Below are 142593 nucleotides of genomic sequence, written 5' to 3' on the forward strand. Positions count from 1 at the left end.
AGTATACTCCCCTCTTATCACCCAAGGGCCAGGAACCTGCTGGTCCTAGGGTAGGTTCTGAGTGTGTATGTGCACTCAGTTCCACAGGCTGCAGGATTGTAGTTTCTTGCTTCTGGTGTCTGCCCCCTGGTGGGTGAGGCTGGTCTAGATCCTTGTGCAGGCTTCCTGGTGGGAGGGGCCGGTGCCTGCCTACTGGTGGGTGGAGCTGGGTCTTGGTCCTCTGGTGAGCAGGGCTGTATTAAGGGGTATGTCTAGAGATGGCTGTGGGCTCAGGAATTCCTTAGGTAGCCCGTCTAAAGACAAGGTGGGTCTGTATTCCTGCCCTGTTTGCTGTTTGGCCTAAGGCATCCCAGCACTGGTGTGAGGCCAGGTCTCGGGGCCAAGGACCACAAGATGTCTGCCTCCAGCCAGAGTTCACGTAGGTGAACACTCCCTGCTATGTCCACCACCAGACTTTATGACCCCAGAGAGAACCACAGCTGCCCCTGCCTCCCCAGGAGACCCTCCAAGACCAGCAGGTAGGTCTGGCCCAGGCTCCTATGGAGCCACTGTCTTTGCCCTGAGTCCCAGTGCACGCCAGACCTTGTGGGCACCCTCCAAAAGTGGAGACTGTTTCCCTCAGTCCTGTGGAGCTCCTGCAATCAAGCCCCACTAGCCTTCAAACTATCTAGGGGCTCCTCCTCCCGATGACAGGCCCCTACACTGGGAAGCCTGGCATGGGGCTCAGAGCTCTCACTCCTGTGGGAGAACTTCTGCAATATAATTATTCCCCAGATTGTGAGTCACCCACCCGGGTGAGATGGGATTTGATTATATCGCAAGTGCACCCCTTCTACTGTCTCATTGTGGTTTCTCCTATATGTCTTTGGATGTATAATATCTTTTTTTGGTAGATTCCAGTCTTTTTTATTGATAGTTGTTCAGCAGTTAGTTGTGATTTTTGGTGTGCTCATGAGGGGAAGTAAGCTCAAGGCCGTTCTATTTCACCATCTTGTCTCCCTTCCATCAGTTCATCGATTTTTAATTATCCATATGCCCGCCATTTCATTTCCATTAGTAATCAAGATTTAACTGATAAACTAATTTTTTAAAACTGACTCTTCCAATACCAGAAGTCACAGTGGTGTCACTGGCAAAGCCCACTGGGGTCCCCAGGAAAAATAAGATGGAATCTAGGTGATAAGTTCTACCCTCTTCTTTTGTGATTAGTCTAGTTTCACTTGTCTATAGATGGCCCTGTGCAGTGACCTGGCACTGAACACATTGGATTAACGTTCTCAGCACAGAACCATTGTGCCAGACACTTGCCGGCCATGTGCAGAAGCCAGCTTTTGTGTTCATAACCGTAGTCTGGGTGGAAGATTTGGAATTGTTTGGAAAAATAAGCAACTGGTCAGAATTAGGGATGAGGAGGTCGCTAATGCCACCAGTCCAAGACCAGTGGGAAAGTTGACAGCACAGTGGACGCCAAGTGAAGAGGTGAGCACATGCTGGGACCAGGGTGAACGGTCCACCTCAGGGGCCAGCAGTGAGGAGGGATGACCAAGAGTAATGAGAGAGAGGCGGGGAGGAGGAGGGGCATTAGCAAGCTTTAGCCTCCACAGAGAGCACGTGGGCAGCTGGAGAGGGAGCAAAGGCCCCCTCCCTCCCACAGGGGACTTTGGAATCTGTAGCCCCTGGGCTCTCATGCTCATGCACGGTGGGTGGTCAGGCAACCCTGGGGACTGCACCCCCTTGGTGGGCAGAGGTTGGCACCTGGTCCAGTACTTCCCCTGCACAAGGTGAACAGTCAAGCCAGAGGACCTTAAGGTGGGGAGAACTGATATTTGTCGGGTCCTGTAGTGGGTTAAATGGATGCTCCCCCCCAAAAAAAATGTATGTCTGTGACCTAATCTCTGCAACCTGTGAATGCGACCTCATGTGGAAAAGGGTGTTTGAAAATCCCTTAAGTTAAACATCTTGAGATCAACAATGATTATCTAAGTGGGCACTAAATCCAATAACTAGCATCCTTATAAGAGACACACAGAGAGACAACAGAGTTGGGGGAGAAGGCCACGAAAAGACAGAGGCAGAGATTGGAGTGATGCAGCCACAAGCCAAGGAAGGCTGAAGCCACCACAAGCTGGGAGAGGCGAGGAAGGCCCCCCGCCCAGAGCCTCTAAGGGAGCGTGGCCCTGCTGACAGGAAGCAGCACCCCAGGCTCCAGCGCCGGCGCCCACCCGCCTCTCCCATCACCTCCTGCTGCTCCCTTCCCAGGGCCCGAAAGTGCACCTGCTCGGAGGCTGGCCGGGTCGGCTGCTGGAGGCCTGGTGGGTGCCCTGTCTAGGAGCCTGCAGCTCTCCTTAGCAACCGGGCCAGCCACACGGTGGCCCCGAGGGCCCACATGCAGACCTGCCGCGAGTCCACACCTTGAATCAAGTGGGCACCAAACCCCTTCTCTACGGAGAGCCTTTTCCTGCCTCCCCTCCTGCCTGCAACTGCAGGGACATCCGTCTCCCCTGCCCTCGCACTCCCAGCACCTGGCAAGGAGCCTGGTCTATGCTCAGCCTTTGTTCAAAGAACGAAGAAGGAAGGAACAAAGGCTCTGACAGTCCTGTGAAGAGCCCCTGCCCCAGTACCCACAGGCCTCGGCACCGACTCCCTCGTTACCCCCCCCCCCTTCTACGGCACCTGGGATGAATCTCCTTAGGGCAGGCTTTGCATCATCTGATGACTAAGAAAGCTTCTGGAAGTTAGCGCCCGGGCCTTGTATCTCTATCCCCCAGGCCAGCTCAGTGTCAGTCACATAGTAGGTTCTCAGTAATTGAAAGGAACCGAGATTTATGAGACACTCTTAGCATCCTTGAATCGGGCCAGCCTGCCTTTCTGCAGGCTGTCACTGCAGAGTGTCACTCCCTACTGGAGCCTGTGCCCCAGCCGTGCTGCATTCCTGAAGCTTCCAGAAATTGCACCAAGTAGGTGCCTGCTGCAGAAGGAAAGCACAGTCCCTTTCAGGTGGCCCAGGTACAGTCCCTTCTAGGCCACCTGCTCCGGCGCAGAGACACCCCCAGACACACGGCTCATAGCACAAGGTTCTCTTTATTGTGATGCTCAGTGGAAAACATCTGTAAACCAGCTCACTGTAGTGGTGACGGCTGCAACCATGCTAAGGCACTTTCATTATATAAAAAAAGGGCAGGGGTGGGAGTTCTGTTCACTCCTTTGTGACAGCAACTGGGACCTGAATTCAGAGCTTTTTAGGCATATGTAGCTTTTATATATCTTCATGATTTCTTGAGAGTTTGTTTCCTTAAAAAAAAAAAAAAAAATGCCTTCTTTGCCATAAGTAAGTCTAAATGCAGCATATACAAAACCGTTAGGAATACAGGGAAATTCAGCCACCAGTGTAGACCAGTGTAGGGCAAGCTACTCTCTTCTAGACGTGGTTCCAAAGGAAAGGCAGTGATAAAGACTTGGAATTTTACCATTTATTACAGTTAGAGGGAGAAAAGACAACTTTTTTTTTCTTTTAAAAATATCTGTGCAGATGGCAGAGTCTTGAATTATACTGAGTCAACGGTGCAGGTCAACTACCCTCGGGCCCCGGTCCTGGAGTAGGTTCGAGATCACCTGGCCCTTTCCACTGCTCTGGCTGTCAGGCTCGGGACAAGTCCCTTAACCATTAAATATATTTGGTCCCCAAGAGTGTTGGGAGAGGTCACTGCTGGCCTCTCCAGCTTGGCCCCTGGGCCCTGTCTTCTCAGCCCAGAAGCCCTGCTGCAGCAGGGGCGGGCTGCCCTCGGCAAAGGAGGGAAAGGGGTCATCATTGCACTTGAGACATTTCAGAATCAGGAAGGTGACAGCGGCTCCGCCCGGCAGGGGTGGGGAGGAACGTCCCTCCCTCCCCGCGCCAGCTTCCTGTGCCCTGCACAGAGGTGGACCCCCTGGGCCTGCTCATGCCGGACCACCCAGAGCCCACGGGAGTGGGGGGCCACTGGGGCAGAGGGTGTGAGGTCACCGCGTGTGATTGCCAACAGCAAAGAAGGGAGAGGGTGGCGGAGGCGGGGGAAGGTGAGAACTCTTCTGGGGCGTCGGGCTAGCAAAACTCCTTAGTCTGAAGAAAAATAGATTCGTAGAAAACTCTCTTGCCCATCCCCGGAGGCCTGCCCTCCTCACCTCACCATCTTGTGCTTTTCGGCAAGGGAAGGGGGGAGATCCTGCTGGTCACTCTGTTCCTGGGCCAGGGCCCAGGACCCTGACTCTTTGGTATTAGATTCCGGGGGGCGGGGGGGATGGTGGGAGGGGGGCAGGAGGGGCTGCAGCAGAGGAAGCCGGAACGCCCTTCAAGGAGGCCTGGGGGGATGGGCGGGGAGGTGAGGCCTGAGGTCCCCTGGCCTGGGGGGACGAGGTGGGGTCACGGTCACAGCAGTCCCAGGAGGGAGGAAGGGTGCTGCAGGGGCTGGGAAGGGGAAGCGGAGTCGGTCCTGTCGTCCGTCTTGGGCAGCAGGAGAAGAAGAGGTTGTTACTCGGCCGCTTTGGCCTCAGCCCCGTCGGCTTTGCCGTCCACCTCCTCGTCCGAGCAGTCGCCGGCACCTTTCCGGGCCATTCGGCGGGGCACGACAAACGGCAGGTCTCCACGCCTGGGGGCAGAGGCAGCGGTCAGCAGGGTTGGCCAGGCGGCCGCAGTACTGCTCATGTATTTCAAAGTGACCTTTAGAGGGAAACTAGCTCCTGACATCCCACGGGGAGAAGCAACAGGGATGGTGGGGGGCCTCCGGGGACACAGCGTCCAGCGGGGACAGGAGGGCTGTCGCCTCCTGCCCCCCCTGGCCTGAAACTTCCCACTTTCACCCAAAACACTAGCAAAAAACCGTCAGGTAATGGGGGCTGATTAAAAGGGGGGAGGCACAAGAGCAGATGAAGCTGCCTCTGCAAAATGCCACCCCCTGATCACACTTAGTACCAAACAGGTGAAACTAAGAGACACACAATGACTGTGTACAATGTACAAAGACAGGCATCTCCTTCCGGTCCCGGCTAAGAAAATCGATATCACACACTGACTAGACTGTCTGCTCTTGTTGCTTTTATGCTTTAAAAAAATGATCACTGGGAAAAGGAGGTAAGCAGTGAGAATCTCGACCAAAAAGACCCTCTGCCTCAACCATTTCATGCTGCCTGAACGTGACACTCCTTTGAGAATCGCCAAGCAGCCCTTTCCATTGGTTCAGAGTCAGAAGATGCCCGTCTTCACCCAGCGCCTAAAGCTGTGCCAGGGACCGGCCGGGTTGCCTCGAGCAACTTCTAGTTGACAAAACCTGAAAACGTTCTCATTGGGTTTAGCGCTGCGACAGGAAGAGACTCTTCAGGCAGGACGGGAATAAATCACCCGGAGAGTTTATTTAAAAGGCCGGGCTAGGACTTCCCTGGTGGCGCAGTGGTTGAGAATCCACCTGCCAATGCAGGGGACACGGGTTCAATCCCTGGTCCGGGAAGATCCCACATGCCATGGAGCAACTAAGCCCGTGCGCCACAACTACTGAGCCCACGTGCCACAACTACTGAGCCCATGTGCCTAGAGCCCGTGCTCTGCAACAAGAGAAGCCACCGCAATGAAAAGCCCGCGCACCACAACTAGAGAAAGCCCGCGCGCAGCAACAAAGACCCAGCACAGCCATAAATTAATTAATTAATTAATTAATTTAAAAAAAAAAAAAAAAAGGCCGGGCTACAGCCCAGGAGGCAAGGAGGACGAGGAAGGGCTCTCTGACTGGCACTTTCTCGGCGTCATTAAGCGCCTTGCTCACTGACATCTAGCTGAGAAAGGTGACCGAGTTTATAGGAGCTTCATTTTCCAAATTCTGCTTTTCAGGACAAACTAACTTTTTGAAGGAGAGAGGGTCCTGTGAATGGGCGGGTGGGGCCGGCGGGGCTCACCTGAGCTTGTTCTTGAGGGAGCTGACCTCACGGTTCATGGCATCCGCGGTCTCTGTGGCATCCTCCAGCTCGCGCTGCAGTTTCCGGCGGGAGGCGTTAGCCCTCTGGGCCTCTTCCTCGGCCTCCTCCAGCTGCCGCTTGAGCTGCTTCAGGCGGGTGGACGCCTTGTCCACCTGCGGAGACGTGTGGCAGGGGCCCCGGTCACGACCCCGCATGCCTGTGGCCCTCCCCGCCCTCAGCCGCCAAGGGGCAGGGCCCCGCTCCACCGCCAACACACCTGGTCCTTGTACTGCTCGGCGTTCCTCCGCTCGTCATCCACCTGCAGCAACACATCCTTCAGCTTCTTCTCGGCCCGACGCACCTGCTTGCAAGCCGCCTGGCGCTCCCTGAAAGGCATGAACACAGAGGCTCAGGGCGGCACCCTCTTTCGGAGGGTCTGGCCGACAAATCCACAGGCCGGGCCACCCATTCCTGGGCCTCACTGGTACTTCCCCTGATGCTAAGGTGGACCGTCTTTACTGAACACTCTTATGAAGGCACTGGGATTAGCCCCATTTCACAGATAAGGAAACTGAGGTTCAGGGAAGGGAACTGACACATCTCAGAGAGCACATATAAAGCTAGGAAAAAGAGGACTTCCCTGGCGATCCAGTAGTTAAAGACTCTGCGCTTCCAGTGCAGGGGGCATGGGTTCAATCCCTGGTCAAGGGAACTAAGATGCCACACGCTGCTCAGTGCAGCCAAAAAAAAAGCTAGGAAAAAGGAAGATTGACCCCCATTACCCCCAAAGAAGTCTCAGTCTTGCTGAGCCCACGGATGGGCTGCCCAGGCGGGTGGGAACCCCACCTCTCTGATTCAGCCCTCAGAGAGTCATCAGGCTCCCCAACTTTAGAAGTGGGCTGTGGGTCCTATTCAAACTCCACAAGCCCCAGCAAAAGGCCCCAGGGAAAGGGATGAGAGCCCCGTCAGGATGGGGGGAAACAGTCTCAGGGATGGGCACACAGAGGAGCTGGCAGATGGTGCCCGGTGACGGGCGAGGGGCACCCACTTGGTCTCGTTGTCCAGCTGCTCCTCCAGCTGTGCGATCTTGGCCTCGAGGGCGGTGATGGAGGCCTTGTACTTGGACTTGACAGTGCCCTCCATCTCTTGCAGCTTGACCTTGAGCTCCTTGTTCTGGCGCTCCAGCTGCTGCCGCGCGTTCTCGTTCTTCTGGGCATGACTGCGCTCCAGGTTCAGGTCGGTGTTGATCTGGTCGATCTGTGGGAAGAAGGGCTGGTGACCTTGAGGAAGGCGGGGATCCCGGCTGGGGGCAGAGGAGGGGCAGCTGGACCCTGCAGGGCCGCTGATCACTAGGTCTTCCCAGAAGAGGGAGCTGCCCAACGTGAAGGGTCCAGAAGCAGCACAACACCCGAGAGAGAGGAACCAAGGAGCCAGTGCAGGCACCAGGACATTGCCCCCTAAGCATCAGGGGGCGGCTGCCTCTGCCTCGGCCACTGGGGAGGCCCACTCACGTCACCGAGGCGGCCCTGGTGCGGAGAGAGGCCCGGCCGCTCACCTGCAGGTTTGCCTTCTTCAGCCTGTCGTTCACCAGCTCCGTGTTGCCCTGCTCCTCCTCCAGCTCCTCCTCCAGCTGTGCGATGCGGGCCTCCAGGCGCCGCTTCTCCTCCAACGCCAGGGCACTGGGGAGTCGGGGGAGAGGTGAGAGGGGCCGAGCCAGAGCGGGGAACCCCTCACCCGCTCGCTCCTCGCCCCGCGGAACACACCGCGCTCACGCCGGCTCACCCTTTGCCGCTGCTGTTGGCTATCTCGTCAGCCAGCTCGTCCCGCTCCTGCTGGGCCTGGCGCTTGGCACGTTCGGCAGCCGCCAGGTCCTGCCACGGGAACCCGGAATGTGACCCGCCGGGGCCGCCCGCAGCCAACAGCCCTCCTCTGTCCCCGGTACTGTGAGCCCCTGGCCCCCTCTTCCCAAACCCCTTCCCAGGCCTGCCTCCTCCATGAAGCCCGTTCTCAGGAGCCCCTCTGAAGTCACAGCTTAGGCACCGTATGATTACACAGCCCCCATATCTAAGTGCTAAAAACTAAGCCAGGTGCCGGGGATGTTGCAATAAACAGGAAATCATCCTGGCCTGACGGGATGCCAGTCCCTCTACCTTCCAGGCAGACAGGAAGCAGGGGCGACAGGACAAAGACGTGAGTTAAGGCCAGAGTGCGGGGCTCTGAAAGCCGGCAGGGGCAAGGGCTTCACCCTGAGGGTGAGGCGGCCTCACCAGAGACCCACGTGTGCAGGAGGGCACAGCCGGTCTGGGCAGGGCAGACGAGGAGAGCCTGGATGCCTGGCCCGGCTAGGAGCAACCTGGTAGCCAGCGTCCTCAAGGCAGAAGACTGCCTAGAGCCTGGGGAACGCTTTCACAACCTGCCTCGTGTGAGGGACAAGGCCACCAAGGGGACACTCGGTGCCGTAAGCCTCTGCGAGGGACCCCTCCTCGCCAGGCAGCAAGTCACAGCAGGCGGTGGTGAAAGCCTCGCTTCATGAGGGAGCCGGCCCCAGGGGGTGACAATTTGATTCACACACACGTTTTAATCACACCAGGGAGCCCTGCTACTTCATGAAACCCTGAGGGGTGTTCTTGCAGAAAGCAAGAACCACCCCAGCCCATTTCTGGAGCTTGGCCCGTTCTTCCAGGTCTGCCCGGGTGGCCCAGGCAGGTGGGGGGAGGCCCCGAGCGCCCTGCTCCGGTCCGGCCCACCTCCTGCAGCTGGATCATCTCGGCCTCCATGCTCTTCAGCTTCTTCTCGTTCTCCTTGGCCTGCGCCAGGATCTCCTCGCGGGAGGCGCGGGTGTCATCCAGCTCCCGCATGTAGTCCTTCATCTGGGCCTGAGGGCAGGGAGGAGAGGCTTGGTGCCACCATCCCAGCCACTCCCGTGTGCCCACCCCCCGCACAGGGACACCCCGCTAACGGGGACCGATGGCTGGGTCTCAGCCCGCGGCCACATTCAACCAACATAGCTATAAAAGGGCAAAAGAGTAAAGACAAAGCTTCCCTTTATTCTATACCATCTTTACACGCTTTTGACTGTTAGGATTTACAAAGCACACCTGCGGCAGCGTTAGTCCCCGGGTGGGTACAAGTCCAGCTACGTTTTTGTTTACTTTCTACCACCTCCTGTTGATTTGGATCCCGCGCTCTGGCGCCATCCCCACTGCTCCAGGTCAACGGCCACCTGCCAGGTTAGTCCCGGCAACATGGCGTGGTCATATGTCCTTTGTTCACTGGTGATTCGTTTTAACTCTGAAGATCTTGGGAAATAGTTGTGGTTTTTTTCCTTTTGCAGATAAATCCCAAATTGGGATTCCCCAGGCCAAAGGATACAACCCTTGCTGGGCACGGCCAAGTGGTACCAGGTAGAGCGGCCACCAGCAATGAGAGCACCTATGCCCTACGACCTTGCAAACACCAGCGTTTACACTCGTTCTTATTGTTGCTGGTTTGCTGGATATGATGTGGCATCTCAGAGCTGGTTTTTTAAACTTATTATTCTTTCATTACTGATGAGGCCAAGTACGTGTTCTGTGCTCTAGGCTGCTTCTCTGAACCATCAGCTTGGAACCTTCCACCATCGTCCATTAAGGCTGGAATGGGTCACGTCTGGTTTATTCTAGAAATCTGCCACTAAGTGACTAAGTGACTATAACGCCATTGCATTTCTAGGTGTACACTTGTTTGTTTCTTTGTTTAAGGCACTCAAAGACAACAATCTTACTGCAAGTTTGCTTCTGACTAGCTTGTTTCTGCTCAGCTTCTGGGTTTCCATCTGTGAGATGGAGCTAAAGGCACCCAAGACCTTCCTCGGGGAGGGCAAGGTGGCACTTGCCAGCATTCATCGGCCACCCCACTAGTGTCCCAGCCCCGTGCTGAGCCCAGCGCTGCCATGTGCAGCCGGATCCGGTTTGGTCCCGCCTGAGCTCACCTGCAGCTTCCGCAGCTGTTTGATGGCTTCGTCCCGGTTCTTGTTGGCCGAGTCGATGTGGGCCTCCAGGTCCTTCAGGTCCATCTCCAGCTTCTTCCGAGCAGCCACGGCCATCGAGCGCTGCTTCCTCTCGTCCTCCAGCTCAGCTTCCATCTCCCGCACCTGGGGAGATGCCGACGGCTCAGGAGGCCGGACGTACCCACAGACCCTGCCTCAGCTTGCGGCCCAGGTGGGCTTGGTCCAGTCCCGGGGCGTCCACGGGGCCTCCCGGGACAGTGCAGATTCCTGACCATAAAACCCTAGTAGAGGGGGTGACTGACCCCCAGGCAGAGGACTGGGATGTGAGGGCGTGGAGGGCATAATCAGGGGACTCCCACAGTCCCAGCGGAAGGAGAAAGGAGGCCCCAGAACCCAGGGCTCCCTGCCCGCCTCGGCCCAGGGGAGCGGGAGGGCCGTCCGCACCTGTCTGACCAGCTGCTTCTTCTTCTCCTCGCTCTGCTCGTCGCGGCCCTGCAGGTCCCGCTCAAACTGGGCCTTCAGGGCCTGCAGGTTCACCTCCAGCCGCAGCTTGGCGTCCTCGGTGGCCTGCAGCTCGTCCTCCAGCTCCTCGAGCTGGGTCTTCATCTCCTCCACCTGCTGCTCCAGGGCCCGCTTGGACTTCTCCAGCTCGTGGACCTGCCGCCGAGGGGACCCGGTCAGGAGCAGAGGGGCGCGAGGCCCCAAGGGTCCCCGGCCTCAGTGTCCGTGAGCCCCTGACCCTTCGCGTCCTGAGGCCATCTCCCCCCTCCCCCGCCCCCGCCCCAGTGAGGGCCGTGGGCTCGGGGACGCACGCTCTTGCCGACGTCGTCCTTGGAGCTCATGAGGTCCTCCATCTCCGCGCGGAGCTGCTTGTTGAGCCGCTCCAGCTCCGCCTTCTGCTCCACGGCCTCCTCCAGAGCCCGGGCCAGAGACAGCGCCTTGGTCTCCTTCTCCCGGGCCTCCGCCTCCGCCCGGTCGCGCTCCTCCGCGTACTTGGCGGAGATGGTCTTCTCCTCGGCCAGGAGCTGGGAGACAGGCGGGCACCATGAGGCTCGAGCGACCGGCTCTCAGAAAGAGCTCAGGGCCTGCTGGCCTCTGGCAGGTGAAGCATCCGGCCCCGAACTCCCTGGGGAAGGAGGGTCCCAGGGGCCAGGCCTGGGGGGAGGGGGACCAAGGCGAGCAGCGAGCCGGCTGCTTCCGACTGTGACACGTGCTGTGCAGTGTGTCCTCGTAAGCAGACGAAGGCGGAGATGGCCTCTGCCACAACCCATTAGCGTCTGTGTAACTTTTATCACTTAGTAACCAAGGTTCTTTATGACACTCAGTGCCCCTTCCAGGAGAACCCACAGGAAGTAAATATTTCACCCTCAGGACCCGGAAAGCCCCTAGTTTTCCTGAATGACTGGTTGGCGTTTACCTTGAAAAGAATGTGAATCTGGCTGCTCGGAGGCGCGAATCCCATGTGGCCCTCCTCCAAGGATGTGAGACATCTTTTCCCTGCGCTGGCCCACCCTGACCATATCATCTTATTTTCCCCCCTTCCCCTTCCCTTTGCTTCAGCACCTCTTTATTCCATGGACTTATTTCTTAAATGGGCCAGATGGGAAACGCTTTAGACTTTGCACGTGTGAATTCAGACTTTGCGTAAACTGCTACGTTAGCACAAAAGCAGCTGTAGTGACAGCTGTGCACAATACCTCTGTCCACAACAGGCAGTGGGCGCCCTCGGCCAGTTTGCCGACCCCTGCTTTATGCCATTTTTCTATCCCACCCCACTGTCTGCGTCTCGGTAAGCTGCCTCAGATCTCCTGGAGTAAGCAAGAGTTACGAACGTATAAAGAAAAATTCGAATTAGAGAAGATTCGAAAAACATAAAAAACCAAGAAAGGGGAAAAGTTGCTCCCAAACCTATCGTGTGAAGACACCCAGTTCTGAGCGCTTTCTTTCCAGGCACCTCAACGAGCTGGAGTCCGGGAGGGCCCTCTGAGCGCCTGCCCCCCAGGGCCTCCTCCCGAGCTGGGCGATGGTGACCCCGGGCTGGGCTGATGGACAGCGGCCCCTGCCCGAGGCAGGCTGTCTGCAGAGGGGAGGACACGAGGCGGTGGCAGCACCAACAACACCCACCTGGTCGAACTTCTTCTGCTTCTTCTCCAGGTTGGAGACACTCTGCCGCTGGTGGTCCAGGTCCACGAGCAGGTCGTCCAGCTCCTGCTGCAGCCGCGTCTTGGTCTTCTCCAGCTTGTCGTAAGCGGCCACCTTCTCCTCGTAGCGCTGGCTCAGCCCCTCCAGGTCCTTCTGGAGCTTCCTCTTGGCCTCCTCGGCCGTCTCCAGGCACCCCACGCCGTCCTCCACCTTCTTCCTCATGTCGGTGACCTGGGCGGGAGCAAGGGGTAAGGAGGCACCCGGCACGGCACCTGCTCAGGTAACATGCCCGCACCTGGGACAGCTGGGGGCTGGCCTGCCACCCGCCAGCGGAGAAACAGGGTGCCAACCCACTTACGGAGACGGCTCCCCCAACCACTTCCCTCTCCCTCTGGGGCCAGGGAAATGGAGCTTCTGCAGAGGGCAGGTGCCTAGCGCATGGAGCCCAGGGGAGGCGGTCACCGCAGGTCAGCTTGGGAAGGCCTCTCAGTCGTGAGCTGCACCAGCCGCTCGTACCAAGACGGAGGCCTACAGTGGGAAGCCCCCTCCCCTCTCCTCCCCTCCCCTCCCCTCCCCTCCCCTCCCCCTCCCCCCTCCCCTCCCCCAGGCAGCAGCCTGGTGCCCCCTGCCTGCAGGCGTCTGTCTCACAGCCCCCTCCTCACATCTGGACACACAGCTGCCACCGTGCACACACTCCCTACCGCCACCCAGGTGCGGAACTGAGCCTGCACCCTCCCCGACCTGGGGCAGATCTTCTGGCACGTTTAAGTCCTAAGACAGGATCCGGAAAAGGGCCCTTGGTCTATCTTTGGCCCCAGACCCTTTCAGAGTCTAGAGAAGACTATGACCTCCTTCTCATAACGAGGTTTTAACATGCATAAAGCAAAATATGTAGGATTACCAAGAAACCAATATAGAAAAGTGCAGTTGTCGGGTATTTTTTAAAACTGTGGTTCAGTAACCATCGTGCTTCTTTATCAGCACAGCAGATAGCAGGCTCCTGAGTAGCTAGGAGCACGAAGACCTTCCCAAAGCCTGGCCTCAGCTCGGACACGATGACTGGTGGTTCCTACTGAACAGGCCACAGGCACTGCCAGGGCCACGGCTTGTTGCCTACATTCGTAACAGAAGAAAATGCTGAAGGCCAGCTGGAGATTGGTGAAATGAAGATGTACATCTCCTCCACCCAAGTTCATGGATTCCTAAATTCTGCTTGGGGACCCCAGGCATGAGCCCTGGTCTGGGGAGGGCAGGAGCTCCCCAAGGGAAGGTGTCCAGCTCGGGGAGGCCTGGGTGGACCCAGCGGCAGGGCTGTGCTCTGGAGTCCAGGTGGGTGCCCCGCCAGAAGCTCCCCAGCCTGCAGGCTCCAACCCACAGTTCCCTGGGGTGTCTTGCAGGGAGCCGGCTCCGCACCTGGGCGTGGAGGGTGGCGATCTGCTTTTCGAGGTTCCGCTTGGCCTCCTCCTCCTCCTCCAGCTGCTCCTTTAAGGAGTTCTTCTCATCCTCCACCTGCTTCAGCTTGGTGCTCAGACTCAGCTTCTGCCGGTTCTCCTCCTGCAGGAGCTCCTACTCCGAGAACAGGGAGGGCAGGGGCTCAGGACCCGCAGCGTCAGGGCCTTGCGGTCCCCATACCCTTGGTGGAAGAGGGGAGCAGTCCCTCGGATTCAGGGGGCAGCCAGCAAAGACCTGGCAAGGAGCCGGGAGGACGCAGAGAGCCCGCGGATGCAGGGGAGGGTGCTCTGAGACAAAGACCCAGAAGCCTGGCCGCTAACGCCGTGAGGGCACAGGGACCCGTCGCCGCCCTTACCTGCGTGTCCTGCAGCTGTGACTCCAGAGCGGAGAAGTCCTTGGTGAGCTTGCTGGACTTGCTGTCCGACTGGGTGAGAAGACCCGTCACATTGTCCAGCTCGACCTGCACACGGACGGGAGACAAAGCCCCATGAGCTCGACCATGGCTGCTTGGGCCCCACCTCGGCTCTCTCGGCCGTGCTGGACCTGAGTCACAGGCTGAACCCCAGAGGCCTCGCAGACTGAGCCAGGTTGCGGAGACAGAGAGAGAGAGAGAGAGAGAGAGAGAGAGAAGAGCGGGAGCCCTGGCGACGTGGGCCAGGACCCAGGAGGTCCGGCGGAGGCCTCACCTGCAGCTTGGAGACCTTGTCGGCCAGCTCCGTGCGCACGCGCTCCCCCTCGGTGAACTTGACCTGCAGCTCCTGAAGCTGGGCCTCCACCTTCTTGCGCTTGTGCTCGGAGTCCCCCTTGCCCTGAAGCAGCACCTTCACCTCGTTGGCCAGCTCCCCTCGCTCACTCTCCAGGGTCTGCTTGGCCTTCTCGAGGTTGGCTTTCACCTGGCAGCGGGGAGAAAAGCGAAGACGTGAAAGGGGGCACCTGTGACGTGAGACTGGTCTTTCTAACATCATCGAAGATCTGGCGGATCCAGACCCAGAATCGGCTGCTTTTGCAGCAAAAACGACACTGGGCAAGTCCAGGGGATGACGAGCAGGCAAGGGCCCCAGACTCGGACGGCTCGGGCCTGATGTGAACTCAGCACCCAGTTGGGGCCGGACACCCGGCACGTGGGCTCCCCCAGCTCTCAAACCATCCCTGCCCGGCCTCCTGCACGGGGTTCAGGGAGCATCCAAGGGCAAGATGTCATCATTGCTGATGTTAAGATTTTAGCGCTGTTATCGTAGGATAAGGGAAATTATAATTGTTCGTAGTTAGACTTCCAGGAAAGCCTCTTGAAAATTTGATGTTCAAAGTAACACAGTAATGTTCTTCCAAACAACATAAAAGCCGAGTTTACAGAATAACCACGACAATCCCAATCTAGTCCACACCGAGCCGGCCACAGCATCACGGGCAAGTTCAAGGGTAAACTGGACCCAGCGTGAATGCAAAGTCACTTTGGGTGAAAACAGCTAAAGGACCAGGCAAGGCTTCAACCTGCCCAGAACCAGGTGGAAACTGAAGGTAGACAGGTAGACAAGGCAGGTTTCTGAAAATATTGTACAGGTTGCCACGTGGAAGAGCCTCTGCCTTCTCGGGCTGCCACCAAGGGTGGCCGTGAGCTGGAAGCCACGGGATGCAGGACTTGTCTTGCTCAGGAACTGCCCGGACACAGCTGCCTGGCCGAGAAACCATCTGGGGTCAACATCCCCAGGGTTCTCCCACGAAGACTCCAACTGACCACCTACTGGGGGTGTTCTAGAGAAGGGATGGGCTTCAGAAAAGGGGACCCCGATGGCCCTCTGAAACTCAGTTTCAGAGTCGCTCCAATTCCATGAAATTTTCTGGTCTGGCAGGTTGATGAACAAGATAATAATGAGAATGAGAATAAATGATTCTTGAACAACTTACTGAGCCGTTACTATCTAAGTGCCTCACATGTTACCAACTCCAACTCTCACATTAATTGCATGAGACGGGCTATCATCAGCCTCCCTTACAGACGGGGAAACTGAGGCACAGAGGGACCTATATCCCCAAGTCACACAGCCACGAAGGGCTGGAGTCTAGACTCTGCAAGGGTCCCCCTGACGGCGGCAGAGCCTCACGCAGCCAGCCCTGGGGAGGCCCACGCACCCGCTTCGTCTGCTCCAGCTGCTCTGCCAGCTCCTCCACGGCCTGCGAGTGCTTCTGTCTCATCTCCTGGATCTGGGCCTCGTGGGTCTTCGCCTCCTCCTCAAGGGTCTTCTTCAGGATGTTCACTTCCTGTTCACGTTTGGACCTGGACAGAGAAACGCCCTCAGGAGGGAGGCCGGGGATCCAGGAGCGAGGCTGCCCTGGGGCTCTTCTGTGGCAGCAGAGAGCACTCGGCAAGGGGCACTGGCCACCCCAGGCAGCTTTCTGCCCGCTGGCCTCTCTCCGTGGCCATCCATCCTACAGCCCAGGCTCACAGACACACTTTATTTATGTATTTATTTTTTTAATGTACCGTAGGCCTTTTATGTAAGGAATTGGATTTTATTCTAAATACGAGGAGCCAGGAGTGAGTCATAAGCAGATTAATTAAATTAATTAACTTGTTTATTTGGCTGCACCACGCAGCATGCAGGATCTTTGCTCCCCCACCAGGGATTGAACTTGTGCCCCCTGCAGTGGAAGTGCAGAGTCCTAACCACCGGACTGCCAGGGAATTCCCCGCAGACACACTTTGTAGAGGCTTCTGTAGCCTTTCAGCTTTAAAGCCCACCCTTGCCTCATCCCAACTCCAAGCCAAGCTCTTCTACTCTAGGGAGAAGCTGCTGAGGACCCATCAGCTTCCGAGCTCTCTGCTCCATGACAACAGGCCACTGTGTGTGTGCAGAGACTTGGGGTCCACCCCTCCCAGGCCACAGCCTCCCCTTCCTTGCACCACCACCCCTGTCCCTCAGTGACTGGGGCAGTCGGTCCCAAGACACACCTGAGCTCCTGCTGGGCAGCCGTGGAATCCAGAGTGTCCTCCAACTCTGTTTTCAGAGCCTCCAGCTCTTCCCCGAGGTCCCGTTTCTGCTTCTCAGCTTTATTCCTAGCAGCACGCTCAGACTCCAGGTCTTCTTGGAGTTCAGAAATCTGAGATTCCAGCTCCCGGATCTTCTTTAGGGCCATGTTCTTCTGGGCGGCTTCTTCTTCCACTCTGCCAAAGAGAGCAACAACATCAGAATGAGGTCACTGTCACCTACGCAGAGCAGAGTCTGCAGAAAAGGCTTTAGAGAGGTGCAGCCAAAGCCACTTCTGGCAGTCATAGTCATGGCCCTTAGGACCTCTTCTCAGCAAAAACATCTGACGTATCCAGAAGACTTAGCGCTATTCCACTTGGAGAATTCAAAAACCTCACAGAAGAATCATTTCATTTTCCAAATTAAGATTCAGTGCTTTAAACATCAAAAAAAATGAAATGTTAACTGAAAAAAAAAAAGGAAATAAAATGCTACAGTCCATGATTACAGCAACTAAGTAAAAATACAAATGTGCTCCGGACTTTGGGTGATAATGATGTGTCAGTGCACGTTCACGAATTGTAACAAATGTATCACTCTTGTGGGGGAGGTTGCTAATGAGGGAGGCTGTTCATGTGGGAACTTGGGAATTCGCTGTAACTTCTGCTCAATTTTGTTATGAATCTAAATATGCCTGGAAAAATAAAATCTATTTTTAAAAAGCATGTCTGTAGCCACGAAATTTTAAAAAGGAAAGAATTGCTATGATTGGATGACTAGGGTTGTGGATGACTTTTTTGGAAATTACAAGTGACAGAGAAGCCCTAGACTGCACTTTTAGTGAACAGAAAATGTTTTGTCATTAATTGGCTTCCAAGACAACAGTGAAGCGCGTGCCCGCAGTTCACTGATGCACCAAGAACCACAGCAGGGGGCACGCTGAGAGTCTGGGCGCTGGCTGATGCTCTGGCCCTCACCTGGCCAGGGCAGCCTGGAGCTCCTCCTCTTTCTTGGCCAGCTGCATCTTGAGCTCAGCAATCTGAGCCTGCAGCTCGGCGATCTGGTCACTGAGGTCCGTGGAGTCTCCCTCCAGCTTCCGGCGGGTCTTCTCCAGCTCCTGACGCTGCTTCTCCTCTCTTCGCAGGCGCTCTGAGAAGGAAGAATGGAGAGATGCGAACAGACCCCTCAGTGGCTACAGATCTGTCTTTGTCTTCAAATCTTACATAAGATGCCAAATATTTGTTACAAAACATCTGTGCTGTTTAAATGATCATGATTCACACTCATACCCAACTCCTGGATGAAGGAAAAGAACGTCACCATAAGCTTCCAAGTCCTTGTCTCCCCAACCCCACCCACTGACCCTTCCCACCAAGGGAACTATTCCCCCAAAGTTCGTGTTTACAGTTCCCTCGTTTCCCTTTGAGGCTCCACCATGTCTGCCTCCCTAAAAATTATAACATTTAGTCTTGCATGGATCTGAACTTACATTAGGGATCTGTTCTATATGAATTCTATGGAGACGGTACAGCGGGGCCAGAGTCCAATGGGCTTTACAACTCCTGTTATGACGTCACCTAGGTGATGTCCTTACCTTTCTGTGCCTCATCTGAGTAGTAAGGCTATAAGACAAGCTACTTCCTTAGGCTGTTGGGAGGCTCAAATGTGTTGGTATCTGAAAGCCCCTGGAACCGCGCCTGCCCATAGAGTGTGCGCAGTAAGGGCTGGCGACTCTTATTCCTCATCTTACCTTTGTCGCTCAACGTTAAAATCTTGAGATTTAGCAACTTAAGTGTCACTGTAATCGATCCATTTGGACTTCTGTCTGTGTATTCCACCATGTGAACACACCACAACTTATCTGTCTATCCTACAGCTGATGGGCACCTGTAGGATAGATGGGCACAGCCTACAGCTGTGTGCCCTCCTGAGCCACGATGCTGTGAGCGTTCTTGCCCATGACTCCCAACGCACATGGACAAGAGGCATGGGTTGCAGGCAAAGCTTCAACCTCACTAGGCACTGGCAGATTGTTCTCCAAAATTGTTCTCTAAAACTGTCTACCAATTTATACTCCCACTGGCAGCGTGTGTGTGTTCCGACTGTTCTACATCTTTGGCAACACTTGTTAGTGTCAAACTTTCACGTCTGCCAATCCAGCAGGCCTGCTGCTCCAAGACCTCCTGCATGATGGAGTCTTTCAGACTATTCCCAGGTGAAGAGATCTCTGTGTCAGGACGTCTCTTCCCCTTGATGGCCTGAACACCTTAACCCAGGAGGGGCCAAGAAACCAAGCTGGGAAAATTCTCCTAGCGACCAGCCCAGATGGTTTCAGCCCTACGTCCACTGGGCACTGACAACTGCCCTGCGCACCGGGCTGTCCCACGTCTCCACAGAGGGAGCAGTGGTTTCTGGCTGGAGCTCAGAGCCCCCCCGGTGGTCTGGGCTCCCCTTGCCCCCCGTTCCACTCCTCTCAAGGGGCAGGGGGACAAGGGGTCCCCAGACAGCACAAACCTGGGCTTGTGTCATCCTCCTAGACACCACGGATCCCAGGGCACAGGGAGACGGAGGCATGATTTGTCTCCCTGCCCCACGTGAAGCAATGGCCTCTCGCGATACCTGCCCGGCATCTTACAACACACACAGCACGTCCATGCGCGTTATTCAGTTCAGTCCTCACACTCACCCTTTCGCTGTGTCCGCTTAGAGGTAAGAGAAACTCAAGCTCACGGAGATTAATAGGTAGAAGATGACACAGCTAGTAAGTGGCAGAGCCGCAATCAAACCTAGAAGCTCCTAGGAAGTCTCAGAAGCTTGTGAAACGCATGGTGCGCGACACGAGAGAAACGCCAGAGCTCAATTCTCAACGCTCGTCACTTGGGGGAGCGTCCCTCCCAACCAGTGCCTGGAGGTCCAGGCTCCACGGGGAGCGGGCGCTGACCCCCATGTCTTGAGGGCAGTGGCCGGATACCACAGACCCCAGCCTCGCCTGCTCAGAGCCAGTGGGAGACCCGGCCGGCACTCCAGCTCCTGGCAGCGAGGCCCAGGCTGGGCCCCCGAGCAGGGGACACTCCAGCAATCCCGAGCCCGACCGTTCCTGCCGCCACCCCCTTACCCTCCAGGTCGGTGATCATTGCCTCGTGCTTGTTCTTGAGCTTGGCCAGGCTCTTAGATTTCTCCTCCTCTTCCATGAGGTTGGTGGTGAACTCGGCTATTCTGTCTTCCAACAGCTTCTTCTCCTGGGGGGGCGAGGGTGGGTCAGAGCTTAAAGTCAGTTGAGCGCAGAACACGTCAGCTCTCCTCAAGGCACGACTCACCCAGACATTGAGGACTGAATGGTGGGGCAGGGTCTTAAACACCTGGTCAAGTTCATTAGGATTTCCTAGATCAAAGGAGTCATTTTGAAAGGTCACTAGCTCCTCTGAAATAGCTGGGTAAGCCTCCTTGGGACCCATAAAGGGGGTGCCCAAGCCCTTCCTGGGCCTGCGTCACCCTTTTCTGCTCAGGTAAGAAGAGCCACCAGGTGACAGGGAGTGTCAGCGAGGGAATTCAGGGCAGGCGGGATGGCGCCACCTTCTCCATGCCTTCGACCTCCCCCTTCCTCACCCCCCAGAGTGCCCCTGCTCTTCTCACTTTCTGCTTTGTGTGGCCACCAGTGGAGCCCTAATGCCACAGCAAGCGGCCACACAGCCAGCGTAACTCCCCCCATCACAGGGTCCCGGGCAGCCGTCCTGCCCTGTCAACCTGGCCACCCCCATCCTCTGGAGATGGAGGTCTGCATCCTGACCTTGCCCCTCCTTCTCCTCTAACTTGATTCCCAGCTGCTACCTGTCGCCAGGCGGATGCTGACAGGGACCCAGCCGCTTGCCCCGGTGCCCTGGCTGCCGGACTGCCGCCCCACCTTGCCCAGCTTGCAGTTCTGGTCCTCCAGGATGATCTGGTCCTCCTCCAGCTTCTTCAGCTTGGCCTCAGTGGTCACCTTCTCTAGCTGAAGCTTCTGCCGGGCGCCTTCCTCCTCCTCCAGCTGCTCCTCCAGCTCCTAACGTGAAGCCAGGGCGACGCCTGAGCAACTGGGATGGGGCCCGGCCCCCACGTGTGCGGTCATGTATTTAAAACTGGGGTGTGGGGACAAGAACCCCAGGCCAATCGCGGGGTCACGTGTTCCGAGGGGCCTCATCCAGCAAGCATCCACCCTCCGCTCCTCAGACCAGCCAGAGCGAGGACGGAGGAGGGGAATTAAACTGGCTTCAACGCTCAGTGGGGCAGCGCTAACAGGCACCTGACACACACATGTCAGAAAGAACCACCCAGGGAATTCCCAGGTGCGCCAGTGGTTAAGACTCCGAGCGCTCACTGCCGATGGGCCTGGGTTCAATCCCTGGTCAGGGAACTAAGATCCCACAAGCCGCGCGGCCGTAAAAAAAAAAAAACAAAAAAAAAACGTCCCAAAGAGAACACGTCTCCAAGGCTGCCCCCGGGATGAAGGCTGTCCTCCCATGGCACTTGTGGTGCCCCTGCTCCCCACGCACCCCATCCCCCGCCCCGTGCCTGGGGTCCGGCCCTGCCCCTCCTCCGGGCACCTGGATGTTCTGCTGCATTTTCTTCTTCTCAGTCTGCAGGTGCTGGCAGCGCTCCTCCTCCTCCTCCACCCTGGCCTCCAGGTCATGGCAGATCTCTTCCAGCTCCTGCTTCTTGGCGGTCAGGCGGGCCCGGAGCTCCTCGGCCTCGGCACACAGCTCTGTTTCTGCCTGGAGCTGCTCCTGCAGCTGCAACTTCTCAGCCATGAGCTGCGAGAACACGTGGGAAATGTGAGCTCTTACAGCCGCCTCGGGCCACTTGTACCCACAGGAGAACTGGTCTCCAGTGCAGGCTCCTGCAGGGAGAGCCCTGCTGATGAGAGCAGCTTCCGTCTCAGGACGCTTAAGCTGCCAGGCATGTTTAAACATCACGTCCACCATCCCTCACCACCGCTCCGTGAGCTGTACATCAAGATCCCGAGGAAACAGGCTCAGAGAGGGGCTGGGCCTTGAACCCCGCACTCATGAGCTTTCCATCCCATGGGGTAGCCTTCCTACATCACAAAACCCCCAACAGGGTCTGCAGAGAAATTAACCAGGCATGCCTCGCCTACTGGTTGCCAGCAGGTGGCAGCACTGCCTGGGCAGAGCTGGCAGACACCCACCTGGGACTGGAGGGTCTCCATCTCTGAGAGCCTGCTCTCAGCGGCCAGCTGCTTCTCCCGCACCTTCACCAGCTCCTCCTCCTTGGCCATCATCTCCTCCTCCTGCCGGCTCACCTGCAGCAGCGGCTTGACCTAGGAGAGGAGATTGAGGAGGAAACACGCTCAGGGGAAGATGCCTGTCCGGGCTGAGAGCCGTGGGGCTTTCCCCTCACCTGTGGAAGCGCAAGCTCACGAGAGTGAGGGGCAGGTAGGGCGCAGGGCAGAGGAGGTGCAAATGGGTACAATCTTTCTGGAAATCAATTTGGTACTGTGTGCCATAGGCCTCTGACCCACTAATTACATTTCGGGGAAACTACCCCTATGCGTGCATGAAGATGTTCAGGACAGCATTGTTTATAACAGTGAAAATTTCAGAGAGAGATAAACATCCATTGCTGGAAAAATAGTCAGATAAATTATGAAACATCTCTAGGGAACAGTATGCTGACTTTTTAAAAATGATGCTCATGAAGGAATTTTAAATGCAAAATGCAAAGTACGTGACTGTTTATACAAGTCAAAGCTCAGCTACGTAAGAACGTGTGTGGTTTACACAGCAGAGATTTACCGGGAGTGAAAAAATAATTTTTAAAAAGCAGACTAAATATTGAAACATCTATTCAGTATCGACATTGGCACAAGGATGAAGGGATTACAGGTGAATTTTTATTTTCTTGTTTACCCTTTTGGTTAGTCTAACTTTTCGCAATTACCACAGATCACTTATCATAAACAAAAGCAGCCTGAACAACTTTAATAATTAATGAACTTTTGTAAAGGCTCGGGAGGACCCACCCAGCCGGCTGCAGATTCTCACCTGCCCGTGGTTTCTGGGGGGTAGCACTGTCGCCACGTGGAGCCGTGGTGGGCGGGCTGGGCCCTGACATCCCGGGAGCCGCCCTTGCAGCCGCCCTAGCCCAGCCTGATAGCACCGTGGCCGTCCACGCCGGACACATGCCCCGGCTCACACCCCTCTAGATCCCACGGGCAGGATCATCCCGGGCTCCTGTGCTGGGCACAGGGACGCAAAGGCAAAGTGCCAGCCCCAGGGCCTGAGCCCTGCTCGTCCCCCGTGTCACGCGGAGGCCCTTCCAGACCCACCTTGGTGAAGAGTCGCCACCACTGCCAGTTGCGCAGCTTGAGGTAGGCGGCACAGTTCCTCTGCAGGACTTTCATGGCCGTCAGCTGCTGCTGCCTCTTGGCGAAGGCCCTGTGGGACGAGGGTCACAGTCAGCCCTCCAGGTGGGGGATGGCACACCTCCCTCCCGACAGTCCTGACCTCACTCATGGAGGCCTTTCCGGAGGGACCGACCCCTGCCGGGGGCACCACGAAACAGACGTGGCGGGAAGGAGGTCGGCTTCAGGTTGAATCCTGTGGGTGACCTCACAGAGGGTGCCCGGGGCCGAGGTCACTCAGGGGCGAGAGAGGTCACCACAGATCCGAGTCAAGTGTGAGCCCTGGTCATTAAGTCCATCTATCGACTGCAGCTCCCCACCCTGGTGCCACCCACAGTCTTGTGGCTTTGGTTTAGGGGGAGAATGTCAGTAGCTGATGTCCTACACAGGTCCATTTGTCCAAACACCACAAACTCATGCTGCATCCCCCAGCGCTCAGATCTCAGGCTGGAACAGACACCCCTGAGCACAGACACGGAGGGCTCAGGGGACAGATGTGCAGCTGTCCCACCCACCTTCCTGCAGCAAGTCAGACCCTGACCCCCACAGGAGCTGCTCAGGACTCAAGGATGGCCTCCTCCTCTGGGAGCATGGCGTCCTCTGGGGACAGCCGGCTCTGGGTGTCATCCTTACGTGAGGGACACAGGAAGGAATAGCGGTGGCAGGAGCTTTCGTGACGAGCAAATCCAAGCACAGTCACCCCTCCCACTAGCTCACTTTAAACCTCAGGCAGAAATCCAGGAAGCAGGGGGGCAGGGAAGGCCACGGGGGCCTCCCCGGGCGACACCTGACTGGCATTAGGGCGCCCAGGCCACTGCTTCCTCAGTGTCCTCCGCTACAGGAGAGCTGGGAGGGCCCGGGCGCGGGGCAGGCTGGGTGGGGTGGGTGTCCCAGGACTCACTTTCTGGCCAGGTAGCCCCTGCAGCAGGCCTGGAAGCCGATGATGACGTCCGTGATCTTCAGGTCCCGCTCCTCCTCCAGGTGAGCCAGCACGCCGGCCCGGAAGAAGACCTTGCTCTGGCCGATGCGGTACAGGTTGCTGTCGAGCTCCAGGGCTTTGATCTAGACGGAGGAGAGTTGGCCACTTACCCCTTGCCACCCCTGCGGAGCCCTGGAGCAAGGCCAAGGACGGGGGAGGGGCCTGGAGCCTGGGTCAGTCCTGCTGCTCTGCGGGCAGCCTTCTCCTGGCGCAGGGAAAGCGGGGCTGGGGGCACGCTGGGGAGCAGGCAGGTGGGGGCCGGCATGGGGCAGGTAGCGAGTCAGACTTGCAGAGAAACACAGACTCTCGGCCCTGAAGGGACCCTGGAGGTCTCCTCTTCCTTCTCTGTGCCGCCCCGCACACTGCAGTCACGCTCTACAAATGCCCAGTCAGGACACCCTCCAAGCGGAGGTGGCCAAGCATCATTGTTCTGTCCAAGCCCAGCACAGACTCCAGCTCAGGATCAAATACTAACTAGATGACCCTAGGCCTTAACCTCTGTGAGCCCATATTTCTGTGGCTGCAAAATGGGAATAATGGTTTCTTTAATTAAAAGAAAAGTCAACAAACAAAGCAAATAATAGCACCTCCTTTCTAGGAGAGCCGTGGGAGTCAAACAAGAGAATGCACAGAAAGCACTAAGCACAGGGTCAAGCGTGTGACCAGTGCCAAATGGACTTCAGCTGTCATTACCATTACCTGGCTGTTTTGGTACAGTAACAAGGCTCTCTTACTAAGCCCACTGGCAAGGGTCTGTCTGTCCATCTGTCTGCCTGGGAGAGAAGAGATTTAGAACAAGCTCCAAGAGGCAGAGTCTTGAATAGGGTAAGTGGGATCTGGGGGCCTTGGTGTCCACGAACGACTCGGCAGGCCCGGAAGAGGCCCTGTGAAAAGGGGAGACCAGGGCAGGTGGAGCCATTGTGGGCATCCCCCGGCCACGCGCCCCACCTCCCTCCCGGCATAAAGAGCCCAAGCTGCCCATCTTCCCTGCAGGGCTGGACGGAGGGGACCTGCTTATGCCAGAAGTGGGGACACCCCTCACTGGCCAGCAGCTAACTCAGTCTCCGGAGAAACAGCGGCCCAGACACGAGCTGGAGGCACACCCTCCATCCTTCACGCCTCCTCTCTGCCAGGTGGCAAGCATCAGAGAGCAGGGAGCTGTGTCTTCTCCCTCTTTTTCTAGCCCCCATCTCCCTGTCCCTTAATGCGCTGCTTTGCACAGAGCAGATGTTGAATTTTTCTTCCCTTTTCTCTTTCCTCCCCCACCCCCAAGCCCAGCCCATCCTCTGCTGACTCTTTGGAAAGAACGCGAAGTAAAGCAAGCAGGAGGTGCTGGCTACTGACTCTGGACACGTCAGGCCCAGCGGGACGCCTGCCTGCAAAGCAGAAAAACGACTGGGTGGGTACAGCCTCAGCACGGCCACTGGGTCACCACAGGGCCTTCATTCACTATGCAGAATCCAGTGCCCACTGCCCATCAGGCACTGGTTCAGAGCTGGGGGAAAGAGAGGAAAGGTCCAGAAACTCAGACACCGGCGGCTTTGGGCTGGTCGTGGTGCCCTGGTGGCAAGCTGCCCCGCCAACCACACTGCATGTGAAGATCGGAGGAGACATGCACAAGAAAGAACCAGAATGTGCCCAAAAGGAAGAGGCCGTCTCACACCACAGCCTTGCCACGCCGCGGCTCTGGCCTCCTCCTCCTCCCCACCCCGCTCCCACACGCTGTCCTGACCCCACCAAGGGCTAAGGGGGCTGCCGCTCAGGGCACCTGGCAGAATCAGAACTGGCTTGTTGGAGAAACAAGAGAGCACGGTGCCAATGGATCCAAAGGACCCCGTCCAATTACAGGGGCTCTGGCCACAGGTCACCCAACACAGGAGGCGGGGACGGCAGCTCAACTCACCATGAGCACACACGCCTGCTTCCCATCCATGAAGCCCTTAGGAATGGAATTTGGTGTCAGGATCTCGTATCTGAGGAAGAAAAGGGCAGCCAGGTCAGTTTAGCCCTAGCTTGGATTCCATGTGGCCTGGAATATACGTGAGAGATCAGGGTCGTCCCTATGGTGTAGCAGATGTAGAATTCTTTCCACAGAGTCTCCTAAGGAAAGGGGACATGCGGTGAATCCCGCCGTGCTCTTTCCTTAGGCTAAATGGCACGAGGAAGGCCTGGTGCTTTCCAGAAAGCAAATGGAAACTCATGTCGGACTGTTTCATTCACTCAAGGGTGAGCTTTGCAGTGGGCTTACTAACTACTAATCACCCAGCATCCGCGTCTGTAACCCCAGAAGGCCATGCCCATCTCTTCACTGAGATGCTGCAGGGACCCACCAATCAACGGGGTGGTCCAAGAAATTAAACACAGGGCTGCATCATGACAGCAACTGGCACTAAACACAGTCATTAAGCAAAGAAGCCGGTGTCACTACTGTCCCCCTCTGCACACACAGCAGACTTTCATTTCCATCAAGTTCCTTTAATACCCAAGGCTCCGGCTGATCCTCCTTTAATTTCTTTTCAGAGCTCCTCTAACTGTAGCAAACAGCGCCAAGCTCCCAAAGTGACTAGGAGTGAAAGCCAACGAGATAACTTTTGTTTCAGAAACAAAACAGAGAAATCCCTCCTCACGTAGATGGTGGCACAGAGAACCGTGTGAGGAGCCGGCCGGAACTCAACTCAATGTGGACGAGGAAACGGCTCCCCTACCGGAGGCCTCTGCTGGGGAGCAGCCGGCCCTGGGCCGGGGGCCCTGCTCACCTCTGCCGGAACTCCTGGAAGACCACGCGGTTGGGGAAGCCCTGGCGGCAGATTCGGATGCCCTCGAGAACCCCGTTGCAGCGCAGCTGGTCCAGCACCAGATGGGGGTCCAGCTTGCCAGCCTAGAGAAGAAAATACACGCACCTGCTCTTACTTCTGCGCCCAGGAATTGATGGAGAGAGGGGCGGCCCCCTCTGGATGAAACAGGGCAAAAGCCCCCAAGGGAGTTGGGAGTCGCTGCCGCCCACAGGTTTTGACAGCACAGTTAATGACGTGATCCAGGTCCGGGAGAGGCAGAAATGCAGGCTACGAGGGCAGCCTACCCCCTAAGGGTGCCTGAGCCACCCCGCCGGGGAACTTAACCGAGGGCGCTGTGTGCGGCGGGGGACAGAGTTTCTGCACAGGGAGACAGACAAGGGTGGAGTGGCCCGCAGGTGTGCCCGGCCCGCGCCACGCCCCCGAGTGGCCGCACCTTCTTCTCGTGGTTGGGGATGATGCAGCGGACGAAGTTGGGGTTGGTGTTCCTCAGCGTGGCCATGAGCTTGGCCAGCTGCTCCTTGTACAGCTGTCCCACCGTGCGGAACATGCCCTTGCGTGTCTTGAAGGCCCCTGGCAGCGCCGTCTCCGACATGCCGGCCACCTGGTCCAGGCCAATGATGCGGTCCACTGCAGAGAACACGCAGAAGCACGTGAGTACCCGGCGGTCCAGGGCGGGGCGGAGGGGCGGGAAAGACAGACGGACAATCTGGACAGAAGGAGAGGAGACTACGGAACAGCAGACTGTTTCTACTTGGAATCTACACAGCAGGCTAAGGTCATCTCCACATGTTGAGCGAAGGTGACCTTGTGAGCAAGGAGCAGAAAGCAGGGAAGGGTTTGGAAAGAGTGCAGAGCCGCTGAGGGGAGCAGCGCAGCCGTGAAGGCTAACGCCACAGCCACGGCACTTATCTCAGCCGCCCTGGAGAGCTCCTAACCCAGAGACACGACAGAGCTAGTACTGGGAGATTAGGACTGACATGTATACACTACCATGTGTAAAACAGATAGCTAGTGGGAACCTGCTATAAAGCACAGGAAGCTCAGCTCAGTGCTCTGTGATGACCTAGATGGGGGGGGATGTGTGTGTGTCGGGGGGGGAGGATGGGGGAGGGAGGGAGGTCCAAGAAGGAGGGGATATAGGTGTACATATAGCTGATTCACTTCATTGTACAGCAGAAACTAACACAACATCGCAAAGCAATTATACTCCAAAAAAAAAAAAAAAACAACCAGAACCCCCTTTCACAATAGCTGTTATTCAGATAAGTTGATAGGAGCCATGTAGCCTTTTGGCAAGTGTCGTGATGGCTGGTAAATAACAACTCTTTGCTATGAGAGTAACTGGGAAAAAAACCCACAAAAAACTGGACCTAATAACGCATTTCGGAGTGGCGAGCCAAGCTTGTCCAAGCTCTGAGGAGGTGTTCAACTTGACTTACAGGAATCCTGTCGTCCTCGGGTCCCAGATGAAATGAAAACCTCAGCATCCTGAATTCACGCTGACCTCTACCTGAGAGCACTGGGCCAGGAGTCAGAAGGCAGGAGCCCTAAAGCTACTCTGCCATCGCCTGCAGGACTCTGGACGAGTCCCTCTCTGTCTGCAACGGCCCCACGCAGGGCTCCCTGCATCAGGGACCTAGCGCAGCAGGAATGGTGTCGGAGCGGAGAGTTCCAGACAACCGCTACTGCCAGTGACTACCCCAGAGGCCGAGGCTCCTTCTACCTCTCGTCTCCCTTGGTCTCCAAGCTCAGGGGTCTTTATCATCTAAGCCCACCCTCCAGGGAAGAAGCCCTCATCACCGTGGCTCCCGCCCAGAACAATGAAATGAACTGCTTCCTCCCAGGTGAAAACAAAACAACGAACAAACCCAACCTAAGTGGCAGGCGATTTGAGGCCAGTCTTAAGCAAGAGCCAATGTTAAATTTGAAAGCTTCCATCGCTGGCTGCAAAAGTTAAGAATTCTGTGACAAAGTCGGTTTCCGATTCCTCTGTGGCCAGATCTCTTATCTTTTTGAAGGCAACACAAAGGACTGTTGCTCAAGAGGGAAGCCGGGAGTGAGGATGGACCCGATGAACCCCCTCAATTAAAACGGGAGGCATCTGGACCTCATGCAGCCACCGCAGGGCCCCTCTGGCCACCAAAGGTGTCCTGGGAGTGGGTGGCTTGTGAAGACCACTCAGGTTGCCCAGTGTGAGGTCCAATACGCCCTGTAACAACCCGCCGTTTCACGTAAGTGTGCCCTGCCCCCGGCAGGCCTGGCCCAGGAGCAGTGACTGCTGCATACACACACAGGTGCACGCACGCAGACACACAAACACATACAGCAGTGCGCACAGCGCCTCATGCTGAGACGTGGCAGCCATCCAATCAATGAGACGCCGCCTTCACGAGCGGGAGCTCTGAAGGGGGTATAGGTTGTAAAATGATTTTTTTTCCTTTTAAGATCTAACAAGAAGTGTCAATATCAAAACACGGCCCTGATGTGCCTGCTTTTCCACTGGAGGCCTGCGCTGGGGAGGGGGGAGGGGCCTCCCCACAAGCCCGGGACCAAGAGCAGGGAAGGGGCACAGTCAGGCAGGAGCAGCCATGGCAGAGGAAGCTCAGCAGAAGCGCTCGTCACGCAGCCCTGGATGCAGCACACACGGACGGACGCCGCACCGGGCAGCCAGTCACCTGGTTCTAGGAGGAGGAGGGCAGGAAAGCGCTGATAGGAATAGGCTCTCTGGGTGCTCTGCATCTCTGCAACAGAGAGGTTAAAGCAAAACCCAGGCAGAAGGGAGGAGAGACCAGCAGAGACAAGGAAAAGAACCACTTCCAGAGCTACCAGCTACCAGGGAGAAGCAGGGAGGCAGTAAGGAGTGGGACGGGAACCTGGGCGCCGGGCGCCGGGCCATCACACGACACCCCCGCGCTAGAAAGGGCTTGTCTGTGGCCGTGGAGCCGAGGGAAGCCTCTGTCCCAGAGCAAGTGGCTGCGCAGCACGTTCAAGGATGCTCGGGGCTCAAGGACAGGGTGACCGTAAGGGCTGGAGGAGCCCAGGCTCCCGGGTGCTAAGCGGCCACAAACCCCCCGGTCCACGTCCTGGGCTCGGCCCGCTGACGTGGAGGGAAGAGGCCTGGCTCGGGGCACCGGGAGGCGGGGTGAGGGCCAAGGGCGTACCATCCTTCCACAGCTCCGAGACGAACTTGTCGGAGGACTGGTGCAGCAGCGTGGCGATGTTGTCGTTCAGCGGGTCCATGTTCTTCATCAGCCACTCGTCAGCTTTGTAATCCACCTGCAAGACGGGACCCCAGGTCACGGGCTGCTCGGGGGACATCGGTGCACGCAGCCTCTCCGATGACCAGCCGACCCCACAGGCGGAAACATTAACAACCGTGAACCCTCGACCCGGCGTTTACATCCCCAAGAAGGAAATGAGGAGTGACCAGGGCGGAGGCCTCCGTGAGATGTTCTCTGCGGAGTCACGCAGAGGGCAAAAAATTTAAGCCACGCGAACCCCAAGCAAATGGTTATAGTTACACCGCGGAATATTCTGTTTTTAATTTTTTTAAGGTAACATGAACCTAAAGAAAAAATTCTGAAAGGACGTTAGCCAAAATGTGGTAATATTTCTTTTTCGTAACAGGCAAGTAATTTTTACTTTTTCTTTGTCATTTCAGGATACCCAGGTTTTCCTGGATATGCGTTATTCTTATCTTTTTTGAAATATGTCCTTAATAACAAGAGTAGTACAACATTATATATTCTAACGATACAAACAGAGCGGGAAGCCGCTGCAAGCCCCGTCCTAAACCACACAGCAGTAACCGCCGCTCTCAGCCTGTGGTCCCCTCCTGGCCCCTTTCGACAGGTTTCCGCACACGCACTGCTATTGATGACAAGGTACAGGATGGTGGCTTCTTTCTCCCTAGGGGCAGAGTTACCTCCTGGGAGACGACAAGCCCTGGAGCTGAGTGTCTTGGCCATCTATCCCCCTGGGCACAGGCAGCGTCCTTGTCCTTTTAGCGGCTGTAGTGCAGCCCAGGCGAGGATGCACACGGCCAGTTTCACCGTTCAGGCCCCTCGTGGACTTTCGGGTGCACCCAGTTTTTGCATCACAGACAACAGTGCAACAAAAGCCCTCCTGCATTTCTAACAAGGGTGGAAGTGGAAATGGGGCTTTAGGCGCCATTACCTTAGGTAACGAGAAAACAGAGGTTCTTTAAACAGGGAGTTTGTGGGAATTCCCTGGCCGTCCAGTGGTTAGGACCTGGCACTTTCGCTGCTGTGGGCCCGGGTTCGATCCCTGATTGGAGGATTAAGATCCCGCAAGCCACACGGCACAGCCCCCAAAAATAAATAAATAAATCTCATCACACACCCAAGTGTAACCAATAGTTAGGTACTCCATGCAAGCAACACAATTTGCTGAGAAAACTCAGCTTTAGTCTAAGCACGGACCTCTGCAGACTCAGGACATCCCTGTTCAGTTAGGTTCAAGCCCCAGGAACAAGCCAGCTGGAGGACGTGTGCCAGCTGGTGTGAAGGCAGCTCTGCCACTTACTGGCCGGTGGCCTTGGCAATAACAAAGCCATCATCTACGGGTGTGGCTCTCACCCAGGGGACTGTGCCACCCCCATGTGGCAGATGTTCTGGGATGTCTGGAGACATTTCTGGTTTGGCAAGTAGGGAGGGCGCTACTGACCTCTGGTGGGGAGAAGCCAGGGAAGCTGCTGAACATCCTACAACACGCAGGACGGGCCCCGAGCACAAAGCCTGACCCGGCCCCCGAGTGGGCGGCGCGGAGGCTGAGAGGCCCTGCCCCAGAGCACTGACTGCCCACTCTGGGCTCACAAGCTCCTTTAACCCATGTTACCCAGGTCAGTGGTGGTCATCCCCACTTTCCATGTGAATCAACCAAGGCTCAGAGAAGTGAGGTAACCAGCCCAAAGTCACACAGGGGCAGAGCTCTAATACAGACTCCACGGCCTGCGCCTTTAGCACAAATCTCATTTCCGCGCCTGGAAAATGCACCTAATAATAATACACAACAGGACACCAGCCTGGGCACCTTACAGGATTGCCGCAAGCTTCTAACAAAACGGAACATGTGATGGTGCTTGGTGAGGTGGGGGAGTCCCATGAACGCTGAAGGCACCAGGCACGTCATCGGACGAGTCACGGGACAAGAGTACTGCGCCCTGCCCCACATCTCGGGGCTCCCGGTCTTAGAATCGCTGCTAAGTCTCCTACAAAGGTCCGGCCGACACCTTCCTGTGTGTGTGCTCCTCACCTTGCCAGCGTAGTGGATGATGCAGAAGTCAGCTTTGTCCTTCAGCTGCTTGGGCTTCTGGAACTTGGGGTGGGTGCCCTGCTCCTGCACCACCTTCTCCACGAAACTCTTGTCCGTGGCTTTGGGGAACCAGCACTCCTCGTCCAGCAGGGCCAGGATGCCTGGGGGGCCTGCCTGGAGGGAGCACAGCGTCGCACAGGTGAGCTCGACCTGGAAACCCACCCATTCCTGCCCTCGTAAGAAGCCAAAGCCCAGAATCTCTCCAGAAGGTAGGCAGTGCTTCCCCGCAGGGAGGAAAAAAAAAAACAGAAGAAGAAGAAGAAGAAGAAGCAATACCGAAAGCACTCAATTTAAGAGCTCTAGCTCAAAAGAAACTTCTGGGGTCTAGGCTACAGCTGACACACCTTAATAAAATGATGCATCAGAAGGGTTCTCCAATGAGTGCACTGGAAATCCCTTGGCGGGCTTGATGGGCCAAGCAGACCCCCGGCCCACGTCCAGAGGCTGCCCCCAGCAGATGTCCCGGCCCCTGAGTCCCTCTGCATCCCCTCCCCCACCCTCCATGTCCGCACAGTTACATGGTGACAGGTGACACTTAGGACAAGCCTCCCGAGGAAGAGGAAGCACCCCAGAGCCCCAAGAGCCTTCCGTACACTGAGTTTAAGACAAGAGAGCAGACTCAGACATTGTGGGGACTGGCTGACAGGCCTGGGAGCCACATGGGTTCTTGTTTGTTAGAAAATGCAACTGATTAAAAAAAAAAACTCATCGCAGAAGCAAATCGTTTCATGTCAGAATTCTGGGTAGTTCCAGCGCCAGGAGGGCAGAGCAAAGAGGGCGGGGGTGAAGCCCCGCAGGTGTGGCTCTTACTGGCTTCTCGATGAGGTCGATGCAGGGCTGCAGGTCAAGGCCAAAATCGATGAAGTTCCACTCAATGCCCTCGCGCTGGTACTCCTCCTGCTCCAGGATGAACATGGTGTGGTTGAAGAGCTGCTGCAGCTTCTCGTTGGTGTAGTTGATGCACAGCTGCTCGAAGGAGTTCAGCTGCAAGAGGGGGACAAGGTCACAGAGATGCCCACCCTCCCACTGCATGGCCTGCAAGTCCCTCGGGAAGGAAGGGGACGGCTGCTGGGGAAGAACCTCCTGGGGCCCCTCCGTGCCGCCCCCTGTGGGCCTCCCCTCCTCACACCCAGCAGCAGGGGCTGCACTGCTGGGGCCCACGGATCTCGCCAGCAGCCTGGTAAAGTCCCTTATATCAGGATAAAGTTTTTAAACGCATAAAATAGATTCTAAAAGAAAGATGTTGAAATGTAATTATCAAAATATTGTGACACAGCAATACACGGTGCTTCTTCATTAGAAAGCACAAGCCATGGGCTTAACAACTTCCAGAATTTTGAAGGAGAGATGAACGTAAATGATATTATATCTCTTCAATGACTGTTGTGACGTGAAAACATCTGATTTCTAGTGGTGACAGATCCAACCACTGCTAATGCTACTGAGGTCTGTACACTCTGCTCAAGCCACAATTCAAAAAACTGCATCATTTCAATGAAAAGTTAGTAAAAATAAAGAGGTGATTTTTTTTCCCCACCCACGTTCATGGTTCCTCTGAAATCTGCCATGGACCCCAGGTTAAGAACCTCTGCTGATCTACTTTATCAGTTTTTCCTACCTGAAGTCTTTATGGGCAGGGACAATATCTTGTCACAATGCTCATAATATTTGAGAATAAATAAGCAATAAATCAACAGAAAGCCCCTGTCCATGAGGCCTCCCAGAACTCCATCCAGAAGGTATCATTCTTGCCAGCATTTCTGGTTGGCAAAGGGCATCTTTTTTTTTTTGAATTTTTGAATATTATTTATTTTTTTATACAGCAGGTTGTTATTAGTTATCCACTTTATACATATTAGTGTATATATGTCAATCCCAATCTCCCAATTCACCCCACAGGGCATCTTGTTTCAGCTTAAAATACGCCCAACCGGTGTCTTCTGTCTCCACACAAGCAAGGAGGTGGCCAGCTCGCATTGCTGTGGGGCTATGGGAGAGAGGATCCCAGCCCCAGGAGAAGGCAGCCCAGAGGCTCAGGAGGCGGGAGGGGGCACGAGGGAGGAGATGCTCACATCGAAAATCTCGAAGCCAGCGATGTCCAGGATCCCGATGAACGAGGCGCCCTGCCTCTTGGTCTTGTCCAGAGCCTTGTTGATGCGCAGGACCAGCCAGCGGAACATGCGCTCGTAGGTGGCCTTGGCCAAGGCCTCAATGGCAAAGTCAGCCTGGTGGGGGGACACCCAGGGGGGCAGGGAGTCAGATACAGGAAGCCTTTAAGTTCTCATTCCCTTTGCCCCAATAATGTCACCTGAGGGCCGCCCCCCCCCAAGAGAAACAGCCCTAAGGATGGAAAAAAAGCTTCATGCACAAATACATTCACTGTGGTGTTATCTATAATGAAGGAAGCTGCAATAACCTAAATATCCAACAATACAGGCAGAGTGAACTTAGACATTTGCAAAGACCTTTTTAAAATAAATGGAGACGAACTGAAGTATCTACAGAAGAAATGACAAGATGTCTGAGATTTGCTTCAAGTTACACAATTAGGGGTGCAGGGCGACCAGATTAACCAGGAACCAAGCTTGGCCATGAGTCAGTGACTCCTGAAGACGCCCGTGTGATGGGCACATGGGCTCCCTGCACTATTCTCCACTTTATTGTGCAAATGTTCAAGAAGTTCCGTAATGAAAAGCCAAGGTGACAACTACGTTTAAAAAAGAGAGAAAGGGGCTTCCCTGGTGGTGCAGTGGTTGAGAGTCTGCCTGCCAATGCAGGGGACACGAGTTCGAGCCCTGGTCCGGGAAGATCCCACATGCCACGGAGCAACTAAGCCCGTGCGCCACAACTACTGAGCCTGCGCGTCTGGAGCCTGTGCTCCGCAACAAGAGAGGCTGCGATAGTGAGAGGCCCGCGCACCGCGATGAAGAGTGGCCCCCGCCTGCCACAACTAGAGAAAGCCCTCGCACAGAAACGAAGACCCAACACAGCCATAAATAAATAAATTAATTAATAAAAAAAAAAAGAGAGAAAGAAGGAAAAGGCCTTGCAGGAAGGAAAAAGCTGCCCAATAAGCATCACTGGGTAGGACTGGGGCAATTTTTTTCCTTCTCTAGACTTTTTTGATTTTTCTGAATCTTAAGTGTTCATGTAGTATTTTCATCATGAAAAAATTAAGCTGCTTTAATTATCAGGGAAATGAACAGTTGGTCATAATCATGCCCGCTGTCTTTTGAAAACAGCTTTGGAGGGAGGGCTTTGCCCAGAATCAGCTGTCAGCCACAAGCAGGAGGCCCGGTGGACGGCACCCTTTGGAAAAAGAACTCATCAACGTGAATTCAAAGTAATTTTGAGAGACGGGAGCAGCAGCCTGAAACCACCCAGCGCCAGGGCCATGAGAGAAACTAGAAACCACCCACAGAGGCCCTGTGGGCAGGGACTCAGGTCCTGGGCGGCGGGCACATGCGAGTGGCACAGACCCCTGCCCGGCTCTCGCCACGTGCAGCAGGACAGCCCGTGGGGGACAGACAGCCCTGAGGCCTGGGCTCCAAGAATGGCGGGTGCCGCCGCCCTGGCACCAGGACGAGTTGTGCTCCAGAAACACTCTGGGCTTGCTTCGCTTTATCCTGGAACAGGATACCCCTGCATCCTCGCCCACCAATCAGCTCAACACTGACTCCAGGGAAAAGGCACATGGCAGCCCAGAGTTCCCACCGAGGGTGGCCCTTCCTAGGCGGGGGCCTTGGCCATGTTCCTGGACCCTGGGCCCAGCTTCCTCGTGCTCTCAGTGGGGGTAACACCACCTGCTCTCCGAGGTGCTGTGAGGACCCAGTGAGGAACCCAGGTGACAGTACCGAACACCGAGGATGCCGCAGCGCAGGCCTCAACCCGGCCGCTGCAGTGGCCCGTGCCAAGGAGGCGGCCCGACCCCAGCCAGAGGGCTTACCTGCTCCTTCGTCTGAGCCTTCTGGACGTAATCCCGTCCCACCTTGATGCGAGGGGTGAGGATTCCTCTGGTGAAATCGGTCACGTTGATACCCAACAGGTGGGACACTTTCTGGGCAGCTGATGTTTTTCAAAGAATGAGGAGGGAAGGGGTAAAAGGCTTCAATTAAACCCAAGAGAATGAGTCCCGCTGCTCAACCTGGGGAAGTTGTGGTTACTGGGCGATCGTTACCAGGACAGCGAGCCCGGGCCCCAGCCCTTCCTCCACGGCACATGGAACAGCCAGCTCTCCCCTCAGGCCGGCGGCACGGGTCCTAACCGGGGGCCTGGCATCCGCACCTCCGCACACCCCGGCCACGTCCTGAGTGTGAAAGAGGGTCCCACCCACAAACAGGACTGACTCGAGGCAGCGCTGCCCCAGACACAGGGGACGGAACAGGACAATCCACACGCGCACTGGTTACATTTTTTCAAGAGCCCCTAAGAGGCGCATGTTAAGGCTAACGTAAACGAGTCACCTGCAACGACCCAAGGGCCTAGCAGTGACCGAGGAGCTGGAGTGACGACACTGTTTCGTGTCCTCACATGCAAGGCAAGTGACAGCAGAAGTGACTGTTTTACTGAGACAACCGGTCTGGTCTCAGAACAAATGAAGGGAAACGCTGGGCCATAGGATCATGGGTTTCCTAACTCATTCTGAGGCTTACTCTGTGAAGAAGCAGCAGGGTCGTGTTCATGTGTGTTTCACAAAAAATACAGAGTGACGGGCAGCCACGAACACACACGCAACAAAAAAGACAGGAGTGTCTGGAGTTGCTCCAAGACCCTTTCTCCTAAGCCAGTGCAAGCCCAGGCACCTGCCCCTCTGCTTCAGGTGAGGGGCCCACGGGCTCACCTGTGTTGTCGGGCATGGATGCTTGGTCGGTGTTACGCTCCTTCTTGAAGACGATGTTGCCGAGCTGGAGGACCCCCGAGATGACCCGCAGCAGGCCTTCAGGTGCAACCAAAGGCAGGTCAGAACCAGGCGGCGGGTGGAATAGGCCCCTGGGTGGGTGTCTCCCGCCAGAGGCCCTCAGGCAAGATGAGCCAAGTGGGGGGGCACCAGGCCTCAGCCTAAAGCATGTCTCCAGGGCCTCTGGCCGACCCCAGCTTAGATACAAGCTCTGTTAACATTCCCAACCTCTCCAAGTCCGGACCAAGGATGCGCCTCTACCCAGGGGCACGTGGTCTATTTTTATAAAGTTTTATTGGAACACAGCCACGCCCGTCCATTCACATGCTATCTGCGGAGCAAAGGTGACTGACCCTAACGCTAGAGAATGGGGTGCAGTCTCTCCATCCCCCAATCTTCCTAAAGTAAAGCCTTCAGGCCCTCCTCACCCTCCCTCCAGAGAAACGAGAGGATGCAGGCAAGCTGCACACTGTATTCACTCTGAGCTTCGCCAGTGCAGAGACCCCAGCCCCAGCCCCTGCCACACTCGCCCTGGACAAAGCAGGGCTAGTCCATTTTTAGCAAATGGCAAGAACACGAGTGGTGGACCCAGACCCTGGGCAATTGGTAACCTGTCCTTTGTTCCCCTACGTCCCCAGGCAATACGACCGGGAAGAAATAATCCTGAGCCTCAAATCTGAGGGACCACCTACCACACACTCAAGGCCTTCCTCCCGGCCGTTACAGACTCCCTAAGGGCCAGCGCCAGCAGGAAGTGCTCTCCCCCAGGAGGACCGGCCCTTACCCATCTGCTCCTCCTCTGGGATGCCCATAATCCGCATGGCCTCCATGGTCTCCTGGAACATGTCCTTGTCCTGCTGCCCAGGGATGGTGACGTGCCCATTGGACAGGAAGCGGTACTTGTTGTATGGCTCCAGCAGGAGATCAGCTGTGGGGGGCAGAGGGCAAGGCTTAGTGAAGGTCAGGAGGTGCTGGAACCAGAGGCTCCAGTCAACACCGTGACCTCAAAGGTGTAGGAGACCGGGGAGCGCCCTGAAATACCCCAGAAACCGCGGAGTGGCCGGAAAGGCCGACTCTCCCCAGCATGTAAGATGGGCACGCACATAGACCCCCCCCCACCACCCGAGAGCACTGGGGCCCCAAGGTCCGCAGCTGCACGGTGACCTGCCAGGCTTCCTCTGGCGTGGTCAGAAACAGAGGCCAAGCCCTCAGCCGGCCCAGGAACGGAAGTCATGCTCCTCTTGCCCACCCAAAGGCCGAGATTTCATTTCCTAACTGCAGTGTGTGGCCCGACAGCAGCAGGAGCCCCCGTGTCAGGCTGTGGGCCCACTACTCACTCTTGAGGTGCTCCCCAGCCCCAGACAGCAGGTAGTAGAAGATGTGGAAGGTCCGCTCTTCCTTGGCTTGGCGGATGGCACGAGATTTCTCCAGGAGGTCTTTGCAAACGTTAAGGAACGGTGCTCGCTGGAGAGGAGGCAGCCAGCCCTCCACATGCCCCCAGCCCTGTCCAAAGCCACAGAACTTCACCAGCAGAGAGTGGCAAAACAAAACAAAGGCCAACTACCTTGGCTCTACCCTTCACGGGTGTAGCCTGTGCAAACAGCAGCCCTCACACTTGGGAGCCTTATCTGTTTAAAGGGGCCTCTTCTCACGAGAGAACAGAGCTCAGAATACTCTTACCAGCACAGGCTATAACACCAGGGAGAAACAAAGTAGCGTCCACCCAATTCCACCCCCTGGGACCCACACTGAATGATCTTCCATAGTTCCATCCCATTCTAAGCTGAACTTTTTCCTGCCCGTGAAGAAAAACCTGAGCTCTGAGCTGAGTTCTCAATGAGCTTAATCCTGGTCCTCTTCCGGGTGGCACAGACAAGGTGTCATAACAGGCCCGGAAAGGGGAAACTGCTGGAATCAGGAAGCAGCTCCTTCTCCATCAAGGTCACATCTCTCCCGCCCAGACCCAGAACACTTGTTACAATTAACCACAAGGATACAAGTCTCAATGTTGGCTCCCACAATGTAGCCATTGACATCAAAGTTGATGCGAATGAACTTGCCCTAAGGAAAGACGGATGAAGAGATCAGAGGCCCCATCCTCCAGCCCCACCTCCAGTGGTACAGCCTGGAGGCAGAAAGCCAAGAGACTGAGCCTGTGTCCCCGGCCAGGGGCCCTGCACCCCAACTGCGTGGGTGCTCAGGACTCAGAAGGGCCACACAGCTAAGCCTGAGCCGGGCCCAGCTCCAGCGGCGCCCAAGTTCCGCCACAGAGGTGAGGAGGAGAGGAGGGAAGAAGTTATCTGGAGGCGTTCCTCCTGCCTGGTCTGGCCCTGCATTCTAACTGGCTGCCGGTTACAGCAGGACAAGCAGGGGACCGGCGGGGACTCCCCACTGCCTCGCTGGCTTTGCCACCTGAGCTGAGGAAGCTCCTTACACAGGTGCATGACCCAGCCTACTGCACGCGACAGGCCGGGAAGCACCAAGTTCGACCTTTCTCCGCGTCTGGGGCGCGAGTACCGGTGGGAAGGCGCCCGAGAGCGCCGGCACTCACAAATCGAGAGGAGTTGTCATTCTTGACGGTCTTGGCGTTCCCGAAGGCCTCCAGGATGGGGTTGGCCTGCAGCAGCTGTCGCTCCAGCTCGCCCTGGAAAGGAACCCAGAAGTGCAGTGAGGGCCAGGCAGCGGCGTGGGCTGGCAGACCTGCTCCGCCAGGCTGAGGGGAGGTGGCAGAGCGGTGTCCACACATCCAACGTGCCAGGGACGGAGGCTTCCGGATGGGCTCTGGCCACACCGGCCTTGGCAGTCCCTGTGCCACTCCAGAGTGACCTTCCCGCCAGGCATCTGGAAACCCTGCTTGGTTTGAACTTACTTCCCTGGGCTAACCAACCAGTGATCGAAAAGGAAAGCAGGCAGCCCACCCAGCTAGCTCTGGGGACCTGGCCCAATGGCCTGGATCAACCCTGGAGGATGCGTTGGGAAGCAGCACCTGAGCCAAAAAGAGACATGAAGGCACCATTCCTTCCCCTGGACAGTTTCCATCCCAGGTATGCTGGCCTCCCTCTGTCCTCCTTGCCTCTAATCCCCACCTGACAGACCACAAAAAAATGTTTTTTTCCCATAGGACAAGGAGAGAGGGAACCAGATCCACAAAAGACACCAGCTCGTCTCATCCGTGTCCTAATAAACTCTGCATTTCCCCTGCTGGTCCCGTCCTCCACTCCGCCCCCCCCCCCAAACCTGCTCCCAGCAGGTCAGGCGTCTGAGCATGGGATCAACAAGGCCCACTTTGGGTTCTGAATTACTTATCAAGAACACCAATAAACCCTACTTGGGGTCTCATGACACCTGGTGGTTGACAAAATGCCCCCTTATTTATGCCTTCTTAACCCTGGATCCTCATGATACTTAGGGTAGGAAAGACAGAGTAGCCCCATTTCAGAGAAGGGAAAACAGAGGTTGAGGGAGGGGGAATGATTTGCCCAAGGTCATCCAGCCATCAACCAGCAAAGCAGGTCATCGAATTCAAGGCTTCTACCTCACACCTGTCAGTCACTGCCCTGTCTCCCCTGCACCCCCGGCCCCACTTGGGGGCTCTACCCTGTCAGGTGGGCAGGCCTTTCATCCTCCCAGCAGGCCAGATAATAACTAACACTGCCTGAGGAAAATACGGCTCTTGTTCACCTTAATACCTGGGCACCCTCTAGGGAGAGAAAACATCACGCAAGGGCCAGGTGGGGTTTTATATTTATCAGCAGGGCTGGAGTCAAGCCAGGACTTTCCGGAAGTAAAGGCTGCCCTGTAATTTGTGATGAAGAGGAGAACAGGTAATAGCAGGGGCTCCCGGGAGAGCCGTGAACTACAGCCTCCCAGGCACACCTGCCGCAGACGAGACCTGTCCGCAGAGCACCGAGGATGCCCTGGGGTCGGGCCGAGCCCACCAGAGACCAGAAGGGGCCCCGGCAGACACTCCTCTTCCCACAGCCATCCCCGGTCAGGGCTCCTCCCAGGGCTGAGGAGTCTTGTTTTCGGACCGTACAGATTAAGTGGAGGAGGGTCAGTGAAGCCACAGGCAGGCTCTACAGGAGTGCTTGGCACCAGCGGTTCACAGGACACTGGGCCTCCATCCCCCAGGCTCAGGCGGACCTGGGAAGGCGGCCAAGGCAGCCCACGGAGCCAGATTTGGATGAGCTCTGCTCACCCACCCACTACAACATCCTCTCAAAGCATAGGCCAGGCTGCCAAGCTGGCCGAGCCACTCCCGTTCCCGCAGTCAGATGGAAGCTTGGCCCCTACCAGAGCCTGCCGCCAGCCTGGAGGCAGAGCTAAGGCCTCTGTTGGGGACACGGGCTGCTACCGTGGAACGTGGGACCACCAGGCCAACCCAGGAGCAACCACCTCGGATTCCCAAGCCGAGCTCCCTGCTGACAATAGCGGCGGCTAACCTACGGGTTTCTCTTCATTGAGAACAGAAGAGACCTTTATTTTTCAATAAAGGCACAGAAGAGACCTTTGTTTTCAATGAAATCCACATACTGTGAAATTACGAGGTAGGCAGTGTATGCTCATGAGGTTTGGAATTACCCACGCGGTTTCTGAAGGACTTCACTGGGTGGAGTTTCTGCCCGGGGCTCTAACTAGTACACAGAAAACAGAGGGAGGAAGAGGAAGAGCATGAAAGGCTACTGTTCAGCCTCTGGAAGTCCACCTGGAAAGTCCCTCCACCAAGCTCTGCTTTGCCAACCTGCCGTCTGGCCAAAGCCCGGTCCCCCACAAGGTAAGGTCTGGGGTGTCCCAACGGGCGGTCTTGGGATGAGCACCTGGGTCACGGCGGGTAGCGCACTCCCCCAGAGTATGCTGTGACAGGCCCAGAACACAAGGGCGCAAACCAAGTTCAAGAGTGTCTCGTGGCCCAGCTGTGTGTGGAAAATCACTATACAGCTTCAGGCAAGGAAATCAACCAAATTGGTCAATGGCCTTTACAACTGAGGGCCTGAGCGGTCACGGGAAGCCGGGGGCAGCCTATTCGATCACTCGAGTTGAACTTGGAGCCGGGGACAGGGTGCCCGCCACACAGAGCGGCCTGAGAAAGGGGACGTGACAGGCGTGCCTCTACCTGTCACAGCGCTCACCTGCCGTCCTGAGTGCTGGGGGCCTGCCTTCCCCCCTGCAGCTGGAGCAGCCCCAGACGGAAGGCGCGTGGGTCTCCCTTCCTGCTCTCTAACTGTGGTACCGCCTCCCATCCCGCAGGGCAGGGACTCCAAGGCCACCCTCCAGAGATCCAGGCACATACTAGGCATTCAATGAATAGTTGGGAAATGGATTTTACTGCAAATCCAAAGATGGAAAACCACAGCTAGAGAACTCCTAACCTCACAGCCCTGTTTTAAAAATAGGTCCCCTAAAAAGAATGGAAAATGTGGGAGGGAGGTGGGTAGAGAGAGGGAGCAAAAGAAAACTTCATTCGTTTCTAAATATAACTCTTGGAGAAAGATTCAGAATGCCTTGCGAAGTTGGACACATGAAAAGTTACTTTTGGTTCGATTCCAGAAGACTGTGCTAGTTAGGACATTCTGCAGGACACACCCCAGATTCGCATGCAAAGAGACACACACCGCTACTTACTTATACAAGCTGCACACGGCGCCCCGGGAAGGGGGGGGGGGCGCACCCAGATGGCACAGTTCCCCCTGACGGCTTGAGGGGACACCACTGGCACTTAGATTTCATGGGGAAGTTTAAGAGTGTATGCCTGAGAGAAAGAGAGAGCGCACCACACAGGCATGCTTCAGACTGATCACACCTCACTCTGGGGAAGCCTTGTGCGCGGCCTTCCCGGCACTGCTTCGGGCTGGTACTGTGGTGGCAGGCGGGAGCCACCCATCTCCATCTGGTCCAGGACACTGAGCGTGTGAGGGTCCGGGAGGGCAGATGACCACTCCGCTGTGCCTCGGTCAGGGTTCTGCACGGGGCCTTCCGTGCCGTGTGCCCGTGGGAACTCTGGGCCTGACCGGAGCGTCTGAGAACAGCTAGGTGGTGAGGCCTGTCCCCACTCTGCAGGAGCTGTCATTTCAGAGTGCACGCGAGGTCACCGTGTGTCACAACCCAGCCCCTCCTCCCAAGACAGTCAGTGAGCCGAGGCTACGAGAAGAGGTCTAGACGCAGAGAGTGACAATGGTGTGGGGTGAAAAGCTGCTTAGAAAAAAAAATCGTAATTCAAGGGCACACGATGGACAGAACACGCATTCCTGGTGTAGAACGTGCAGTAAACGTGCAGCTCACCTAGCGAGGACACTGCTGGGTTCGACCACAATCCACCAAGAGGGAGAGGGGGAAAAAAGGGAAGTGAGATGTCTTTCCAGCTGCCCGTTCTCTCTTCGCTGGGGGCTGTCCACCCAGAGGCACTTCAACAGCAGGGAACAGAAGCAGGGGTCCCAGTGCAGGCCTGCCCGAGATCCTTCACGTCTCCATCAACTTGAGGGCCAAGTTTTGGAATCTCTCTTCCGACCTCAGAGGTGGGGGCCGCGCAGCATTAGCTGCGAACCTCGGGCGGTCTCCGGTCTCCATAGCGACTCAAAGTTAGGAGGTCAAGGGAGAAACGGGCGGGCTACCACCAGACCCACTCCCAGCCTCAGTGAAAGCAGGCCTGGCCTCTGCTTCAGTCCCCCAAACACTCTCATTTTGAGCCAAACCACGAATCATTAAGTTCTCTTCCTCGGGGAGGAAGGCCTGCACTCACCTGGTCCTTCTTGCTCTTGTGTGAGGACGCCACATGAGCCAGGTACTGAATGACTTTCTTGGTGTTCTCCGTCTTGCCAGCTCCAGACTCGCCCCTGCCGGAAGAGCCAAGCAAGTTCTCAGGGGAGAGGTGGCCAAATCCTCGGCGTCTGCCCCTTTCCCACTACGAGCTCTACTGTCTCCCATTCTGTGGGGTGCCAGTGAGGGACCCAACAGCCAGTAGCAGGAAAGGGGACAGGCAAACAAATGCTAAGCTCTGAAATACTCACTCGGGCCATTTCCCATGGCCCTCCGCAGGCCTGACCAGAGTAAACTTCTGTCCGCTGCCTGCCCTGGTCACTTGGCAGCCTTTGCTTCCAAATGTCTCAGGAGTCAGTTTTAGGCAGCTGTTGACTCAGGGGTCAAAGGCATTTATACATGTTCCCTCGAAACTTCACTCAAAGGAATGTTTCGTACCGTTAACTTCTTTGGCAACGGGTTTATTTATCAGCTCCTCGTTAGGTTCAGAGGATGGAGGTGAGAAGCCCAGATAAAGAAAGCCACGGTTCAGCACCAGAGTGAACGTGTCCTGGGGGCCCAAGCAGCTCCCAACCCTGCCTTGTTGAGAAGACGCTTGCTGTTCCTCTCTGCACTGCCACCCTCATCTCCACCGCCTCCTTTGAGGAAGGAGATTAAATCTCTGGCCATGAAATCAAGCTCATCCATGCTGCAGGACCACTAAGGAGCAAACATGAAGCCTCTCCCTTGGGGAAGCGGCAGGGGCTTGAATTGGGAATAGATCTCATCGACCTAGGTTTTGGTAGGGGTCTTCAAGAGTGAGAACAGATCAGGGTGACACAGGCCCTGCCACCTGGACAGAATCACTTACGTGCACAAAATGGACTGGTCCTCTCGGTCTGAAACAAAAGAGACATCAGGTTAACCTCCAGCAGACATGAAAGCCTCCCGCTCCGGCTTCTGAAGAGCCGTCCATCGTCCTGCCCACTTCCCAGGAGCGCGAAGCCTGGAACACTGGCCCTCCATGCCACCGTCACGGGGAGGAGGGACATTCCTGGGTGGCAGCGACATGGGGCAGCTGCTCCCTCCTCTGGGAGCTCAAACTGCCTGCCCTGGCCACCCACCTGGCCCCATGACACTGAAAGACTTCTGTCGCTCCCCCTCCGAGAAAGCCAACCTCTGGAAAGCTCCCCGGGAGTCTACTTTCCTGCCCCGCGTGTTTCTAACTGGAGGTTGAGGCTGTTAGAAACAAGGCCTGCGGCAGGTGTTTTAAACACTGTCCCCATCCGGGTAAGAGGCACAGGTAAGACGTGGGGTGAGCGGTGAGGTCAAGGCTGGCTTTGCCGTGGGACAGCCCTGGGCTAAGATGCTGTCTTAGAGCTCTAACCTTCCTGGAGCCCCAGGGGATGATGGTATACAACGTGGAAGTCACACACACGAAAGCACCAGTGTGGGGTCTGGCACGGGGAAAACTCTCAGTAATGGGAGTTTGGAGGCAGCTCGGAAAGAACAGAAGCTCATCAGAATCAGCTTCTGACCAGTTTCTGTGAGCCCTGTGGTCTCCAGGCCTGGGGGTCAGGAACTTTCAGCAACTCTCCCAGCTCTGTGAACCGGTCAGCAAATACGGATGTAAACAATGCACTCCCCTGGAAGGCAGGAGGAACAGTAATGCCAGGCTTTGAAAGCGAAGTTTCTCAGAAATGCTGTAAGATATTAGGGCTGAACTGGCTCAGGACCGAGTGTGCAATTTTAAGCAATAGCTGAAAATGTAAACTCATTTTATCCCATCGCCTGGGATATGCCCACCTCCTGGAGGTCAAATCAGCCTGAATCCAGGTCCAGGCTACTGACCAACACTGGGCTGCAGTGAGCCCTGTAATTCCCGAGTCTCGGTTTCCTTATCCATAAAGTAAACATGCTACTAACTCCCTGGCAGGATTAGTTTGAAAAACAGAAAGAACGTGAAAAGGACCCAGACCGGAACCCTGTAAACAGAATGAACTCCACAGGTGGCTGCGGTCTGCCCACTTCCCCATCATGAAGTCGCTGTGATGGGTGGCGACGGCTTGGTCAGGGCAGCGGGAGAACTAGTTTGAGAACTAACAAGGGTTCTGGTAGCTGTCAGTGGTGTCAGTGCTGGATAGACACCGATGTCGGTGATCTGGAAGGACACCCACACCGGCTCAACTGCCCAGCCAAGAACCTGCAGGGCATCGGGAGGGTGACTCAGGGCTGCCTGTGTGTATGGCCTCGGGAGACGGACTTAGCTGTTCGGCACCAGTAGAGACACTTTGCAGCGAGGCCACCTGCCCCTCCGTGAGGGGAGCCTCCAGCACGCTGATCCCAGCAGCCTGCGCGGGTGGGCATTTACGACCACCTTTCTCCTGTCTCGGGAGGGAGAGAGGGAGTCCGGCCAGGGAGAAGCAAAAAGAAACCTCGCATCCAACACAAGCTGCAGCTGTCCCTGCCCTCCCTCCAGCCCCTAGAAATATCAACAGCGCGGGGGTTGCGGAGGGAACCCGGCCACTCACACAGACACAGCCCACACCCTGCCCCGCACCGGGCAAGGGCTCAGAGCAGACCCAGAGGGTGACCTTGCTGCCCCCTCTCGATTTTCCCACAGGACCAGGCCCTGCGAGGCTGCACAGCAGGGGCTGAGATAGACCTGGCCGAGTCTCATAGACCTGGCCGGGTATCGATAAGGCAGCAGGGAAGGCGGGGGGCGGGGCAGGGGGGAGGCGCGGGCGGGAGCGGTGCTAAACGCTGGGGAAGCCGTGGCAGCTTCCAGCACCCACCCCACCTTGATGAGTCTGGAACCAACACAGCTACGACGGGGCTGCACCTCCCCCACTGCATCTTGGCGGAGGCCCAGCGGCGGGCGTGTTCCGTCCCCGCTGTGAGAGTGGCAAGAATGTACCTGTATGGGTGGGCGGGCTGTCAGCAGCGGCTGCCACTACCATAAAAGGAAACGTTCCCATCCCTCCCAGAAAGAACCACTTTCCCAGGGCTGCCCAGGCCTGGTCCCTGGGATGGCTGGAATTCCTCTGATTGTGTGAGGAGGAGTCGGATGCTGAACTGCTGAACAACAGGAAGCAGAGCCCCCAAACACGCGTGTGCGCACACACACACAGGCACACATGCGCACACAGACCCACGCGCACACGCAGGGACGTGGACACGCGTGCACACAGTGCACGTACACGAACACAGGCGTTCTTAGGCATGTGTACAGACACGTGTGTATGCACACAGGCACATGTACACACAGACACACACGCCTGTGGGTGCACACACAGGTGCACGGCATACAGAATGCGCATACACACACGCACATACACACAGGCCTGCACACGCTTCAAATCCCAATTTCAGACCCAAACTCCTCATGTAACCTCCATCCACCCCACCATCTCCAGCTCTCCCTCCCCTCTGACCTTCCACCTCCAATTCCTGAAGCCAAGTGACCACTGTCAACACAGCGTAAAAGGAAACCCTCCAATCCTTGCATTTTACACTTTAAAGAAACCTTAATTTGCTTTACCAGAACATTCATTTGGGCAAATGCTTTCACAGAGGAAAAGTGATGGGAGGCCTTTCTGATTTCCTCAACTCTGCCCCCACCAGTGGGTGCCCCCAAATCCACCTGCCCACCATGAATGACACTGTGGCCCCCAGCGTCGGTCTTCGCAGTTTTTACAGTGGGTTTGGGTCTGTAATCTCTTAGGAGGTAGGTGAGGCAGGCACTGTCCCTGGTCTGCCCAAGCCTGTCTCACCACACTTCTGCTCGGTTCCTGAGCACAGAAGTATCTCTTCTGGGTAGGGGGTGGAGGGAATTCTCAGCAGCCAGCCGGCTCTCCGCCTGGCTCAGTTTACTCTGCCAGAGCCCCGGTGCATTCCGGCCGGGACCCTCCTTAATACTCACTCCCCACATGGTCAGCTCTCAGAACACGGACCCTCGAGGGTCCAGACCACTCCATTGTTTGCTCAAGTCCTTATTTGGGTCTACGTGGACTGAAGGCTTATTTGAAAACACCCTTCCTTCCTCCACAACAGAGGAGACAGACAGACAGACAGGAACCCGACAGCCCAGAACCAGGGGAGTGCGCCCACCAAAGACGACCCTGTTCTGGGAAACAGGCTCCCCGCAGAATGAAGACATTAGCCTGACTTGGGCCCCTGAACCCCTCCTGCCCTGGTCCTGACTTGACGGGGATGGGGTAGAGACAGAAAACGAATCTCTTCAGTGCTTTTCAACTCTTCTAAAAGCAGCAGCAGCCTTTCCTCAGGAAAAAAATCTTCCTGAGTCCCTAATATGAACAGCAGGAGATAAAAACCAGAGTTGCTTGGGCAGTGGAGATGGGGCTCCTGCGAGCACACTTTACAACCACCGGTCCATGTGTCTGGAGCAGCGGCGGAGAGAAGAAAGCCAGTGGCTGCGCGCCCTAGAGCCCGGGGCACAAGCCTCGCCCTTCACGGCCCCTCGGGATGCCTGGCCCCTTGGCCTCTGGGGAATCAGAGGGCAGGGCCGCTCCAAGGACTGAATGATGCGGGTGCCTGAAGCACGAGCGAGGCACAGGGCAGGCGCTTGGAAACTGTCCTTAACGACCCCAGCCCTTTGCACCTCCCAGCTCTCCCCACTGCGCAGCCTCCTCGGAACACGACAGCGAGGAAGGTTTTAAGTTACATGTTCGGTGATGAGGCCATTCCCTCCCCTGATTTTATTTTGAACCCCAAAAGCCCTGAGGCCTTTTGGAGCCGATTCCGATGTCCAAACAGACAGGTGTTTCCAGCCAGCTCGGAAGGCCCCGGCGCAGGTGGGCGGAGGGGAGCCCTGACTGCAGGTACTTCGGCCCAGGTACAGGCTTACACGAGGGGCCTTCTGGCTCACTTCCTCTGTGAGAGGAGCTGCCGATTCTTGTCCATAAAAGGCCACGAGGCTTGCTCAGCCGCGATGTGACATCAGCCCCGACAGGAAGTACAGGAGGAAGGGAAGGGGCCCGGTTCACCAACAGCGGCTGCCCAGGGCTGACTCACTGGAGCGCTCGCTAAGATAACGCCTGCCGAGCTGCGGCGGGGCTGCTCTCTGGGGGCACCTGGAAGAGGGTCCTGCCCGCGGGACCTGTCTTCAGGTCAGCCGGGTTTCTCGAGAACTGACAGCCGTGCATATGGGCCAAGCAAAAACGAATGCAAGGGCAGCTACAGGTTGGACAACACGCCTGCGTGGGGTGAGAGACGGCACGACCCATGGCCAGCGGGCCTCAGACTGTCTACCACCAAGGGGGTTGTCTTGCGAAAACCGCACAGCAGACCCCTGTGGGACCCCTGCTCCGCGTCACCTGGGATGGGCTGCTGGGGCAAACTCCGGGGCAGCATTTTGGTCCCAATGGGCCAAAATGCAAAGCACTTCACCAGGTGTAAAACGTGGAGAGACCTGTGGGTTTGAGCTCAGACCCTGGAGGCTGGGAAGGCTCTAGAGAGCACGCAGTCCAATCACCTGCATCTAGAGGTCAGGACACCAAGTCCCGAGAAACCCAATGACTTGGTCAAAGTCACGTAAGCTGGGCCAAGAACCCAGGCCTCCAGATGCCTGCCTAGTTCCCCACTTTGCTCCCACAGGGCAGGGCCCTCTGTGTGCCACCAGCAGCCCCGCCTCAGTGCTGCGCAGAACGCGCCATCCCCACTCACGATGTGTCACACTGGCCTCACAAGCTGTCTGCCGCTTTCTCCAAAGCCAGCCCAACTCGCGAGCTTGGGTTACAAGCGCTTGGGAAGCAAACAGAGAGGTGAGGAAAAGCAGGTGCAAAATAATGCTTCCCGCTAGCAGAGGCCGCGGGTCGGTGCCACGCCTCAGAGGCCTTGTGTCGCGGAGCCCTGGCAGCCTGCCTGTCTGCCTGCACCGCAGTCAGCCAGCAAGGAGGAAAGCCTGCCAGCGGCTCCCAAGCACAAGGCGTGGTCACCACCAATGTTCTCGCCAGGTACAAGGGTGGGCCCAGACCAAGCAGACGCTCGATCAGCAGCTTCCAGGCCGGAAGCCAGCTGGCCCCGACCACTGCCTCCACCCACGTGCTCCCCCGGGTAGGGTCGGGGTTTGAACCCCAGGTACAGGAGACAGAGATCGGGCAGCCCTCTCCCACCAGCACCCCTGACAATTAGGAAGAAGCCCGAGGGACTGCTCTTTCATTCTGTTCGGGGGCGAGCGAGGCCCCCGACAAACCCTCTCTTGGCCAAAATGCATCCGGCGGCTCACACAGGTGGGCTCCCAGCGCACAGGCAAACCCGCCAAAAGCACTGCTGGTTGTTTATCCACCTTCCTGCGGGCAGGGCCGGAAGTGAGAACTTCTCCGTGTGGGGTTGCTGCCGAGGTTGCTCATGAGCCTGCCAGGATGGAGGGAGATTCAAAAGCCACGTGTGAGTGTAGACGGCCCACTGCAAAGGCCAAGAGGACACCAGGGTGGTGGTGGGGGGGGGGGGACCTGACAACCCCGGAGGCCAGTTCTGCCCTGCTCTGAAACAATCCCTTGGGGAAAAGAAAAGACAGGCAGGAGGAGGCCCTGGCTGAGTCCGGTACAGAGAGCACTAAGCCACAGGTCACAGCTCTGCAGAGGGCTGGGCTCTCGGGGGAGGACAGGAAGGAAGAACAAAGGGACACAAGCAGGAAATGAGATGGACACTGCCAGGCAAAGCTCAGGACAAACTTGGCTCCAAGTCGGAGCACAAACAGCCCTCCAAGGAGGACAGCAGGCTTTGTGAATGTCCCATTCCCAGGTTCGGCCAAACCTGGAGAACCAGGAACACAAATGCTAGGAGACGAACCACAGTGGCACTTGAAGATGCTCCCTGCAGAAGCCAGTGGCTCCGGTCGCCTTGAGAAGGGCACTCAACTGAAATAAAAGATGGGCTGGTAACTGTTGGGCCAGATTTTGCTCCTGGAACAGGGCTTCTGTCCTTGGCTTTCAGCTTAGAGCTCTGCCCTACTGTGTTTGAGGTCCAGCTCGTGTTGGAGAGACCAGCTCTTCGACAAGAGTCAGGAAGCCCAGCTGGAATGGCACCCCGAGCCCCAGTCAGCACTGTTTTGCCAGAAGAACAGAATTTATTACAAAGGTCGACACTGGGCCATTAGCCTTGGTCAAGACTAAAGGGATTTTACAGAAGCCACTTATGTTATCCTGACTTTTAGGCCTGCAGACTCTCAGCTCTCTTATCTCTTTAGTTTTAGGGAATTTACTTTGTTCTCCTCTGATAGCTTAATTCCAGAAATCAGGCAGGGGAAGAAAGCAACCCTCTTCTCCAAATGCACCAATGTTCAGCCCTGACATACCAGGACACGCTCTCCTGGGGTCTCAGGGCCAGAACTTGAGAAAACAGGAAAAACGAGCTGCTAGGCAGCGTTCAGCAAGCAGTGAGAGAGGAACTCGGCCAGGGAAGTTAAAAGCAAAAAGCAGCTTAGCCATTAGAGACTATGCAGGTGAGTTTTTGTTGTTTGTTTGTTTGTTGGGGGGAGGGGGGGTTACAGTAACAGAGACATGGGCCCAAGTTCTCGACCACCCCCAAAGTTTCAGGTTCCGAGAGGTCACTTCTTTCTCCTCTCCCACTTCAGGCGGCCCAGAGCAAAGCAGAGCCGCCCTGTTGGGTTGGATTAAAAACAAAACAAAAAAGCAAGCCGAAAGCTGAATCCTTGAAGAGGACCCATTAACCACAGATTCCTCTTCTAGAAAGACCATTATACAGAAATGAGACTGACAGGCGTGACCACAATTAAGTAGCCTCTTTCCGTGGGCCGACTTTCCTTCTGGGGGGGGCCTAACCAAGCAGCCTCCTTGTCCGGGCTTCGGTGTTGGGGCAGGGGGCCCAGGGCTGCCTGTCATGACGCCCCTCTGGTAGCCCACCAGCACGTCAACAGAGGACGACTCCAGTGCCACGGAGGAACCGTCTCTCGCGTGCACGGCGTTCTCCTGAAGACCCCCGAGGCCACGTCGACCCCAAGGCCTCGTGCTGCCAGCTGAGGCCCGTGGACCACGTCAGACAAGCTAGAGGCTGCGTCTGCCGCGCACACCTGTGTATCACACGGTCACTGCAGGGAATCAGCTACAACAAGCCACTTCCTGTACGTGCTGGTACCCAGAGCCTGGCCTCGGGGAGGATGCTCACCGAGGAGATTAAGAAGCCACCTGAGGGGGCTTTCCTGGTGGCGCAGTGGTTGAGAATCTGCCTGCCAGTGCAGGGGACACGGGTTCAAGCCCTGGTCTGGGAAGATCCCACATGCCGCGGAGCAACTAGGCCCGTGAGCCACAATTACTGAGCCTGCGCGTCTGGAGCCTGTGCTCAGCAACAGGAGAGGCCGCGATAGTGAAAGGCCCACGCACCGCAATGAAGAGTGGCCCCCACTTGCCACAACTACAGAAAGCCCTCGCACAGAAACGAAGACCCAACACAGCCATAAATAAATAAATAAATAAATAAAATTAAAAAAAAAAAAAAAGAAATTCCCAAATATTAAAAAAAAAAAAAAAAAAGAAGCCACCTGAGGAAGCACCTGGTTATCACTTTCATCACGCAAATGGGAGCGTGGACGGACGGGATGTGCCGTGTGCAGGTCTCGCGGAAGGCAGGGACTGTTCAGTCAAGACACCGCATCTCCAGGTCCCACTGCTACCTTCTAATGGGCACCTGTCACAGGCCAGGAACCGTACACACGGCCCCTTGTTTGATCCTGACAGTAACCCTGCCAAGTACGTTTATCCGGCCAAGAGGCAGATGAGAAAATGAAGGCCCAGAGTGGACCCCAGTCGGTCAGGACGTGACAGAGCCAGACGCCGACTAGTCTGAACCCTGCGCTCTCTATTCTGCACGCTTCTTGGTCACAAGGCAAGCTTCTCCATTAAGCTAAGGCCGAGAGAGACCCGGCAGACTCCTTCTGGTGACCTACTCCAGACGCGCTGTGTCATTTGTCAAGGCGGCCCCCGAGACAGGTGGGCCCCCAGGTGCTGGACCCCCATTCTCCTGCTGCAGTGTACCTGCCTGCCTCTCAGGCCGCCCCCGCCCCCAGCAGGCCCCAGAGGGGCTGCGTCCAGCATGGGCGGCCGGCAGGGGTAACCGTGTGGCAGGGGTGACAGAGCGCAGCCCTCGGGGTGAGCTGCTGCCTCCAGGCCTCCCTCAGACAGCGGGGCCTTTGTGTGCCGCCGGCTGGCAGGGCCCCCTGGCAGGGCCTGAGCCTCCTGGCCGGCACATTCCTGCTTAAGTGGAATCATCACATCTGCGGCTTCCTCGGCGGCCTGTCCTGGTGAATCTGCTCAAAGTCATGGTTTACTGGTCCGTCGAAGCACTTCCTAGCCCCTCCCCAGCACGGAGCTTTTCCTCAGAAAGACCTTGGAGGGCAGACAGCTTCACGGGGGCAACAGGCGGCAGGGCGGGGAGAACGCCGAGAGAGGGGCAGGAGGGCCCCTCCGGCCCTAACCAGCCAGCCGGACGGGAGCATCCCTCCAAACACCAGCCAGGGGGAAGGAGGACCAACGGCGCCCCTGGAGGCTGGGCACCAGGGCGGGAGTCGGGAGACCTGGTTTCTGGGGCTGGCTCTCTGGGGGCCTTTGGGCAAAGTTAGTTAATGTTTCTGGGCCTGTCCCTTTACCTTTACGATGCAGGAGGATCGTCCTCAGATGTGAAGAGAACGCTCAAATTCTGCCCTTCCTTGTTTACCCAAAAAGGTTAGTCAAGCACCAAGAGGCATGTGGATACTCACCGGGCCCTTGGTGACCAAACACTCCTGGGGCAGCTTCCGCTGAGAAGCAGAGGTGGGATTAGTGCAGAGCGAAGGGTTAAATAGTTCTTGGATTAGTTTAGGTCTGGAATGAGAGCAAACCCTGCTGCCACTCCCCCAGAAATGCTGGGAGCTCATTAAAATACCATAAAGTCACCGAAAGTGAACCAAACCTGGCATTCTAACTAATTAACAAAGAAGAGGGTCTTTTTTCTACTGTTCCTGGGGAGATAACTGAGCTCAAATTCTTCGGCTGGCCAGTCCTCCTGTGAGAACACACACACTCTTTCCCACTGAGGGTGGAAGCCAGAAGCGCCCTTTCCCCACCCAGCCGTGCGTCTGACAGACCACGTGCTGCTTCTCCCGAATTCCCCGGGCAGCCCTTGCTACCCTGTCCCCGCAGGGCGGACGTCTGCCCTATGCTCTCTCGCATCTTCCCGGCCTCAGACCGTTCAAAGCCTTCCGCGCTTTACAGAATCCTGAGGAACGGTTCAACCACAAGGTAGGAAGGCCCAGTAATGCCCAGGACAACAAATTAACCGAACGGGAAAGCCAGGGTTGGGAGGGTGAACCTACCAGGTCACCGCAACTTTAATTAAACCCAAGGCTGAGGATTAAAACAAACAAAACTGAGCCGGGTACGTCTGGGCTGTGCTGCAACCATTTATTGACATATACCTGCCAGCCCTTCCACAGGAGCCAACCTCCACGGTGCCATTCTGACCACCCCAGGCCTCGGCGGCCACACCTTCCTCTGAATTCCCAAGACAGCCGACACCTGCCGCAGTCACGCTGGCACCAGGTGTAGGTGGCAACTTGTCCTGTTATACAGCTTTGGCCACAGAGCCCTGTGTACAAACATGTCTGTCTCTCCACCTGGACTGCCATCGCCTCCAGTGCCAGAGTAATGTACTCAACCTCTGAGTATTCTGGCACTTTCCAATCTACTACCTCCGTGGCCTAATCCAGGCTACCATATGCTGCCATGCCCCAACCTGTGCCCACGGCAGACAGCACTAATCTATCCCAGCATTCCTTGGCACTGAGTCCCAGATCCTTTGTCAACACAGGGTTAGGCAAGGCACTACTGATTGATGGGAGCTGACACTTAGAATAAAACCAATCTGCAATGCTTAGTCCAGTGGTTCTGCAGTGGGGGCAATTTTGCCCCCCAGGGAACATTTGGTAGCAATGTCTAGGGGCCTTTTTGGTTGTCACAATTGCAGAGGGAGGGTGCTGCTGGCATCGAGTGCGTAGAGGCCCGGATGCTGTGAAGCATCCCATAATGCTCGGGACAAACCCCCCCCGCCCCCACCCCCCAAAAACAGAGAATGGATATCCAGCCCCAAACCGTCAATGGTGCCAAGTTTGAGAAACCCTGGCTTCGTCCGACAAATAGGTAAAGTAACCATATAATTCATCATCCAAACTGGAGTGCTTCTGAAAGTGAGAGAGGGCAGTGTTAATACTAACTGCAAGACGGCAGGCATAAATCAGGACTTACAGGCAAACCAGAGCGTTTAAGAGATGAAAGACGGAGGGAGGTCCCTAGGAGAAGTCAAAGAGCTCATCTCATAAAAGTCTCCAGACAAAGCCACCAACTCCCCTACTTGGCAGAATAAATGCTAGTATGTCATAAGCCACAGCCAGCTCAGGGAGGAAATCTTTTTCTAGTTCTTGTTTAAAGAAAAAGCAGAAAAGGAACCGTCTGGCCGTGGCTTTTAGGATGTAAGTGTCAGAGAACAGACCTGTGTTCCCCAAAGCCAGAGGGGCAGCATGTGCTAATAAGTAAGACACGCTCTCCAAAAGAGAGGCACTGATTCTAACAGCCTGCAGACCCCAAGGCTCCACTGTCCACACCTGACTCGGGGCAGGCACCAAAGGCTCCGCCCGAGAACTTCCTTTACTGGTGAACTGTCTTATCCTAACAGAGGCAACTTCTGTTAATTAACTTCCTCCCTGTCCCAAGAACAAGAAATCTGTTGCTGATTTGCAGGTCAACTGTGTGCGACAAGAGGGAACTTGGAAACGTCCTCGGTCAACATGGGGGCTGAAGAGCTGCACCGAGTCCAACATGAAGCAGAAACGGGCAAAAACTTCTCAGATTGAGGTTTAGAAAGTACGTGGACCCAGCACCTACACAGATAATTTTAAAAAAGCACCAAGACCTTAGGTTTCCTGTGCCTGCAGACGTCCAAAAGATGAAAACACCCACCCATTTGCCCTCATAATTTGGGGTGGCTCCTCAGTTCCCATCAAGGCCATTCCATTATGGCCAAGACTTCCTGATCAACACAAAGGAAAGCTCCAGCCCTCTGCAAGTTCCCTTTTTTTTTTTTTTTCCCTATTATATCCAACCTATAATGCTGACTTTTGCCCCTCAAAATTCTTTGTGGTTGTTGAACATGTAATAATTGGGCGAATCTCTTTGGGAAGAAGTCCCACAGATTGTCAGAAAAAAGGCTGGCAGTCCAGTTCCAGAGACTCCGACTCCTGGCGCCATGCTGTACATCACTACATTATTCTTATCATAATGGCTTGGCAAGAAGTGAAAAATCCCACTTGCTAGAAAACCTTTCAGGTCTGGGATCCAAGTGTGGGAACATGCCCTAACTCAGTTGTGCAGAGCTCAAGAATACTCCAGGGTGCACTTCCTGCATGAGGCCAATTATGAGAGCAAGGAGAAAACTGACTCATAACCTCTAGAGACAGACTCAGGCTCTTCTGGAATCTCACAGAATGTTCTCCTACCAGACTGTTCTAGTTAGCACTCTGAAACAGACATCCTAGTTTAACATTAAAGGGCTGGCTTCTTCAAGGAATTTTGATAGACATGAACATGAGCCAAAGGGTAGGCCAAACTTGTACAACCTACATAATTCGCACCAAGCTTGGCAATGAAACACCTTCCACAGCACTATGTGGATGGTACAAGACAGACCCACATGTTGCCATTTTAAACCACTAAACCAGGGACAAAGTTGTTAATACAATAAGACTCATTACCACCACAGCCTAGATTGACTACAAAGTTTAAAGAAAAAAAAAAAAAGGATGCCCATGTAATAGGACATGAAAAACCACTATCAATACAAGATATGAGAACGTAGCCCTGTGCTAGGTAGTTGACTAAGCTCTGAGAATATAAAGGCAGCATGGGCCCAGTCCACACCTAAGTCAAAGTATTACTAGGGCTAGCCCAGACATCCTCCCTGGCTGGCAGTAATGCTTCAGTCGTGTCTTTAACGAAAGACTAGAGACTTGCCAGTTATTGCAGGGCAGATGGAACAGACATGGCGGTTTCAAGCAGAGAGGCCTACTGGAGAAATGTAAGGAGTTCCATGTAGCCAGGAAGTTGGAGAGGCAGGCAGCAGGCCAATTACAAAGGGCACCGTATGCTGCTGGAGGGTTTAAGGGTTATCTTTGGGGCAATTGAGGAGACTTTTCAAGAGTTCAAATCAGGGGTTTGATCAGATTTGCATTGCAGAAAGACGACTCTCTGATAGAAGCACAGAGAGAGGGATCTATTAAGAGCAAAGGTCACAGCAATAGTACAGACAAAAAATTGTAGAGGCCTGAACTAAGGCCAGGGCCACAGAGACAAGAGGGGGAAGGAGGTCAGAAATGTTAAAAGAGATAAAATCTATAGAGAGCGCTGACTGGCTTGGAAAAAGGGGTGAGAGAGAAAGGGGACAGTATAAGATGAGCCAGGTTCCAGGCTTGGGTGACTGGGTGGATGGAGAAATGGCAGCCGGGAGCAAGTGGCTGGCAGCATACAGCTAACAGAGCCGGTCCTCAGCTGGAAAGTGATGGCGAAACCACTCGAGTGGATGGGCCATCGTCCAGAGGACGAGACCTTGAGGAGCACCAGGTGTAATGGGGGAGAAGCATGCAGATGGGCAAGGCAGAGATTAGGGGAACCAGAGAGTCACAGGAAGGAAGGGCTTTCAAAAGGAAGTGGGTAAGGGCTTCCCTGGTGGCGCAGTGGTTGAGAATCTGCCTGCCAATGCAGGGGACACGGGTTCGAGCCCTGGTCTGGGAAGATCCCACATGCCGCGGAGCAACTGGGCCCGTGAGCCACAACTACTGAGCCTGAGCGTCTGGAGCCTCTGCTCCGCAACAAGAGAGACCGCGATAGTGAGAGGCCCGCGCACCGCGATGAAGAGTGGCCCCCACTCGCCGCAACTGGAGAAAGCCCTCACACAGAAACGAAGACCCAACACAGCCAAAAATAAACGTAATAAATAAATAATAAATAAAAATTAAAAAAAAAAAAAAAAAGGAAGTGGGTAAGACTGTCCAATCCTGGGAGAGGTTAAGTAAGATAAGAGCTCAGCGCTCCACAGAAGGGAGGGTGGCCTTTGTCAGACAGAATGGGGGGCAGAGGGGTTGGGGGCACGACGTGCAGGGCAAGGAGTGTGGCTGAGAAGTGTTGAACAGAGGTAGTAAGCACGGATACCTCCTCTAAAAAGCTCCACTATGACGGGGGAGAGAGATCAGAGACAACCTACAGTAGGGCACAGAATCCAGGAGAGACTTTGTGTGTTTTTTTTTAAAAGATGTGAAAACTCAAGCATGTTTCCAAACTGTGTAGAAGAGAAGAAGAGGTGAAAATAATGAAGGAAAGGAAGTAACTGGTAGAAGAGGGGGCCTGGAAGTCAGAGGACTGGCAAAGGAGCTCCTGACAAGAATGAGAAATTGGGAAAATAATTAGGAAATGCATTTTTTAAAGCTTCTTGAACATTCTATCAACATACAAACATCTTCTTTGATAGCCACTGGTCTTGGCTCTCACGCAATGGCTTACAGACCTCTGCAATGCACGGCCCCCTCACCAGTGCCATCAACACCAATCTAGCCACAAGATCACCGTGAAGGAGCACCTGCAAAGGTGCCAACAAGGCTAAAGGTAAAGACTCAGCCCCTGGGAAGGCCACGGCACTCACCTTGCATCATACTCCTGTAGGCGGTGTCTGTGATGGCGTAGATGTGGGGAGGCATCTCATGCCTCTTCTTGCCCTTATACATTTCCACGATCTCTTCGGAGTAGATGGGCAGGTTCTTATAAGGGTTGATGACCACACAGAACAGGCCTGAGTAGGTCTAAAAGAAAAGAGTGGCAAACAGGAATGGGTTAGGAAGTCTGATTCTCAATGTCGTGCACACTTTGTGGCAAAATGCCTGCTGCTTCTAAGGACCCCGAGTCAGCCTGATGTGAAAGCCACCGCCGGAGCCCCTGGTTCTCTGCGCCCCACTCCGGCAGACCTGCCGAGGCGTTGGGGCACCAGCACCATCTCTGCTCTTTCAGTTGAGGGGAGCCTCCCTCGACTGCAAGACTGCTGCCAGCTGTGCATGTCGACAAGCGTGTGCATCGGGCGAGATCCGGGGCAAGCTTCGTGGACAGTAGGAGTCCAGTTACGAAACTCAGATCCAAGGACGATAAAGATGTGTTTGGCATCGTGAGAGATGCACAAAGGGAAAAGGATTCGGCTGCAGCAAGCAAACTGTGTGGAAATACAAATTATTCTACCCTGAAGGACCCTCTGAGATATTCAAGCCTAAACTTTCCCAGCATTGGGAGACTCATGGCGCTCCTCAACCATCTAGGATCCTTTGTAGGATAACAGATCACTGACAGATACCTCTCTCCCTGGAATCTTCCAGAGACACTCACATGAAAATCTCTAAAAAACTTAAAGACCAGGGCTTCCCTGGTGGCGCAGTGGTTAAGAATCCGCCTGCCAGCGCAGGGGACACGGGTTCAAGCCCTGGTCCGGGAAGATCCCACATGCTGCGGAGCAACTAAGCCTGTGCGCCACAACTACTGAGCCTGTGCTCTAGAGCCCGCGAGCCGCAACTACTGAAGCCCGCGCGCCTAGAGCCCGTGCTCTGCAACAAGAGAAGCCACTGCAATGAGAAGCCTGCACACTGCAACGAAGAGTAGCCCCCGCTCGCCGCAACCAGAGAAAGCCCGTGTGCGGCAACAAAGACCCAACGCAGCCAAAAATAAAAAAATAAAAATAAATTAATTAAAAAAAAAAACACAAAAAACTTAAAGACCACTTTCATGTCCCCTGTGAGCATTCTCCAAGACTCAGGTCTCCTCTTGAAGGGGAACCCAATTCGTCGACACTCCATGTGAGGCTCCCGAGAATACACCCAATACCCCAAGTCTGAGATGACCAGGTTAAAATCAGAGCCCAGAGTCAAATCTCAGCAAGGGCAAGTTTCTTAACCTCCTTCTCCCTCCATTTCTCAATCTGTAAAATGGGCACAGGCAGACTAGTTGATCCTCACTGAATGGTTATGAGGATCACAGCACCCAGCACAGCCATGGAGAGAGGCTCAGAGTAGGTCAGGAGAGCAGTTTCCGGTGGCAACGGTCTAGGCAGATCTGCCTTTCTTCAGTGTCCTCTTTTCCTAATAATTTTCCTGCTATTTTTTTCTTCCAACATCCTTCTCCCCGACAAGAAAAAAAAGACAGACTCCTAATAGCTGGGCGAGACCCCCTGAGACCACCCAGGTGACGGGTGCTCACCGTGGGGGGACAGCTTTCTTTAGGCAGCTGGAGCAACCCAAGCACCTTCTCCCTAGGAAAACAGTCCACAGGCCCAGAAGAAGCCAGGCGAAGCAAGGCCCATAAGCCATGACTCACACCTGCAGCCCCGACTGCTGAGTGATGGCTGAAGGCCATGAGGCAGTTCCTGGCAGAGCTGGGAGCAGACCTAGGTCCCACAATCCCCCCATTGCAGACCTCCTTGGTCATGGAAGCTGGTTCTCCGAACTCCTCACATCTTTTTGTTTCCCTTGCTACAAGTGGCCTCAACCCTCACTGTCCACAGTGTTGCCCCTCGACCCAAAAGCAGCCAACATCTGAGGGCTGGGTATGTGTCAATCCAGTTCCTTCCACCCTGCCCACTCCAGTCTCGCCAAAACTGAGGGTGGATCTTGTGGCTGAATCCAGAGACAGGGTCCACACAGGAACCAGTCGGGAGAACACAGGCCCTTCCCAGCACTGGCCAAGGGCTACAGGTCTTGGACTTTCCAAGCAGAAGTTAGGCTGAAAGCAGAACTCCGGAAGGACCCACCAACCACGCACCGGCCCCCGTGCAAAAGAGCAGCCGAGCTTGGAAATGAACAAGTGTGCTTGACTGCCTCTTCTGCTTGGAGGAGGGGATGCAGGGCCCTGAATTTCCTTCTTCCTGGGTTAATCAGTCAATTGTTCTCCCTCCAACTACTCCCTTCAGGAGGTACCAGGAAAGCTCTGAAGCAAAGAAGTCTGCACGAGGTGTTGGCAACCTGCAGCTTGGGTATTACGAGAAGACGGGAGCACGGCAGGAAACCTCTGGCTTTCCCTCCATGACTGTCGGGTGGGGCTGAGATAGCAGGCCAGGGAGCAGCGAGGTCATCCGAGGAGCTCAGAAACAAGTGAGCTTTGTTCCCGGGGTTTGAGAAAACCCACACTCTAGGAAATCCAGCCCGATGAAAGCGAAGGACAACGTGGCCACACGTTTAGGGCGTGCCACGGGGCCAGATGTTTGGAAACAGCTGGTGGTGACAGCAGAAGGGGCCTGGGTTTTACTAGGACAAGCCTTTCTGACAGCTGGGTGGGCAGATGGTCCCATGGGGGGTTCAAGAGGACCTCAAAGTTCGCTGGGCTAATCCCACCAAATCAGTGGATGATGAAACTAAGCCCCGAGGAATGAGCACTGCAGCTCAGGTGGGAGGAAGGGGCTGTACTGGGAGCCCGTCCTGCTGGAGGCCCGTGGAGGCGCAGACACTGAACAAGTGGCTCTGCTCCCACACGGCCACACCAGGGAGCTGCTCCATTCACGGGCCACAGAAGCTCTTTGTGCCCGACTGCCCCCTGCCCCCGGGCCTCCCCCCACCGAAGAAACAGACCGAGCAGCTGCGGCGCAGAATCAGCCACGCTGCCCACAACGCCAGGCAGACACACAGCACAAAGGCTCCCGGGGTTGCAATTTGGAACAGCGTGTGCAGAGAGGGGGCCTGTGAATGAGGCAGCGCCCCCTGCCCAGGCAGCCCCACCGAGCGGCTCTGATCTCCCCACAGCTCTGCACCTGCTGGGGTCTCCATTAGGGCAACTGCACAGACAATCGACTTCCTTCTGGTGAGGATGCCAAGGACGAGGCTGGACCGAGGCAGGAGGATCTGCGCACGGGAGATGCCAGCAAAGAAGCAGAAACGGGAGTTAAGGCCTAACGCCTCCAGCTGAAGAGTTCTGGAGAAAAGGCTCAGGTCCTGCCCACGAGTTGTAGGCGCAGGTCCACGCCTGCCTAGAGTAAAACCCACACTCTGAGAGATGAAGCAACTAACATCGAATGCACTTTCATAACTAATATTTCCGTTTGCAGCCAGCTGATAGGCAAGTGCAGGCCACCGACTTATTTCACACTCAGCAATGCTGTAACAGGACCCAAACTGAACAGCGACACCCATAAAAGGCCGAGCAGAGGGTCAGAATTACCTTCACCTACGACAAACGGCAGCAGCTACAGAGCCCAGGCTCTGCGCAAGCCCAGGGCTGGCTGGTGCTTTACAATGCTTTCACGACTCCTCATAGATGAGGAAGTGAGGCCCCACGTAGCCATGGCAAATGGTCAGGAAGGGCCAAGACCGGAACCAGATCCTGGAGGCTCCAGTTCCCATGACCTGAATCACTCTGCTTTACTGAGCAGGACCCATTTCTTAGAGCCAGCAGAGTGGTTCTAACATAAGCAGTTGAGGATGCCAAGGGGAGAGTCCCACTCCCAGACAACGGCACTTAGCTCCCCTCTCCCCTCCACAGACAAGCAATGCTTCCTTTAAGGTTGTTTATTTTTCTGCAGGTCACTAATTCTGAATTTAAGTGGTTAATACCCCGAGGGACCGGGACTTTTAATTTGGTCCATACAATATTTTCATCAAGAAAGACAGAGATACTGAAACCTGAGTTCCAGTCTCAGGCCTGCCAGCACCTGGCTGTGTGACTCTGCATAAGTCCCTTGCCCTCTCTGGGCCTCAATCCTTCCCACCTGCCATATTAGAAGCCTGGGTGAAGCTGCTCTATAAAGGAGGACTTTTCCACTTAACACCAGTCAGTGTATCTCCTTCTCCGTAGGTCCTCCCTCCCGCCTACAGCCCCACTCACTTATGTAAATAAGCCCCGGGAGCCTCCCTCCCGTGCAGAGCAGCCCACTTTATGTAGATGAGCCCTGGAACCTCCCACCCGTGCAGAGCCCCGCCCACTTACATAGATGAGCCCTGAGTAGTAGCGCTCCTTGAGGTTGTGCAGCACAGAGGCTTCGTTGAGGCACGTGAGCTCCGCCATGTCCTCCACCTTGGAGAACTTGGGTGGGTTCATCTTCTGGATATCATCCTTGTTCACCTTCACCTTCTTCCCGTTCTCCACCAGCTCCACGATGGCCTCCTCGCCCATCTCTTCCTTGAGGCTGGCGGGCTCAAAGCCACTCTTGTCGGAAGGCACCCATACCAGCTTCTTGGCGGCCCAGTCGGCCTGGGCCAGCGGGTTATTGATGAAGTTTTTATCCACATAGAGATACTTATCGGCAGCTTGCTGCGCCATGGTGACTTACAGCCAGGACCTGAGGGAGGAAAAAAGGATACAATGTTAGCTACAACTATACCAGCCACATAGAGATCACTCATGTCGTATGTTTGCAAACTGTACAGCATTATAATAAGTAAAATTACATATAAACAGATTGTACAATTTGTCAAAATTTTCTCGCCCTCTACCTTCGGGAGAAAGATGTACATCACTGAAAAAACAAGTTGATATCAGAGATTCTGTAAGGAATTAATGGTAAGATGTATCCCAGGATCAATGCACAATCAAACAAATCTATAAACAACGATTGTGCCAAATGATATGCATAATAAGAATCTCAGAAAGATGTAATTAGAGTCACACTAAGCTACACCTGCTAAGGCAGGAAAGTGACCACACAGTTTAAGAGGACTTCCAACAAGAACACACTTCTAGTTAACCCAAAAAAGGCAACTGACGACAAGTGCACAGAGTGGAAGTCTCCAGTTTAAAAAACTTTTTCTTATTTCACAGAGTCAACCAAGAGAAGAAAACACAACACCAATATGTTGCCAACAGATTTTAATTCCATCGCCCCAAGAAATAAGGCGAGAAGAAAAGAAGTCAGGCTCCAGGACACATCATGGAGAGTAATGAGTGCTTCCCTTCTGAGGCACTAATGTAAAAAGGCAACACTCATAATTTATGGGCCAGGAGAACATAAGTCCACGTGTGTTTGCCTTTTTTGAAGCTGATTTGCAAAACAAAGATGATAAAATAATAATCCCTCATATCTGAGTGGTTTTATAGTTTATGAAATACTATCACACACACTTCACTATCTCAGAAGATCCTCCTCCTAACAACTCTGTAAAGTGGGTAAAGTACGTGTTATCATCCCATTTTACAGATGAGGAAACAGAAGCTCTCTGGAGGTAAGGGGCTTAGTCCAGAGTTACCTAGGAAGGACTCCTGGTCTCTGTGGTCTCCCATAGTCTAACCACAGTACTTATTCCTGCTCAGGGGCTCAGGCTGGGATCAGCTGGGAGGACAGCTGCTTTGAGTGAACCAAAAGCAGGACTAAGAAACCCTGGTCTAGGGACTTCCCTGGTGGCGCAGTGGTTAAGAACCCACCTGCCAATGCGGGGGACACGGGTTCGAGCCCTGGTCTGGGAAGATCCCACATGCCGCAGAGCAACTAAGCTCGTGCGCCACAACTACTGAGCCTGTGCTCTAAAGCCCGCGAGCCATGACTACTGAAGCCCACGTGCCACAACTACTGAAGCCCACGTGCCTAGAGCCCGTGTTCCACAGCAAGAGAAGCCACCGCAATGAGAAGCCTGCACGCCACAACAAAGAGTAGCCCCTGCTCGCTGCAACTAGAGGAAGCCTGCGCGCAGCAGCGAAGACCCAACGCAGCCAAAAATAAATAAAAAATAAAAATTAAATTAAATTAAATAAATAAAAGAAAAAGAAACCCTGGTCTAGGACAGAGCCAGCCCACAGCCACCAGAGGAACAACCCAGAAGCTCACTGACTAGCTCATGACACAGGGAAGCTTTTCGCTTGTGAGATCAAGGCTCCCTCCCCAGGCCCAGGAAGCCGGGAGGACCCCAGATCCAAACCCAGAGTCTCACAGTCTTTCATGCTTCCTGATCCCAACAGGAACTTGGATGCCAAGCAGGCTGAAGGCTTGGGAGGCAGAGAACAAAAGCAAAAGTCTGGGCTGCCCGGGCCTTCTTATCTGGGCTCATTAAATGGTTTCCAGATCAAGGCTGAGGGGCTCCCCTGGACTCACTCCAGGAGAGGCTGTTTTCCAGGAAATCTGCTAGCTCCCACCCACCACAAGGGAAGGCAAATCCAAGGAGCAGAGCCTGGCAGCCTCCCCAGCAAGCTCAGCCAGTGGCTTTGTTTACATTCGCAGCACAAGCAAACCCTGGCAGCCCCTCTTGGGGGACCAAGGGGCACCATCCACCTGCAAGGACCACCCCCAGAAGAAGCAGGCAGGGCCCAGAGTTAGGCAGCAGCAAACAAGGCAGGAGTGGGATGGCTGCAGACCACCTGGCCAGCCTCATCTTCTGTGTGGGTCTGGAGGCTAGACAGGCCCAAATCCAGCTGTCCTCACCTCCACAATGGCCAGTCCATTCAAACAAATCAAAGGCTTCTCTCTGCCAGAGTAAATACCAGTTGTCTTCTACCTCTCTGCCATCCATCTGACCATGGGCCAGTCGTCCTCTGCAAAGTCCTAGCACCCAGGGTCCCCAAACCAATCTCCCCAATCACGTCACCACCATGCGCGAGAACTCGCAACAATCACTGCGCACAGGGCCTCCCTGGCTGCTGGTTCTCAGCCTTTCCTCAGACTTCAAACCCGGAAAGGAGAGGACAATCTCCCATCAATATGCAGAAAGGGATTCACGTCAACCCTGTCGCCCAAAACCCCAAGTCCACTGCTCGTTAGGAGTTCCACCGACCCAGTCCAGTGAAGGCACCCTTTACAAGATCACTCCAAGAGAAGGGGGGAAGGGGCCAATCATTACGCACCTACCTACCAACATCAAGTTTGGTTTATTCCCAACCTCACCTAACTAACCATCAGTCACCCTGGGAAAAAAAAGCTCTTATTTTCCCCAGTTTACAAATGAGGAAACAGTCCAGAGAGGGCAAGTCATTTGCCCAGAGTTGCCCAGCCCAGTTATGGGCTAACCCAGATCTGCCTGGTCCCCAGGCCTGGCCTCTTCCCAGCACATTTGTGCCTGGGGTCTTGCAAAAGAAGTCAGGCCAACATTGGGGCTGGGCTGAAACTGTCAGTAAGTTGAGTGGAACACGGGGAGTACAGGAGAATGCATCCCACAACATTCAGCAGATATTTACTGGGCATTATCAGGCAGCCAGGGAGGCTGAGAATGAGCCTTCCTGGTATGGACCATGTGGCCTGTCAAAAAGCAGAGCGGGGTGAAATTCAACATTCTTACTCCCTCGGCCTGAGACTGTCAACAGTGAGTGATCCCTCAGTGATGGCAGAATGACTTCTGGCCCTCATCAAACTCCAGTTCACCCCAGCAACTCCAACCCTGGGGGAACCTAGAGCAAAGAGTATGCGGGCTGCCTCAAGGTTGCAGGCCCTGGGCGTTTGGCCTTTGGCCTACCCTGGGAATCTGGGTAAACTGCCAGGCCCTTTCATCAGTGAGCCTGCACTGGAGGCCATGAACATTGCAGCAGGCAGCAGGGGACGCCTCCACCCAACCCCCCACCTTCAGCTCGTGGTTCTACCCTACCTTCAGGCCTCAGTGGGAGGGCAGGGGGCAGGTAGAGGCCAGCACTGTCTACCTCTGATAGCTATCTGAGATTTGCAGGCCAAGCCATACTTCCTGTAAGAGGGAGGGGTACACCCCACCCCCTCAGAGCTGGATCGGGCTGCAGCCCCCTGCCTCCAGCGAGGCCAAGCCACCCCTAGACAGTGGGCTTGAGCAGTCCCCACTGGCCTCAGCACCTCTCTCTCTGAGCAGGACTTTTCATGAAACACGGCTGCTTGGCCAGGCCAAGGACAGAGCCATTTGGTTTCAGCGACTCTGCTGGAATGATGTGGGTTAGCGGCAGTGCCCAGATCAATACACGGGGCTAGACCGGTGGGGAGAGCTGCAGAGGTCACGATAACAATGGAGTTTCTATCCAAGAGCCTTCTCACCAGGCCTGGACAGGAACATCCACATTCAAGGATTTGGGGGCCACAGGGCTGCAGCTGAGCCCCTGTTTCCACCTGTGTCAGGTAGAGGCTCCTGGGCCCCAGTGGCTGCTGACTCTTGTGTGCCTGGCAGGGAAGCCAGCAGACAGATTAACGCTCACCTGTCAGGTGACAGGATGCAGGTGAAGCAAGCCGCCACGGTCCAGAGCTGTGAGCAATGAAGGAAGGGGCTTTATAGAAAGGACACCAGGGAGGCGACTGCCTGATTGCGGCAGCCGGCACACGCCACTTCTCCCCGCCCTGTCTTGGGACCATGCTAAACGGCCTCTGAAATTTTTTTAAAACTGCGTGTAATAGGACAGTTTACAAGATGAAAGAAAAAGACCCCCCCACCAAATTCCTGACACTCTCCCCACAAAAATTAGTTTTCTTTTTTTTTTTTTTTTCTTTTTTTTTATTTTTGGCTGTGTTGGGTCTTCGTTTCTGTGCAAGGGCTTTCTCTAGTTGCGGCAAGCGGGGGCCACTCTTCATCGCGGTGCGTGGGCCTCTCACTGTCGCGGCCTCTCTTGTTGCGGAGCACAGGCTCCAGACGCGCAGGCTCAGTAGTTGTGGCTCACGGGCCTAGTTGCTCCGCGGCATGTGGGATCTTCCCAGACCAGGGCTCGAACCCGTGTCCCCTGCATTGGCAGGCAGATTCTCAACCACTGCGCCACCAGGGAAGCCCTCTCTTTTTTTTTTTTAATGGTCCCTTCTAGTTCTGGCTCATAGAAACACTTGATTTTTAACTATCTCAGGCAGGGAGTTTCACATTTTGTATTTTCCCTCCTCACTCTGACCACTTTCCCCACAGGGCCATAGTCTGCTTGTTGATGGTTTTTATCCAAATGCTTCATTGTTACAGGAGACAATGCAGAGGCTCTCAGAGGAAAGTAACCTGTTGTTGACAGCTGGGGGGGGATAAGGACTCGAACCCAGGACCCCTGACCCCAAAGCCTGGTTAGTAATCACTTTTAATGGCTGCATGATATTCCAAAGTGATTTTAAAAAAAAAATACCGCTTACTAGTTGTTTTCCTCTTATCTAATGGACCACCTTGAGATAAGTTCTCAAGTGGAGTTATGGGAGCAAAGGAACATCCGTCCGGGTGTTCTTATGGCCCCCAAGGGTACACTGGCGTGCACGGCCACTTGGGCAGGCTACCCACCTGGCAGCAACCACACCAGCACTAAGAAAACTGTCTGCAGGAAAGAGCTCGTGGCTCAGATGAGGGAACCTCAGAAGTCCTGGGAAGTTGCGGGACTCAGCAGGCCAGCAAGGGGTTAAGGAGAAAGGAGGCGGCTCTGGCCCATTGGAGATCAGATCAGGCTAAAGCCAGCCCTTTCCATGCCGGCTTCCTGCGGGTGCCAGCCCAACTCCAAGAAACCCAAGTAGTTGCCTTTTTAGGCCATAATCGAGAGGACACAACCAGAGGCTAAATTAGGATTCTCAGGAAATGATGAAACTGAAAGTAAATAGGTTGACCAAAAACCTCTGCTTTTAACACAAAATGTCATTCCTCGATTATTTGCCTTCTCCCCTTCCCCCCCAAAGATCCATTTGGATCTTTGACTCCTTCCTGTTTTCCCAAGGAATCCTCTCCCTCTCCCTCCCTCCTTCCTTCCCTCCCTCCCTTCGGTTGGTTCTCTTTGTACTTGCTTGTGTGCTTGTTTGGAAAAGAATCTGCCAGCCCCTTAAAGACATAATTTATTGTACTAGGACAAATCAGTGGTCCAGACACTGTGAGCTTTTCCATTCCTAGATGGTAGGATTTATGTAGCCTTCCTCGGGCCAAGTTCTAGGCTTGGAGCTTTCAAAGTCATCACAACTCATCTGAAAGCTACCATCTTAACTCATCTTAAAGTACTGAGAGCCTGCTACTAAGCTCTCCATTTTCTCACTCAGTCCTCACAATCATTTCATAAGGGGTATGTCATCATATTCATATGACAGGTGGGGGAAATGAGGCTCAGACAAGTCACAAAAGCCAGGTTCAAACTCAGAGCCACTTGGCTGCAAGGCCCTGCTCAGTTTCCACTTAGACTGCCTTCCCGCGAGCTCTCCGCGGCCGTGGGGAGAACACAACCTTAGAACCTCGCTGGGGAAGCAAACCAGTGAAACGGACATTAATTATGCCAGCTCTAATTATGCCAGCTCGAGGCTGCAAACCCCATCCCCTTGTGCTGGTTTGTACAAGGGACTCTTCACATTTCCACCTTAAGTCGGCGGAGCTAAAAGTAAGGTGAGGGCCGTGACCTTGGGGGAGACATTCAAGTTCTCTGAGCCGAGGTTCCAGTTCAGAGACCCAGGCAGCCTCAACCCAGACACCAGAGCCCTGTTCCAGCTTAGTCACTGATGTACACAAGCAGGCCCCTTTAATTTTTTTTTTTAATCCCCACCCCCATCCCAGAGAGCACAGGTAAATAGGCCCCTTCTCTTTCTCCTTATAGCCATTGCTTTCGAGTGAAATGAAACTATCAAGGTGCCTGAGTTCCACTGTTAAGGAAAATAATTTGAAAAAGAATAGATACATGTATATGTATAACTGAATCACTTTGCTGTACACCTGAAGCTAACACAACATTGTTAATCAACTATACTCCAATATAAAATAAAAAGTTAAAAACAAAAAGAGCTGGGCTTCCCTGGTGGCGCAGTAGATAAGAATCTGCCTGCCAATGCAGGGGACACAGGTTCGATCCCTGGTCTGGGAAGATCCCACATGCCGCGGAGCAACTAAGCCCGTGCGCCGCAACTACTGAGCCTGCGCTCTAGAGACTGCAAGCCACAACTATGGAGCCCGTGTGCCATAACTATTGAAGCCCACGTGCCTAGAGCCCATGCTCGGCAACAAAGAGAAGCCACCACAATGAGAAGCTTGCGCACCGCAACAAAGAGTAACCCCCGCTTGCTACAACTACAGAAAGCCCGCAAACAGCAGCAAAGACCAAAATAAATTAATTAATTAATTTAAAAAAACAAAAAGAGGCCCAGGTGATTAATGGAAGACAGAAAGCAGCCACGTTGAGGGCAGGGCAGGGGGGAGAGCATCCATGGCTGGGCCAGCTCACCCCATCATCCTGCATCCGCGTGCAGCAACGAAGACCCAACACAGCCAAAAAATAAATAAAATAAAAATAAAAATTTTAAATTAAAAAAAAGAGCCTATGAAAGCAGCTGCTGAAATAATATAGAAAATTTCAAACCCATAAGATTTACTTATTCAATCAACTAATACATACTGAGGCTCTACGTGCAAAAATACTGTGACAAAGATGCAAAGGACCCAAGGAGCTTGTAATGTAGTGAGATGACAGGATAGACACATACCACTAGTGACAGTGCCAATTTATATAGAGTGGACAAAAAGCAAGCTCCTTGGTTTCCTCTCCCTTTCACAGCTGCACCCAGCACCAAATATGGTGGGCGCCCAACAGATAGGTTGGCTGTATGGATGAAGAAGAAGTACTGCTGGCCCTTCAAATCCACAGATTCCACCAACCATGGATCAAGACTCCATGAAGCAAAACAGAGGAACAAGCAACTTGCTTGTAGGAACAGAGGAAGGGGTGATTCGATGGAAAACTTGGAAACTCAAGGGAGAGTTTCATGGAGGAGATGACATTTAAGCTGGGTCCCGGAAGATGGGTAGAATACTGATGGGGGAGGAGAAAGATGGTCAAAAAGTATTCCAGGCCAAGGGAGAAGGTATAGTTTTTCATAAACTGTGAAATTATGTGATCAGTTAAGGCAGGGTTTCTCAGCCTCAGCACTATGAACATTGGGGGCCAGATAATTCTTTGCTGTGGGGCCTGTCCTGTGCATTGGAAGATGTTTAGCAGCATCTCTGACCTCTATCCACTGGATGACAGGGGCACTTGGTCCCCAGTTTTGACAACCAAAATTGTCTCCAGACATTGCCAAAGGTGGGGGGGAGTGGGGGGAAACTGCACCCAGCTGAGAACCACTGATTTAAGGGATTAGTATGAACAAATGTTGCATCAGGGACCCAGACCTCTCCTTAGTAAATTCTCTCCCAACTCTCAAGGGCACAAGCCAACTCTCCTTAAAACAGAAGTCCTCAGAGCAAAATCATTCCCTGGACCCAAACAATGACCATCATGGATGGTGCTGTCACCAAGGAAGGACTGTCCCTTGTAATACACTGTATTTTAAGGGTTATGACCACTACCTGACTGTACTTTAAAGATTCCTAAATGTCCAGTTAAAAGAAAATAAATCAGGCAATGGAGGTTGATGTACTTCCCCAGACAGGACATGAATCTCCCTCAGAGCCTCCAACACGGCAGCTCAGCCAGTGATTCATATGCAAAGTTCACCAGCATCAAGAGGCCCCGGTGAGGGGCTTCCCTGGTGGCACAGTGGTTAAGAATCCGCCTGTCAATGCAGGGGACATGGGTTTGATCCCTGGTCTGGGAAGATCCCACATGCCGAGGAGCAACTAAGCCCATGTGCCACAACTACTGAGCCCACGTGCCACAACTACTGAGCCCACGTGCTGCAACTACTGAAGCCCGCACACCTAGAGTCCGTGCTCCACAAGAGAAGCCACCGCAATGTGAGGCCCGTGCACTGCAACAAAGAGTAGCCCCCACTTGCTACAACTAGAGAAAGCTCGCGCACAGCAGCAAAGACCAAAATAAATAAATTCATTAATTTAGAAAAAACAAAAAGAGGCCCAGATTAATGGAAGACAGAAAGCAGCCACGTTGGGAGCAGGGCAGGGGGGAGCGTGTCCATGGCTGGGCCAGCTCACCCCATCATCCTGGGAAATCCATCAAATGCTATTTACTGGATGGTTTTGGCAAATCAGAATTAGTCCCAGGGAGGGAATTCCCTGGCAGTTCAGTGGTTAGGACTCTGCACTCTTATTGCCGAGGGCATGGGTTCCATCCCTGATCGGGGAACTAAGATCCTACCAGCCGAGCGGCGTGGCCAAAAATTTTTTTGAAAAAGGATTAGTTCCAGGTATGATACCCAGGTGAACGTTTCCCACCTACCAGAGGGACGTCTCCACCTGGTGGACCCACAAGCATCATCACACCTAAACTCCCCCGACCCTCCTGTCCCCAAACCTGCACTCTCTTCTAGGTCTCCATCTCTGGCTAAGACACTGTCCTTCTGGTCACCCAAAGCAGTCACTGTAAATTCCTCCCCGGTGGATTAGCAAGCCCTCCACCAACCTCATGGCCAGCACGCCTTCCATACCAGGCCTGCCTCCAGTCCTTTCTGGGCTGTTACAGCTGCTCCTTGCTGGTTCTTCTTCCCCTGCATCTTCCACCTCCTTCAAATCCAGCCTCCTCACTGCATTCAGGATGACTCAGCAGCTCCATTTCTAGGCATGCTACTTTCTATTTTACTGATATTCCTAGCCCATCCAAAACAGTTCAGGGGCTCTGCGACTTCCCCAAAATAAAATAAAATCATCTTTGCACGGTGAGTAGGCCCTTTGTGACCCTACCCATGAATCTCCTCTGTGCTCCTAGCCCTTCCTCTCCCCCTGCCCTCCCTTTGTGGTGCAGCCTAAGCCGTCCCCAGCTCCTCATAAACAATTCCTTCACATCCCACTCTGCTTACGCCTCCGGGCCTTCGAAGAAGAGGTGTCCTCTGCACCAGGAACCCTCTCTCAAATAGCTCCACGCTCCATCCTCTGATTGCTGTGAAAAGACTTCCCTCACGTCCCTCCCCTCTGGGCTCTGTCCTGTATCCACTGCAGTCATCCAGCAGCTGGATTGTCATGATGTGCAGTTTCATCTGAGGACAGGGACCAGCTCTCATTCATCTTCAAACGTCTAGTGCAATGCCTGACTTGGAGCAGGTGCTCAGTTAAAGTTTCCTGAATGAATGAATAAGGAACAAGACGAAGAGGAAGGCAGGAGGAGAAATGGGGAAGGTTTTCGAAGAGCTATGCAGAGAGGCCAGAGAGTACGAGAGCCGAAGTGACAGGGAGAGCAGAGCTGAAAGCACACACCAGGGTCGCAGCCACCTTATTTGTCTTATTTGGTACAAAACCCGAGCCATTTGTGGACTAATTTTTATATCCCCCGAACAAAAAGGGAAAGAAAGCATATGGGGGCTTTCAACCCACAAAGAGAAATAGTACTAAAGGTAACTTACTGGACCCCAAGAAGCTCTGCGTAAGGTTGAGTAAACCATCTCAGTTTTCTGGAACCACCTAGCGCCCCCTGATTAACCAAGATGGAGGTGCCTACCATCTACCACCAGACATAGCAGAAAGCACCTCAGCTGGGGTGGCGTGGCCTCTGCCCTCACTGGGAGCCAGGAAAAGCCCTGGGCCACGCTTCCTGCCTCTCCTGTCCTTGGTCTGCATCAGCTGAGCAAGTGCCACAGGAACGTTCTCTGGTACCAATTCAGAACAAAGAGACAGGACTTGGAGGAACCACTGCCTCGTGGGGCACCGGCTCTGCCGATCCCAAGATAAAATGTTTGTAATGCACCATGATGGAAAGGAATGGAATGGGCACGAATTTGGAGTTGGACGGCCCTGGGTTTGATCCCCCGCTCATGATTCCCGTGATCTTCAAGCTGGGAACACCTCAATTTCCTAGCTTTAGAAAGAGACAAAAGTATGGACCGTCGACCATTGGAGGAGTTGTAACTCAACTTCCCAGCAAAGAATCCGACATTTACTAGGAACTGCCTCCCAACTCCTCTGTCTTGTCCTCCTGACCTGATTAATCCTAATCCTTCCTGGAATGATACCTGGGGCTTACGAAGAAACCCTCCAGAAGCTTGGTGACTCTTTCTCCAGGTTACGCTACTCCACAGAGAACAAGGTGGTACAATCCGGTGACTCTTAGCCACCTTAGCCTCCTAAGTGATTTGCACGAGGGGAAAGGGTTTTCTGGCCAAGGAAGGTTGGAAATGCTGCATCCCATGGCCCTCCTGCCGAGCCGCGATGCACACAAAAGATTCTGAGAAGCCTGCAGTAAGGAAACCCACTTCATTTTGCCCACTCAGGCTTAGCGCCCAGGAGTATCCTTCAGGAAAAATATTCCTTGATGCTGGCCTGGGAAATGCTGGTCTGGTGGGATGTGTGCAGGAGGCTTGTGGCAGAGGAGCTGCGGTTGAGTCTGGCTTTGGCACTGACCAGCTGGGTGACCCTTGCTGGGCAGCTGCTGTCAGGCTCAAACAAGATAATGGACACAGAAGCCTTCCTGCATAAACACGGGGGCTGTTCGGCCACTCAGCCACCCAGGGCCAACCTCACAGCAGCCCCCCACCCCGAGGTGCTCACTGTCCCCAGGCTATGAAGGGGGGAGGGGCCCCCCAGCTGCCCAGAGCCCAGAAGCTGCTGAGGAATGGGAGAATGGCGGATGGGCCCCTCCCCTCCCCACCTCAGGAATGTTGTTTGCTTACAGAAGAAGCTGGGACTTGTTTCCATTAGCGGTATTCCAACCCAAGCCTGTATCGATGCTTAGCAGATAAGAAAACCAGACCAGAGACAGGCCAGAGAGGAATTTAGCACCAGAGCCCCAGATCCCATCCCCTTCGCCCTTCCCTCCTCAGAGGCCAGCTGGAGGGGCTTCCCAGGACTCCTGAGTTCCCCAGGGAACGCCGAGATACAGGGCCTGCACCCAAGGAACGCAGGCCATCAAAAGTGACACCAGACTTGAGTATGCAGATTTCCTCCTCCTAGTGAGGACTAGGGGGAGGGGCAGGGGGGAGGACTAGGGGGCGGGGGCAGGGGGGCATGGGAGGGAGTAGCTGGAGACTGGGGGTGGAGGAGGGGGTGCACAGCTGCTCACCCAGTATCTTATCAGCCATGTTGAGGAATGTGGACTTTATTCTAGGGACAAGGGGAGGCGGGGGAGGGTGACATCACTGGATTTGTATTTTAAAGAGATCACCCTCCCTGACCTCAGTTTAAGGGGGCAACGAGAGAAGTCAGCAGTTGGAAAGTACCATGGACCAGCCAGGAGGGGGCTTCCAACCTGAGAGGAGAAAGAGTTCCTTGACAAGGCTGGGGAGAAAGAGATCACATGCCACACGAGGGGGGCAAATGGAGGCAGACTTCACCCTCTGAGCTACCACTCCGAACAGCCCAGCTCAGGGAGAACCCAGGCAAGGAGAACCCTGGCAGTCCATGCCCACTGCGGTCACTTTCTCCTAAGTGAGAAGTGACCCAGCATCCCAGGAACTCTCTGGCCAGTGTTACCAAAGTGTCTCGGGCACAGATCTCCTGCATCATGTGTCAGAGACCAAAGCGCCCGACTCAGTCTCCTCCACTAAGATACCATCCTGTCCTCAGGGCCACAGGGTACATTTTTAATGAATGAATCAAGCAACTAATCAGGGCAGGAAGCAGAGCTTGAAAACAGCTCTGCTATTTAAGAAATCCACCATTCACAATGACGACCTTTCCCACCTAAAGAGAAAGATCCCTATGGCCTTTAGACCCCAACCAGCTCCTGCAACCAATGCCTCCAACTACCTTTCCAGCCCCATCTCTCCTGTCCCCTGCCAGACACTCTCATTCAAACACGACTCCCAGACTTCTCTGGTGGCGCAGTGGTTAAGAATCCGCCTGCCAGTGCAGGGGACAAGGGTTTGATCCCTGGTCCGGGAGGATCCCACATGCTGCGGAGCAACTAAGCCCGTGGGCCACAACCACTCAGCCTGTGCTCTAGAGCCTGTGAGCCACAACTACTGAGCCCACGTGCCACAACTACTGAAGCCCACGCGCCTAGAGCCCGTGCTCCGCAACAAGAGAAGCCACAGCAATGAGAAGCCCACGCACCACAACGAAGTGTAGGCCCTGCTCGCCGCAACTAGAGAAAGCCTGCACGCAGCAACGAAGACCCAACACAGCCAAAAATAAAGAAAGAAAGAAATTTATAAAACAAACAAACAAAAAAACCACACAACTCCCCAGAGGACAGTCTTCGCTTCATCACAATTCTCCACTCACCCAGGCAGCGTTTCCTAACACCCGGTATATTATTCCTCTTTCTCTCTCCTCTCCCCAGGCCAGCTCCAGCACAGTCTGCCTTACACCAGAACCACCAGAACCTCTCTGCCTGTCCCCATCGTCCCTGGAACTCCTTCAGGTGCTGACTGAGCCCAGGGTTCAGAGAGAGGGTCCTCAGTCAGTCGGTGCCTGTGGACGTGAACTCGACTATTCAGAATGCTTGGGTTTACAGCTCACACTGTGCCTTCCGGAACCTGGCTGTCCAGCAGAATAACCATTCCCTCCTAACCCCTCCTGTCTGGTGTCAAAGGAGAGGACAGGCACACCAGCAATGCAGCTCTCACGCAATGGTAAGAAGCTGGGCGAGCAGCTGCCAGTAGATCTGCGGGTAAGTTGTCTGCACTGGACGTTGACTTTGCTTTTAACTGGTTCAATATCTGTGTAGTGAGATCACACATGTGCCTCACCTACTCGGTAATGAGCTTCCACTCGGCTGCCCAGGAGAAATTGTAGAGAAGCAAGTCGTTTCAGACGTGGTGGGGGGGTCCCCCCCAAAGAGCGAGGTGCACATTATCCTCCCAGATGCACCCCCAGGTTTGACAAGGTTGACACAATAGCTTGGCTGACTTCTCATCAGGAACTGTGCACGGATACACCCCCCTGCCCTCCCGCAGATAGCATCTCCTGAACCCTCAAGAGCTTCCCACACTCGCACAGGGGTGACACAAACCTTCAGATTCCTGCAGTCAAGTTATTCCTTCCCTTTGGTTCTGCTGATAGGACGGTTTTTCTTTCCCCAAGCATGCAAGCACAGTTTGCTGAAACCCAACACAGAAAAATAACCATACTGAGAAGATTTAATTATACGGCCGCAGCCTCAATGGGAAAGTGCAGCGTGCTGGTTTCCTGAGTCCACATCGGGACGGCTGAGAAGCCCAACTTGAGGTCAGAAACGAAAGACAAGTTTGAAGACCACTCAGTCCAGGACCCGCCAGGTCTTCGGCAGCTTGTTATTCTGAGTGATGTTCAAATGACACAAAAAACAAACAAAATCCCTGAATATCGTAGCCGCTACCACCAATAGCCATCCTGATCCCATTCTGCTGGGCTGAGAGCTCTAGGGCCACGACGGATCCCAGTCACCACCGGGTCCCTGATGACGGACGACGTGCGTAGGTGCTGAGTAATCCCTAATGAACTTTAGAAACGGGGAAGGTTCCAGTCTCCCAAAAGGTCCAAACTCCAAGGACCAAGCCCAACCGACTCTCTGCCACCCATTCTTAAAGTGCCTGAGGATAAGCCCAGTAATCCCGCATCTTATTTTCCAAACCTCAGTGATTCTCTTTAGTAGACAAGGCAGTAAAGGCCCAGAATGGGCTGAGCCTTCTCTGTCGCCATTCAGGATCATATCAGCGCCCTGGTTCTTCTTCACCACCCTTCCAGCTAAATCTGATGTACATTAATCTCTGTTTTGTTTCTAACTGACACACGACTGGCCAGAGGTCAACAACGATCTTCCTGAATTGATCAGGCAGTCATTTAAGTCGGCCCTGAGAGGAGAGAGACCTTCCAAATGGTGATAACTTATTCATGACCTTTATGGAAGGCGTCTTAGAAAGAATCAGACTCAGGAGACAGCCAAGACTGGCCGGGGGATTGCAGACCCGTCACTTTACTAACAGAACAAACTGGGCCAGGTTGACTGGGCCCCTAGGCCTTGGTTTCTCCATGCATCAACTGGAGATACTACCAGCTGCCCCCACCCCTCCCAGGGACAGCTGGAGGACAGGAGGGCGTGGGGCTGTGCAGCCCCCAGCGGAGAGCGCTGACAGCCCCATCTCTGCAATGCGGTCAGAGCACGGCTCAACTCACAGGACTATTGTGGGGACCAAAATGAGCTAAGGGAGGAGCGGTGCTTGGTGGCGCCCCGGGCCCGCCGGTGCCCCTCCCGGACAGTCTTGCCTCTTCTCTCAAGGAGTTTGTGTCGCTGCAGAGCTAGCTCATAATGAGTCAGTCACAAATGCTGCGCTCACAAAGCCCACTTCGGGGGCTTTGAAGTCACATCCTGCCTAGCCTCACTCAGCATGATTTATTCCACCCCAGGAATGCAGCTCACTTCCCAGAATTTTGTGAAGAACTTTAGTTAAAGAGTCTGATCCTGCAGGGAGCTCCATTTACAGGCTCAGCTGCAGCGGTGGAGGAGACCCAGCTCGGCTCAGGCCTGTCGGCAGGAACCACACAAGTCAGGGCTGAAAGACCCCACCCCACCCAGCCCCCGCAAGAAGCATCTCATCCACACAAGTCAGGGCTGAAAGACCCCACCCCACCCAGCCCCCGCAAGAAGCATCTCATCCTGGGGGCGCCAACATTTTTTTTAAACTCTCAAGTCGCAGTAGAAAAAAAATAATTTAAAAGCTTTTTATCGCGAATACGCAAATGTGTCAAACAAAAGCTTCGCAAAATGATATGTGCACACTATGCACTCTGATATTTTCCACTCGAGTCTATTTAGTTCCTAAAACTACTGGTTGCCACTGGTAGTCTCACAACCCACCAGTGAGTCTCAACTGACAGCCTGAAAAACACCCATCTGACCTCAGCCTTCACTGGGTATGTGAGGCTCAGACTAGGCCAGCGACTTGCCCAAGATCACACAGTGAAGTTCACAAGCAAAAGTTAAGTCCAAAGCCAAAGCAAGGCTGGGGGTGGGGGGCGGGGCGGGGGGCGGTGTCAAACCTCCGGCAGGTAAGATGGCAGCTGTAGCACCCCAGTCACCTGACCTGGGCTGGACTGTTCGTCTCCCGCTGCTCCCATCATTTGATCCTGACACCCTCAGTAAAGCCATGGCAGGTATCCTACGGCCCCCGCCCCATTCCCTGCTCCCCACCGTCCCCCTTAAAAAAGAGGGAGACAGATGCTCAGGGAGGTGAAGTGACCTGTCTGGATCTGGGGGCTTAGGAAACATCTTTTGAGGACCTGGAGCCCAGGTGGAAAATCACAAGGACAGAAAGAAAGAAGAGCCCAGTTTCTTCTGTATGCAGAGTAACAGATCAAATCCACTACTATCAAAACATCACCACTCAAAGCTCCAGGCCTAGCCCCACACTGAAGAGATGCCCAGAAGTGCTATATTAAAGGCTTAATACAGATGAGATGGGAGAGGAAAAGCCCACCGCCCCAGGAAGGTGCTCTCCACACATTTATATCCTTGGGGCAATGTCACCTAACCCTATAATGAGCAGACCCTCCTGCCTGATAATAGCCTGTGTGTGTGGGTGTGTGGGTGTGTGTGTCTCTGTCTGTGTATAAACAGATATACCTCTGCGTATCTGTTTATACACACGCACACACACACACTCTATAAACAGGAAACCCAAAGTCCCCATCTCTCTAGATCAGTGGTTTTTAACACTTCCAGCCATCAAAGACCCCTTTGAGAATTGGCTGGAGGCTGTGAACTATTTGTGTACCATCTTAGGGTGTCACAGAGACCCTCAAGTACAGTCCACGGACTTTTAGGAGCCCCCTGGTTACCAGCTCAAAGGCAAAGGGGCACTGGAGTGGCCTCCTTCTCCACCAAGGCAACGTGAACTGACTTAAGAGGGTTTTCTTCCTTCATCATCCTCCAGAGGGTTAAGCAGGATCTCACAAAATGGGTCCAACAGAGCAGAGCTGCGGTCGGGATGGCCCAATAGTGAGAGTTTGCATGGGAAGCAGAGGACCTGGGATGGTGAGGGCAGGACGCCATGTCCCCTGGGCTGCTCTGATCACTCTGGACGGCAGAAACAAAAAATCCAAAACTGGACGGCAAACTGTCTCTCTTTCGTTTCCATCCCTTGGGCCTGTTCACCACTGAGCCAGCACGGAGCCAGCCCTGGGCACACAGGCTGGAGGGCGGGCAGAGCCAAGCTCTCCAGAGAAGCCAGGCTGGACAAGCAGCATCCCAGAGCCTTCGCCCTCCCGGGAGAAAATGACCCAAATACGAGCCACACGCGGGGTGAAGATAAAACCCACTTATTTCACACTTTACACAAAAATTAAATGACAGCTCCTAGAGCATAGTGTGGTAGCACCCGTGTTTGAAAGGTTGGCCAGCCCAGCTGTCCTTGAGCAGGGAGCCTGGCCGCAGGGATGACCTCACCACATCTGTCGCCAGAAACCTGGCCGCTGCTTACTTAACCACCCGCTGAGAATCATTCCTTTGCCCGGGCCACAGGCTGGTCCCAGAGGGGCCAAGGCTGAAGCTGCGTGAGAGAAGCCGTGGTGGCCCCTGCCTTAGGGAGCGGCCAGATTCGGCCACAGCAGCCTGCCCTGGGCAGAGCCTCCCCTCCCCAACACACAGACGTGCACACACAGACGTGTGCACACACACCCCACAGAGGCTGTGGGATCAGCGCAGGATGGGACACATCCGGCCAACCTGGATGTGGGCACTGGAGTCTCCGTTCACTGGCTGAGGGATTCTGGGAACATAATTTTTTTTTTTTTTAATTTATTTTTGGCTATGTTGGGTCTTCGTTGCTGCACGCGGGCTTTCTCTAGTTGCGCCGAGCGGGGGCTACTCTTCGTTGTGGTGCGCGGGCTTCTCATGCGGTGGCTTCTCTTGTTGCAGGGCACAGGGTCTAGGCGCGTGGGCTTCAGTAGTCGTGGCATGCAGGCTCAGTAGTTGTGGCGTACGAGCTTAGTTGCTCCACGGCATGTGTGATCTTCCCGGACCAGGGCTCGAAACCGTGTCCCCTGCTTTGGCAGGTGGAGTCTTAACCACTGCGCCACCAGGAAAGTCCTGGGAACATAATTTAACCGTTCTGCACCTCCCTTTCTTCATCTGTACAGGAATCACAAAGCCCACAGCACAGGACCATGCTGACACTTAGTTCTGGGTGCTTATCACATGAGACCTCACTACTGCACATGACAACGCAGAGGTAGGTTCTGTTAGTGTCCTGCTTTGCAGATGAGGAAACCAAAGCCCAGGGTGCTTCGGTGACTTGCTCCAGGGCGTGAATAGTAGCTGCTGTTGCCTGTACCGCGGGGTCTGCGCCTACCCAGCAGGCTCTGAACATGCAGAGAGGCAGCAAAGGCACAGAGCAGTCGGCAAGGCTGGTAAGAAGACCTGGTGACCGGCCGTCAGCAATGGGTCAGGAAGGGGACGGCCCACAACCTTCCCTGCCACCCAGCACCCAAGCGGCCTACGCAAGCCCCCTCCCATCAGGCAAGTTTCACCTGCAAACTCCTTTAATCCGATTTCTCTAAGATGAGCATGTGGGAAGGGGGAGGTTTCCCTCCCCGCCCCTCCCAGCTGTCCCCTGTGGATCCCACTGAGGAGGCAGGAATTTAACAGGCCTGTGGTTCACACTCCCGACCACAACCAGTTTGGAATGTCCAGGTCCAGGAGCACAAAGGCGGCCGGCTAAAGTCCCCCCGAAGGGCCTTGAATCCTGCCCCAGCCCCTGATCTTTGCTTAGGTCCTCAATGGAGTATCACATTCTTCAGATTCTTGTCTGAAAGCCAGAAGGGGACAGGGGGCTCGGCTATTTCAACCTAAGGATAACTAAAGCCTGAGACTTGTCTTAAAGGGGAAGAGAGCCATCCTTTTTCAGCCTCTGTCACATTGGTCTGCCCTAGGTGTGTAGACTGAGTGTGACTTCAAACTTCACAGTGATAGAAAAAACACATGAAGATCGGTTTGTTAAAAATGGATAAAATAGATATATTTATAGACAGCCTGGCACTGTGCTGGAGAAACTGTATGTAAATAAAACAAATAAACAATAAAGCTAAACTTTATTGAGCACCAAAACGCTCATGGTAGTTCTTATTTTCCCCGTTCCACAGACAAGGAAACACATGCACAGAAACGATGCATGACTCCCCCAAGGTCCAAGAGCTGGCACAGGGGAGAATCCGAATTAGGACAGAGGGTCTGACTCCAAGTCCCCTGCGTATTTACACAAGTACCAGACAGAACCATGGCACAGTGGTTAAACCTCAGACCCCAAAGAAATAAAGTCACCTACTCAAGGTCACACAGAGCTAAGTGACGGTGCTGGTGCTGAAGCAGGTCTGCTTGGCTCACGCTCCGGTACGAATATATTCACCCGTCTCTGAAGCATGTATTAAGTACTTACAGTGGGCCACATACAGTGCAAGGGTTCCAGTGGCAACTCCTCTAATAGGGCAGGGACACCAGCAAGTAGGGTCGAGAAGGGCTAAGACAGAAACCAGTGGGGGGCGTGGGTGCTGACAGAGCAAGGGAAGCTCTCCTTGGCAGGCAGCCACCCAACACTTTGGCCAGCAACTGGGATTTTAGGTTTCTAGTCCTGCACGCGTTTTCCGCAAGCGTTTCCCCTTGCTCTTGTAAAAGCAGTGTCTATAGCTCATCAGAGGGGAGAAGCCATCTCCGAGAACACTTGCTCCACAAGAATGGGCGGGGGATGCCATCACCCCGGTGAGGAAGGCAGAGCGACCTAAGAACTGTCCATCCCTGGTCCATTCTGGGGGCCTGGTTACTGCGGCACTTTGATGTCGAGGAGTGGAACTCAGGAGCAGAGAGGATGAAAGAGGACAGAAGGAAAAGGCGTTCTGTGAACCAAGGGCAGGCGGGGGGGCAGGAGAGGGTACGGGGACACATCTACTGGGGGTCCCCCATGAACCAGACAGTGAGTGCACGGAGTGCCTTCCACACTTTAGCTGCCCAAAGGACACCAAGAGATGGGTTTTATTAACCAGATTTTACAGGTGAGCAAACTGGGGCTCGAAGCAGTTAAAGGAACAATCAGTGAAGTAGAGAGAAGTCCTAGAGGGACCGATAGAGTGTCCCTGGGTTAGAGAGGCCTCCTCTGACACTGACACATACCCACTCCCCTCTCCCCTCTTCGGGTCTGCACTCTGCCCCCCAAGTTCACATATTGCAGCCTTCACCCCCAGTACCTCAGAATGTGATTGTATTTGGAGAGAGGGTCTTTAAAGTGGTATTTAGGTGAAAATGAGACCATGAGGGTGGGCCCTAATCCAATCTGACTGGTGTCCTAGTAAAAGGAGGGGGTTTGGACACAGGGACACAGCAGGGGTGTGTGCAAAGAGGGAAGACTGAGTGAAGAGGCTGCAAGAGGGCGGCCATCTGCAAGCCAAGGAGAGAGACCTCAGCAGAAACCAACCCTGCAGACACTTTGATCTTGGACTTCCAGCCTCCAGAACTGTGAGAAGTAAATTTCTGTTGTTTAAGCAGCCCGGTCTGTGGTGCTCTGTACATGCCTTCACCTGACCACCATTCTCTACAGCATGACCACCACCCTGACGTGCCACAGTGAGCCTGTTTGTCTGGCTGCTGTCTGCTTCTCCCCACTGGAATGTCAACCACAGACTTTGGTTACTTTTATCCAGTCATGTATCCCCAGCACTGAAACAGTCTCTAGCACACAGCCAGCATTTGATACATATTTAATGAATAAATAAACTGAGTGAAAATGGGATTTAAACGCCGCTGCCACTTCCAGAGTCACCCACTCCCTTCCCCACACCCCGCTGCCTCCTTCTGCTTTATCTAATTCTCTATTCCTGCCCCACCTCTCCTCCTCCAATATAAAAGCTGGTAAATAATTTTAAATAGAATAAATTCAAAGATAATCTCTAGTCTATAATCACCGCCAAACAATGGTGTAAATAAGGTGACAGGAGATTTTAAAAAGATACACATTGGACCTCACCTTGACCACCAGGGAACATTATAATCTAGTAAGTGCTGAAATTCCCAGCTAATGGTTTATTCTCATTACTAATTTAACGTCAATATGTAAAAACTAAGGTTAGGTGAGGTTTAGGGTTCGTTTTTGGTTTTTTGAGTGTGTATTTGACGGAGCGGGGAGCACACGACAGAGGACCGGGACAGAGCTCTCCTACTCAAACCTCAACCCTGCGGACCCGGTACTGATCCAAACCGCCGCTGCAGCCTGGAGAGGGGACCCAATGAGGTCGGCAAAACCTGAAACAGACAGAACCACGGAGGTGTCCCAGTGACCACGTCCCGCCCTGGCCCTCTCGTTCCCTCTCACTCCCTGCGGGGATGGGGCTGGCTTCTCTCCTGCGCTCTAGGAAGACTGCAGCATTCAGGCCAGGCTCCCTTGAGCCAGAAGCTGGGGCTGGGGGACAGGGGCAGAGGGCAGCTGGAAAGAGGGAAGAAGCCATTTATCTGGAATGAAAGAAAACACCAGAGCAAAGACACTGTAGCCCAGTTTCTAGGCCCTTGACCACCCGCCTTCTCCCCTCACACCCAGCCCCGCCCCACCTCGCCCCCAAAAACTCCTTTACTGTTGGAAACGTCTGTCTGCTCAAAAGCAGCCACTAGGATTCTGCAACTTCCTCTTTACAACAAAACTACACTGTTGCAACTTGTTGCTACAGTTGGTTCCTTCCCCAGAGGCAGGAGCCATAGCACAACCCAAGTGGCCTGTCTGGCTTTGGACATTCTCAGATGTCCCCACCGCACCCCCACTGCTGTCCCCACCCTTGGCCGCCTCCCACCGTGGTCACCAAGGGGCCTCCCTCAGGAGGGCCAGGACCCCCCGCCTCCCCACTGACATGGTCCCTCGGAGTCGCTGTCCCTCACCACCGCCCACCGCCACCCCACCCCGGCCGTTTTCTGGTCCAGACCTGCATGAACCAACCACTCAGGGAGGGAGGGCATAAAGATCTTCCTCCAATGAGCCCAGAAAGATCTCCCAGGTCCACGTTCCTGCGCTTTCTCACCACTGATGACAAAGTGGTTTTACCTGTTTTCCATCAACTCTACCAGGGCGTCTAAGCTACCACTTTCTCCAGGGCTCACCACCATCACAACCCACGACACCCAAGTGAAGTGATTCTTCCCTGGGTATAGACTGTGAGCCCCTTGAGGGTAGGATCTGGGACGTCTCGTTCATCTACATCCTAACCACCCAGCAGCTTCTGTATTTGCTGAATGAATGAATTTCCAAAAGACTCAATAAAACCCATGGAACATTCTGGCAAAGTCAATAATGGTTCTTTCCCACCATGGACCATAGCATAGCCATTAAAATAATAACTGTGGAGACTGCTGCAACATAGGAAACTTTATATTACAGCACTGAGTAGTCAGAACACACGACGGTATCTAATTTAATATTTAATTTTAGCATTTAATTTTGTAAAATATGCAAGTATATGGACAGGAAACCCAGAAAAATGCAAACAGTGGATGGAGTGAGGGGCAAATTTGCTTCTTGCCAGGTTTGTTATTATATTGTTTGTGCTATAAACAAACCTCCCCTCCCCGCTTTTCTTTTACTTTAAAAAGGGAAACTAGGGGCTTCCCTGGTGGCGCAGTGGTTAAGAATCCGCCTGCCAATGCAGGGGACACGGGTTCAAGCCCTGGTCCGGGAAGATCTCACATGCCATAGAGCAACTAAGCCCGTGCGCCACAACTACTGAGCCTGCGCTCTGGAGCCCGCGAGCCACAACTACTGAAGCCCACACGCCTAGAGCACGTGCTCCGCAACAAGAGAAGCCACCGCAATGAGAAGCCTGCGCACTGCAACAAAGAGTAGCCCCCGCTCGCCACAACTAGAGAAAGCCCGCACACATCCTAAGCGAAGACCCAATGCGGCCAAAAATAAATAAAATAAAATAAAATAAAAAATAACTTAATTAAAAAAAAAAAAAAAAAAGGGGAACTTATTCCAGGAACAATTGTCTCTCTCAACACTCCATGAAAAATCTCATCCCAGATCCTTCAGCTGGGAACAGTGTGCTTGCTGACCACATAAGCAGAGGACACAGGCAGAATTCCCAGCAGCCACCCAGAGGTTAAGGGCCTGGGAGTGGAATCCCGTACCGCCACATTTCCCAGGAAATGGCACAGGGAAGCAGACCTTAATGGGCCATTTGGGCTGCTTAAGGGGCTTAGAGATGGGGCTGGGGCCTGGAGCCACTAAGGGGGAGAAGAAATCTTTTACTAGTCCAGGGTGACTCAGAGGGCCTCGGCCACCTGCATCACCCTTGAACAAAGCTCCACCGAAGTCTGAGTGAATGAACAAGGTCCCAGCCCTGTTGCCTGGACGTGCTGTGCCACGTCCCTACCTTGCAATCAGCTCAGATGCTGCCTCCTCCAGGAAGCCTCCTCAGATCCCCCTGGGCCTCCAGCACTCTGGTGGGACACCAACAGCTCCTGGAAACAAGGGCCCCTGATTCCTTCCCCTCCTTATTCCCAGCACCCAGGCAAGCACCCAGCATACACTGTAAAGCTCCGAGGAGTGGTTACTGAATGATGATAGACAGATGGACAAATGAAGCGAGAGGAATGCAAGTCTGCAAGTGGGCTGATGTCAAGAAGAGCCCACTATGGAGATGGTGGTGGGCCCTCTGGCTGGCTGGCTCCCAGTGAGGACCAGCCAGGGCCCCGCCAACAGCAGGCAGGCACGGCAGCCGGGATTTACGCTGCCCTCCCTTAGGACAAAACACACACACACATTTGAAAAATGGTCGGTTGAGGTTAAAGGTGAAGTCAGTAGCCAAGGCAACACTATCGAACTGGCAACCTCGCTCCAAACAGCCAACTGCACTAGGGATGAGGAGCCCCATTCTGCCCCGGCCCAAAGCTCTACTCTTTTCATTAATTCTCGGCCACTGTCAAGGAAGGAGGACTCAGGGACCAGTCCAACCCCTCACTGCCAAGTGAGAACAGGCAAGCCCAGGAGGGAAGGGCATCTGTAAGGACACACAGGGATCAGAGCGCCTGAGTCTGAATCCCTGCTCAGTCTCCTCATCTGTAAAATGGGGATTAACTTCCTACCTCCTGGGAATGAATTAAATGAGAGAATTCATGTAAAAGCACAAGCAAAGCACCTGGTACCTAGCAAGTGGTCAATCAAATTTAACTCTTATTATTACTACTATTACGGGCAGAGCTGGGACTTCAACCTAGATATCCTGATTACCAGGCCAGTGTCCCTCCACCAGAGCCTCTTCCTTCCTTCCTTGCCCACCTTCCTCATCTTCCCTCCTCCTCCCAGGTGATCCTAGCCTCCAGGAAGCTGGCTCGAGATGCCCAGAAATCCCTGCTCACTCAGGGTGGCACGGGCTTCCTAACGTCCCAAGTCTCTGTCCCAGTGTCCCAACTCCCTAATAAAGGGTAAGGCTCCTGAGGCCAGGGATGGACTCTCTGCCCTCGTCCCCACTGAAGCCCCAGCAGGCCCAGCACAGGGCAGGCCACACAGCAGGAGCCCAAGGCATCTCTGATGACTGACTTGGCCAAGAAATTTGGGATCAATACCCAACAGCTGGCTCTTCAATATTAAAAAATAGACAAAAACTTTAAAATAGCTACCTGCCACCAACTTTCTTACCCCAGAGGTTTCCAGACAAGTACTGAGCATCCGCCTTTTATGAAATGGAGAGATCACTAAATGGCAATCTAGAGCTTTGGCTGCCTGGGCCTCCGCGTCCCCAGGCTTACGGGCACAGGTACCAGTGAGACCTGAACTCCACTCATGCAACAAGGACGAGAGGTCAAGTCCATGCCCGGCGCTGGCGAGAAACTGGGGATGGAGAGATGAAAAAAGACCCCGCCTCTGACCTCTCAAGTTCAGCGGGGTCTAAAACCTTCTCCCCCATTCCAGCCCAGTTAGATTAAGTCACCCAAATGGTTCCAAATGCCTCATCTTTATGTTTATCAGACAGGAAGCTGCCTTCTCCAGCCCTGTGACTTAATGCAAAACACAGGAAATGTGGCGGCTTTTGAACATAGACAACTCGAAAAAAAGGTGCCCTGGCAGCTTTATAATCACTTTTTTAAAATGCTTAAACCGACTCAGATCAGTCACCAGTTGAACTGTATGGTCTGGGGAGAAGAATGCAAAGGCTGCAGGCCTGGAAAACCTCAGCCTCCAAGCCCAGGGAATCTTTTCGCAGGTTCCTCAGTCATCTCACCGCACCTTGTTATCGAGGGACAGGCTTGTTGCGCAAATTCAAAATCTTTAAAAGCTGAACGTACATCTCCTACCACCCGAGGACAGAGGATGTTGGTGACAACCTGCAAAAGGGAGGAAGAGGAGGAGGACAAGGACTGGCCCACTTGGCATATATTTATATGTAAATTACAACAAGCCTACAAAAGCGACACCTCCATGTGGCCGATGAGGAAACTGAGGCTCCAGCCTAACAGTGGGAGGAAAGGCAAGGGTCTGGTCCTAGCTCCACCAGATCCCAAAGCCCTGGTTTGGTTCCCTCTACGTGGGTTTTGTATCAAAGATACAACACATCGATCACCCAAGACGTTAAGTGACTTAAAATTACTAGAAACCAGAACTGGCTGAAAGACCGTGGAAAGCCGGTGTGACTCTCTGAGTGGCCCACCCGCTCGCTGCCTGGCGCTGCCCCATGTGAAATATTGATTTTTGAGCTGCAGGAACTTCCAGCCCAAGTGGAACTGTCCAACTGGAAGGAGTTCAGAGAAACCCGAAACACTTCTCACCCCATTTCTTAACCCTTGGGCCCCTCCCCCACAACCCCCAAAAAGAAAAAGATTAAGGGTGTGGAAAAACAGACTCTTGAGGGAAGATTAAAGGAGCTAAGTACGTGTTGCTGGGCTAAACAGTGCATAAAGTTGAGGAAAGGCATGATAACAGCTCAAAAACACTTTTAAGCGAGGCCACATGATTTTGAGAGAAAGGCACTGGGGTTGAAGGAAACCAGGGGCCAGAGCTTTCTTCTGCCAACTCACAGAATGAGCTTGGGCGACTCACTCCTCTAATTGGGGGGGAGGCAGCAAAAATTACACTATCCCTAAGACCCCTTCCAGCTCAGACATTCTACAATCCTAAGCAAATTCAGTAGGGAGGACTGTCCTGTTGCTGTTGATTTTCCTTTTAAGCAGGGCATCATTCAGGATTAGAGTTAAATGAAAGGAAGAGAAAACCTGAGATAGAAGTTCCCAAGATAACATCCACGGAGGTGAGAGAGGGACCTCCCGTGGAGGACCCCTGGTCCTCTGGGCAACACGGTAAGGACCATAAGGACCAAGGACCTCTGAGAGGCCCCAAGAAAGTGCCTGCAGGCGGGGGGAAGATCAGTTGCACCTTCAACTTCCCTGCAGGCCACAGCCCAACCTGCCCAGGCAGGAAGCCATACCCTTCAGTGGCAACTTCCAGAAGGCCCTGCAAGGTTCCCTCCAGCCACAGCGGGAGGCTTCCCCACCCAGGCTAGAGATGAAGACAGCTGCTGAAGGCACCGCTGTGAGAACCTGAGAGTCAGGCTGTGGAGAAACTCCCTACACGGCCTCGCCCTCAGCCGAAGGTTGGCCAGGAGCCTTCTCTGGGCCCACCTGCCCAGGCCCGGGTGTGCTGTGTCCCATCCCAGGTGCTGAATCACCTCAGGCTGGAGAAACCAGTCGGCAGAATGGGGGCCTGAGAAATTCCAACAGCAGCCTGCCTGCCTGCCTCAGTTACTTTTTAAAGAGACCCGCATCAGACGCAAGGGGGCAGCTCCCCTCCTGCTCCCCAAATATCTGGTGCCCTCAAAGCCTGAGGGGCAGGTGCGGGCAGAGGGGGCAGATACAGGTTGGCATCCAGACTTCAAACCACCCGCCCATGGGGCGGCAGGCCCATTTTAGACGCAGGCTCATTTTGGGTACTCATGTGTGACTCACACCATCTTTCCAGGAGGCCTACAGGCTGCCTGGGAGGGACACAGCCCTGCCCGAGACCCTGAAGGGGTCTTCCACTGGCTGAAAGCACCAACTCGGTGATGAGCAGAGCCTACGTCTTCTCCGGGGCCCACATCATGCAAGACTAAGGCAGTCCTCCTTGAGAAGGGGATCGGGGCCCTCCAATTCAAAACACCCCTCTGATCACATTTTCTCAAGAATTTGGGCTTTTCCAATGTTATTAATACATAAAAACCACAGGCCAGATGTGTGAGGGACAACCGGAGACGGGGTGGGTTGCAATGACCCCAAGTTTCCAAATGAGGAGGACCCAAGAGAATAAAGGTCTGGTCTTCTGGTCAGGGTGGTCTCCCCAGGCAAGGACAAGAGGACCATTTGGAGCCAGGGGGATTGTGGGAAAGCTGGCAAAGGGGCATCCTGAAATACTTTCCAGACACATCTTGCAGGCTTCCTTTTCTCATACTGCAGAGAAAAAGCAATCATCTACCATTTTCCAGAACACAAGGGAGTGGATCAGAGTAGACATTTGTTTAAAGGGGTTACTCTGGTGATAATATGACATCATGGAGAAGAAAACAGGCCCGAAAATGTTCCAACCACAGAGCAATTCAGCCCATTTTTAAGACCCTTCCTCCTTCCCTGCATACTATAGGCACTCAGTGTGCAATCTGGGATCCTGAGCAATGCATTTTAAAGTGGAGACCTCTAAGACTGGCCAGCCAACCACTTATTTGTATAGATAATAAAACTAAGAAAATTTTGAATTTTTGACTATTTAAAGGGCAACGCATGTAAAAAGGCATCTAGTGAAAAAAGTAATGCTCACCCCGGACTCCGGCTTCCTGGGCCCTATCTAGAGACAACCACTATTACGCGGGTTTCTGTAGCTTTCCGTGCATAGAGCCCAGGCGACATACCCTGTTTCACCCAAAAGGGAGCAACATGTATCCTACTTTGCTTCTAGTTTTATCCACTTACAATATATCTTGAAGAGTATGGCCTATCGGTACCTATAGGTCAGCCTCATTTTTTTAAGGGCTGCAAGGATTCCCACTGTACAGCCGTGCCATGATTTATTTGACCCTCTTAATGGACAGTTAGTTTGTTTCCTGTCTTTTTCTATGACGATGCTGCAAAGAATATCCTCGGACATTTCCTTTTGCACGTCTGAGTTTACCTGCCGGGTGAGTTCCTAGAAATCAGTCAGAAAGACAATGCTTTGACAGATATTGCCAAACCACCTCCCAAAAAGAGAGCTGTTACAACTTAGACTCCTACCAACAGGGCATGAGAGTGCCTAAGAAACTGGGGCATCTTGGAGAAATTAAAATTAATCTTGGAGAAAGTAAAGTGCATGTTTCAGTTTCCCAGGCCCTCTCAGGTATAACTGGTGGACACATAAACTGCTATGATGCCTTTATGGAGCGATATGGCACCTTCTACCAAAATCAAATGTTCACCCAACCAGAGCCGGAGCCAGAAGCCAGGCCTCCAGACACTAAAAGTCCCTTGGCTCTCTCCTAGATCACGGAAACCGTGTTGGAGAACTACAATCGCAGTGAGTCTGTGTACCTTCTGCCCGGGCCAGGGCCCTGCAACAAGGCTAGTGAGCACAAGCTCATCACCAAGAGCATCCAGAAGCATCAGCAGATGGGCCCCGGAAGCACCTGTGTTTTTACCACTCGGGCTCTGTGGTCAATGAGCACTGCACACACACAAGCACACCATTTTTAGAAGTACAAAGAGCACTGAGCTAAGAGCCGGGCAATCCATCTACCCCGCCTCCCATTTCCTCACCTGACAACCCAGGAGTTAAGTTAAAAACGTACATAGTCACTATATATCAGGCCCTTTATATGCTTTATTTCTTTTAGTTCTTCCATCTAATCCTGCAGGATAAGTACCATGATTCCCATATTACAGATGAGGACACTGAGGCTCAGGGAGGTGACATGACTTGCCTACAGTCATATAAGTGTCAGGGTCGGGAGCTGAACTCTGCCTAGTGCCAAAGCTCACGACCCCACTCTTCCCAGCTCTGAAGAACGGGATTCCATAAGTCACAGGCTCACTGCTTCCCAGGGGGCAGCCAGGGTTCCACGCCATTGTCACCAGAGGGCTTAAGCCCAGGGGCTCAGCACACCAAGGGTTAAAGCCGAGAGGCAGTGACTCTCTGAGGCTGCACAAAGGGAAAAGGCACTTCCTGCCCCTGCGGGCAGAGATGCTGTTTTATGCTCAGCAAATTAGGACATTTGTTTAATTAAGACGACACACAGATTTTGTTATTCTAAATATTTTTGGAACATGATGCTTGGGAGGAAGCTGTCAAGGCACGGATTTTTTTTTTTCTTTTTTCCCTTTGCCTTGGGTTTCTCTTTCTCCCCCTCCAAGAGAAGGGAAGGGCCAGGCTCAGAGGAAAACAACAGCCAAGCCCGCCTCTCCTTTTGAAATAAAGATGTCAAGCTGGTAAGGGCTGTCTTAAGTACTTTATGGAAGGATTAGCTGGAAGAGGAAGTGAAGAAAGCACAGCTAGCCTGGCTTCTAGCAATACCCTCCACCAGGCAACACAACAATGCAGCATTTTTTGAGTGTGCTTTTCTCCCTTTAAAAAGCCCTAACAGATCCTTGTTTTGTCTTTTTCTGGAGCAAAAACGGGCAAGAGGCAGGCCGTGATTAACATGCGTCCTTCATCCTGTAAGAGGGAAGTTGTCCCATCTCCAGCCCCTTAGATTAAAAAGTTTAAAAATAAAAAATAAAAACCAGAGAGCCCTGCCCCTCTCCATCCTCTCCCCTCATGTGCCCTTCAGACTAGGAGCCCCACAGAATGCACCTCTTGGGCTGCCCTTCCCCAAACAGAGCCTGCCAACCCCAGCACCTGGATCTGCCCACGGGCACTGCCGGGACTTGCTGAATGTGAAGGGTAGAGCTTTTCAGTGTCACCCTGCAGCCATCTGGGGGCACAGCGGCTCTCAAATTACATGGAGCAATCTCTTGATGTTTTTAATTACCCCTCAATTACCCACTAAATGAGTCCTCACTTTCCCGACACGACACCAAATGCCTGCCTCGGTTTGCCAAACCTGCAACGTCCTCCTTCCTGGGGGCGGCTTCCCTCCTCATCCCAGACAGTAGTGGCCCCCTCTCAGAATTCCTCGAGTCCTTTGTCTGCGGCCTGCTTGGGACACTCATCACAGGCTGCTTTTGTATTTCAGTCACTGGGCCACTATTTCCCCCTGAGGACTGTCAACTGCCCGTGGGCAGAGGCCTCTGGGTTCCCCCGCGGATAGGCTGGCTCCCTTCTCCCAATCCCCATGACTCACAGCACCCTTCTGGGGTCTCTGTCATCTTCGCCTCACATTAGAGTCATCTGCAGATTTGTTTCAGCTCTCCCCTAGATGCCCCAGGGCAGGGGCCAGGTCTTGCTCAACCTCACCCCCCTACCACCTGGCAGAGTCCCTGGCACAGAGAAGCCAGTTAAATATTTGCTCAGTTACACATCTGTGTACCCTCCCCCCACCCCTAGCAGCCTTGTACATAAACTGACTAATACTAATCAAGTGACTGTCTAAATAGGCCTTAAAGCAGCCTCCCTCCTTACCAGAAAGGGAATAAAGCACCGGGTGAGGTTACAGGCTCAGATAGTGAGAAATGGCCACAGTGTTGCAGGGAGGCGCTAAGGCTCTTCCCCTTCAACAGTTACTCAACAGTTACTTTGCAATCCTGTTAAACCCAGGAAAGGGTGCACTGAACCGAGAAGCGACTGGGCCTCTCAACTGCCCAGCGGAGAGAACCGCCGGTCCCCAGGACCTGGGACTTCCCGGAACCTTCTCCCCACACCGGCTGGGTGGGGCCGCAGACAGCAGCCCCGACGCTCGCCCTGCCCCCGCCTCAAGACAGCCGGCAACCTGGTCCAGGAGGGTACTCGGCCTGTTTGAGACACCGGGGTTCTCGGGAGGCATGGGAGGGGGGATGCAGTCCCGCCCTCGGCGTGGCCCCAGGATAGCATGGGGTGAGGACCCTGCACACGGACACATAGGGCGGGGTGGGGGTGGGAGGTGAGTAGAAAACTCCGGATCTGGCCCAAACGGGAACGATGCAAGAGCCCAGGCCGGATCCTAGAGGAGCAGGGCCCAGCTCTCCCCGCCCCCGCCCTGCTGGGGCGGCCCGCAGGTGCGCTGGAATCAGGTGCGCGCCGGGCCCGCGGAGATTGGTGCGGGCCTTCCTCTCCCGGGGAGCAGAAGTCAAAAGTCAACGGACGAGGATCTGTGGGGGAGGAGGGGCGTCTTTCCTGCGTCGAGCCGCGGTCTCCGCCGGGTACCCCTTCCCATGCACCCACCCGCACTTCTCCCTGTTCCCCTCCTCCGCCCAGCCGATCGCAGCCGGCCGAATGAGGAAGTCTGGAGCGGAGGGCTGAAACAGCCGAGCGCAATGTCTGCAGCAGGACTGTCCGATTCTGACTCAGGAGGGCGCCCTGACAGCTGCCAAACGGTCCCCGCCTACCCGTTACCTCCGTTTCGAAAACGCCGGGCAACTTCCAAAGGAGCCCCCGCCCCGAGCCTCCCGCCTTTCCCTCACCCGTGCGGCTGGGTCCAAGGGACAGAGGCTCCCCAGAAGGGGTTAAAAAGTTTGCCCAACTTGGGCACTGGGCGAGGCAAGGGCGGGGCGCGTGCCCCGGCAGCAGGGGGAGGTCGAGGCTCCCGGGTGCCCGGCTGGCGGAGTGCGCCAGCGGGAGGGGCGGGGGGAACGGAGGGTTTCCGGGGAGCGCTCGGCCCCCGAAGCCTTCCTCTGCTCCCCGAGGCCTCGCTTCCATCGGCGCCTTCCCCGAGCGTCCGCGCAGAGGTCCGGGAGACCCTCCCGGAGCGAAGGATGCGGTGCCCCGGACCGGCCCCGCAGCGTTCGCGCCCGCCCGCGCCGGTCGCCGGCCGCGCGGAGGCCAAGAACCACACGTCGGCCCGCTCGCCCCAGACGCCGCGCGTCCCGTAGCCGTCCGTCTGCTTGGGGCGGGACCCGCCGGTGGGGCTCGCTCACCTGGACCTGGATCTGCCCCGGGGAACAAGCGCTGCTTCTCCCGAGAGGTCTTTCTCGAGCGCTCTGGCGACTGCGGGATGGGGCGAGCGCGCGAGGCGGGAGCTGCAGCAGGTCAGCCTCGCTCAGCCTTCGGTACCCTGCTCAGGAACCGCGGTGATATGCGCGCCTCACCGCACCCTGCTCGGCTCCTCGCCTCCTTCCCGCCCCGCCCTCTCCGCGCGGGCCCATTCCGAGCCGGGCGCCGGCTGCGGGGCGGAGCCTGGCGGGACGAACCCGCCTCCCGAGTTGTCTCACCCACTCCAGCCCGCTTCTGGTCATGATGGACAGGTATCTTGACCTGTGGGAAGGCAGCGGGCGGAGCCTATGGGGCCAGAGGGGTGGGAATTCATTCTCCCCATTCGCCCCCACCTCCACCCTCTCCACCTTCCCCCGCGCTTCCTAGGCGGGAGCCCCGCCCCCTAGGGCGGGCCCAACAAACAGCCAGGTTCCAGGAGGAAGATTGACACAGAGAGAGTCCAATCAGGAGGATTAGACTCGCAGAGGCCTCCCGGCCGGGATTTTGGCGCATTGCCTGACCCAGGGCGAGGCCAGGCGGGAGCAGAGTGGGGAAGTCCGGGTTTCTGACACCCCGCCCCGCGAGCTGTTTTCCCTGACCCATGTCATTCTACCAGAACAGACATTAAGTACCATATATGGGAAAAGTGCTATTTTACAATTAAGACGGCCTGTGGGGGTGGACCTGGACTCAGCCCCGGATCCGTTTTGGGCGCCCTAAGTTCGATTTCTGACCCTCTCTTTAGAGTGGGCATGCTGCCGTCTTTCAGCCTCCAGACCTTTGCACGAACGGGTTCCCTGAGCCTGGAGTGCCCTTCTGAGCCTCTCTTTACCTCCACGTGGTTAACTCGCACACTTCCTTTCGGGTATTTGTTGCAAAATGTTTTCTTGGGGTTTTTTAGGTAGGCAAAGCGCATTTTTTTTTTCCTGGTTACTGCCCACAACAAGAGGATTAATTTTGTTTTTTTAAGATTTTTTTACATTTTTAATCCATCTGGAATCCATTTTAATTCTGGAGTGGGAAAGAAATCGAATATAATTTTTGTAATAGCCAGCTATCCAAACACCACCATCACCTACCGAACTCATATATTCTTGGATCTGTTTCTGAGTTGTATCCAGTGACCTTTCTGTGTGTTCCTGTGCCAGTTCCACAATACTTTAAGGATGGTAGCTTTATAATACATTTTGTATCTAAGAGGGTAAATTTCTCATTACTCTTTCCTTTTGGAATGTTCTTCCTATCATGACTATTCTCCCAAATGAGCTTCAAAAAAAGTATGATCTAAAGGCAAGAGAAAACTGGAAAAAAGATTTTGCAACTCTGTGACAAAGAATTATTATCAACAATATGTAAAGAGCTCTTCTGCTTCCATAAGAAAAACCCCCAATACTCCAAAATAAAAATAGCCAAAAAAGGAACAGGCTATTAAAAAAGAAATATAAATGGCCCGTAATTATGAAAAAATTAGTCATCTGAAATGCAAACAAAACTACATGGGATGCCATTTTTCACCTATCAAATTAAAAAAAAAATAAAAAATAAAATGTCCACTGTTAGCCAGGTTTAGAGATACAGGTGAGAAAGTAAATTGATCAATTTTCTCTGATAATTAATCATAAAATAATAATCGGAAAAGTGCACCAAGATGGGTTTAAAAGTTCTTTGCAACATTGTTTATAGTCATTAAATATTAGAAGTAAATGTACAATGTAAGAGGTTGAATAGATTTTGATACATCCACATGTTGAATAGTACCCAGAAAGTCATCAAAAATTGTATGTAGATTTGTAATTACTGACTTAAAATATACTAAGTGAGGAAGAGCAAATTATAGAATGCTATGATAGCAGGATTTCATTTATTTTTTTGTAATGTTTGTGTGTGTGTTAGGTGTATACATGTATGTATGTCTCAGAGAGAGAGAACGAGGTTTAAAAGGCATTATATCAAAGTCTAAGTAGGGGTTATGTCTTGGCAGAAGGACTGTGACTGATTTTTTTCTTTTTCTTATCTGTATTTCTAACACATATATCACTTGCATAATTTTTTGAAAACTGGGAGAAAAAGACTCACCCCCACGTCATCTTTATTTTTTTTTTAATTAATTTATTTTTATTTATTTATTTTTGGCTACGTTGGGTCTTCGTTGCTGCGCACCGGCTTTCTCTAGTTGTGGCGAGCGGCAGCTACTCTGCGCTGCGGTGCGCGGGCTTCTCATGCAGTGGCTTCTCTTGTTGCGGAGCACAGGCTCTAGGTGCGTGGGCTTCAGTAGTTGTGGCTCACGGGCTCTAGAGCACAGGCTCAGTAGTTGTGGCGCACGGGCTTAGTTACCCTGCGGCATGTGGGATCTTCCCCGACCAGGGCTCGAATCCGTGTCCCCTGCATTGGCAGGTGGGTTCTTAACCACCAGGGAAGTCCACCCCTACATCATCTTGAATTTATCTCTCATAGTATTTACACACTAGATTTTAATTGTCCATGTACTTAACTCTTTTCTCTGCTAGCAGCTGCCTGAGGGCAGATAGGAAGTATGCCTTATTTGTGGACCCAGAACTGACACAAGGCTTGGCATGAAATGGTCCTTAGTGGATGCTTGAACAGGACTCAGAGAGCATCTGTTTCCTTATCTGCAAAATGGTTGTAGGGACTTCCCTGGTGGCGCAGTGGTTAAGAACCCGCCTGCCAATGCAGGGGACACGGGTTCGAGCCCTGGTCCGGGACGATCCCACATGCCGCGGAGCAACTACGCCCATGCACAACCACTGAGCTTGCGCTCTAGAGCCCGCGAGCCACAATTACTGAGCCCACACGCCTACAACCCGTGCTCCACAGCAAGAGAAGGCACCGCGATGAGAAGCCTGCGCACCGCAACGAAGAGTAGCCCCCGCTCGCGGCAACTAGAGAAAGCCCGCGTGCAGCAATGAAGACCCAACACAGCCAACAATAAATAAAATAAAAATAAACAAATTTAAATAAATAAATAAAATGCATGTAATCACGGAGGCTTGCCCAGCCCGCAGGACTGTTGGGAGGAACACAGAAGCGGGCCTGTAAGTGTTTTATAAACGGCTAAGCAATGTGTACTTACAACACAACATTATGGATAATGATCATTTCCATTTTCCTCACCCTCAGCCTCCTACACCACCCTTTCCAGTAAAATGAGGTCACTCAGAAGATGGCCTGTCAGCCAAGCTCTGAATTCTCTGCTCCCCATCTGCTAGCCTGGATCCTTCCCTAAATGAGGAAGCCCTCCTACTTACTGTCCAGCTTAACTCTTCCTCTATCTCCCAGAACCCGCACCCTCGTTGGTAATATTTTAGAAAAATATTTTATCTCTTTTGTCTGAGTATTAAAATAGTATTACGGTTGGTGTAGAAAAATACCAAAAAGAAGACAAATCAAAATTACCCACAACCTTACCAGCACACTGTAGCAACTGTTAACAAATCTTATTTCCTTCAAATCTTTATACACACACATATTTAAAATAACATTGAGAGATCCACATATATATGGTCATCTGATTTATTACAAAGGTGCCACTGCAAAATAAGTGGGGAAAAGATGGTCTTTTTAATAAATGGTGCTAGATCAGTCGCCTATCTGCACATGGAAACATGAATCTTTACCCCTTGTCTTATACCTTTGAGATAAATAGTTTAGGATGAATCCAAGACCTAAATGTGAAAATTAAACAATAAAACTTCTAGAAGAAAGTTCTTCATGACCTTGAAGTAGGCAAAAAAATCTTAAGACACAAAAAGTATAAACCACAGGAACCATAGGAAAAATTGTTTTTTGTGGTTTTTTAAATTAATTTATTTATTTATTTATTTTTGGCTGTGTTGGGTCTTTGTTTCTGTGCGAGGGCTTTCTCTAGTTGCGGCAAGCGGGGGCCACTCTTCATCGCGGTACGCGGGCCTTTCACTGTCGCGGCCTCTCTTATTGCGGGGCACAGGCTCCAGACGCGCAGGCTCAGTAGCTGTGGCTCACGGGCCTAGTTGCTCCGCGGCATGTGGGATCTTCTCAGACCAGGACCCTGCATTGGCAGGCAGATTCTTAACCACTGCACCACCAGGGAAGCCCAGAAAAACTGTTAAATAGAACTTCATTAAAATTAAGAACTTTCATTCATCAAAAGATACATTTAAGAGAGTGAAAACTCAGACCACAGACTGGGAGAAAATATTTACAGTACATTATATATAACCAAGGGTGTGTATCCAGAATTTATCAAGAACATCTATGTTAAGAAAAAGACAGACAACCCAATTTTTTTTAATGGGCAGACTTGAATGAGTACTACATAAAAAAGATAACTAGCCAGTAAGCAAATGAAAAGGTGCTAAACATCATTAGTTATCATAAAATGCAAGTTAAAACCACAGTGAGTTAGCACTACACCAACAAAAATGGCTGAAATTAATATACCAAGTGTTGGCAAAGATGAGCTCCTGGAACTCTCATAAATTGTTGGTGGGAGTGTAAGTTTCTACAACCACTTTGGGAAAGTGTTTGGCTGTACCTACTAAAGTTGAATATACTTGTATAACCTATGATCAGCAATTCCACTCAACTATATACCCAACAGAAATGAGTGCCCAGGCCCAACAAAGGCAAGTACAAAAATGTTCAGAGCAGGGACTTCCCTGGTGGCACAGTGGTTAAGAATCCGCCTGCCAGTGCAGGGGACACGGGTTCGAGCCCTGGTCGGGGAAGATCCCACATGCCGTGGAGCAACTAAGCCCGTGCACCACGAGTACTGAGCCTGTGCTCTAGAGCCCATGCTCTTCAACAAGAGAAGCCACCGCAATGAGAAGCCCGCGCACTGCTCACAGCAAATAGAGAAAGCTCGCGTGCAGCAACGAAGACCCAACGCAGCCAAAAATAAATAAATAAATAAATAAAATTTTAAAAAAGGAAATGTTCATAGCAGCTTAACACAGCCAAAAACTAGGAAGAGAAAAGCCTATTAACAGTACAATGGGGCTTCCCTGGTGGCACAGTGGTTAAGAATCCGCCTGCCAATGCAGGGGACACGGGTTCGAGCCCTGGTCGGGGAAGATCCCACGTGCTGCGGAGCAACTAAGCCTGTGTGCCACAACTACTGAGCTTGCGCTCTAGAGCCCACGAGCCACAACTACTGAGCCCGAGTGCCACAACTACTGAAGCCTGCATGCCTAGAGCCTGTGCTCTGCAACAAGGGAAGCCACCAAATGAGAAGCCCGCACACTGCAACGAAGAGTAGCTCCTGCTCGCCGTTAACTAGAGAAAAGCCCGCACGCAGCAACAAAGACCCAAGGCAGCCAAAAATAAAATAAATAAATAAATTTATAAAAAAACAACAACAACAGTACAATGGATAAACCGAGAATGTTCATACAATGGCCTACTATACAGAAATAAAAAAGAACAAATTAGTGTTATGTGTAAAAAACACAGTAACACTAATAATACAACACATCCATGAACTGATGAGTGGATAAACAAAACTATGGCATATTTCTACAATGGCATATTACTCAGTAATAAAAAGGAATGAAGTACTAACACATGCTACAACATAGATAACCCTTAAAAACATTATGCTAAGTAAAAGGAGCCAGTCACAAAAGACCACATAGTGTATAATCTCATGTGTCTGAAATGTCTAAAACAGGCAAATCTTTTGAGATAGAAAATAGATTAGTGGTTGCCAGAGGCTGGGGCAAGGAAAGAATAGCAATTTACTGTTAATGGGTATGAGGGAGTTTTTTTTTTTGAGACAATGAAAATGTTCTGAAATTAGATAGTGGGAGATGGTTGCACAGCTCTGTGACATGCTAAAAAAACAAACAAACAAAAAAAACTGAATTGTTTACTTTAAAAGGATGAACTTTATGGTATGTGACATATCTTAATTAAGCTTTTTTTTTTTTTTAACTGAATGAATCTCAGAGACATACCATTGAGCAAAAGAGTTTAGATTTAAAAAAAAAAAAAGTAGGTATTGTATGATTCCATTCTTGTGAAGTTCTAAAGCAGACAAAATCAACCTCTAGCGAGAGAAGCCAGGAGTTTCCCTTTGAAGAGAGTTAGTGAATGGGAGAGGACCCAAGGGAACCTTCTGGAATACTGGAATGTTCTATATCTTGGTCTGGTTGGTGGTTACACTGGGTATTCACATGTAAAATTCATTGATTTGTACACTTAAGACTTGTGTGCTGTACTGATTGTAAATTGTACTTCAATAAAAAAAGGAAAATAATAAAATCAACTTCGAGCAAAATGTAAACAATGGGCAAAGATTGGTAAAAGGTATATAGGAGTCCTTTGTACTATTCTTGCAATTTTCTTTAAGTTTGTAATTATATAAAATTAAAAATTACAAATAACACAAAGAAATAAAATTCAAATATATAGTATATATAGTTTTGTGTTCCCGCTAATTCTTTTTCTCTTCAGCATCGTGGCGGCTCATCTACCTAGAAACGTACCTGGAGATTTCTCTGTCTTAAAAATAAACCAGAAAAAGGACTGTTATCCAAAATATTCAAAGAATTCTTAAAGCTCAACAATAAGAAAAGAAACAACATGATTAAAAAAGAAGACAAAGACCTTAACAGAAAAAGATATACAGAGGGCAGATAAGCATATGAAAAGTTGCTCCACATCATATGTCATCAGAGAAATGCAAATTGAAACAGCAATGAGCCACCGCTACGCACCCATTAGAATGGCCAAAATCCAAAACACTAACAACACCAAATGCTGGCGAGGGTGTGGAGAAACTGGAACTCTCGTTGGTTGCTGGTGGGCATGCAAAGCCACTTTGGAAGCCGGTGTGGTGGTTTCTTACAAAACTAAATGTACTCTTACCGTATGATCCAGCAATTGTGCTCCTTGGTGTTTACCCAAAGGAGTTGAAAACTTACATATACCCAAAATCCTGCACACAGATGATTATAGTAGCTTTATTCATAATTGCCCAAGCTTGGAAGCAACCAAGATGTCCTTCTGTAGGTGAATGGATAGATAAACTGTTGTACATCCAGACAATGAAATATTAGCACTAAAAATAAATGAACTCTGGAGCCATGAAAAGACGTGGAGGAAGCTTAAACACGTATTACTAAGTGAAAGACACCAATACGAAAAAAGCTGCCCGCTATATGATTCCGACTACATGACATTCTGTAAAAGGCAAAGCTGTGGAGAAAATGAAAAGATCAGTGGTTGTCGAGGGGTTGTGGGAAGAGGGAGGGCCAAACAGGCAGAGCACAGAGGATTTTTAGGGCAGTGAAAATACTCTATTGGCGGATACATTCCTCGTTCTCCCCTCCTTCTCATCAGCAGACTTCTCCAGAAAGTGAGCCTTAACTCACAGCATCTGCATGAGGTTCCTGGATACCTCACCTTGCTCTCACTCACCTTGGGCCCCTCCCTCTCTGAAAACTGCCCCTCCGTGGTCCACAAGCCCAATGCCTCACTCAGGTCTTGCCTTCCTAGATGGAATTTGAAACTGCTCAACATCCCCTCCTCCCAACACAGACTTTCTAGAAACTCCCCAGAAGGACTGGTCACCTTCCTTTTTCTCTCTTCCATGATTGCTGGAATGCACAGGTTTGGGCTGCATCTGTTTTTTGAAGGCGGTGTTTCTTCCAGTTGGTTGGTACCTGGGTTGTATCTGTCCTTAAATACTTTTAATAGCGCCTCTGCCAGAGGCTGACGTTTATTGAGTGTTTTACCATGTGACAGGCACGGTGCTAAATGCCTTGTTTAAATATCATCTCATTTAATCCTCACAAGGACACTGTGAGGTTAGAGATGAATATTATCTCCATTTTACAGATGAGGAAGAGGCTCAGAGAACTTAAGTGACTTGCCGAGTCCACACAGTGGTGGGGTCAGAGTTCGGCCCACGTCAGTGGAGCTTCAGAGCATATGTGCTACGTACTATACTGAGGTGCCCACTATTTTCAGCTCTCTTCTCCCCTCTTCTCCTCCGTCCTAGATCTGGGCTTCTAACCCACTCCCCCACTTTTAAATATTATAGCCATGTGAATGACTTGCAAATCCGTATCTCCAACACCAGCCTCTTCCTGATGTTCAGTCTCTTTTTTTTAATTTGTTTTTATTGTGGTTAAAATACATACATAACGTAAAATTTACCATCTTAATCAGGTTTAAGTGTACGGTTCAGTGGCATTAAGGACACTCATATTGTTGTGAAACCATCACCACTATCCTACTCCAAAACTCATCTCATCTTGCAAAACTGAAACTCTATAGCCACTAACTAGTAACTCCCCATCCTCCTCTCCTGCTCTGCCCCCACCTCCTGGGAAACCATTATTCTACTTTCTGTCCCTATGAGTTTGACTCTAGGTCTGTCACTCCTGGTAAGTGGAATCAACAATATTTGCCTTTTTGTGACTGGCTTATTTCACGTAGCATAATGTCCTCAACTTTCATCCATGTTGTAGCATATGTCAGAATTCCTTCTTTTTTAATGCTGAGTAATATTCTACTGTATGTACATACCATATTTTGCTTATCCTTTTATCCATTGATGGCTACTTGGGTAGCTTCCACATTTTAGCTATTGTGACTAATACTGCTATGAACATGGATGCACAGATATCTCTTGTGTTTTCAGTTCTTTGGTATATGCTCAGAAGTAGAATTGCTGGATCATATGGTAATTCTATTTTTAATTTTTTTAGGAATACCATACTGTTTTTCACAGCAGCGATATATTTTACCTTCCCACCAAGAGTGCATGCACAAGGATTCCAATTTGTCCACATCCTCACTTCTGCTTATTTTCCACAATAATAAATTTTTTAAAAAGGACTGTCAACAAAGTCCTGTATATACAACAGGAAAATAGGTGAAAAATTTTTTTCTTGATAGTAGCCATTTTAATGGGTGTGAGATAGTATCTTATTGTGGTTTTGATTTGCATTTTCCTGATGATTAGCGATGTTGAGCATCTTTTCATGTGCTTATTGGCCATTTGCATATCTTCTTTGGAGAAATGTCTATTCAAGTCCTTTGCCCATTTTGGAATCAAACTGTTGGGATTTTTTGTTGATGAATTTTAGGAGTTCTCTGTATATTCTGGATATTAATCCCTTATCAGATATATAATTTGCAAGTATTTCCTCCTAATCTCTGGGTTGCCTTTTTACTCTGTTGATAGTGTTTTGTTGTTTTTTTTTTTTTTTTTGGCTGCATTGGGTCTTCGTTGCTGCGCGTGGGCTTTCTCCGGTTGCCGCAAGCAGGGGCTACTCTTCGTTGCGGTGTGTGGGCTTCTCATTGCGGTGGCTTGTCTTCTCGCGGAGTACGGGCTCTAGGCGCGCAGGCTTCAGTAGTTGTGGCTTGCGGGCTCTAGAGTGCAGGCTCAGTAGTTGTGGCGCACGGGCTTAGTTGCTCTGCGGCATGTGGGATCTTCCCGGACCAGGACTCGAACCCCTGTCCCCTGCATTGGCAGGTGGATTCTTAACCACTGCGCCACCAGGGAAGCCCTCTGTTGATAGTGTTTTCTGATGCACAGAATTGTTTTTCATGAAGTTCAATTTGCCTATTTTCTTCTTTTGTTGCATGTGCCCTTCAGTCTTTTTTAATCCACATAATGTTTTATGCTAAAATAGTACATCTTGGACTAAACATAGAATATCTTTGGAAGGATATACAAGAAGTAACACTGGCTGTTCTTAGAAGAACTGGCTGATAGGGAAACAGGAGTAGGAGAATTTCCACTGAAAAAAACCTTTCTCTCTCTTAAATTGAGCCTCATATGAATGTATTATCTATTTAAATAAATCAAATTTAAATATAAAAAGATATGCTACAAATTAAAATATAGGTATAAAATACTACGTTCTCATTTTTTAAACCTAGAAAAAAATTTTAAGCATAAAGAAAAACATCTAAATCACCTACAGTTTTATTACCCAAGATTCTTGGTGCATTTCCCTATTGTTCAGTTGTGTAATGATGTGGTTCTTGCCAAACCTGTCTGCACACCTGACTCCCAGCTCTGCTCACGTTGCCAGCCTCTCCATGCCGATCAGACTCAAGCCCAGAGGCCTCTCTCGCTCCCCTGTCCTTTCTCTTCCCTGACTCCCTGACTTCACTCCTCACTCCCCTTACCCCCACCTCACCCAGCCTTCCTTTCCTTCTCCCCAGCATCTCCTTGCTCTCTGGCACTTGCCCTCCCCTCCTCCCCTCCAGACCGTGACCTGAGCTTCCCAGCAGGGCTCTCCCCCACTGTCTGTTCCCATTTCCACTGGTATTTTCCACATCCCAAGATTGATGTCCTGAAGCCCAGCTATGAGCAGCAGCTCAGCACAGACTTAACTGAACTCTTACTATGTGTCAGGCATGGAGCTGAGCACTTGGCACATCCATTGCCTTATTACATCCTCATCTCAGTCTTTTGATGTGGGTACTATTATTCTCCCCCATTTCACAGATGAGGAAACCGAGGCTCAGCGGAGTTAAGTCATTTGTCCAAGATCATACTAGATCGCTCACATTCTGATAACAGCTTTACGATTATTACTGGTTCATTACTCTCAACAACCCAATCATCGTGACTTTTTCTCCTCATTTTACAGAGGAGAAAATTAGCACAGGAAGTTAAGTAACTTGATCGAGGTTGTTCGGCTAATAGGTGGCGAGGCTGAGATTTGAACCCAGGTGTGCTCACTGTACAAAATCCAAAACCTCTCATTTTGATGCTCTGTCTTCGTAGACTCTGCCCCGGCCCTCAAAGAGCCTAGATTACATTCTGCCCTTCTCCGGCCAAAAACCTTTGCAGTGCTTTCCCTGTGAAGCCCAAACTCCTAGCCTGGTATCCTGGGCTGCGTGCAGTTATCTCCAATCTCCTGCTAAGACCTGTCACCCCCTGGTCCTCTGCAGGGACTTACCCCCCAAGCAGCAGCAGCTCACTGAACCTGCCCATTCTACGAATTGGCCGCTGTCACACCACTGCTTTCATACCTTCTCTGGCGATTCTGCCCACTGGCCCCAACCCATCCGTCCAGACCCCGATCCCCCTCTAGAAAGCGACCTCTCCCTCCTCCTGACCTATAGCATCCTCTGACCACACGTTTCCCCTTCCGTCGTGTGCCTGTCTTTTGCCTCCTGGGTCGCAATCCAGACTCTACCATCTACTGTGCCTCAGTATCCTCATGTGGAAAATGGGGATGATGATACTCCTTACAAAACTGGGTTGTTGTGAGGATGAAACGACGTCATGTATGTCAAACACCCACGAGAGTCAGCGCGGAGTAAGTGCCAAAGAGTGTTTGCTATGATGATAATAATCATCCGTCTTCTATTTTACCTTCTCTAGCAGGTTCAGTTTTCATTCCCCAAGTATTTCCTGAGGGTGGATTATTTGCCAGACCCTGTGCCAGGTGCTGGGCTTTGGTGATGGACAAGCTTCAGGTTCTGCTCTGATGATCCTCTCACTGGTGCTAACAGGACAGCCTGGTAAGGGCTGCAAAGAATAAGCACTTGAGGGGTGTGTAAGGGCAGAAGGAGGACATCTAGGGGAAGGGGGAGGAGAAGCTTATTCCAGGCAGGAAAACTGGGTGCGAGCCCCAGTGGGGAGAAGACACAGACTGTGCAGGACTGAGCAGCTCGGTGCCTGGGTGGGAAGTGTCAAGGAGGCAGGAGGGGTAGGAAAGGACGAGGACCTGCTGCAGAAACTGGGGTCTCCGGACCAGCAGCGTAGCGGCACCGGCCTCACCTGGGAGCTGGTTAGAAGTCTGGAGTCTCAGGACCCAGCCCAGACCCACGGAATCCAAATCTGCATGTTAACAAGCCCTCCAGGTGGTTTGCATCGTCTTTAAGTGGGGCAAACACTGGGCTTAATCAGGTGACCTGTGGTCCTACTGAGGAGCTTCCACTCCAGTGGACGTTGGAATCTCTGGGGAGATTTGCATTCAGTCAGTATCCGAGGTGGTGGGTCCTGAGCATCCTTATTTTATAAATTTGTTATTCATTCAACAAATGATTACTGGGACTTCCCTGGCAGTCCAGTGGTTAAGACTCCAGGCTTCCACTGCAGGGGGTGCGGGTTCAATCCCTGGTCAGGGAACTAAGATCCCACATGCCACATGGCACGGCCAAAAATAATAATAATAATTAATTAATAAAATAAAATATGTCACATCTTAAAAAAAAAAAAATGATCACTGAGCACAGGACCATGCCTTCTCCTTTCCTGGAATGGTACTCAGGGCCCCTCTCTTAGCACACACTCAACAAACATCATGCCAGGAATCTGGTGCATGGGCTCCCAAGCCCAATTTACCTTTTTCTGTCTAGGGCCCACCCTGGTCTCCCTGCCATCATTCAAAGATGCACACACACTTCCCCCCCTTCCTCTTGAGCCTTTGAGTGGGGTGTCTCCTTCAGGAGGCCTCTCAGATCTTCCTACCTGGTATGGAGGTCCTCTTCCCATAGCACCCTGGGCTTGTTTCTGTCACAGCATCCTTGTACTATCAGCCTGCCTGCTTCCGAACAAGGAGCCAGGAGCTTCTTATGCACAGATCAATGCTTTGTTTGTGCCTGTATCCCCATGACCCGGCACGGTTAAATGTTTGTAAAGTGAATGAACAAATAAATAAGCTAATAAAAATTAAAATAGACACACTACCATATAGGGGGTAGATAACCAACAAGGAACTACTGTTGGGAACTATATTCAATATCTTATAATAACCTATAATGGAAAAGAATCTAAAAAAAGAATATATATATATATATATATATATATATATCTGAATCACTTTGCTGTACACCTGAAACGAACACAACATTGTTAATCAACTATATTTCAATAAAAAGTTTTTAAAAAAGAATAGATGTGAAAGCACGACATCAATGCTAGATTTGTGTTTGTTGCATGGTGTCTTTCCACAGATGGGTGCTGGAGAGTAAATAACCATGCCTCTATTTTTCTCAAGAACTTTTCTGAGATATAATTCACATACATTTCACCCAGGTAAAGTGTACAATGCAGTGATTTTGAGTATAGTCATGGAGTTGTGCAACCATGACCACTATTTAATTCCAGAACATTTTCATCACTCCAAAGAAACCCCATATCTATTAGCAGTCAATCCCCATTTCCCCCCAACCTCCTCCCCCTGCCCTAGGCAACCACTAATCTACTGCCTATCTCTACAGATGTGCCTATTCTGGACAGCTTATGTAAATGGAATCATACAATATATGGTGTCTGGCTTCTTTCACTTAGCATGAGTGTTCCAGGTTCATTTATGCAGGAACATGTATCAGTACTTCGTTCCTTCTATTGCTGAAAGATATTCCATTGTATGGATACACCGCATTTTGCTTATCCATTCATCAGATGACAACAACCAACTTTCATGCAGGTTTACAGCATTCAGCTTTTGCAACTGCATTCTCATGCTGCCTCGCTTCATCTTGACATTTACTGTTTGAGGAAGGTTGTGTTTAGCCCCATTTTGCAGGTGAGTAAACTCAGGCTAGAATGAGCAGTTTTGACTTGCCAGACATCACAGGCTATTAAACAGCAGAGTCATAATCTGAAGCCCTTTTCTCTGTGCCATTCTGCCTCCCTCCCCAATCCAGTTTATGTCACATCTCCCTTTTCCCTTTATAAATCCACTTTTCATGGTGTCCACAGTGCCCTATGGCTACCGGGCCTTGGATACACAGAGGTTTGGATGTATGCTAAGGAAGGGTGTTGAGCCTTTATCTGATCTGGATTTATAAGCCAAAGGTCTGCCCTCTTTCCAGCCTCAGTGTAGACAGGCCACTTCTGGCTCCTGGATGGGGGCGGCGGAGGGGGAGGGGGTGTTAGCCGAGAGGAGACCAAGTTCTGGGAGTATGTTACCCCACCAACCACCCTGTAGAAAGCGGCCTCCCCCACCGGCCCCGGCTCCGCCCAGACCTTCCTGTGGCCTCTCCTCCTGCCTGCCATACCCCTTCCTCTCCAGTCACGGAGAACTTTAAACACGCCTCTTGAGAGCCCTGGTCACACTGTCACACAGTTCTTTGTTTATTTGTCTGGTCCCCCAAACCTGTGAGCGCAGACCTGAAAATCACCTTAGCATCACAGCAACTGACACAATAGGATCTGGGTCAGTGCTAGTGGAATGAATGGGTCTTCCGTGTTTTAATAATAGTGCCTATCAAGAATTCCCTGGTGGTCCAGTGGTTAGGACTCGGCGCTTTCACCGCCATGGCCTTGGTTCAGTCCCTGGTTGGGGAACTAAGATCCTGCAAGCTGTGTGGCGTGGCCAAAAACAATTAATTAATTAATTTAAAAATAGTGTCTATCATCTACTGCATGCTGACCACAAGACGTTTTATCCTGACAACAACCCTGGGATGTGGTGTCTAATCTCCTTTTCACAGAAGAAGACTTGGAGAGTCAGAAAGGTAAAGTTTACAAGCCCAAGGCCTCCTAGACTGTAAGAGACAAAGCGGGGATATAAATCTAGACCCACTTGTCTTCCAATACGCTGCTCTTTACCACCACTGGGTCCCTCTTAGGGCAAGCGTGAATTTAGAATCAGGCCTTTGGGAGCAGATGATTTTTTTTTAAAAAAGGATAAGTTTCAACATTGTAAATCAAGTATACTTCAATTAAAAATGAAATAAAATATTCAAGTCATATTTTAAAAATATAAATATAAATAAATAAGTAAAGGACAAGGTTGCCCAAAGCTTCTCAAACTCTATTTACCTGTGATCTCTACTATTAGATGCCACTTCAGGTCTCAAGAGAGAAAATCAGCTCAGAGAGGTTAAGTGACTATCAAAAACACACAGCTCAGTGGGAGGACCAGCCCTCAAGGCCAAGCCTGCTTGTTTCCAAGGGCAAACTTGCTTCAGCACAGCACAGTTGCTGGGTGTTTATTCCACATTGCATTGCCCAAGTGAAAGTCTCAGTTCCCACTGAGAAGCTTTACAAGGAAATGAATAAATCCAAATATCAGAGAAATTGGAACCCTGATGCATCACTGGTATTTTAAAATGGTACAGCCACTTTGGAAAACAGTATGGCAGTGCCTCAAAGTACTAAAATGAAGTTACCATCTGACCTAGAAATTCCACCCCTAGGTATGCACCTAAGAAAAATGAAACATATGTTCACACAAAAACTTGTACACGAATGTGCATGCATGTTGGTAGCAGCATTATTCATAATAGCCAAGGAAAGGAAGCAACTCAGATGTCCATGGACTGAGAAATGGATAAATAAAATGTGGCCTTCCATACAACGGGGTGTTATCTGACAATAAAAAAGAATGAGGTTCTGGTACATGTTACAACATGGATGAACCTTGGAAGCGTGATGCTCAGTGAAAGAATCCAGACACAAAAGGTCACATATTGTATGATTCTATTTCTATGAAATGTCCAGAATAGGCAGATCTATGGAGTCGGAAAGTAGATTAGTGGTTGCCGGGGGCTGACGGGAGGAGGGAAAGAGGAGTTACTGCTCACGGGTATGGGGTTTCTTCGGGGGATGACGAAAATGTTCTGGAATTAGATAGTGGTGGTGGTTGCACAACTCTGTGACTACAGTAAAAACCACTGAATTGTACACTTTAAAAGGGCGGATTTTATGGTATGTGAATTATATATCAATAAAGCTGTTATAAAAGGAAAAAGAATAAAAATGATCTCCGCCTTTTCCAGTTCCACGGAAGCAGGTATTTGAAGGTGCCCTGGTCCCATGCCCATGCTGTGACAGAGCATGGCGTCCACTGGGCCCAGCACGGCACCCACAGCCAAGCGTGGCCTGTTTGATTTGGTGTGGGAGTGTCTCTTAGCCTCTCTTCCCTTTGAGGGTGCATTCTTAACATTGGGCCTTCTGTGTGGCAAAGGACTTTACGATCATAACGTATCCCTTGCTGGGAGGTCAGGCCATGTGGTGTGAAGTCCATTCCCAGATGCGGAAGCCACGGTAGGTCGCCGCCCAGCCCAGCTGGGTGATGACAGAGTCAGGTGACGTCATAGGATGTCAGCGATCTGGAGCCAACGATTTGACCCCCAGTGTGAAGCAGCTGGGATATAAAGGCAGACAGCCTGGATCGGGCACCTGAATGCCTGGGTTTGAATCTCAGCTCCACCACCTGCTAGCTGGGTGGTCCAGAGCAGTCTCTTAACCACCTGGAGCCAACCTTTGCTCACCTGAAAGAATGAGGCGGGTGATCCCTAGGTCTGAGGACACTGAGAGGACCCCAGCTATTCAAATTGTAAGTCCACTTAACCCAGCAGCTTCAGTATCCCCTGGGAGCTTGTTAGAAATGCAGAATCTCAGGCCCCACCCCTGACCTGCTGGATCAGAATCTTCATCTAAACATCACAACCAGGGGATTCGGATACATGGTAAAGTTTGAGAAGCACTGATGAGAATTAAATGAGATTATGCAGGTAAAAACCTGCCACAGTGCCTGGCACACCATAGGTGCCACACACATGGATTATGGTGGTTTATTGTTACATAGAAAAGAGGGCTGGACTGGTCCCAACTCTGCCACCTCCTCGCTGTGTGATCTTAAGCTAATCACTTGACTATACGGGGCCTCAGTGTTTCCATGCCCCGTCTATCTAAGAAGATTGTTTGCATGAGGCTCATCTGATAAAATATGTGGAAAAGTGCTTTACAAACTCGAGAGGCCTAAGTGCGGACATGGTTGTCTTGGCCAAAATGGAGACAGAGTGACTTGCAAGATTCTGGAGATAAGAGAGGGTTTGGAGCAAGGCTGAGGCAGCCAGGGCCAAAGACCCTGGCAAGCAGAGAAGACCGATTGAGGAAGCACTGCTCTTGCCCAAGAGAAGCCTCTGCACCTCAAGAAGACATGTAACCAAAGGAAATGGAGACAAAACCACAAAGTGCTTGGGCAAGATAGGGAGATGCCATCGAAGGCACGCGAGGTGGAGGCTCACAGCTGGTGCCTCCTGGTAAACAGGTGGCCAAGTTTTCGAGCTACTAGGGGCACCCGTGCAGGGGGCAGGTGCTGTGAATGGCAGTGTCTGGCCTTAAGGTGGTCTCCAGGGGCCTGGAAATTACCTCCTCTGCTTGTAGCCCCTCCATCGGTGGCTTCCCATGGCCTTTAAGAGGACAGTAAACAGGTGATGTTTATATGTGCCAGGCGCTTTCTGAGAACATTTCTTATGTTCGCTCCTGTGATCCTTGCAACAGCGCTATGAGGTAGGTCTCTTTACATTCCCCACGTTACAAATGAGGCCACTGAAGCACAGCGAGATGAGTAACTTGCTCAGTTTCACAGGGCAAACAGTGATGGAGCCAGGCTTCCAGCCCAGGATGCCTGACTCCAGGGGCCCAGTTCTTAGCAACCCTTCTCCTGCCCTTTTTTTTTTCATGTTTTTTTTTGTTTGTTTTTTTGTTTTAATTTATTTATTTATTTTTGGCTGTGTTGGGTCTTCGTTGCTGTGTGTGGGCTTTCTCTAGTTGCGGCGAGAGGGGGCTACTCTTCCTTGCGGTGCATAGGCTTCTCGTTGCAATGGCTTCTCTTGTTGCGGAGCACGGGCTCTAGGCGAACAGGCTTCAGTAGTTGCGGCACACGGGCTCAGTAGTTGTGGCGCATGGGCTTAGTTGCTCTGCGGCATGTGGGATCTTCCCGGATCAGGGCTCGAACCCGTGTCCCCGGCATTGGCAGGCAGATTCTTAACCACTGTGCCACCAGGGAAGCCCCTGCCCTTTTTTAAATTGACTTTATTTTTAAAAAATTTTAATACATTTATTTATTTATTTTTAGCTGCGTTGGGTCTTCATTGCTGCGTGCGGGCTTTCTCTAGTTGCGGCGAGCGGGGGCTACTCTTCCTTGCGGTCTGTAGGCTTCTCATTGTGGGCTTCTCCTGTTGCAGAGCACGGGCTCTAGGTGTGCGGGCTTCAGTAGTTGTGGCACGCCGGCTCAGTAGTTGTGGCGCACGGGCTTAGTTGCTCCGGGACATGTGGGATCTTCCTGGACCAGGGCTCGAACCCATGTCCCCTGAAATGGCAGGTGGATTCTTAACCACTGCGCCACCAGGGAAGTCCCGACTTTATTTTTTAGAGCATGATTAAGTTCACAGAAAAATTGAGGGGACGGCACAGAGATTTCCCGTATACCCTTTGCCTCCACATATGCATAGCCTCCCCGTTATCAATGTCCCCCACCAGAGTGGTTGAGACATTGTGGTTTACAAGAAACATGTATTTGGTCATTCAGATAACCAAAATATATTTTTCATATATATATTTGGCCTTCAGCCACAGTTCTTGGCTCACAGCTCTTAGAACCCTTGGAATTTCCTAAGTGAAGAGAGCAAAAAAGGTGTCTTTTATCATGACTTTTGGACCCCACTTAAGGATGCGACTGGTTGTCAGGGGAGCCATCCTTGTGATTAGAGGGTTGGAACTTTCTCTCCCAGCCCCCTGACCTCCAGGGAGGGGAGAGGGGCTGGAGGTTGAATCAGTCCACCAATGGCCAGTGAGTTAATCAAGCAAGGTTTTGTAATGAAGCCTCCACAAAAACCCAAAAAGGACAGGGTTCAGAGAGCTTCCAGGTTGGGAGACATGTGGACGGTGGTGCACTCAGAGAAAGCATGGGAGCTACGCCCCCTCTCCCCATATCCAGCCCTATGCAGCTCTTCCATCTGGCCGTTCCTGACTTACATCCTTTCATAACAAATCAGTGGTCTAGTGAGTAAATGGGTTTCCTGAGTTCAAAATTAATTGAACCCAGTGAGGAAGTCATTGGAAGCTCCGATCTATAGCCAGTTGGTCAGAAGCACAGGTGACAACCTGGAGTTGTGATTGGCATCGAAAGTGGGGGAAGGGAATGGTCTTGTAAGACTGAGCCCTTAACCTGTGGGATCTGACACCATCTCCAGGTAAATAGTGCCAGAATTGAGTTGAATTGTAGGACACCCAGCTGGTATCCAGAGCAGTGCTTCTTGGTGTGGGGAAACACACACACACACACACACACACACACAGGAATTGATAACTAGAACCATTTTTGGTGGTACATTTGTTACAACTGATGAACCCACACTGATACATCATAATCACCCAAAATCCACAGTTCACATCAGGGTTTACTCTTGGTGGTGTACTTTCTGTGGGTTTAGACAAGTGTATGATGACATGTATGCTTCATTATAGTATCATACAGTTTTTTCACTGCCCTAAAAATCCCCTGTGCTCCACCAATTCATCCCTCTCCCCCCTACTTTCCCCAAATCCTGGCAACCACTGATCTTTTTACTGTCTCCATAGTTTGCTTTTCCCAGAATGTCATATGGAATGACATTCCATATGGAATGTCAGCTGGAATCATACAGAATGTAGCCTTTTCAGATTGGCTTCTTTCACTTAGTAATAATTCATTTAAGGTTCTTCCATGACTGTTCATGGCTTGATAGCTCTCTTTTTTTTTTTAGTGCTGAATAATATTCCATTGTCTGGAGGTACCACAGTTTATTTATCTGTTCACCTACTGAAGAACATCGTGGTTGCTTCCAAATGTTGGTAATTATGAATAAAGCTGCTGTAAACATCCATGTGCAGGTTTTTCGGTGAACATAATTTTCACTTCTACTGCTTTTTAGTCTAGAGATGGAGACAGTGGGTAGAGGCTGGCCTGAGAGTCCCCAACAGAGGGATCAGGCTGGGTATGGTCTTCTAGGACCTTCATCATCATCATGCAGGCGTAATAAGAACTATGAATCCAGCAGTCCTGCTGTTAGCGTCGGTCCAGCATGGAGGTCCAAGGGCCCAGGGTCACTGAGCAACTCCAGGTGTGCTGCCTAACTCATTACATTCCCATAGCAACCCTGCATGTAGCAAATCCTACATGCCAAATGCTACAGCAGGCATTTTACCAAAGGCTGTTTTTAGAGTTTTTGTTTTTTACCCCCAACCCACTATAAGAAATATATTTTGTAATACAAATACTCTTACATAAATGAAACAGGTATCCCCCCAGTACTCTGATATTTTCTAATCTATTTCATTTTTGAAAATACTAGTCATGACATTACCTTCATGACACATCAGGGGAATTCTGTTGCAGATTTTGGCAAGTTACTGAAATGTTGTTGTGAGTAGTAAGTAAGATAAGGTATGGGAACAGTTTAACACAGGACCTAGTTCACGGTTAGGGATGAAGAAATGGTCCCTATGTCAGCAAGATGGGTGTTATCACCCTACAGATAGGGTAGAAAATGAGGCTTAAGGAGATTAAGTGGCTCCTAAGGTCACATAGACAAGGGCCAAAACCAGGATTGAGCTGAGAATCAGGCTCTCTTTCCAGCAGTTCCACGCTGCCTTCCTAGAGAAGTTTAACTTGTTTGGTGTGGCTTCCAAAGGTTGTGCTACTGGTTACAGCTCAGTCACTTGGGTAGAGACCAAGTTCGCCTCTCCTGGAGAATATAAGAAGCTGCCCCTACTCTCTCCTGGGTCTGTGACTGTCTTCTCTCCCCCCACTCCATTGTCCAATTTAATTCAATGTCTATTTGCTGGGCACTGACTGGACACATGGCCATTCCCTCTCTCAGCCTGGAACACTACTGATACTGCCCTCCCTACCTCATTCAGGTCGCCCCTAAAACGTCACCTCCATACAACCATCCTTAAACCCCTAATCTGAATGAGAACCAACACCCCCTGCCCAGGGCAGCCCCTTTCTCCTGCTTTAGCTTTTTTCATGAGTGTGTTTCCGCCTGACAAATTATACACTGCCTTGGTTTATCCATTAACTCTTATCTTCACTAAAACATAAACTCCAGGAGAGCAGGAACTTATAGGGCTGGTTCTCTGCTCTATTCTCAGTGCTTAGAACAGTGGCTGGCACAGAGGAGGTGCTCAATAAATGTTTGTTGAATCAATCAATGACACTGGGCCCAGACTGCAGCGCTGGGCTAATGAACCAATGGGGACCATGCCGAGCCATTCTGGTGGACATTCTAACAAGTACAAACCAAGTGCCCTCGGAGCACAGAGGAAGCAGAGATCAATTGTGACTGTGGGTCAAGGAGGAGGAGGCCTCTGAGTGATCCCTGAAGCTGCGTGGAACTGCAAAGATGGAGCTGTAAGGAGAGAGAGCATCCCATGTGGAGGGAGAGGCAAGGGCAAAGATGCAGGGGCAGAAAGGTCGATCGGGCACATAGAACAATCCACGGGCTGTAGCTTTGTGCTCAGGGTTGATGGGCAGGTGAGAAGATGGCTAGGGTGGGTTGCAGAGGGCTTTGAATGCCAGGCTAAGAAGTTTGGAGTTTATAAGTCTCTGGTAGTGTCTTAAGATGATCTATTCATCTATTATTTGTATCTATAGGCATATCGATTTCTAACTATCTGCACACACATATGTGGAACACATATACATACACACTATGGGAGCCTAATAACATAAATTTTAAAAATATATATATTTAAAATAAAATTAAATATAAAATTACACATATACATACAAAAATTATACATATACATACACACATGTATGTATATTTTTAATTTATATTTTATTTTGACTAAATATGCGTATATATGTTTTGATAAGCTCCCAAGATTCACAGTTTGGGCATAAAAGGTTTTACAATAAAAATCTCCCTCCCACTCCTGCCCTCCCCTAATGCTACTGTGTTTTAATTAATTAATTTATTTATTTATTTTTTAGTTATTTTATTTTTGGCTGCGTTGGATCTCCGGTGCTGCACACGGTCTTCCTCTAGTTGCTGCGAGCGGGGGCTACTCTTCGTTGCGGTGCGTGGGCTTCTCATTGCAGTGGCTTCTCTTGTTGCGGAGCACGGGCTCTAGGCATGCGAGCTTCAGTAGTTATGGCACACGGGCTCAGTAGTTGTGGCTCACGGGCTCTAGAGCGCAGGCTCAGTAGTTGTGGCGCACGGGCTTAGTTGCTCCGCGGCATGTGGGATCTTCTGGGACCAGGGCTCCAACCGGTGTCCCTTGCATTGGCAGGAGGATTCTTAACCACTGCGCCACCAGAGAAGTCCTGTTACTGTGTTTTGCGTCTTGCCCCAGCAGATTCACATTTACAGCGAGGCCGCACTTGCAGAGCGGCTGTAAACCGGGTGCAGGCGGTTGGCACCTCTGACCCACAAACACCACCGGGCCTGTTTCACCGGGCCGGGTGTTCCTTCCACCCGTCCTGCCCGGAAGTCCTGCGCGCTCCACCCTCTGCCAGGTGGATTGATTGAGCCTGCCCACTTCTGTCGCATGAACCAATGAGCACGTTTATGTAAATTGCGATCAATTCTCCGCCCCGCCCCCACCCCCACGGCAACCAATGGTTGCCGAGGTGCAACAGGTCCGCCAGGTTCCCGTTCTGACCGAGCTCGGAGTGGTCTGTAAAATTTCTGTCAAGGGTGAAAGGAGTTTAGGAGCTTCGGGAGCTGGAGAAATGAGGACTGGGGCATAAATGGAATGCCGAGGTGAGACTGCCGGCACTGAATCACAGAAACTGAGGCTTGAAGGGTTGCTAGAGGTCATTTCGTCTGACCTCTGGACTGACCCTCTCCCTCACTCCGCGTGACTCCTGTCAGGTGCTCACACGGTCTGGTGAAATCACTACCCGTAGACGTGAAAAAAGGACGCGGCTTTGTCAGAAGGAGCAGGTCCCAGATCTGGGACTGGGTGTAGGGGAAAGCCCCACAGAGGATCTGAAGCAGGCTCAAATCCTGCCGCTGTTATTTCTTAGCTGTGTGACTGGGCACTCCGCCTCAGCTCCCTACGCCTCAGTTTTCTCACCTGGAAATTGGGATTAAGAACACTACCCTCGGGGCTTCCCTGGTGGCACAGTTGTTGAGAGTCTGCCTGCCAATGCAGGGGACGCGAGTTCGAGCCCTGGTCTGAGAAGATCCCACATGCCGCGGAGCCACTGGGCCCGTGAGCCACAACTACTGAGCCTGCGCGTCTGGAGCCTGTGCTCCGCAACAAGAGAGGCCGCGACAGTGAGAGGCCCGTGCACCGCGATGAAGAGTGGCCCGCGCTTGCTGCAACTAGAGGAAGCCCTCGCACAGAAACAAAGACCCAACACAGCCAAAAATAAATAAATAAATAAATTTATTTTAAAAATAAATAAATAAAATAACACTACCCTCCTGGCTTTGAATGGGCTAGTCAAATGGAAAACGCAAGGGGTTTCCATCTCTGCACGTCACAGTGCTTGATGCTTTTAAAAGTAGCACTGTGAGGTTAGACCCACCAGGGTTTAAATTCTAGTTTTCCCAGTTACTTGTGATACCCGCCTTAGGAAAGTCACCTTTACCTCTCTGACTCTCGCTTTATTCAATTCTAAAGTCAAAAAGTCCAAGGGCTGTTTTTAGGATTAAACACGTTAAGGTTTGTAAAGCCCTTGGCACAGGGCCAAGACACTGCGTGGTGGCTAGAAACAAACATGGGACCTCCTGGACCCTCAGTTTCCTCATCTGTCTTCAGGATACAACTGTAATGTCTTCCCCATATGCCTCAAAGGATTGTTATGAGGCCTAAATATCTTGTGACACAGTTTATAAATAGAAAAACATTACACCAATGTTAATTAGTGATAATGCAAGGCAGCCAGCACGTTGGGAAAAAGCATGATTTTGGCCCTGGCTCTGCCTTTTATTCTCTGTGTGACCTTGGACAAGTGATTTCCTCTGTCAAAGGGTCAGTTTCCTCTTCTGCAATATACCACCTTTATAGGGCCATCGTGGACATTGGTAAGATGGTGTATGGATAATGCCTACTGTACACCCAGTACACAACAAATTTTAATAAACGGTCCCTATTATTACTAGCAAGTTTTTCTTAAAATGTCACTCGATTCTGTTTCTGGAACTGAGGGACTGAGAGACAGGGGTGAAAACACGACTTGCTTCTCATTGTACATCCTTCCGTATCTTTTGACTTGTATTATGGGAATGTATTATTTTTTAAAATAAATAAAATTTAAATTTAAAATGGAAATATTATACATTGTGTCTGTAATAAATAATAACAATCAAAACGTAATAAATTAAAATTTAAAGCTAAATTTTAATCTCATGGGTAGAGGCCTTCTCTGCAGTAAGAAGATACCCAAATGCAAAGTATAACCTGGTACCCACACATGCCAGAATGTACCATGGAAAAGCAGAGTCATGTTTTTTTCTAAGATCACAGGGAAAATTGCCAAATCCAACAAGGGGTCACCTCTGAAGGGACTGACCATCCATTGGTGTAAACATTCTCAAAGCCACTTGAAGTCATGCTCTATGGAAGGAAATGACCTCGATCTGGAAGCCCTCTGGATGGATTATCCTCGGCATCAGGGGTATTCAGGACTCTGGGTGACTCACTCCTCCCTGCGGGGCTTGCCCTCCAACCCGGATAAGGTTGGACACCTCATCTGGGAGCAATAGCTCTCCCCCGACCCGAATGCCTTACATGAATATCAGCTAGCTCTGGGCCACCCAGCCAATCCACACCCAGACTTCTCCAATGTCCTACGATGCCTCTGGCCTTGGACAGCCTTCCTGCTTCCTCCCCTGGGCCACCACTGCTCTGCACTGGAGGCTCCCATTCAGCTGAGAAAGGAGGGCAGTTAGAACATCAAGGCCCAAGCCCACAGGGCAGAAACCCCTGTGTCTACTGTCACAACTTTGCTGTGTGTGGCAGTGACCTGGCAGTTCAGGTTCTGCTTCTCAAATTATCAAGGCAGACAGGAGAGAGACTGACATTTGGGGCCTGGGCTTTAACTGCAGTAACCTGAAAGTGACACATGTCACTTTCACACACCTCTTTGGCCAGAGCTAGTTACAGGCCCTGCCCAAGTGAAAGGGTGCAGGCCAGTGCTGGGGAGTGGGTGGAGTGTTTGGGGGGCATTGCTGTGTCTGCCTGCTCAGGCTTTTAGCCAATATTAATTGACTCTAAAATCAGAGGACATTAGAATGCGAGAGATCTTGGGACTCATCTCATGCAAAAGCAAATCGGAACCCTCTGAGGTTTTTGTCCAAAACGCAGAGTCCTTGGTCCTACCCAAGACCTGCTGAATCAAAACAGTCTAGGATGGGGCCAGGGATCTACATTTTTATTATTATTTTATTTTATTTTAATTTTTATTTTTTGGCCACATGGCCTGCAGGGCTTGTGGGATCTCAGTTCCTCGACCAGGGGTAGAACCCGGGCCACGGCAGCGAAAGCCTGAATCCTAACCACTAGGCCACCGAACTCCCTGGAACCTACATTTTTAAAAGCTCACCAGGAGGGACTTCCCTAGTGGCGCAGTGGTTAAGAATCCGCCTGCCAATGCAGGGGACACAGGTTGGAGCCCTGGTCGGGGAAGATCCCACATGCCGCGGAGCAACTAAACCCGTGCGCCACAACTACTGAGCCTGTGCTCTAGAACCTGGGCTCCGCAACAAGAGAAGCCACCACGATGAGAAGCCCATGCACTGCAACGAAGAGTAGCCCCCGCTCTCCGCAACTAGAGAAAAGCCCGCGCGCAGCAATGAAGACCCAACACAGCCAAAAATAAATTAATTAATTAATTAATTAAAAAAAAAAAAAAAGCTCACCAGGAGATTCCAGCAGCAGTCAGGCTGGGGACCCAATGATGGAGTCAAACCCCCTTTTACAGATGAGGAAACTGAGGCTGGGAAGGACAGTGACTTTCTCCAAGCCACACACGGAGTAAGTGATCAAGCTTAGACCAGAAACTAGGCTTCCTGACCATGGCTCTTAACACCTGTATTCGTCACCTGTAGTCTCTGCCTGCCCTGGCTGCTGATAATAGCACTTCAGTTCTCTTTTGGGGAGACACGGGTCACGGTTCAAGTTCCCAGGTTTCAAGTGGGGCTGAACCACCCAAGTCTGGAGTGGGTACATGACATGGAACTAACCAATCAGAATCCCAGGATATGTTCTGAGATGGCCTGAGATTAAGTTCAGAAAGTGGGAGGCAGCCCCAGGATGTTTGCTGGAACTATTTAGAGAAAGAAACTCTCTTTCCACTGAGGTTTCTCACTGGTTTGCTGTGAGCCTGGAGCAGCTGACTGCCTTTGCCGTCATGTAGAGACAGGCTGCCTGGAAATAAGCCCTGAATGGAGGAAAGCAGAGCTAAGGGATAGAGAAGGGTCCTGAGAGCCTCGTCAGACGCTTGCATCCAGCTCTACCTGGACTTTTCCCTATGTGAGCCAGTAAATTCCCTTTCAGTTCCCTGAGGTTGGGGCTCTGCCCGTGCAACTACAAGTGGCAGGGGACAGAGCTCTGGGGTCCAGAAGCACCCCATCCAGTTAATGAGGGATCTGGGGGAGGTGTCAAGTGTGAGGCCCTGACCCTGCCCCTCACAAGCTGGAACACGGGACCAACACACAGGAAACAAGGGTGCCTAAGACAGTGAGGTGACTAGATCAGCATCACAGACATCGGGGGTCTCATCTGATCTCCTCCCCAGGAGTGAAGTAGGGGAAGTATAATCATCTCTAAACGATGAGGAAACCGAAGCTCAGAGAGATGAGGTCGCTTGCCCAAGGTCACACAAGAAGTGGCAGAGCTGAGGCTTAGGTGTTTCAACTCTCAGCTGGAGGGCTTGGCGCTCCACTGGGCTCTGCTCTACCTGTAATTACAGCCAGACACTGTTGTGAGCGCTTGCCGTGTTTTGCTCATGTGGTCCATACAGTAAGATACTGGTGGGTATGGACTTCCCTGGTGGCTCAGTGGTTAAGAATCTGCCTGCCAATGCAGGGGACACAGGTTCGAGCCCTGGTCCGGGAAGATCCCACATGCCGCGGAGCAACTAAGCCTGTGTGCCACAAATACTAAGCCTGCGCTCTAGAGCCTGCGAGCCACAACTACTGAAGCCCGCGAACCTAGAGTCTGTGCTCCGCACAAGAGAAGCCACTGCAGGGAGAAGCCCACGCACCGCAACGAAGAGTATCCCCTACTCGCCACAACTAGAGAAAGCCCATGTGCAACAATGAAGACCCAACGCAGCCAAAAAATAATTAATTAATTAATAATAAATAAATAAATAATATCAATCTCATTATTATTAAAAAAAAAAGATACTGGTGGGTATGATGCTGGTGATGATGATGACACCATCACACAGTTGAACAAATAAGGGGAGTCAGGAACTTAGTCAAGGTCACAAGGCCCAGCAGCATCAAGGTTGGATTGTGGCCCAGGGAGTCTGGCTTCTGAGCCCTCTGTGGCTGGAAGTTCACGCACACCCCTTGGTACACCACATCTAGGCAGATGGTCCCCAGCTTCTTGTCACCTTCATGAGAATGGCTGATTAGAAACCAATCTGGAGAGGTGGGGGTGGGGGAGGATGGACAAGGGCATCTTCTCTGATCACATTGACTTCCCTGAAATGGCCCCTGGCCAGACTCACTGCTGGAAGGCCTCGGACAAGCCCCATGGGGATTCTGCTAAGAGGCAGGAAGTGTGGGGTTAAGAGTGGTCTCCGGACTCCTATGCATTCCAAAGAATTGAAAGCAGGGTCTCAAAGAGACATTTGTTCACCGACATCTATAACAGCATTATTCACAGTAGTCAAAAGGTGGAAGCAACCCAGTATCCATTAACAGATGACTGGATAAATAAGATCTGATATATACATATCATGGAATATCATTCAGCCTTAAAAAGAAGGAAATTCTGAGACACACTACAACATGGATGAAGGTATTCTCCTTTGTGAAATCAGCCAGACACAAAAGGACAAACACTGTATGATTCCACTTATAAGAGGTACCTGGAGCAGTCAGATTCATGCAGACAGAAAGTAAAATGCTGCTTGCCAAAGGTTGAGGGGAAGGGCAAATAGGGAGTTATTGTTCAATGAATACAGAGTTTCAGTTTTGCAAGTGAAAGAAAGTTCTGGAGATGGATGGTGGCACAACAATGTGAATGTACTTAATGCCACAGAACTATATGCTTAAAGATGGTTAAAATGGTAAATTTTATATTATGTTTTTTACCCCAATTAATAATTAATAATTAATTAATTAAGGGGGAAAAAGAGTAGTTTCCAGAGACAGCCTGCTCTCAAATCCCAGCTCTGCCACTCATGAGCTGTGTGACCTTGGGCAAGTTGCTTTCCCTCTCTGTGCCTCAGTTTCCTCACTTATCAAATGAGGATCACAATAGCACCTAGCTCAACAGAATTGTGGTGAGGTTTAAGGACTTCATACCAATAAAGTCCTCAGAACTTAGTTCTTAGTTCCAGTGCCTGGAACTAAGTAAGCACTCAATAAGTTAGCTATTGTTATTTTCATACAGTCACTTCGGACCAAGACTAAATGAGAGAAGAAAAATGATGATTCTTTCTTCTGTACATTCTGTGTCTCTTCCTCCAGGTTCCACCAGCCTAAAAACATTGGACTGTCCATGCTTCAAGCCACAGAGTGGGCTAGTGGAAAAGATGATTGTCATAGCCAGTCAGCAGGGGGCTTCAACCCAGCCCCTCCATGTGCTGCTGTGTGACTTTGGGCTGGTTCATTGACCTCTCTGTGCCAGATTTTTCTCCTCTATGAAATGGTTAAACTACTGCCTATCTCACAGGTGAAGCGAGGGTTAAGAGAAAGAATGGACCACCCCACACATGTCCATCCCTCCCTTCTTCCGGGATCCATGGTGGGGGTGGGGCCTGGGGGGTTGGGGCAGTGTGTTCCCTCACTTTCCAGGCTGCCGCTGGTTTGTAAAGGACCAGAGAACTGAGAACTGTTGTCTCCAAGGACTGCCGCTTCAGTCCACGTGACCAGGATGAGCGTTGTTAACGAAAGGCCACCCACCCTCCAAAGGCTGCAGAAGAGCCTTCTCCCTCCTTCCAGGGCCTCGGATGGGGGTCAGGGAGATGCCCAGGGAGATAAATAAAGGAGCAAAAATAAAGCCCAAAACATGTTTATTTTGGGATGAGAGTGCATTGCTAAATACTACCCACAAGGCCTGATGTACAGAAACTACATGCTGGGGTGCTCTGGAATGTCACAGGCTGCAGCAGTGTGAGAAGGGGCCTGGGTCCGAGCAGCCAGGCTGGGCCTCAGAGGCAGGACCAGGACTCAGCCCTTGCAGCCCTCCCAGGCGCCCTGGCACCTTCACGTCCAGGAGTTCGTGATCTCTCGCACCTGAGCCCACACAGCCTGGGCCACCCACACGGACACTCATGCTGCCCCCTCGCTGTTCCTGCCTCCACCCCTCTCCGCTGTAGGGCCCCTCTGCCCACCCCACCCACCTTAGTCCCACTAACTCCAGCTCATCCTTTACCACTGTGTTTAGACACCATCTCTGGCAATGCTTGGTTGACCCCATCTCACCACCCAGACCCACATAACCCCTGCGTTCATCTCTGTCACAGCAATTCTACAATGCGTTGCAGTTATTTGTGTACTTGCTTCTCTCCTCTACGAAGCTGCAAGTACTTAAGGGTAGTATAGGATAATGATTAAGGACGTGGATTTGGAGCCAAACTGCCATGGCTTGAATCCCAGCTTCCCAGCTGTGTGACCTTGGATATGTAATTTAATCTCCTAAGCCTCGGTATTTCCCTCTGTAAAATGGGGATGATAATGACAGTGTCTGCCTTATGGGGATTCTGCCAATTGCTGAGTATGTCTGTTCCAGTTATGCATTCTAGAACTGGAGAAATAACCACAGGATGGGTTACGAGGACCCACTTAGCCAAGTGTGGGACAGACCTGAGCTAAAACTCCGTTGATCACCCAGCTTCCATAAGCTCTTACTCTGGTGGTGGACCACAGTGACGTTTTGGGTCTCCTGGAATTAGGGTCAATTCAGAGCCAGAAAAGTCTGATTATCTTCTTCTGTCTAATACACTGTCACCCTGGTAAATGGCTGGAAGTCCCTTTGGGGAAGGCTGGGAGAAAGATAAAGAGGGTAACTTTCTGACGGTGTAGTGGGGTCCCTCCTCAAGGGGAACCAGCACCCTCCTCATTCAAGTTGTCTGGGTCTGTAAACTGGTTCAAGTCCGGGAGTTGGTCAAGGGCACTGATTGTTTTGGTGACTCAAGTTAGGCTCTGTTCACTTGAGCTGGAATTCTGCCACTTACAGAGATCAAGTAAAGAGTTTAGTAGACCGCCCAACCATTTTTTTCTAGGGACACGGAGATCAACTAACCAATGCCACAAGTGTCTGCGAGTTTAAATGGATTTGAGGGGGTTGATATAAATGAAGCACTAGGATAGAGCCTGCCATGCTGCACGCAAAACAGAAGTGCTTCTCGTCATTGCCAGTCGTCTTTATGCTCCCCGTGCCTGACGGCAAGCAGGCACCCAGTAAATGATTACAGAATGGGGTGGGGGTGAATGGGTCCATGGTTCAGGTGCAGCTGGAATCTCCACTTGAGACCTAAGCCGAGTTCACCTGTGATTCAGGTAAGACTGGAGGTTCTGGGGCATCCAACATGGTCTTATCTGCATGGGGCCCAGGAGAGTTCTGGGAAAGAACTCACTGGAAGGTAAAAGAGAGTCCAAACATGGAAGGCTGGTTTCAGGGCACCGGGCCAAGGCCAGAAGGGAGAATTAGGGACACAGAGTAGCCCAGGATGTGACCCTCAGATGATCTCTACTAGGCTTAGTTATTTGTTTTTATTTAGCATCTATGGAACACCAGCTACATAGAGTTGAGTTGACATTCTTTCAGGGTATAGCAATTCATCTTTGGTAGTTTATATAAGACCACTTTCTTATTCATTTTATGTTTTCCTACTTCCCTGGTCCCCACTCCTATTCACGTTCCCCAAATGCGCATGAATCTTGTAAATTTCCTTTTAAGGACTTCTTGCATGCATTTTAATTTTCAAAAATGAAATTTCGCTCTTCTTTACTATTGATACTTTGCGATCTACCTCTCCTCATTGTTGTATAGACATTGCATGTTGTTTCTTGATGCTGTTCCAGCTTCCCTAGCATGGATCTGCTACATTTTGCCACTAGCAACGTTGCAGTGAACATCTCTGCCCAAGTTGTCTCAGGGATTTTTATGAGATGATTATGTTTATGGGATGATTACCCAGAAATAAGATGTCTGGGTGACAAGGTATTCCCAGATTTAACTTTGCCAAATACTGCCAGGCATTTCCAGAATGGCTGCACCAATTCACATGTCCACAGCAGTACTTGGGGCCTCCCATCTCCCCACACTGTCACCAACACTTGAGAGTATTGACCTTTCTGACCTGTGATGGGTGTGAAGTGATATCTCACTGTTTTAATCAGTGTTAACTTAATATCTGTCTTCCCTGCTGGATTGTAAACCCGTGAGGGTGGCAGGCCCACACAGAAGGTACATCTATATCCCTAGCATTCTGATCAGTGCCTGCCATGTGTGAGGTGCTTCAATTTATACCTTTGAACGGATGAATGGATTACTCCCGCCAGCAGCCCTCCTGAGTTCAAGCTTGACTCCTGGGGAGGGGAGAGGAGTGAGTGAGCCAAACAGGAAGATCTGCTTACTAAAGTCTCAGAGGTCACTGGCCAAGAGGAAATTCCTTAGGGACTCCCATACACAGCTGGAGGAGTGCAAAGGAGTGAACATTCCCACAGAGCCAAAGAAAAGCCAGGGGTTGCAGAGACTGGCGTTTGTATTCATCTAGAAAACATGAGTTCTGCTGAGATCCCAGAAGACTCTGGCAGGAGCTGCCAGGCAGAATCCCCACAGACAGACTTGAATGTCGAAGGAAAACAAGGTTTGCTGCTGGGTGGTTGGACCAAATGGACCTTTCTCGTGTGTTATTATTAATTTTTTTTTTAATTTGGGATAAAACAGAAGTCACATGCCTCTGAACTACTTGGACCAAAAGACTCCCAGTGGGGCCTGCACAGAACCACCGACTATCCTGTCGGAGGTCTAGGAGATGCTTTTCTGCTGGAAGCCTTAGTTTCCTCATCTGTGAAGTGGGTACAATAATGGCACCTACCTTATTGCCCAGCTTGTAGTAAGCCTGGAGTGAATGCTGGCTTTGGAAGACTTCTCTAAGGCTCAGGCTTGGCACTAATGAGGGCCAGGAACATGGTAAGAGGCAAGCAGCCTGGCCTCCCTATGACCTCACTTTTTGGGCTCCTGTAGGCCTCTCCTGTGACTTATGTATCTACATACCCTCACTCATTCAGTCAGCAAAATCCCACAGGAGCACTGAGGACACAGTGACAAACCAGACACCCCCTCTCCCCCCGCCCTTCAAGGGGCCCGCAGACATGGGACAGAGTGATGAGGTTATGATGAGGGAAAACACAAGCGTCCAAGGGAGCAGAGGAAGCCACCCACCCCATGCATCTTCCCCTCTCTGTCCCTTCCAGCTCTGTTGGAGCCTCACTTTTCCCACCTACAAAATGGGACTCACAGGGTTGTTTTCAGGTTCAACCCTGGATCTTAAGCAAGAGAAATACGTTTTGAAAAGGAAGGGAGTAAACAGGAAAGCACAGGCACCCCAGGACCAGGGCGGCAGGAGGCGGGGCCCTGTGATGATAACTTGCTGTCCCATCCTCTGCACTGACCAAGTCACTCAGGGGCAGTTCTCGCTATATCTTCCCTTTTCACTCAAGACTATGTTCCTCTTTTGACCAAGAAAGTGACCCAAAAAGGATTGTGGTCACTTTCTTATCTGGCCTGTGGTGGAGGCAGAGGGCACACACATCAGGCCCTTCCCCAGCTCCCAGGGCCCCAGGCGCCTTCTCCAAGGAGGACATCCCAGCTCCACTGGGGGTCACCACAGGACACCCGCAAAAAACACTGAGCCAGAGAAGGAGCCCCAAGTGGTGCCCTGAGGTGGGGGTCCAACATGTGCCGGCCCAGGCAGTCCTGGGAGAGAGCACTGGGAAGGGAGTCCAGCTGCTGACTTGTAGAGCGGCCCCACCCAAGAGTCTATCCTTCTGAACCTCCGTCTCTCCAGCCGCACCCACACTTCAGGGTCACACGACGCGTGCATGAGAGGACTTCAGAAACCAGAGACCAGAAACTGTCATGCTCTTCAGCTGCAGGTTATCACCCCAGGGAGCACAAAGCCCTGGCCTTACTCCACCCGGTGTCCTGGCACCTGGCACAGGGCCTGCCGCCCGGGAGGGGCTCAGTGAATGCTTGCTGAATTCATGAATGAGTGAATGAATGAGAACTTGAATGTGTCACCTAGTTTAACAATTCAGGCTTCCCTGGTGGCGCAGTGGTTAAGAATCCGCCTCCCAATGCAGGGGACAAGGGTTCAAGCCCTGGTCTGGGAAGTTCTCACACGCTGCGGAGTAACGAAGCCCGTGCGCCACAACTACTGAGCCTGCACTCTAGAGCCCGCGAGCCACAACTACGGATGCCCGCGTGCCTAGACCCCGTGCTCCGCAACAAGAGAAGCCACCGCAATGAGAAGCCCACGCACCGCAACAAAGAGTAGCCCTCGCTCGCCGCAACTGGAGAAAGCACGCACGCAGCAAGGAAGAGTCAACGCAGCCAAAAATAAATTAAATAAATAAATAAATAAAATAAATAAATTTAAAATTAAAAAAAAAAATTCAATCCAACACGGTATTGCTAAGGGCTGATTATGTGCCAGGAGCCCGGCTGGGGACTGAAGAAAATCACAAATAACAAATGAGATTTCTTTTTTTTTGTTTGTTTTAATTTATTTTTTATTTTATTTTTATTTTATTTTTATTTTTGGCTGCGTTGGGTCTTTGTTGCTGCGCACGGGCTTTCTCTAGTTGCAGCGAACGGGGGCTGCTCTTCATTGCAGTGCACGGGCTTCTCATTGCAGTGGCTTCTCTTGTTGCGGAGCATGGGCTCTAGGTGCACGGGCTCAGTAGTTGTGGCTCACGGGCTCTACAGCACAGGCTCAGTAGTTGTGGCGCACAGGCTTAGTTGCTCCGCGGCATATGGGATCTTCCCGGACCAGGGCTCGAACCCAGGTCCCCTGTAGTGGCGGGCGGATTCTTAACCACTGCGCCACCAGGGAAGCCCAAGATGAGATTTCTTACCCTCAAGAGATCATGGCATAAGATGGGAACAGGGGATTCCCTGGCAGTCCAGTGGTTAGGACTCAGTGCTTGAGGGCCCAGGTTCGATCCCTGGTCGGGGAATTAACATCCCACAAGACTCACAGCGCCAAAAAAAAAGAAAAAAGAAGAAAAGATGGGAACAACTTTCCTGTATGGGTCTCATGTCCTCTTCTCATTTAACTTGAATCTCGACTCTAGGAGCTGCTCAGGCTGCTCGTGGCGGCTGAGCCCCGTGAGCCCACCTCCAGGTGGTCGCATCCTTGTGGAATCCCCTCCCCTTGAGTGTCGGTGGGACCATGATTTGCTTCTAACCAACTGAATGTGGCAAAGGTGACAGGATGTACGTGATGATGTGACTACGAAGCAGACTGGGCACTAGAGTATGTCCAGAACTTTCGAATAGGCTGTACTAGTAACTCTCCAGAGATTTAGAGACATCAGTTCAGTCAGGGAACTCAGCTGCAAACAGTGGAATCCATGCTGCCTTGAAAGGAGAACGGGAATTAACTAGAACAGTGATTCCCAAACTTGAGCCGGCAGCAGAATCCCCCTGAGGGCTTGTTGAATACAGACTGCGGGGCCCCACCCTCACAGTTTCTGGTTCAGGAGGTCTGAAGTGGGCCAAAGAATTTGTATTTCTAACAAGTTCCCAGTACTGCTAACAAGTTTCTAACTGCAGGTCTTGGGACTGCACTTTGAGAACCACTGGACTAAATGCTATTAAGAAGGTTACATTACGATAAGTGAAATAAGTCAGAGGAAGACAAATACTGTACCACACCACTTACATGTGGAATCTAAAAAAAAAAAAATACAACAAGGACTTCCCTGGTGGCGCAGTGCTTAAGAATCCGCCTGCCAATGCAGGGGACACTGGTTCGAGCCCTGGTCCGGGAAGATCCCACATGCCGTGGAGAAACTAAGCCCATGTGCCACAGCTACTGAGCCTGCGCTCTCGAGCCCGCGAGCCACAACTACAGAGCCTGCGTGCTGCAGCTACTGAAGCCCACCCGCTTACAACCCGTGCTCCACAACAAGAGAAGCCACTGCGGTGAGAAGCCTGCACACCACAACAAAGAGTAGCCCCTGCTCGCCACGACTAGAGAAAGCCCACGTGCAGCCACAAAGACCCAACACAGGCAAAAATAAATAAATTAATTAATTAATTTAAAAATTACAACAAACTAGTGAATATAACAAAAAAGAAGCAGACTCACAGATATAGAGAACAAACTAGTGGTTACCAGTGGGGAGAGGGAAGGGGGAAGGGCAATACGGGGGTAGAGGATTAAGAGGTGCAAACTATTAGGTATAAAATAAGCTACATATGAAATGATATATTTTATAACATGTGGAAATATTTTGTTAAAAAAGCCAATATTTTATAAAAACTATAAATGGAGTATAACTTTTAAAAATTGTGAATCACTATACTGTACACCTGTAACTTACATAATATTGTACAACAAATATACTTCAATAAAAAAAAAAAAAGAACGTTATAGAACCAGTAAGGGAAACTGAGAGTCAGGCGTAGAGGCTACACAGCAAGAAGCAAACCCAAACCACACAATGGGACAGCTCCAGGGAATGCCCACCTGAAGGTTGCCCACTGACCTGAGGTGCTGGGCACCTACCACCCCACCATTCATCGCTCTTGCTAGAAAATGGACTTGGCATGTCCCCAACCCCGCCCCATCATCCCCAGCCCGGTGTCTGCAACCCAAGTCTCCTGCATGTTGTCACTTCTAACTGGCAGAGCCTGAGTCTCATGCCTGCTTCCCAGCTGCAAAAGAGGCTAGGAAAAGGAAGTAAGAACCATAATGTGGAAATTTTCCCAAACATAGGAAGGGTTTTCAAAAATGTCAGGCAGCCACAGAGCTCGATGAACATAGATTTAGTGTGTCTATTTGATGTATATCAGGAAAAATTGTTTGTGATGGGGAAAATTGTTATTTACATTCCCTCACTGCCATTGAAGGAGGGTAGATCTTAAGCAGGGTCATTTGTCTACTTAGGAGGTGATAATAATCATCGCTAACACTTATCTGGTGTTTATTCTGAGCCAGGCTTTGTTGTTAAATGCTTTATATATATTAACGTATTTAATCCTCAAGACAGCTCTTTCCGGTAGACATTGTTATTAGTAACCCATTTAACAGATGAAGAAATTGAGGCATATAGAGGTGAGGCCACTTATCCGAGGCCACACTTGTAATAGGAAGTAGAATTGAAATGTGAACCCAGCTCGTCTGACTCTGGAGATTTGCTTTTAGCAGCGATGCTCAACTCCTTCCTGGGGTAAAAAGGCTAAAAGACTCCAAGAACTCGTACTACATAGAGAAAGAAAAGTAGTGAAAAGACTAAATGTCAGAGCCAGGGAGACTAGAGTGGCTGCCTAAGGAAAGGGGGAGAGAGAGATAGCTATTACTGCCCAGAGCGGACCGTACAGGGAGAATCAAGAGGACTAATGGGCACTTTTGTTCAATTTCCTGCCTTCTGTGCACTGTTAACTCTCCTTCACAGCCCCACAAAACCTTCGGTAAAATCCCATTACTCACTAAAGTCTCGTGGAGTTGTTTTGCCTGTGGAAGGAGGCCTGAAACCCCTGAAAGCTCCTGCCGGGTGAGCACCGGGATGAGAGGAGCTCAGTCACATTTGGGAGATGCAAACTTCCGAGAGGGGCAGTCATTTGCCTGAGGTCACCCAGCAAGTAGATATTAGAGTCTGGATTTGAATTCAGCTTGGCCTGCCCTCAAAGCCCAGACTCTTTCCACTATGAAGCCTGAATGGTTGGTTTACATATACATTCTTTTTTAAAGTTCTTTTCCAATATGGTTTATCACAGGGTATGGAATACAGTTCCCTGTGCTATACAGTAGGACCTTGTTGTTTATCCATTCTATATATAGTAGTTTGCATCTGCTAACCCCAAATTCCCAATCTAACCCTCTCCCACCCCCCTCCCCCTTGGCAACCACAAGTCTGTTCTCTATGCCTGTGAGTCTGTTTCTGTTTTGTAAATAAGTTCATTTGTGCCATATTTTAGATTCCACAGATAAGTGATATCATATGATATTTGTCTTTCTCTGTCTGACTTACTTCACTTAGTATGATAATCTCTAGGTCCATATGTTGCTGTCAATGGCATTATTTCATTTTTTTAGTGGCTGAGTAGTATTCCATTGTATTTATGTACCACATCTTCTTTATCCACTGAATGGTTGGTTTACAGTGTTCCATGCCCCCTTGAGAAATGTCCTTGTCCCAGAGGCATAAATTGAGACCCTAAAGAATCTAAAAAATGATACAAATGAACTTACTTACAAAACAGAAACAGACTCACGGACATAGAAAACAAATTTACAATTACCAAAGGGGAAAAGGGCTGGGAGGGATAAATTAGGAGTTTGGGATTAGCAGATACACACTACTATATATAAAAGAGATAAACAACAAGGTCTTACTGTATAGCATAGGGAACTATATTCAATATCTTGTAATAAACTATAATAGAAAAGAAAAAAAAAGAATTACTGGATGTGCTTGGGGGAGGGTGGGCAGGGGCTTTGCCAAGAGTCTGTTACAAGTCAGAGCCCCAGGGGGACTCTTCCCCATGGCTTGTGGGGAGCTGACCACTTTCCCCTGGCCCAGCCAGCTTCCTCCAAGTTCTACGGCTGGGCTGGTACCCATCAGGCCATCAGTGGCCATGACGGTGATGTTTATTGGTCAACTCGATGTGGTGTTGGCCCCAGGCCTGAAGCCTCACAGCACAGACACAAGAAAACCCAAAGTAAAATCTGCGAGGTGTGGGAAATTCAAGTATTTCCTCGGGGCCTCGCCTGCCTGGTCTCTGGAGGTTTCTGCCTGTCTGTTGCTCTTTCTCTAAGCCTCTCTGTCTTTTTCTCACACCTCTTTCTACTTCCTCTCTAACGTGCTTTCCCTCTCCTGTTTCTGTGACGCTTTTCTCCTGCCTCTTCCTCTCTGCATCTCATGCTCTCCAATCTTCTGTCACCCTCTGTCTCTGGTTCTCGCCTCTGCCTCTTTTTCTCTTTCTCTCCCAACCCCCTCTGCCTCCCTTCCCCTTTGCCCTGTCCCTCCTCTTCTCGATGCCTGCCTTCCTCTCTCTCCCCTTCTCCTCTTCCTCCCTCCTTCCTCCCCCATCCCTGCCCCCTCTCCCCAGGAGCTCCTGTGCAGAGACCGAGCGGCCTCTCTGAGAGACAAGGGTCCCCAGGGGCCCAGCAGGAAACGCAGTTTCCCCTCTGACCCTGTCAGCTGGCCTGGGGGGATGCAGCATGCCTCCCACCCGCTCCACTCAGGCAGCCTGTGCAGGCTCCCGGGGCTCAAGAGGGAGGATCTCACTTTTGCGGGGCTCTGAGGACAGCCTTTCCCAGGAGGGTGGAGAGCAGGGAGCTGGCCTGGGGCCGGGGGAGGAGGGGAGGAGAACCCCAAGTTCACTGAGCACCTCCTGGGTGTTGGCACTGCATCAGGGCCTGGGGGCGGGGGGAGCGTCAATGGTTACAGTCCCTTTCCAGGAAGACAGAAGGACCCATGAGGGCGAGGAACTGGGGGGCGGGGTGGCACGAACCAAAGCCTGGGGGCAAAGAGCGGTCTCTGCAGAGCTGGGGCTTCCGGGCCAGCCAGGGGGAGAAGAACCACCCGCACGGATTTGCACCGCTCTTAATATACTTTTACATCCGCTGGATGACCGTTAGGAGAGGCGGTGTGGTGTGTTAGAAAACGTCCAGGGGTCAGAGTCAGAGGTCTGGCTTCCGATTCAATTTCCACCTTGCTTCGTGCATGACCTTGGACATGTCCCATGACCTCTCCCAGCCTGTTTCTTCATGTATGAAGTAGGTGCAAAAGACCTGCTCACTGCAGTGTTACAGAGTAGATGGGGGGGATTAAAGGAGGGGTTATTGGAGAGAGCTCAGAGCCCTGACCCTTGAACCTCGGCCCCCTAGCCACCTCTTCTTTGCCTCCTGGGTACCCTCTGTCCAACTGTGGTGACAGGGGCGTGAAATCCCTGCAAAATGTCGAGTTTGTATTTAGTGTCTTTTATAGGTTCTGCTCTGCACCTGCCCCCCTCCCTGATCTCCTAGTTTCATAGAGATCTTTTTTAAAAATTTATTTTATTGAAGTATAGTGATTTACAATGTTGTGTTAATTCCTGCTGTACAGCAAAGTGACTGTTTTACATAGGTAGATATTCGTACATATATTCTTTCTCATACTCTTTTCCATTATGGTTTATCACAGGATAGTGAACACAGTTCCCTGTGCTGTACAGTAGGACCTTGTTCTTTATCCATTCTGTGTATAACAGTTTGCATCTGCTGATCCCAACCTCCCACTCCATCCCTCCCCCACCCCACCTCCCCCTCCCCTCGACAACCACAAGTCTGTTCTCATAGAGATCTTTTGTAGAGGAGTGGTCCCAGCACAACCAGCATCAGAACCCCCCGGGAACTTGTTAGGGCACTTCGTTAGTTCGTTCGTTCCTTAGTTAGGCCCCTCCCCAGGCTAACTAAAGCAGAAACTCTGGGGCGGGGACCCTAGGTTCTAAGGAGCCCTCCAGGGGCTTCCAACGTTCGGTCAATTTGAGAACCCTGGGATGCAGCATCTTCTCGGAGACCCCCACCTGCAAGGTAGATACGGTAATAGTATCCCCGTGGCACAGGTGAGGCCGTGAGGCTCAGGGAGGTGACTGGCTCACCTAAGGCCACGCAGGTAAGAGGTGGTAGAGCTCAGGTTGGAACCCGGGAAAAGTCAGTGCTCTTTCCACGTCGCCCTGCGCCTCCACCCCTGGACACTTCCCTTCACAGTGCCACCTGGACACAGGGCCCAGGGCGCAGGTGCTTCCCGGGAAGTTCCACCCAGCCACTCCCAGGGCACAGCCCTGCCCAGGGACCTCTCCCTCTTCACCTGCCATGTGTCATTTGGGGCAGGGCCCTGCATTCGGCTCCAGTCTCAGGGTCTGGTAACTAATTTACACTCAAGTAGAAATGGCTGATAACGCCTTCAGGGGTGCCTGCTGCTTTTTAGGGGCTGTTCGTGGTAACCAGGAAGAAAGAGAGCTCAGGGCGGGGTTCCGGGCTCCTTGTCAGGAACGTGTGTATGTTTTGGTGGGAGGGCTGTGGACCTCCGAGCACAGGCAGAATGGTGTCGTGGAAGCAGCACAGGCCCTGCCACAGCTGGGTCATCCCTGCCTAGGAGCCTGGGGCAAGCCACTTCATTTCTCTAAACCTTCATTTGCTTACCTGTAAACAGGCAGGATTCCTACATCTGGTTCCCTTAGGAGGGTCCATGAGCTAGCCTTTATCAGGTGGCCCTCCCCTCCCCGGATTGCCCTGGCAGGCTGCTGTGAGCAGAGCCCAACCAGGGCAGAGTCACCCCAGGTTATAAAGTAGGCAAGTCCCTTTCTGGGACAGCACTTAGTGCCACCCATCTGTGCCACCTGCCAAAGGACTGCCCAGGGTCTGAGTGCCTGGCAATCCCTGCTTCTCGAAGCCTTCTGTGATGCTGGCCTGAGCTCCAGGCGAGCCCTGGGCTGGGAGTCAGGGGCCTTTATGTCTACAGGGAGGTGTCATCAGGGAAGGCTTCCTGGAGGAGGTGGTACCTCAAAAGAAAAGTACTCAGAAGTACCTCCCTGCAAACATACTTATAGAATGACCCCCCAGCCCACCCCCACAGTTCTTTCCTTGCTCTAGTAATCCCCCCCTTTCAGATCTGTCGGGAGGTTTTCATTGCTCCTAGCACAGTGCCTGGCACACCCAATAAATGGAGGTTGAATTCATTTGAATTCCAGTCGATCCGGAGAGATAGGAGAAAGAGAGATGAAAGGGGTACCAGCGGCTTTACAGAGATGGGAGCCACGGCTGGAAGGGGCTCTTTCCCAGGAAGGCCTGCAGATGGCAAACAGCTGGCCGAGGGTGTCTGTGACTCACCCCACTCCCACAGGCTGGTGGATGCTGCAGTCAGACTGAGACAGGAGTCAAAGGCCTAAAGGAATTTTGATAAGGACAACACAAGCCCTGGAGTATTTCCAGAATGCAGGAGGTTAAGCGTGCGGGGAGCTGGGTCAGGACAAAGCTGGGTCAGGGCAAAACTGCCTGATTATGTTACTTATTTAATTTGTTTGCCTGGATAAAATATTCACGTGGTACAAAATTCAAAAGGTACAAAGAAGGCACCATGAAAAGTCTCCCACTCTCCCGTTCCTGCCACCCAGGCCCCCTCCCCAGAGGCAGCCCGTGTTTCCAGTTGCTTCTACAGACATCCTTCCTCTCCTTTTCTCCCCTTTTAATACAGGGATGCATGTTACCCTACACTGTCCTTTACTTTGCTTTTTCCCTTAACATGTCTTTGCAAGCATTTCCTATTAGCCCATAAAGAGCTATTTTAACTTGCTGAATCTAGCCCCCCTCGCTCTATTATGGGAACTCCTTATAATTAAGTCCTTGGGGGCTTCACGAATTGGGCACCTGAACTTGGTGGGCATCCATTCCCAGGTCTGATTCTGAACTGGACTCTGCATGCACCAGGGTTTGGGCACAGCAAAGGATTTCTATCTCCAGGCCTCAGTTACCAAAATAAGAAGTGAAAGGTTCTTAGAGTCGTCCAGTCTACCTCCCTTGTATGAGGCCCAGAGACGGAAATGACTCACACAAGATCACACAGCAAGTCAGGGCAGAGCTGGGGCTAGGCCCTGGGTCTCCTGTCTCCCTGCCAAGTTTTTTCCTCATGCTTCTCAGTAGGATACTCATGGGGATCAACAGCAGCTATTCTAAGTCTGAGCTTCTGTGCACAGGAACAGACACTCAGGAAGCCAGAAACAAAGGGTTTCAAGTTCTGTGCGGGGAGAAGGATCCACAGAATTCCTGGGAGCTCCCTGGCTGGCGTGCTTGGTTCTAGGTATGACCCACCCAGAACACTCGACTAATGGTAATAATAATAATAATGGCAGCTACCACTGCCAGATGCTTATGCTGTTGGGTGCTTTACCCAACTTGTCCCTTTTGAGCCTCACAAGGGCCCTGCAAGAAGAGTGTCATCAGGCCCATTTCCCCCTGCCGGATAGTGAGGCGCAGAAAAGGTAAATAATTTCATCATTTGCCAACATCCCCCAACCATGAAGGGGCAGCGCTGGGATTTTAACCCAGGTGTGTTTCACTCAAACTTTCCACTGGGATTATTAACACTTATCCATACATCGGTGCCATTTTTCAGGTGAGAAAACTGAATGCTTGTGACAAACCCTCTCCCTGAGACTACTTTAGGTGTACAAGGGCCCAAAGCAGGAACCAACTTCCAGTCCCTGTGGCCCACAAGATGAAGGCCAAACCCTCACGGGTTCCTCCCTTGACCTTTGATGCTCATCGTGACCCTGCCTCAGCCCACTTGTCCCAGCTCGTCTCCTGATGTTCTGGCCGCCACCCTAACAGGCCACCCCCTCTCCTTGCCTCCACACTTCCCCGCTGGGACACTTTGGGTCAAGTGGAAAAAGTCAGGTAGAAGAACTAGGTCCAAATATCCGTTCTGTTACCTGCTGTGTGACCTTGGGCAAGTCACTTCACCCCTCTGAGCCTCCCTTTCCTCAGCTGTAAAGTGAAGAAAGGTCTAAAGCCTAAGTCTCAGCCTAGCGCCTGCCTGCCACACTACAGACAAATTAATGTGCGATATTTGAAGGAAGGAAGGAAGGAAGAGGGGTATTTATTGTGCTCCCAACGTGACACTGAGGGCGACACTGGGGATAGTGTGGTGAACACTCTGCTTTGCTGGAGATTTTTCTCGAATGGGCTGCGGATGTGGTTAATGGCAGCAGGAGGTGAAGTAACTGGGGCTTTGTAACCGTGGGCAGGATTTCCCCCGAGGGGAGCCAATGACCTTGGGCCAGGAATGAGGGTGGGGAATTACCCTAATGTGACAGCAGAGGAAAGGAGACCTTCCCAATCCGCCCTCCCCCACCTCCCACCCCATTCACTCAGCTGCAAGTGGCGGGAGCCTGAATTCTCCTTTTACAGGCCACCCTGGTTCTCCCTTGCGTCCCTAGCACTTAGCAGTTGGAGGAGGCGAGGCCGGGGGCCCTCAGAGAAGGCCGGTGAAAGGAGAGGCCTTTACAGGCCTCACCCCGCAGCGAGGCCCAGCCCAGCAGCCCTTGGCAGTGCCCCAGCCTCAGGTGTGCCCCTCGGCAGGGAGGGCCTGGCTGGGCCTCTCTCCTGCCACTCTCTGTGGGATGAAGGGCAAAGCACACGCGCCCCAGTCTCTCTGGTCCCGCCTGGACTCTCCACCTGCCTGCGCTTCTCAAACCAGCAACACCTGATCTAAAAGGAGCGGGAGGGAGCGGGGAGGGGAGGAAGGAGGGGGCCGCGGCTCAAGGACTAACCGGAGTTCCCCTCGACAATCACTTCAGGTCTCCATTGTTTTCTTCAGAAACCTTGGGAATTTTGCTTTCCACTCCTAGTACATCAGTGTTGGTTTTCCTAGAACCCGATTCCTTCCCCTCCTGCCACGAAGGGTGGGAATAAACCTGACTGCAGAGAGGGTACCATTCCTTTGTAGCCGTGGCATCCCTCACGCCCTGGCGCAGCGCCTGTCCCCACAGACACCCTCCTCCCTCCACACAAGCCAGCCTTTCCTTCCTCTCTTCCCAGATCCTACCCCGCACCGCGTCACCAAGGTCCTCTGAACCCCGACCTCCACTGTGCATCACGGTCAGTTGTTTCTCTGGCTGCCTGGGCCTCCACAGTGGCCTCCCTCGAGGTCGGGGCCGCAGACTGCCTCCCTTTGTGCCCCCGGCCCTCAGCACCGGCCTAGCGCTTAGGCGGACCATGCGGGGGAGAAATGAGAGAATGAATGAATGAACAAACGGGAAGGGTGGTGGCCTCTCGGGGGCTGTGGTCGGCCTCCCAGAGGTGTTCGCATCCTAATCCGGGAAAACTGCAAATATGCTGCCTTATAAGGCAAAAGCAACCTTGCGGGTGTGTTTAAGTTAAAGATGCAGCGGTGGGAAGACATTCCGCTGCGGACCACAGCTTCAGCCTGGGCCTGAACGTTCTGCCGGCCCTTCCTGCTGGCCTGCCTTGCAGATTTCAGACCTGTCTGGACAGCTCCCACAGCTGCAGGAGCCAGGTCCTTACCATCAGTCCATCCATCACTCAGTACTGCCCACTGAAAAAGAGCGCACCCTAAAAGGTGAGAATTATATTATATTCAGTGACCTTACTGAGACTACAGCCCGAGAGGCAGCCTCTGGGGTAGCTCTGAGGGACTGTTACAAAGAGGTAAAGGAGGAGCCAGGATATAGGAGTTTTTGCTGAAAACAAACAAACAAACAAAAAACAAAAAACACATGTAGTCGAACATCAAAAGATTATTGCTAACCACAAAAAACCCAGACATCTCAAGTTAATGATGTTAGTTCTTTTCTGTGTATGGGAAGATGCAAGCATCTGGAATAACTGGAATTATTCCTTTGATGTACATCTTCACTATCTAGGGCCAGTGGCCTGTTTTCCTCCATCCTGAATCCCCTCAGCCTGCACCTTTGGAGGCGGCTGCAGTGGCTGATGGCCTGATGGCAGGCAATCTTCATTGTTCGCTGAAATGGCAGGTGACATTTTTTTTGTCCACAGCATATATGTAACCTACTGGTTCTGTTTCTTTTGTTGAACCCTGAATGATGCAGGGGGCAAGGGAAATTGGCCTCTGAGGTCTCTATCTGGGAGACCACTCAGAATGGGGTCCTGGTGGGCAGAGGGGAGCCAGCCTAGGAATAGTCTAGGACATCATGTGCCCCTCTGCTGGGGTCTACGTGGAGCCCGGGGCTCCATGGAGGCTGGTCCACTGACCTTGGCCGTGGGAGAGGTGGAGGTGGATTACAGATCCCACAGGCAGCTGAGCAAACACAGGAGTGGGGGATGGGAGGCAGCAGAGCTGGGGAATCGGGGGAGGGGAGGGGGTAAGGCCTGGAGCCCCTGGATGCTGGGAAAGGTCTCTGGGGGAGAGAGAGTGCCTAGAGGTACTGGAAAAGCTGGACCAAATCCTGCTCATCTGGCCAGCTGTATGGCCGGGCTGGGCCCTGGGGACACAGCAGAAGATAAGGAGCAGCCACTGCCCTCATGGGTCATACTGTCCCCCTCCCCGGGTTGCCCAGTAAGTGGGGTGCCCGGCACACAATAAATAGTTACTGAACAAATTGCCTGAGACTAGGCTCTGTCCATAGAGACCCTAAAATGAGGCATTTGACATGAAGTCCTGGGAATAGAGAAAAGGATGGAACAGGGAGCTGGGATGAGAAGGGCCCTGGACTGCGAGGTGAGGTGCCTCGAGGGGGCAGGACCAGCCCTCCCCACCCCCAGGAGCCGGAGCTGGAGCCGCTGTGGGAGGGACAGTTCCCTTCCTGCCTGCCCTCCATCCATCCACTCTGTGGATCAATTTCCTTTTTAGGGACATACCTCTCCTCCCCCACAAGGTAATCAGAGCCAGGATCTCTGCCGCCCACACCCCAGACCTCGCTTTCCCCGACCTCTCCTAGGCTGTGGTTTTAGCAAACAACTGGATCCTTCTAGAGCTCGGAGGCCTGGCCCCTTCCTTCTTAGTGGTGGTAAGAAATTCTCTGCATTCCCGAGTCAAGGGGCCAGAGGCCATTCTTGCTCAGCCCAGGGGCAGAGCCTGAGATGCAAAATTAAGTCTGAACCCTGACACCCCTCCCAGGCTCTCCAGCTCCTTTGGCTGCCAGCGCCCACTGGCTGTGCTGTCACACAGCCACTCGAGTCTGTGCAGGGCCACCTGGGGGCTGGCAGACTGTGGCCTGACCCCTTCAGGCCCCAGGGAACCCTAGAATGTTAGAGAACAAATTCCTGGGGCTTCCCACCCTGCAGGCTGAGCTCCTGTCTTCAGAGCTGCCCGGAGGAGGGCCCTGCCTGATTTCTGCGGGTCTCCCAGTGAGACCCCGCCCAGCCTGGCACTGAGGAGGTGCCCCAGATGAATTTATTGATGGGTAAACAAGAGCAGGGCAGGTGAGTGAGACCTGGGGTGTATGTGAGGGGCCGCACCTGTGTCAATAGTGAGCTTGGGGAGTGTGCCCTGGGGGTCAGGAGCGGCTGCAGGCCAGCTGTGTGGACTTGCATTTCCTCCTCGTAAAACCCTACCATTGGACTATCATCACATACCCATAGCTTGGATGAGAGGGATGAAGCCCAGAGAGGGTAAGTAACTTGTCCAAGGGCACACAGCAGGTAAGTGCAGGGGCCAGTCCTGGGACTTTAGAGTCCCCACTTTTAAGCACTAGGCACATTGCCTCAGGGGAGAGAGGAGAAGGAAAGGTCTGGAAGGGGAGCAAGGTAAACAAGCTCTACCTCCCAAGGCTGTGAGGCCTCTGGTTGGTGGGTCTGGGGTGGGGGCCCAAGGAGACAGGAGGCTGGAGAGGTCGGCAGGGGCCTCAGAGTTTCCACACTCACATGTCCCATCTATTGGGTTTCCAGGTAGGGTGTCCTTTGGAGAAACAGTTTGCTGCTGATACATACGTTGAAAAAACGCAGAAAAAAGAAAAAGAAAAACCACAGGATCAGCCGACCTCTAAAGCCCTCCTAGCAGTAAGATTTGACGATGACCTGCATCAGGCCTGGGGGCAGATGGAGGGCGACTTGCTCAGGTTACTCCCAAAGTGGTGGGGGCAGGTGGGGGGGCAGCAGACGCGCCGGGCCAGGGGTCAGACGTCCCGGTCCTGATGCAGACCCTGAGGCCCACCTGCAGCCTCGGATAACGCGACCCCTGCGCACCTGGAGTGTTGCTGGGTCTATAGGACACTGACCGTCTATGGAGCGCTCGCTAGTACATCACCTCGGTGACACATCCCCGAGATTCACAGGGAGCCCTTTGCAGACGGCTCCTGGGAAAATGATGAGGACGAGCTCTTACATCTGGACCACCCTTTACAGCTTGCAAAATGCTCTCGTGTACCTAATCCCACCTGAGCCTCACACAAGCCCAGAAGCCGCGGGCTTTATTATCCCGTTTAAAGACAAAGAAATCACTGCTAAAGAAGACCGTAGCAGTTAGAGGGTCAGAAAGGAAGCAGAGGTTGGAGCCATGTGATTTGAAGATGGCGGGTGGGGCTATCAGCCAAGTAGTGTGTACAGCTTCTGGAAGCCAGAAAAGGCAAGGAAACGGATTCTTACCTGGAGAGAAAGAATACAACCCTGCTGACACCTTGATATCAGCCCCATAAGAGTCATTTTGGACTTCTGACCTCCAGAATTAATTGTAAGATAATACATTTGTCTTATTTTAAGCTTCTAAGCGTGTGGTAATTTCTTACAGGAGTCATAGACGATTCATCCAGAACCCAGGGGTGCTCAGAAGGATGCAGTGGTAGGTATGGGACTCAAATGCAGTCCTTCTGTCCGCAGGAACTGTGCTCAGGCTCCCAACCACGACGTTGACTCGACAGCCGACCAGAGTCAGGAGTTGAAGGCACCAATGCCATTGCCCTTAAGGAGAAGAAATGACCCTGGTGGTGAGCCTAGGGGAATTCTGCTGTTTTTAAATGTCAGAAACATTATGGGAAAGAGGAATGTTTTTGGCTGGGCACAGCAAAGAGTTTCCATATTTTGAACCAACCCCAACTGATGAGCACTGGCTGCCTGGAGCTCTGTGCTGAGCAGGATCTTGAGGCCAAGCCCAGGCTCCCAGGGAAATTGCTCTGTGGTTGACTGGCAATGTCTGCCTTGGCCTTGCCATGGCTGAGCAGCAGCGTATGCTCATCTGGAGTGGATGAGTTCCCTGGAGCTGGCCCTGAGTTTGATTCATCTTTTTATGCCCAGGGCCCAGCAGTGCGCCTGAAACAGAGCAAGCACTCAATAAATATTTGAGGGAAGGAGGGAAAGAGGTCAGAAAGGAGAGAGAAAGTAGGGAAAGAAATTTATTTTCAGGGAGGCCAGGTCTAGGGCCAATAGGTAGAATTCCTGGCTGGAAAGCTTCTGATTTGCCTCCCTGGCGTCTCTTACCTTCTTGTTCTGATCACAGCAATCCTTTCCTTTGGAGATCCACCCCTCCCCCTCATTCCATTTGGTTATGGCAGGACTGCCAATCACAAGGTCCTGGGGCAGGCCTGTGACTAAACCCGGCAACCCAACTTTAGTTCCCAGAATCTGAACCTTGATGAGAGGCACTCGGGAGAGAGACTGGAGAGGTGGTCCCCAAACTCAGCCATGGAAGAGGAGGTGGTAGAGTCCACTTCTGTGGGACTCCT

General features: G+C 52.3%; 1 protein-coding gene across 1 annotated transcript; it reads right to left on the bottom strand.

Annotated features, from left to right (window-relative positions):
* Nucleotides 1-3062: 3062 nt before the first annotated feature.
* MYH9 (myosin heavy chain 9) lies at nucleotides 3063-94491 on the bottom strand. Its single transcript, XM_068562103.1, has 41 exons — nucleotides 94286-94491; nucleotides 62609-62960; nucleotides 58302-58458; nucleotides 44473-44500; nucleotides 43606-43699; nucleotides 39421-39513; nucleotides 38867-38930; nucleotides 38207-38305; nucleotides 37654-37797; nucleotides 36813-36908; nucleotides 35919-36037; nucleotides 34045-34197; nucleotides 32783-32956; nucleotides 31913-32086; nucleotides 29800-29914; nucleotides 27072-27265; nucleotides 26600-26721; nucleotides 25747-25816; nucleotides 23766-23926; nucleotides 22790-22898; nucleotides 21650-21781; nucleotides 21048-21254; nucleotides 20369-20506; nucleotides 19583-19706; nucleotides 17445-17616; nucleotides 16452-16664; nucleotides 15632-15776; nucleotides 14188-14394; nucleotides 13857-13961; nucleotides 13463-13615; nucleotides 12032-12280; nucleotides 10720-10932; nucleotides 10352-10564; nucleotides 9890-10051; nucleotides 8667-8795; nucleotides 7702-7790; nucleotides 7475-7598; nucleotides 6968-7176; nucleotides 6197-6305; nucleotides 5920-6092; nucleotides 3063-4622 (listed from the first exon to the last, which is right to left on the bottom strand). Exons 2-41 carry the CDS (start codon nucleotides 62939-62941, stop codon nucleotides 4505-4507), a joined length of 5883 nt encoding a protein of 1960 aa, XP_068418204.1. The 5' UTR covers nucleotides 62942-62960; nucleotides 94286-94491; the 3' UTR covers nucleotides 3063-4504.
* Nucleotides 94492-142593: the final 48102 nt, after the last annotated feature.

The sequence above is a fragment of the Eschrichtius robustus genome, chromosome 13, assembly GCF_028021215.1.
Source record: "Eschrichtius robustus isolate mEscRob2 chromosome 13, mEscRob2.pri, whole genome shotgun sequence".
Taxonomy (NCBI): domain Eukaryota; kingdom Metazoa; phylum Chordata; class Mammalia; order Artiodactyla; family Eschrichtiidae; genus Eschrichtius; species Eschrichtius robustus.

Coding starts and splice junctions, on each gene's coding strand:
- MYH9 (XM_068562103.1), bottom strand. CDS start 62,941: ATGGCGCAGCAAGCTGCCGATAAGTATCTCTATGTGGATAAAAACTTC. Junction 14,395..15,631: donor AGCTGGAGCAGACGAAGCGG/GTGCGTGGGCCT, acceptor CCCCGCTGCCAG/GTGAAAGCCAACCTCGAGAA. Junction 10,052..10,351: donor AGAAGCAGCTGGTCAGACAG/GTGCGGACGGCC, acceptor GCATCTCCCCAG/GTGCGGGAGATGGAAGCTGA.